Source organism: Ochotona curzoniae, unplaced genomic scaffold, assembly GCF_017591425.1.
Source record: "Ochotona curzoniae isolate NIBS_2020 unplaced genomic scaffold, NIBS_Ocur_1.0 patch79, whole genome shotgun sequence".
Classification (NCBI taxonomy): Eukaryota; Metazoa; Chordata; class Mammalia; order Lagomorpha; family Ochotonidae; genus Ochotona; species Ochotona curzoniae.
The window spans coordinates 44883-177194 of NW_024467060.1; the positions used below are offsets into that span (position 1 = coordinate 44883).

The window sequence follows — 132312 nt, forward strand, 5'->3', positions numbered from 1 at the left end:
CCTTCAAGTGCTTGTTAATATTTTAGATATCTTTATGTAGTTATGTAAAATTAAAGCAGATTTTCCTGAGCCGTTTTTTTAAATCCCTGCTCTGATCCCTTTTCTTCCCATCCAAGTACTAACCAGGCCCAGCCCTGCTTAGCTTCCAAGATCAGATGAGATCAGGCGCGTTCAGGGTGGTATGGCCGTAGACTGATCCCTTTTCCTAATACTGAGGTTTGACAATTCTGTTTGAGAATGCCAAATTATGGCCTGGCGCGATAGCGTAGTGGTTCATGTCCTCACCTCAAACACACAGGGATCCCATGTGGGCAACATTTCTAATCCCAGCCACTCAGCTTCCCATCCAGCTCCCTGCTTGTGGGTTAGGAAAAGCAGTCGAGGACAGCCTAAAGCTTTAGGATCCTGCACCCGCGTGTGAGACCTGGAAGAGTTCCTGACTTCAGATTGGCTCAGCTCCAGCCATTGCGGCCGCCTGGGGAGTGAATCATCGGATGGAAGCTCTTCCTCTCTGTCTCTTCTCCTCTCTGTATATCTGCCTTGCCAATAAAGATAAATAAATCTTTTAAAAAAAGAAAGAGAGAGAGAATGCTAAATTAAGGTAATGCTGAGCAATAAGACTTCAGGAAACTAAAAAGAAAATTAGACTGTTCCCTATCAACTGATTTTTATTGCAAGGAAAGAAGAGATTTTACCTTTGAACAGCAGTGTATTGAATATTGACTCCCACAAATTGGATGTAGAAAATGGAAGAGAACAAAGATTACCTGTGAGAGAAAGCATTTTGGGCCGGGTGCAGTAGACTAGTGGCTAAAGTCCTCACCTTGCCAGGATCCCATATGGGTACCAGTTCTATTCCCAGCAGCCCTGCTTCCACTCCAGCTCCCTGCTTGTGGCCTGGGAAGGCAGAGGAAGATGGCCCAAAGCCTTGGGACACTGCACCCACATGGGAGACGTGGAAGAGGCTCCTGGCTCCTGGCTTCACATCGACTCAGCTCTAGCTGTTACAGCCACTTGGGGGATGAATGATGGGATGAAAACTCTTTCTGTCTCTCCTCCTCTCTGTATATCTGAATTTGGAAGAAAAATAAATAAATAAGAAAGAAAGAAAGGAAAGCAAGCAAGCAAGCATTTTGCATCTAAGATTTTAGGCAATGCCAATACTTTGGGTACAGATTGGGAATAATGGTCATACAGAACTTTTGTTTTTTTCAGAGAGGTTAACATCTTTGTTTTTCTTTTGATACTATATTTCCTTATTCAGTGTTCTTCTCTGGTGCTGATTAAATAAACTAAGAAAATCATAGGAAGTACAGATGTATGTGTTTATAATATGCATATGTATTTACAAAAAGAAAATTCTGAAATTTTAGCAAGGTAAAATTTGAGGTATAGAAAGGTGACTTTTTAGGGACTGGCACCATGGCTAAGTGAAGGCTAAGCCTCCAGCTACAGCATTAGCATCCCACATGTGTGTCATTTAGAGTCCTGGCTGCTCCTGTTCCGATCCTGATTCCTGCTAATGTACCTAGGAAAGCAGTGGAGGATGACCCAAGTGCTTGGGCCCTTGTACCCATGTACAGGAAGAAGCGCCTGGCTTCAGACTATCCTAGCTGCAGCCACTGCAACCATCTAGGTAGTAAACCAGCATAAAAAAAGTTTTTTTTATAACAATCCTTACAACTGCTGAGCTACCAAAGAGAACTGTCAGGATATGTGGAGCAGTAACAATATCTCCAAGTACAGTATGTGATGAAGGACAAAGTTTCAGATAATTCTGTTTCTGGATTTCAGGAGGGCAGAATAAAGTAATGGAAATGTGTTAGGAAGTGATGCACACTTCCAGAAATGAAAGATTTTCCCTCTACTGAGGATCACATCATTAAGAACCATTCAATAAGTAATCTTTCTAGGTCCCTGCCAATCCTTTTCCACTGATTGAAATATTTTTACAGAACTTCTTTTTTTAAGATTTATTTATTTTTATTACAAAGTCAGATATACAAAGAGGAGGAGAGACAGAGAGGAATATCTTCCGTCCAATGATTCACTCCCCAAGTGACCACAACGGCTGGTGCTGTGCTGATCTGGAGCCAGGAGCCAGGAACCTCCTTCAGGTCTCCCGCACAGGTGCAGGATTCCAAAGCATTGGGCTGTCCTCCACTGTTTTCCAAGGCCACAAGCAGGGAGCTGGATGGGAAGTGGGGCTGCCAGGATTAGAACCGGCGCCTATATGGGATCCTGGCGCGTTCAAGGTGAGGACTTTAGCTGCTAGGCCACACTGCCTGGCCCTTTACAAAACTTCTAATATCATCCACTCATTGGAAGCCTATAGATGAAGTGATGTAGCATCCCTCAAAACTGATCACTCTGAACAGAAAAAAAAAAATTGCAATGGCAAAGGTTAGGGTCCTTGCCACTTGAGGTTTCCCTTGCCTCACTGTGATGCACTGGAGAGTATGGATAGCAAAGCACTGTTTCGAGTTAATTCCATTTCACAAAGCATACTCCTTCCTTTGGCATCAATAGTTTTGTTAGAAAGGAAACAGGATCTGTACTCTTGTGAACTAGCAGATAAAGCTCTGGCTGTGAAGCTAAGACCCAGTATTGGTGCTGCAGTTCTAATCCAGCTCCCTGCTAATGCACCTGAGGTAGCAGCACCTTAAGTACTTGGATCTTATACCTGAGTGGGAAATGTAGAAGAAGCTCCAGATCCCTGGTTATGGCCTGGGCCAGCTCTAGTCACTATAGCCATTTAGGGACTGAACCGATGGATGAAAGATACCTCATTCTCTCTCTGTGTCTGTCTCTGCCTCTCTCTCTCTCTCCCCCGGCTTTCCTCTTCTTCTCTTCCCTCTCCCCTTCTCCTTGTCCTTTTTCTGTCTCCTCCTCTCCCTCCATCTCTCTCTTTCTTTTCTTCTAACTGTATATCAAATAAAAATGTAATGTTAAGAAATGACTTGCCAAGGTTTGGGACTTAAATTCCAACTAGGCAAGCTGTTTTAAGCCAACTGAGGAAATAATAAATATAAAAAAATTATCCAAGGAGCTGGTTTAGCGTAAGACAGTAGCCCTTGCTTAGGGTTTGGATTTGTTTTGATGACTTCTGATAAAGATTTTTTTACTTATTTGAAAGAACTAGAGAGAGAAAGGTCTTTCTTTCTTTGGTTTACTCCCCAAATGGCTGCCATGGACAGTGCTGATCCAAAGCCAGGATACAGGAAGTTCTCTTGGGTCTCTCAGTGGGTGGCAGGGCCAAAGTACATTAGGCTATCTTCCACTCCTTTCCCAGATACATTAGCAGGAAACAGGATCTGAAGTGGAGCAGCCAGAACTTGAACCTGCTCCCATATTGGGTTCTAACATTCCAGGAAGTGACTTTACCTTGCCACCCCACCACCACCCCAAGGGTGTTCTTTAAACACTAATATTGACTCTAGACTTATATAAATATATTGTAAAATCTGATAAACTCTCTAGTTGTGTGCCTTCAGCTGCTACATCAATTCAGAATTCATTGTCAGATTTTGTTCTAGAGATTAAAAAGAAAGTACAAGTCAGTGTTAGAAGGTGTTTCATAGAATGAAGCTACAAAAAAATGTGGCAGTGGCTCAAAGAATTTACCTCCCACATAGCATTCTAGGAAACTACTGGAAAATATTCCCTACAAAATGAGGATATGAACCAGGAACGAGTAACACTTTGGGAGAGGAAACAAGAAATCCAATAGATAAGAATGACTAAGGGAGTCCTCAAACACTGAGTGGAGATTTCAAGAAAACAACTGGTAGTCAGTATGGGTTGGAAAAGGTCAAAAATCTCCAAGGTAGACTTTACAAAAGTGAAAGAATACTGGATGCATCTGAATCTTTTCATCTAAAAACTTTGGGGAGGAAACTGTTGGTAAAATGTAGAAACCTAAGCAAGTGAGTAGGAACAGTAATACAACTTTACAGGAAAAATAGTTGTTGTAAGGAAGGAAAAGGAAATACAGTTTACTACATGACTCAGATGAGAACAGGCTTACACGGGCTTGTAATAATGAACTGTTCAAAATTACAATGTCATTATAAAGTGTGTGAGCAGAGGTAGAAAGGATCAGGTGTATTACAGTATAATAGGAGAAAAAGAGATCTAAATCATCATCTTCCAAAGTGGAAAATCAATAAATAATTCCCCAAACTAGAAAATCAAGAGCTAATAACACTAGCATATAATTTAGAAACCTAGAGATCAATTCTAGCATAATCAGATGGGCAAACGTTCTGCCTCTGTGGAATACAAGTGGGGTGGCGACAGAGGTGAGAGCTTTCATTTTTCTTAATAAACTTTGTAGAAGTCTTACTCTTCAAACTGTATATGTGTTTGACTGTTAAGTAATAATTGTGGGCATGAGAGGAAAATGCTACCAAAAAAGGGCTCAATTTAAAATATTGTCAGTTTTATGTTCTAAGATGCACTTAGGATGCACATTCCACAGCATCCAGTATGAAGTGCCTGATTTGTGTCCTGATTCCTCCACTTCTGATCTAGCTTCCTGCTGATATTCTATTTTACATTCCCACCAGCAGTGTACAAGAATTCCAGTTTTTCCAAGTCCATAACAACATTTATTGTCCATTTTTATGGCTTTGAGGTGGCAATTGGATTTGCATTTTCTTAACAACTAATGGTTAGTATCATCTTTTCAAGTGCTTATTGGCTATTTGTATGCCTTTGGGAAAATACCTGCTCAGAACCTTTGTCTATTTTTAAATAGGTTGGTTTGTTTTTCACTGTTGGATTTGGAATGTAAATCCTTTATCAGATGTGTGATTCTCCCACATTTTCCCCAATTGTCTCTTTCACTTCTTTAGTAGTTCTCAGTTCTGTTTATTTGGTCTTTCAGCAAATTTTATTACTGTTTCCACTATATATTTTCTTCACTTCTGGAATTCCACATTCTCCTGATTTTTTTCCCTGCACCTTTCAATTCCACCTCCTTGGCTGCCTGCCTGCCTGCCTTTTTTCTTTCCTTCCTTTTTTCTTTCTCTCCTTCCTTCTTATCTTCCTTCCTTCCTTTCTCTTGAATTTATGTATCAGATTTGAGTTAGCTCACAGTTCAAGGGGATGGAAGGTCTTAAGAACATTGCAATGGCATCTGTTAAGGGTCTTCTTGCTGCATCATAATGAGGTGAAGGGTTTTCCATGGCAAGACAGAGCATCTGTGTTCTCCCGTGCTCCCGCCACCAAACACTGAAACGCCCTAGGGCTCAGTTCTCACACTACTTATTCTGTCATAACCATCTTTGTTATCTTTTCTGCTCTCATTTATATGCTGACAACTTCAAATTTACTGTCTAATATATTCATCTGCCTACTTGACATTTCCACTTAGGTATCTGGTAAGCATTGCAAACTTATTATGTCCAAAACCAGACTGCTGACCTTCCCTCCCCCACCAAACCTAATCCTCCTTCAATCCATTTTTCTAATTGTTTGAGTCAGGAGTCATCCTTGAGTCCTCATTCTCTCTCTTTCCATATCCAGTTTACCATCAAATCCTACTGGCTTTGTGTTTAACATATTTTCTGTGCAACATCTTCTCAGCATCTCCACTGCTATCAGCATTTCTAAACCATTATTTAGCCTCTTGGATTATTCTAATAGCTCCTTATTGGTCTCCCTGTCGTTAGTCCCCTGTAGCCTTTTCTCAGTACAGCAGCCAGAGTGATCTTTTTAAAGCATGTCAGATTATTTTACCACTCTGCTTAAAACTGTTGTGGCTTCCGGTGTCATTCAGAAAAATTCAAAGTCCTTCCAGTCACATCATCTAGTGCCTATTTGCATTCTGTCCTCATTTACTCTCTTCTCAACCTCTCTCAGTCTTATCCTGTCACACTAGTTTCCTTAAAGAGTTCTAAAACACTCAAGACATTCTTATCTGGAAGCCTTTGTGAATATTCTTCTTCCTGCCTTCTGTGCCTGCTCATCATTCATCCCCATGCCTTCCAAATAGTGCCATGCAGAATCACACTGAAAATAATATTGCTTATTGTAGATTTATTTCTGCATTAATTTTGTTAAAAAAAATCGTACATGGAGATATTATTTATAATGATTACTGAATTTTTTGGTGTCTGCTTAAATTTTACACCAAGGTAAGTGTGCCTTACTTGTCCCATTTGCTCAGCCTGCTGAGAAAACTGGAGAGGAAGGGAAGCCCTGTCTGATAAATGTTAATCTATCATGAAATCATGTCCAGTGGTGAAAAAGGCAAAGCTTTTGTCATAACATACGATCAAAATAAGGATCTCCTCTCTCACCATTTCTATTCATCATTGCACTGAAGGTGCATTGGTTTGTTATTAGCTTCTCCTAATTTTTGATTTCGGTAACTCTGGAGTGCATTCGAAGATCACACAGTGTAAGCCTCCCAGCTTTGTTCTTTTTGTTCAAGATTGCTTTTCCTATTTGAGATCTTTTGGGGTTCCCTGTGAATTTTGGAATTTTATTTTGTATGTGTGGAAAATTTCATTGTGATTGTGATAGGGCTTACACTGAATATATTGATTACTTCTGTCAATGTAGACATGTTTACACTGTCATTTCTTTCATCAGTGTTTCACAGTATTTTCTTTATTTGTTGTTATTTTATGAAAATGCTATTGTTTACAAAAAAGATTTATATATTTATTTATTAGAAGGAGAGAGAGACTGAAATCTTCCCTCTATTGGTGTGCTCCCCAAATAGCCAAAACAATTGGGGCCGGTCCTGGCCAAAGACAGAATGTTGACATTCTGTTCAGGTCTCCCACATGGGTACCTGGGGCCCAAGTAGTGAGTGATACTATACTGTCTTCCCAGGCTCATAAACAGAGAGCAGAATTGGAAGAGGAACAGCCAGGATTCAAACTGGCAGTTCAGTATGGAATGCTGGAGGAACAGGTGGCAGTTTAGCTCACTGCACCATAATGACAGCCCACGGGAGGCAAATGCCCACAATTGCTCCATGACTGGATTCTACTGGAGCTAGGAATCAGGAATATAGGACAGGTCTTCCACGTGGGTGACGGGAACCCAATTAGTTCAGACACCAGTGCTGCTTTCTCAGGCCAGGCATGGGCAGGAAGGTGGAGTCAGACGCTGAAGCTGGGAGTCACAGCCAGGCATGCCAATGTGGGATGCAGACATTTTAATCACTACTTGAAATGCTGCTCCAGTTGGTCTTTAGGAGTTTCTGTGTATAACATCATGATTCAGGGATGGCACAGTAGGTTAAGTTACCGCTTGAAATGCCCAAATCCCATATTAGAATGCCAGTTTGAGTTTCAGTTCAAACTTCTGATCAAGCTTCCTGCTAATGCGCCATGGAAATGGAGATCCAAATGGAGTTCCAGGTCTTTGCTTTAACTTAGCCTCTCCGTGGGGGTTGCTGGCATTTGAGGAGTGAGCAAGCATATGGAAGGCTCTCTTACTCTCCTTAATGCTCTTCTGTTCAAGTATTGAAATAAATATTAAGAAAAGAAAAAAGATTGTCTTCTACAAATAGAAACAATTTAACCTTTTTATTTATTATTTGGGTAGTAATTTATTTTTCTAAGAAAACAATTTGGAATAGAATACTGAAGTTCCAGAAATCAGCTTAATCACATTCATTTTATTTTGGTTTTATTAGTCATATTGTATTTACTTAGGGGAAAACTATACTCATTAAACTTACAAGTTGCTCATATTAATTTAATTAGATTTAGTGATGGGATATCTGAATGTTTAGTTTTAAAGTCATTTATTTAGATGACTTTCCAAAGGGTTTTACATACTGTTGAGAAAGGGTTTTACATGCAGATTACATTTTGAAAATATGTTTAATTTAGCATTCTGTCTCAGACTACTTATTAAAGTATCTGAATATACTTTGACAAGTTAAAATTGCAAATTGAGTCCAATGCCCTATTCCTCCTCACTCTAGCTTCTTGCTTTGCAGAGACACTTTCAAATCTTTCAGTGGTTTCTTCTGCTATTTTACAATTTTATTTACTTTACATGAAAGGCAGAATTAGAGAGAGAGAGAGAATAAATGAATCTTCTATCTGCTAATTCACTTCCCAGATGGGTCATCGTTGCAGTCTCACAGGGTCTGCTGAAGTCAGGAGCTAGGTTCAGTAAATCCAGGCACTCTGATACCAGGAACACAGGTATCGTAACCAGCATCTTAACTTTTTTTTTTAATATTTATTTTTATTGGAAAATGAGGTATACAGAGGAGAGACAGAGGAAGATCTGTGTTTTTTTTAAGATTTATTTATTTTTATTACAAAATCAGATATACACAGAAAAGGAGAGACAGAGATGAAGATCTTCTGTCCGATGATTCATTCTCCAAGTGACCACAATGGCCAGTGCTGTGCTGATCCGAAGCCAAGAGCCAAGAACTTCCTCCAGGTCTCCCACACGGATGCAGGGTCCCAAGGCTTTGGGCCGTCCTTGACTGCTTTTCCAGGCCACAAGCAGGGAGGGAGCTGGCTGGGAAGTGGGGTCACTGGGATTAGAACCGGTGCCCATATGGAATCCTGGTGTATTCAAAACGAGGACTTCAGCCGCCAGGCCATGGCACCGGGCCCAAGAGGAAGATCTTCCGTTGTATGATTCACTCCCCAAGTGAGCGCAACAGCCAGTGCTGCACCAATCCGAAGCCAGGAACCAGGAAATTCTTCTAGGTCTCCCATGCGGGTGCAGAGTCCCAAGGCTTTGGGCCGTCCTTGATTGCTTTCCCAGGCCACAAGCAGGGAGCTGGATGGGAAGTGGAGCTGCCGAGACACAAACTGGTGCCCATATGGGATCCAGGCATGTGCAAGGCAAGAACTTTAGGCAGTAGGTTATCATGCTGCACCCAAATCTTTTTTTTTTTTTAAGAATTCCTTAAATTTACTTTATTTTGCCAAAAACCATTGTTTATTAGATAAGACATTAGCATTTAGAATGATGAAGTAATTCAGTCATACTTGAATTTACTGAGTAAGATTGGCAAAGGTTTCAATGAGGCCGAAAGTAAAGAAACACCAATTAAGGTTACTGAATACTCCACTGGGTGTGAGGTAACTATGATGGGAAACTAGCTGCAAAGATTTAAAAACAAAACTAATTTATGTACTCAGTGGAGGATGTGTGGGAATTTTAGCCTCAAAAGTGGGTAGTTTAACCAATTAGAAACCATTCATCACTTGCTACAGAATTCAGAAGAATAAGAATCGAATCAGAATGATCAGAATGTCAGATTCAAGATACTACCTAATGAAAATAGTTATAAATATATTCTGGGCCTCTGACTACTACCAGAATAAGGCCTGCCTCCAGACTAATCGTGCTGAAGGTTTTGTGAGCCAACCTCAGGTTGGATTTCAAGCCTTCACTTCAAATTTCCTCAGCAGGTTACTCCCCTTTAAGTGGGGTACAATTGAAGGTGATTTGTTCTACTTACACCTTTCCCTCCTGTCTTCCAAAATGTCATCAAAATAAAATTGAATGAAGAGAAAAATAAGCATAGTTCTGTAGGGTAAAGAGAGTAAAAGATGTAACAACAGCAGACAGGAGATATAAAGAAAACATTTTTGTAGGTGGAACGGAGAGAAACGGATTGACCAGCAGACCAAGACCAGCTGAAACATAAGTCTATAAGAGATTGGTAGAGGTGCAGGAACTGTAAACTTTCCAATCCAAAAGATCTCAGCAGTTAATGACAGCAGAAACTTTAAAAGAATGTAGGCTCAAAGCAGGAAAATTCAGAGCACTAAATCATCTCTACTACCCAATGAAACCTGCCACTGCCATCCTAGCCACCCTTACCCCATGATCCTGGCATCTGAATATGTTGCACAGACAGGCTCTGTATTCAGAGGATATACAGCGAGGAGCAGGGATGAAGTGCAGCACTGACAGCAACAAACTCCAAGAAAGCAGACAAAAACAAAACAAACAGAAGATTGATTCTTCTGAGGAAAAAATGACTTGCCCAAGACAAAAGACCTACAGATTCTGACAGGTGGGTGACCTAAATAGTCACTCATCCCTACAGTTACTGCTACCAGTTGACAAGCTGCACCGATGAGAAGAGCTTTTAAGAAGAGACTGCAGAGTCACACCTTTAATATAAGTGGACAGTCAAGGATGACAAGATAAGTTTTCTAATGTAAGTCTACTAAACAAAGAGACAGTAAACAGAGATCATGCAAGAAGCAGGAATAAAACCGAAATTAGATGATGTACCTACAAACATGGACAAAAGATTATTTTTAAAAATCACAGTATCAGGGAGCCCAGGACATTAACCTAGCACCTAAAGTCCTCGCCTTGAACATGCTGGGATCCCATACGGGCACCAGTTCGAATCCTGGCAATCCTGCCTCCCATCCAGCTCCCTGCATGTTGGCCTGAGAAAGCAGCTGAGAACAGCCCAAGGCTTTGGGACCCTGCGCCCTGAAGGGAGACCCAGAAGAAGCTCCTAGCTTTGGATTGGCACAGCTCTTTCTGATGTGGCCACTTGGGAAGTGAACCAGTGGATGGAAGATCTTCCTCTCTGTCTCTCCTTCTCTGTATATCTGCCTTCCCAATAAAAATAGACAAATATTTTTTTTAAAAAAAATCACAGTATCAGAAGGGAATTGTTGGAATTTGAAATATTGCTGCAAGAAATTAGAAACAAAGTCCGTTAGGAAATCTGAGGATAGAGATATAAAAAAAGACAATCAAGAAAAAGGAGCAAGCAAGTGTTTAGCAAAGAAGTTAAGATCCTGCTGGTCCCAAGACATTGGGCCATCCTTGACTGATTTCCCAGACCACAGGCAGGGAGCTAGGTGGGAAGCGGGGCTGCCAGGATTAGAACCAGCATGCATATGGGATCCTGGGGCTTGGGTACTTTAGCCACTAGGTTGTCATGCCAAGGCTCCAGGAATTCTTAAAGGTATATTTTTAACTGAGATAATACACAAAAGGAAATATGCCCTATGAATACAAATTGCCAGTAATTTAAATTTCCAAGAAGTTAAAAAAAAATTCTAAGAAGTAAGTTAGTTTCATAGAAAGATGACTGATGAAGAATTCATGTTGAAGGATGCTAATCGTTTTCTTCATATCCTACCTAATTCAACCACAACCACAACTGTCTTTGTTTTTTTTTTTTTTAATTTTTAGGTTGGTTTAAGGGAGGGAAAGGAGAGAGAACTAAATGTGTATTTATTATGAGCTGATAAAAGGTGTTAGCAGTATTTTCTACTGCAAGCTTAAAACGAATACTTTAGAGTAATCATAGTTACCTCATTATCATGAATGGACAGTGTTGGGACAGAATGAAAGACAACAGGAGTCTTTAGGGAAGCAAAGTAGTTCTGAAGGTTATAAGACTTGATGTTTATGCTATTCACTAGTTATCTGTAGTTTTAACCTTTCTCATATTATAGATGGAGAGATAGCTATGATGTGGTAAAATGTGGCTCTTGCTTCTCCAGAATAGTGATTTTTGTTGATGCAGCTCTTTTTCCTCTGACTGATTTCTGCTGTTGCTTTCTACAGAAAAATCCAAAAGAAAACTACTTTGCTATTCAATATTTTAGGAGAGACTATTCTACAGAACAAGAAATGATAAAATTTAACCTGCTTGGATGCCAAAGACTAAAATAATTACTTCTTCCTTCAGAGCTGGTTGAAGGACTAAGTTAATCTTCCTGCTTGCCATTTGATATAATTTCAATTTGGGGTATAATGTGGGGTGTCCTATCTTATCTTCTCCCTTTGTACATGGAGTGCCTACCCTGTGGATAACTAAAAGCTGTTTCAGCTTAGATTTTTCAAAACATATTCTTTTATTCATTTAAATATATTTGTTGTTTGCTTAACATGATCATGTGCTAGATCATTGGGTGGAGTATTAAAAGTGACATGACAGTTCTAGTTTATTGTAGAATGGAGACATAACAAATAGCTATTTTCCATTAGATATATGCTTCAGAGGAAACTGAGTCGCTGTGAGTTTGTGGATGTGGTCCCTAATTTAATTTTCTGTAAACTAATATGAATGGTAAAATCCCTAAAGAGATTGTCAGAAAATTTAGCATGTTTTTGATCATGGTAGCCATGTGTTAGCAGTAGACATTAAAGAATATTGTGCCTCGGGCCCGGCGCGGTGGCGCAAGTGGTTAAAGGTCCTCGCCTTGCACGCCCGGGATCCCGTATGGGCGCCAGTTCTAATCCCATCAGCCCCGCTTCCCTTCCAGCTCCCTGCCTGTGGCCCGGGAAAGCAGTGGAGGACGGCCCAAAGCTTTGGGACCCTGCACCCATGTGGGAGACCCGGAAGAGGCTCCTGGCTTCGGATCGGCATAGTATCGGCCCGTTGCGCTCACTTGGGGAGTGAATCATTGGACGGAAGATCTTCCTCTCTGTCTCTCCTCTCTGTATATCCGCCTTTCCAATAAACAAAATAATAAAAATCAAAATCAAAAAAAAAAAAAAAGAATATTGTGCCTCAAAGTATATTTGTCTTTCTCTTGGTTTTCTTTTCTTTCTTTCTTCCATCCTTCCTTTTTTCTTTTTCTTTTCTTTTCTTTTCTTTTAGATTTTTATTTATTTTTATTACAAAGTCAGATATACAGAGAGGAGGAAAAAAGACAGAGAGGAAGATCTTCCATCCGATGATTCACTCCCCAAGTGAGCACAACAGCCGATGCTATGCCGATCCGAAGCCAGGAGCCAGGAACCTCTTCCAGGTCTCCCACACAGGTGCAGGGTCCCAAAGCCTTGGGCCATCCTCGACTGCTTTCCCAGGCCACTGGCAGGGAGCTGGATGGGAAGTGGAGCTGCCGGGATTAGAACCGGCACCCATATGGGATCCCGGGGCGTTCAAGGCGAGGACTTTAGCCACCAGGCCACACTACCAAGTCCATTTTTTCTTTTTCTTTTTGTGGATTTATTTTTGTTGCAAAGACAGTTCAGAGTTATGGAGAGCAGAGGCAGAAAGATCTTCCACCCACTGGTTAACTCCCCAAATGGCCACAACGGTCAGAGCTGAGCTGATCTAGAGCCAGGAGCCAGGAACTTCCAGGTCTCCCTTGCTGGTGCAGGGACCCAAGACTTTATGCTGTCCTCTACTGCTTTCCCAGGCCATAAGCAGGGAGCAGGGTGGGAAGTGGAGCAGCTGGGATAAGAACCAGTGCCCTTAGGGGATCCTGTCACTTGCAGTGTGAGGATTGGGCTGTTGAGCCATTGCGCTGACCACTTTCCATTCTTTCTCTTTCCTTCCTCCTTAACTCACAACCTTCCTTTCACTGATGTTTTATATTAATCATTCATTTCATCTGTCCACATTTTTCTATTTGTCTACATTTCTATTTTTCTTATTTTTGTCTGATTTTTATCTTTATTTAAATAGTCTCAATACCATGTCTTTTTGTAGGGGGATATGATTGTTTTATGTTCTTTTTTTTTTTTTTAGAGAGATTTATTTCATTTTTTTATTGCAAAGTCAGATATACAGAGAGGAGGAGAGACAGAGATGAAGGTCTTCTGTCTGATGGTTCACTCCCCAAGTGACTGCCAACAGCCGGTGCTGTGCCAATCCGAATCCAACAGCCAGGAACTTCGTCCAGGTCTCCCACAATGGTGCAGAGTCCCAAGGCTTTGGGCTGTCGTCGACTGCTTTTCCAGGCCATAGGCAGGGAGCTGAATGGGAAGTGGAACTGCTGGGATTAGAACTGGCGCCCCATGGGATCCTGGGTCGTTCAAGGCTAGGACTTTAGCCGCTAGGCCACTGTGCCGGACCCCGTGTTTTACTTTTCATATTGATATGTATTGTATAGTTCATTTATTTTCACAGTTCTTAGTGTTCCACTCTTCAAGTATATGGAATTATGTTTTGGTCAATCTGTTGATGGACATTTTGTTTCTTTTTAGAGATATTAATGATGTGAATATTGCTCTTATGTCTCCTGGTACACATGTGTAATATTTTTGTACAGTGCAAACCTGGAGCAGAGTTGCTAGAGTGAAGGGCGTGCATGTGTTTTCCTTTGCTGCATGCATTTGTGAAAGTGCTTATCCCAGTTTAAGCTTCCTCTACCAACTTTGCTTCAACAGTACGTGTTATTATCAACTTTCAAAAGTTTGCCAGTATGATGGCTGCATAATGCTATCTTACATATGACCAAAAATTTGATTAAGGACAGTATGTTCATCTGTCAGTCTATCTTTGCTTTCTCTTACTCTCATTCTTCAAGAAACTAATCCAAAAAAGGAATACAAATATGAGAGTATGGACATTCCTAGGTTTTCTGTTAATGTTTCTAAGACACAAAGTATAACTTCTGAGGGCTGTGCATGAAGGACAGGGTACTTATGAGAATATCCCTCATGAATGTCTATGTACAGGCTTTCTCTCTGAATGGAGAATCTGATCTTGTTAGGATGATAATAAAATAACTTGATATTTTGCTGCCTGGCTTGCAATACTATATATATTGAAATGAGATCTTGGAATATAAATTCTTTTTTTTTCTTGCTTTTCTGTGGGAGATTAAAAATTCTTTGATTTATAGTTAGGAAAAACATCAACTTGAAAGAATAAAATATATCTGTATTAGGTCCGTTATTATCATAGTGAAAATTTACTAGGAGTTTGCCTTTACAGTGGGTAGAATTAAAAACAATGACATTTAAAAGCATGTGTTTATGTCACCTAAACTGGTAGAAATTTATAAGTAATATCTGTTTTATATTAGTTTCTCCACTCCCCACCCCCGCCCTGTCGTTGTAGTTGTGACCATTCATTTTCTTCTGATTTGTGCATATGTCTGCTCGCTTTTTCACTCTTTTACTCACCCAGACCAATGCAGCTTTGTAGCTAGAAATCCATAGAATCTCTTGCAGCAAGGTTAACAAAACCCATGAAGTAGGAGGGAGAAAAACAAATCCAGAATGAGGAAATGTGAAAATCATACTAAAACGGGCCAGTTTAATATTACATGGACTGAAAGAAGATACCTCATTGCCTGAGGGATAAATGCAACTGAACTATCTCAGCAATACACATACCTCTGTAGAGCTCAACGATTGTGATTCTTCAAACTCGTCATGCTAAGTCCAGAGCTGTTGGCTTTAGCTCCTGCTGTCATCTCATTCGTATTATTTTTAAGGGGCTCCTGATTAGCAATGTATTATTTTTGTGCTGAAGATGTTTGTTTGAGTGTGGAGATTTTCTCCTTGATGAATACACTTGTAAGAGAGTTAAAGATAACAGTGATATTGAAGATAGCTGCCCCAGACAGTCAGACCATTTGAATTTACACCAGGTTAGAGAATACAGGCCTACATTTTCACTAATCTTGTAAGGCATTGAAGCCAAGAGGTTTCAGTGGCCACAGTTAATGTTACAGATCTTGAGAATGCTAGGGGGAAGAAGGGGAACTGTTTAACGGAAGCCAGGAAAGCTTCCTTTATAGAATTAAAGTCTGCTGGTTGTAGAGTTGGGAAGGGACAGATTGAGAGAGATCTCCTATATCTTTTTTCTATTATTATTATTTTTTTAATATGAAAGGCAGATATACAAAGAGGAGGAGAGACAGGAAGATCTTCTGTCTTATGGTTCATTTCCCAAGCGGCCGCAAAGGCTGGAGCTGAGCCAAATCTGATGCCAGGAGCCAGGAGCTTCTGGGTCTCCCATGCAGTGCAGGGTCTCAAAGCTTTGGGCCGTTCTCAGCTGCATTCGCAGGCCACACGAAGCTGTCCCACTGATTTGTTTTTCCAGAGATTCCTTCTCAGACAAGTGATTAGGAAAATGCCTCATTACAGTGAAGATTGTTTTCTTTCTAACTCTTTAGATAATTACAAGATTAGTACCAACTTGTCACCTACTGGCCAGTCTTATCTGTAACAAAGACAATGTTTCAGCTACCTCAGTGCATAGCAGAATGTTAACTTGGGGCTTTGTCCTGGATCTGTTCTCAGTCTGCTCAGATGAACATTGACAAGCACTATTTTAGCTCTTCGGGTAGAACCCAAAGTAGAGTAGAACAAATATGTTGCAAGCTCATCCTGTTTCTGTTGCTCACATACCGTCTCCACCAAACAAGGTCGTGAAAAGCCAGAAAAAAAGGAAAACTCTAATTTCATTTTTACAACTAATACTGTAGTATCAAGTTGTTGACCTATGATTTTTTCAAAAGGGCTTTCTGTTAGGATGCAGGACTTTTTTTGAACTGACCCTCATATGCTTTTGTCACAGTCAGTGGCTTAACGCACTGCACTATAACACCAGCCCCAGAATCCAGAACCTTCTGATCTTTGAGATACAGGTTAGTGTGTGCAGCCTCTCTGGAGGCCCATGTAAATAATCAAGCCTGTTGCAGCAGCATTTAACATCTATTAGACCATATGACAGCAACAATACTAAATGCTTTTTACATATTTCATTTAATTCTTGGACCAGCTCTATGAAATATATACTTGTGCAATTTTCATTTTACTAATGAGAAAGCTGTAGCTTAATGCAGTTAAATAACTTCCCTGAAGTTATGCAAGCAGTTGTAAGACCTGTCTGAACTAAAGTTGGCTTTGTCCTTGCAGTGTTCTTTCTGATTGTCTCCTCCTACTCATCTTCTACTTTTACTTCTTTTAGAAGAGATCTTTTCCCCATCATCTCATCGATTCCTAAACCAAAACCCTTCTCTATTCCTTCCTGTAACAGTCCACCTCTATGGAGCTTTATCCCTCCACAGGGTTTAATGAAGTTAAAATTACATGAACCAAATAAATTATGGTTTATTTAAAAGAATTCTATTCAAACATTTATGTTATGTTTACATATTATGGCTAGTGTGGGATAGGAATGGCACAGTGTCTTAAGTTGTCCGCTTGGGATACCTGCATCCAATTTGGAATGCCAGTTTCTGTCCCAGCCACTCCAACTTGTGATCCATCTTGCTGTAATGCATCTTCAAGGGCAGCAGATGATGGCCCAGGACTTGCGTTCCTGCCACCCATGTGGGAAGCCTCCTTTGCGTTCTAGGCCACTGGGTTTGAGCTGGCCAACCTCTGGCTATTGTGTACATTTAAAGAGTGAACCAGCTGATGGGAAATCTGTGTCTGTCTGTCTTTCCCTCTTTCTGTGTTACTTTTCATTTTCAAACAAATAATAGCTAGGTAGCACAAAAATATTCAATGAAATTCTGATAATTTGACCTATTGTAATCTGAAAACCAGTTATTCTTGAGGAAAATGTTAATACTTTTATAGTAGAATTCCTTAACTATCATTCAAATATTATGTTTGAAGAAGATGCAGAAATGCAATACTTTGATGAATAGGGAACATTTGAAGAGTTGTATATCATGAACACTCAGCAAAGCTCTGCTCTCAAAAAATTAATGTCTTGTTTTAGAATAATCAGGAGGAATAAGTCTGATGCAGAACCCCCATTCCTAGCTGAAAAGGCTGTGTTTACTGTGCATGTCACTAGGAATCCATGGACTGGAACTGCAGTTCTCTACATAAAAGAATAAACATGGGCAGACAAAACCAAAACTTAATACTGTGCTTGGCTGGTTGGTTACTTGAGGGACAGAGGCAGAGTTCCCATCTGCTAGTTCACTCCCTAGCAGGGGCTGAGGCTAAGAACCAAGAATGCAATCCAGGGACACTGATTGGAGATTGTAGGCTTCTTACCCGCTAGCTAACACCCAGCCATGCACTGTAGGTTTTTTCAATTAAAACCTGAAACAGGTTCCTGGCCTGATAGCCTAGTGGGTAAAGTCCTCTAGGATCCCATTGTGGGCACCAGTTCATGTTCTGGCTGCTCCACTTTCCTTTCAGCTCCCTGCTTGTGGCCTGGGAAAGCAGTTGAAGACAGCCCAAAGCCTTGGGACCCTGCACCTGCATTGGAGACCTGGAAGAAACTCCTAGCTTATGATTGGCTCTGCTCCAGCCATTGGACCCACTTGGGATAGTGAACCAGCAAATGGGAGATCTTTCTCTGTGTTTCCTCTCTCTATTTCTGCCTTTCCAGTAAGAATAAATAAATCTTATTTAAAAAAAAAAAAAAGCCTGAAATGGGGCCCGGCGGCATGGCCTAGCAGCCTAAGTCCTCGCCTTGAAGGCGCCCGGATCTCATATGGGCACCGGTTCTAATCCCGGCAGCTCCACTTCCCATCCAGCTCCCTGCTTGTGGCCTGGGAAAGCAGTCGAGGACGGCCCAAGGCCTTGGGACCCTGCACCCATGTGGGAGACCTGGAAGAAGTTCCTGGCTCCTGGCTTCGGATCAGCATAGCATCGGCTGTTGTGCTCACTTGGGGAGTGAATCATGGGACGAAAGATCTTCCTCTCTGTCTCTCCTCCTCTCTGTATATCTGACTTTCCAATAAATAAATAAATCTTTAAAAAAAAAAAAAAGGCCCGAAATGGCTGTTTGTGGCTACATGGTGCGATATTTTAATTGCAGCTTAGGATTCCCACATCCCATTTGGACTCTTTCAATTCACAGCTACTGAACTTCTCACCCTGCATTCCTGCTAATGTGCACCCAAGTTGGCAGCTGTTGCTTGGGTCTTTGTCAGTCAGGTGGATTACTCTGTTGAAGTTGTGGGCTGTTGGCTCCCAGCTGGGCTAGCCCCAGCTTTTCAGGATATCTAGGAAGTAAACCACAAAGTGCAAGATCTTTATCCATCTTTGTCTCTCTGTGTCTCTGCCTTTCAAATAAGAGAGAAAGGTTAAAAAACAGTAGAAGATTAAAAAGAAAAAATGGGGCCAGTACTGGGGCATAACGGATAAATTACTCCCCTACTGATATGCCTTGGAAAGCACCTGGAAATGCTCTTAGGACCCGGCACAATGGCCTACTGGCTTAAGTCCTTGCCTTGTACTCACCAGGATCCTAAATGGGCGCCGGTTCTAATCCCGGCAGCTCTGCTTCCCATCCAGCTCCCTACTTGTGGCCTGGGAAAGCAGTCGAGGACAGCCCAAAGCCTTGGGACCCTGCACCTGTGAGGGAGACCTGGAGGAGGTTCCTGGCTGTTGGCTTTGGACCAGCGCAGCACCGGCTGTTGGCGGTCACTTGGCGAGTGAATCATGGGACGAAAGATCTTCCTCTCTGTCTCTCCTCCTCTATGTCTGACTTTGCAATAAAAAAAAAATAATAATAATAATAGTAAAACTTTTTTTAAAAAAAGAAAATGCTTCAAGGTCTTGGGTCCCTTTACCCATGTGGAATACCCAGAAGAATCCCCTGACTTCAGCTTGACCGAGCTCCAGCTGTTGCAGCCATTGTGGAGTGAACCAGCAAATGAAGAATCTTTTTTTGTCTCACTCTGTTTCCTTGTTTCTCCCTTTCTCACTCTGTAACTTTATAATATATAAAGATTTTTAGGAGCATTGGCTTTTAATCTCCAAATTGCTCCAGTCAGAATAAATTTAAGGAATTTATTAGTGGGGGAGTTGTATCAGAAGCGGGGCAGCTGGATCACAAAAGCTGTGTTCGCTTTGGCAGCACATATACTAAAATCACCAAAGCTAGCACCTAAATGGGGGATGCTGGCACCTCAGGCAGGGGATTATCCTGGTACACTACTGTACTGGGCCCCAAGTTAATTTCTTTTTCTTTATCTATTAATAGTTTTGTAGATACAGGAATTTTTCCTTTCCTATTTTCCCCTCCTATCATTCCCCCCTCCTCAATCCCACTATTATAACAGTAGTTTAATCCTTTTTTTTTTTTGGAAGATTTAGTTATTTTTATTGGAAAGGCAGATAAACTCAGAGGAGGAGAGACAGAGAGGATGATCTTCTGTCCAATGGTTCACTCCCCAAGTGGCTGAAACGGCTGGAGCTGACCCAATCCGAAGCCAGGAGCCAGGAGCTCTTCTGGGTCTCCCACACAGGTGCAGGCTCCCAAGGCCTTGTGCCATCCTTGACTGCTTTCTCAGGCCACAAGCAGGGTGGGAAGTGGAACTGTTGAGATTAGAACTGGCACTCGTATGGGATCCTGGAGTGTTCAGGACGAGGACTTTAACCACTAGGCTATCGCGCTGGGTCCACAGTAATTAAATCTGTTAGTAACAGTTACATGTTTCACTTTCTGCTATTTAAGTGTTTCTTGGCATTGTAGGCATATAAGCCAAGGTAGAACATATAGTATCATACTGCCAAGGTATGTTTAAGTGTTTCTTTGGGAGTCCTACTTCTGTTTGAGAGTACAGATAAATGCGTCCTGCAACGTCCTTACTTCCCAGTATACTAGTCGCTGTTACACAGTTCATCCATGAGAGTTTATGTATGTGTTTACCTGTATGTCTGTTTGCTTTGTACTTTGCGTGAAAGCTGTCTTGTATCAGAGGGAACGTATATATTTGTCCTTTTGGGACCAAGTTCTTTGGAGAAGTAACCTGCCTAAGGTTTTGTAACTAAATGTTGGGCATCTGGGGCTGACCTGCCTCTGCCAGCTGCTCTATAAGCTCAGTACTGCAGTATAAATCATTTTAAGTGGGTTTGGGATAAAGTCTGTGTGTGGAGGTTTGCGGATGCCTGCTAATGGAAGTCAGCCCTACTCCTCTGTGAAGTGTCTTTTTGGAGTAGAAGTGAGCTATTTGCAGAGCACAGCAGCTTCCTGATTGATTCCATAGCTCAGTCATTGAACTCTGGAGATATTGGCTAGATGTTTTAATGTTTCCCATTCCCTGGCCCTCCTAAATTTTTAGAATCAGCAGACTTATTTTCCATGAGGTGTGTCTAGTAATATGAAATGAAATACAGATCCCAAATATATGCCGGGCTTTCTCCTGCCTTAGGGGTATGCCTACGCTATTCCATACTCTGAGTGCAAACACCCTGTCCCTTTATGTAAATGGCTCCTTCTCATCTGCTGGGTCTCAGTGTAAATCCAACCTCCTCAGCATTGCCATCCCTGAAGACCCCAGGTAGGGATGTAGGTGTGTAATGCAGAACTTGAAAAACAAAATGCAGGAGCTACATGTAGAGGGTATATAATAATTGGCTAAATGATTGCGAAATGGTTGAATTTAATGTGTCCAGGGCCTGAAAAACAGTAAAAAGCTGTTAGCTGTTTGGCCCTTCCCCCAACCCTCTTCCAACAAGTACCTTAATTGCCCTCACACCTCTATGTGCCACAGAAAGAGGAAACCAAATCTGTGCGTAACAGCAATGCTGAGAGCCGTGTCAGGCAGTTTAATATTTTATTATCTCTATTCCTCAGCTTGTCATGCCTTGTTGTTGTTTTCTTTTCTCTGTGACTTCTCACCTGCCCACTTGACTGTGACTCAGATTGTGCCTGCTGAAAGGGTGTGTCTGAGAAGTGAGATGGCCCTGAGAGCAGGGGAGGAAGGGTGGTGTGACAAGGGCTGGCAGAAATCTCTTTCAGGACTCTAATCACGCTGAGGTCACAGTTGGAGAGTCAAGAATGAGAGGAGCTTGGAGTGCCTCTTTTTCTTGCTCAGGGCCCTGAGCTTGAGTGCTTAGCTGGCAGGCAGGCACCTTCTCCTCCTCAGTTACTGTCAGAGCAACATGAAGGTCAGGCAGAAAGAGACAAATGAGAGCAGCTCAGGGAAAGGAGGTTACCACGGTAACAAGCAGGCGGGACTGCTATTTGGAAACAGGCCTAATCTTCCTCCTCCTTCTCCCTCCTTCTCTGCACAGGAAGATGGGTATTGTTTAGCTGACCTGCATCCTTGGGGTGGGAGCCATAATCCCTTTCTGACAGTTCCCAGTGACACTGGAGTGAGCTGCTTTGCATTTTAATTTGATAAGCAGCAGCCACAGTTTTCTCAGAAGTGCAGGAAACATGGCTTTTTCTGGCCCTGTTCCAGGTAGAATTCTGGTTGCCACAGAGAGGGATTTGAGATTATTGTGATTTTTTTTCCAACAAAGATGCTTCTTATTTGCATATGCGTGAAAGATACCCTTTGGTTCTAGATGCTAGAATTGAATGAATACAAGCTGTTCTTGGGCTATGAATGTATGCTGTTTGAAGGTCACTGATATTGCCCAAGCACCAGCTCTTAGGAACCACCCAGCTGTCTGAGGCAGTCTTGTCCAGCTGACCCCTGCAGAGGAGGTTCTGACGTCACGTCCTTACTCCCCTGCCTCCTGCCTACTGCTGTATACACTATGCGTTCTTCCTCTGCCTGACCATTTCCTATCAATGTTGGTTCCTTCTTGTAATAAACTTTTTTCTTGAAAAATAAAAATAGCTTTTTAACTAGAATAATTACAGTTGCAATCTAATGAAAAACCAAATGCCAAAAATGTGAGAGACTAAAATCATCGTGAATCTCACTAACAAGAAGTAACTGCTAGAACATCTTTTTGGATATTAACCTCTAATTTTATATTTCAAGCTGCACATTGTGTAAGATACTTACGTATAAATCAGTTTGACAGGCTAACATAACACATGCTGTGTTTCTTTTCTTTAGCTATTAAGAACAGTATTGAAGCAAACTGTATACGATGAGTGTGTACTTATCCTATTGTCGTCTTGGAATAAATCTGAGAAATTGAACTTTAAGACAAAAGAACATGTACGTTTTGTATTGTAATACTTACTGCCAAACTGTCCTCTCTAGAGAGCACCACGAAATACTTGAGAATGCCTGCTTTTTTTTTTTTGTATACTCTAACCCTAACCCTTTCGTCTTTGCCAGTAAAATAAAAGGAAAATTCTATTTTATGCTTATTTATACATTTTTCTCTAGTTCTTTAAAATACTCAGATGCCTCTTCACATTATTTATCAGGAAACTATTTACTTCTTTACCTAATGTATTTCTACCTAGCTTTTCCTATGATGATGACAACTGGATAACTAAAAAATGACAACTAAAAGAATTGATTTTATTTTTAAAGATTTATTTATTGAGAAGTCAAGAGTGAGTGAAAGAGACTCTTTACCTGCTGGTACATTCTCCAGGTGGCTGCAGTAGCCAGTGGCTGTGCAAGGCCAAAGCCAGGAGCCTCATCCGAGTCTGCGACGTGAGTAGCAGGAGCCTAAACACTTGGGATAGCTTTCCCAGGCTATTACAAGAGAACTGAGTCAGGAGCAGAACAGCTGGAACATGAAGCAGCCCCTACGTAGGATACCCCGGCAGCCTGGCCTGCTACGCCATAATCTTGATCCTTAAAAGATTTTTAAGGCACCTAATCACAACCATGTTTTCTCTGTAGCCTCCCTTCCCCAAACCAAATCTAAAGCCTACTTTAATCTTTTTATTCCATTAATGAAACACCATTCACTCAAATTTATGCTTCAGACACCGTGGCTGGCATTTTTAAAAAAGATTATTGATTTTTATTGGAAATGCAGATGTGCTGAAAGAAGGCAATGCAGAGAGAAAGATCTGTCTGTTGATTCATTCCCCAAGTAGCTGCAAAGGCTAGAGCTGAATCGACCAGAAGCCAGGAGCCAGGAGCTTCTTCTGGGCATCCCTTGCAGGTGCAGAATCCCAAGGCTTTGAACCATCTTCTGTTGCTTTCCCAGGCCACAAGCAGGGAGCTGGATGGCAAATGGAGCAGCTGAAACACGAGCCTGTGCCCACATGGGATCCCAGTGCATGCAAGGCGGGCTCCTTAGCCACTAGGCCATCACACTGGGTCCTGGGGCTGACATTTTTAAGATACATTTGTTTGAAGCCGATATATATGTTCCATCTGCTGATTTACACTCCAGATACCTGTAACAGCCAAGACTGGGTCAGGTCAAAACTAGGAGCCTAGAAGTACAACTGGATCTCCCAGGTAGGTGTCAGGAACTCAAGAACTTGGGCCATTATCCACTGTCTTTCCAAGTTCATTAGCAAGAAACGGTATGGGAAGCAGAGTAGCTGGGACTCAGCCGGCACTCCAGTTTGGAATATAGATATCATAAGAAATAGTTTAAACCAGAGTGCCACAACACTCCCATTGTGGACTTTTTGTTTTGATTCGGTTTTTGTGGGGTTTTGTTTGTTTGTTTTGTCCGTAGCTGTATCTTCAGTAGCTATCACCATGCCTGCCATGTATTAGGTGCTCAGTAAATACTTATGGAGTGAGTCTGCTCCTGGTGATCTGATTCCTTTAGTGATTATTTCCTTTTACCTTTATTGATGTCTCACAAAACAAAATTGCTGCATAGGTCTTAAATCCTCTTGAGTGGGGCTAGTGCTGTAGCATAGGGGGAGAGACAGATTTCTTCCAAGTCTCCCACGCGGATGCAGGGTCCCAAGGCTTTGGGTCATCTTCTATTGTTTTCCCAGGCCACAAGCAGGGAGCTGGAAGGGAAATGGAACAGCTGGAACATAAACCAGCACTCATATGGGATCCTGGCGCGTGCAAGGCAAGGACTTTAGCCACTAGACTACCACGCCAGGCCTGCCGCTGTTTTTTTATATCTCCTGTCTGAGATAATGACACCAGAAACCGGAGTCAACTGAGGCTTTTCTTACCTTCTTGACATTGGGTCCAGCATTGAGTACTATAAATGCTTCCCCTAAATCATTTCTTTCCTTCCTTTACAACTATATCTTACTGCAATCAAGGCATCATCGTATCTTACATGGGTTAATCTCTCTCAAACCTAAAGTGAAAGTTGGAAAAGCCTGCTGGATCATGTCACCATCCTGCTTACAACTCCACAGTGACTTCTTTCCCATGACATGTCACCTCCTGTCACTCTCCAGCCCCCCATACCAAACTGTTGTGACTCCTTTGACCATATATTTGGTATTAACTCTGGACCAAAAGAAAAAAAATTTTCCCCTTATCCTGTTAGTTGTAGTCTCTGAGGTTCAGCTGACATGTCACTTGTCTCCAAAATAGACATAAATGATTCTTCCCCTTTTACTTCCTTTATTATATTCATCACGTACAGTCTAGTGTCAAGACCGAAATAGGCATTTAACTTTGCTGAATGAAGAAATGAATGAATGCTTATTAGGAACCAAATGAAGTTCTAAAGCAAGGCATGCTAAATGACTTTCTCGCCTTCCTCTTTCTCCTCCCGATAGAGTTGTTAGGTGGGTGAATGAGAGTGCCTTGATTTCATCAGGGTTATTTTAAAAAGTCTTTTCTGATATCCTTGGTGACATGTTGATGAAATGTGGACTGGGTGGTGACACAGTTGGCTGGTTTTTATAGCTGGCTGAAGAGCCATATTTAAAGAGAATAGATTACTAGATGTTTCTTAGCTGGGATGAAGGTGATGTAACTACAAGATACTCAGCCTTTGGTTCAGTCTTGTTCAACATTTTTATTACAGCCTCATATGAAAGGTATGCATTTAAATTTGTTGGCTACATAGTGGTTAGGATTTTACCAGTTATAAGAGAAATCTAGCTTGAGGTAGTTTAAGCAAATAAAAACTGTGTGGATTCCCAGGATTGGAGTTTATTAGAGGCAGGCCATGGAATCACATCGTATTGCTAGAATTCTTTCCACTCATCTTTCTGTTCTGCTTTTCCTTGAATTGGCTTTGTTCTTAGGCAGACCTTCTTCCTGTATAAGACAAAGTAGTCCCTGGCAGCTCCAGATAAAATTAGTCTTCTAGCTTAACATACCACGGGAAGAGAATCTCTTTAACCTCTGGAGAACCTATTCGGTTAAGTTATGGGCTATCTGGGCGCACTCCTGAAGTGCAGTGAGGTCAGGGGGTTCAGCTTCCCACAGGAAATTGATTGTTCTACAAGAAGATTGTACTGCCGTGAACCACTAGAAAGGAACTGCTGAACCACTGAATGAATGGAGGTGGAAAATATCACAAGATAATGGAAAGATGGAATTAAATTAACTAGATATTATTTCTATTATTGGCTAATATTTATTGAGCTTTTACTGAGTGTAAGAGGGCATTGTATACTGAACACTTTATATTCAGTTAATTGCCACAATGTATCTTATAAAATGAAAGTACTTTTTAAAAAATATTTATTTTCATTTGAAAGGAAGACTTTTTTTAATTGAAAGGCAGATTTACAGTGAGACAAAGATAAATCTCCTGTCTACTGGTACACTCCCCAAAGGGCCATGCTGACCAGCACTGAACTGAAGCAAGGAGCTTCCTTCAGGTCTCCCACATGGGCACAGGGACATAGAACTTGAGGAACTTTGGGCCATCTTCTGCTGCTTTCTCAGGCCATAAGCAGGGAACTGGAACCTAAGTATAACAGCTGGGACACGAGTGCCCACATGAGATCCTGGCACTGCAGAGGGAGGATTAGCCGATATGCCACAATGCCAGCCCCAAAACCTAAGTACTTTTGATGTTTTCATTTTATATAGCAACAAACCGAAACTCAGAAAGCTTGCATAATATATCTTTGGTCCCATAGCAATTAAATAATATACTTGGGATTTCAACCAAGCTGTCTTTAGAAAGATGAACATTTTAAGTTTAAAATGATTGCTTTTATTTTTGTCACTTGAACAAATGAGGTGTGGAACAGTGTAAATTGTATATTGTCATTCATATAAAATAATAAAGGGAAACTATATTTCAGCAAACAAATATTTATGTTACGATTTTTCTCCCTAACAAAAGATGGCAGAGACTCCTGTCACTGCATATAGTTTGCTACTATATTAGTTAAAAGTCATAAACTATACATGTACAGAAATTTCATTGATTAAAAATTTGGATAGAAAGCAATGGGGCCAGCACTGCGTTCTGATGTAGCATCCAACTAGGCACTGGTTTGTGTTCCAGCTACGTCATTTTCTATCCAGCTTTCTGCAAATAGCCTGAGAACGCAATAAAGAATGATGACTCAAGTTCTTGGGTCTCTGTACCCACTTGGGAGACCCAGAAGAAGCTACTGGCTCTCAACTTTGTATTAGCTCAGCTCTTGCTGTTGAGTCCTTTAAAGGAGTGAACCTGTGGATGGAAGACCTCTCTCTCTTTCTGTCGTTCCTTCTCTCTATATAAAATCAAATTTTGAAAATCAAATAAAAAACCTTTTTTAAAAGAGAGGGGAGAAAAAAATCTTGGACAATGTAATCAATATAAAAGCTCATATGTACTTTCAAGAGTGGCCATCATGTAAAATTGCTAGAATATTGCAGACACGCTGTTAGGCACTCGAAATATGTTGCAGAATTTAATTTTTTTTCAGTCACACAAATAAAATAATTTTCTCTACCTACACAGGTAGATGCTGGTGTAGTTCAAATAGATGTAACATGAGACTTACCTATTGTATGACTAATCCTTGAGCTTGGTTAGATGACCTTTAAGGTCCTTCTACACTGTGACACTATGCTACTGCTTGATCAGACTTTTTTTTTAATGAAGTGCTCAGGGAACTTTTTAAAAGATTTACTTTTTTTTTTAAAGATTTATGTATTTTTATTGGAAAGGCAGATATACATAGAGGAGGAGAGATAGAGAGGAAGATCTTCCATCCGTTGATTCACTCCCCAAGTGAGCGCAACAGCTGGAGCGGAGTCATTCCGAAGCCAGGAGCAAGGAGCTTCTTCCAGATCTCCCACGAGGGTTCAGGGTCCCAAGGCCTTGGGCAATCCTCATCTGCATTCCCAGGCCACAAGCAGAAAGCTGGAAGGGGAAATGGAGCAGCCAGAATTTGAACTAACATCCATATCAGATCTCAGCACTTGCAGGGAGAGGATTAGCCAGTTGAGCTATCGTGCCAGGCTCTTGAGAGTATTCTATTAGAAACAAATATGCTCTTTAAAAAACACAAATGGGGCCCGGCGCGGTGGCACAGTGGCTAGGGTCCTCACCTTGCACGCCCGGGATCCCATATGGGCTCTGGTTCTAATCCCGGCAGCCCCGCTTCCCTCCCAGCTCCCTGCCTGTGGCCCGGGAAAGCAGTCGAGGACGGCCCAAAGCTTTGGGACCCTGCACCCACGTGGGAGACCCGGAAGAGGCTCCTGGCTCCAGATTGGCTCAGCACCAGCCGTTAGCATCACTTGGGGAGTGAACCATTGTATGAAAGATCTTCCTCTGTGTATATCTACCTTTAATAAAAATAAATGAATCTTTAAAAAGGAAAAAAAGAAGTGCAGCGTTAAGCATCCCATTTTGAGTTTGAATTTGGGAGGAATGTGCGAGCCCACCCATTGGAAGCTTGTATGGCATCTCAACTTGGACTTTTTATTAAACTATCAATGTGACTGGGGTTCAGATTCTTCAGTTCCATTTGGTCCAGACATGGTATCAATTAAGTAAGCCTGTTTTGCCTTATTTATTCCCTTATTTATTTGAAAGGCAAAGTAGAATGAGATAAAGATAGATCACTTCCACTTGTGGGTCACTTCCTAAATGGTGGCAACAGCCAGGTCTGGGCTAGGCCAAAGCCAAGAGCCAGGAACTCCATCCTAGTCTCACAAATGAGTGGCAGGGGCCCAAGTACAAGGGCAGTTGTCCACTACCTTCCTGGGCACGTTAGCCAGGAAGGAGGATAGGAAATGGAGCAGGTAGGACTCTTAACATTATAATATGGAATACCAGCATCTCAAGCAGTGACTTAAGCTAACATGGATTAATAAGAGAAAAATGACACACTCCCACTCTGACATATTAGAAGATGAGTATGTGAAAGGAGGTTAAAGTGGTATGTTTAGGAGAGGAAGTAATAGCAGCCAAAGAATGAAGTTTTCTCAAATTCCTTGTTCTTGGGAAGCAAATCTTAGTACTTCCCTTGGAATGGAAGAGATCATGAGCTTCTGTGATAAAAGCGGTCGGCTTCAGAGGTAGCACTTAGGTCCTTGTCATCACTTGTCAGCTGCAAGGCTAAATTGCTTTTCTGACCAAAAAAATGTGAATTTCAAGCAGACAGAGGGTAGTAGACTGGGAAAACTTAAAAGAGAAGCTTTATTCAGCAAACACTTATCACAAATGCCAGATGATCCATGTTATGCATTGCTTTTGCTTCTGATATTTTTTTCCCTTTTGTTAAGTTGCAGTTGTAATTTAGCCATTCCACACACTGGACAATCTTGGATATTAGGATTTTCTTTTTCCTTATCTTTACCAGAAGAGATCAAGGGTATGGGCTTCAGATTATATAGAGATCGCTGCAAGAGAATTCCCCATGGCAAGTCTGTGGTCTCAATTATGTGTTTGCTGCACTTGGATTTCCCAGTGCAATGGCCTTCACTGCTGGCCTCGATCGGGTGCTGGTGATTTAAAACTAAACACCTAAGAAAGTCTTAAATGTGAATAATGGAAGAGTAACTTATAATAGTTACTTATGTGCGATTATAGTACCAGCTGCTAGGGTTTTGTTTGTTTTTTCCTTTTTCAATCTTGCCTTCTGGAATTAGACATATTGGAAGTTAATCAGTTACAATTGAATTGTTTTTCAAAATAACCCAAATGAAGTCTGGAAGTTCAACAGACCAGAAACCTCTGTATTTGTTCTTTCTTTTAAAAAGATAGAGTCCAAAAAGGGTTTGTAAACGAAGGTTTGCATAGCACATAAAGCCACTAACAGGGACAGTGTTATGTCCTGAATGGGCACCAGTTTGTGTCCCAGCTGCTCCACTTTGATCCAGCTCCATGCTGCTAATGGCCTGGGAAAAGCAGCAAAAGATGATGCAAGTGTTTGGGTCCCCCCTGCCCACTGCAGACTTGGGTGAAGCTTCTAGCTTCTGCCTGGCCCAACCATTGGAACCAACTGAGGAATGAAAGAGCAGATGTAAGATCTCTCTCTTCCTTTCAAATAAATAAATCTTTTTTTAAAAAAAAAAAAAGAGTAAAGTAAAAGCTGAATTTCCTTTTCTAATAGTTCTTGGTTTTGCTTTTGGGATTTATCTAAGATACTGTGTTCCATTCTGACGAGCTTTAGAATCTTCTCTTCATTCTGTCTTTATATGATTTTTACCTGTTAGCTTCTCATAACAAGCAGCTGCTGACTTTTTCAGACTTAAGTAAAACTAATTTTCGATTATGAAAACAAGTAAGTAAGTTGCTTTTGTTCAAAATTCTAGTAGATATAAAGTGGTTGAAGTAATTCAGGGCTTTTTTCTACATATCTTAGTTTGAGAGACCAAAATAAAGAACATGATAAGCAAGTTGAATTTTTACATTATTCTTTTTTAAAAAACAGAAGATATATTTATTTTTATTGCAAAGTCAGATATATGGAGAGGAGGGGAGACAGAGAGAAAGATCTTCCGTCCGTTGATTCAATCCCCCAAGTGGCCACAATGGAAGGAGCTGTGCCAATCAGAAGCCAGAAGCTTCTTCTGGATCTCCCACGAGGGTGCAGGGTCCCAAGGCTTTGGGCCTTCCTCTACTGCTTTCCCAAGCCACAAGCGGCGAGTTGGTTGGGGAGCCAGGCTGCCAGGGTTAGAACTGGTGCCAATATGGGATCCCGGCATGTGTAAGGTGAGAACTTTAGCCACTAGGCTACTGCACCGGGCCTGAGATTATACCTTTTTTTTTTCCTTAAGCAACAAAATAATGTGAGCAAATTAATGTTGTCCAGGGAAAGTTTTCATATGTTTGTCCATTAATGAGTAAGTATGTGTTTTAATCATTCTCTACTTTTCTTCTGTGTAACTTTTTGTACTACCAATACTAAATCCTGCAGGCACTATGGATTACTTAAGAAAGATGCCATTTAAAAATAATTAATTAATTAATTAATTAAAAAGAAAGATGCCTTTTTAAAATTTAAATGTTTTTAGTACTTGATGACACTCAGCTTTCTGCACAATCATCTGATAATTCTGGGCATTCCTTCAACCATGATTCCTGGTTATCTTCTCATTCTTGCATTAAAATCTTTCTTATTTATTTACTTATTTATTTAGTGAAAGAGCTTCTGAGAGCAATTGTAGTTATCAGTAAAACTAACTTTTTGCTTTCTGACAATGAAGTAAAGCTATCAGACTTGTTGTGAAAGGGAGAACAAAGAATTTGTCCCAAATATTTCCTCAGGGTCTGGTGTGATGGCTCTGTGGCTAAATCTTCATCTTGTATGCCCGGGATCCCATATGGGCACCAGTCCGTGTCCTGGCTGTTCTACTCCCCATCTAGCTCCTTGCTTGTGGCCTGGGAAAGCAGTAGAGAATGACTTGAAAGCTTGGGACCCTATGCCCACATGGGAGACCTAGAAGAAGCTCCTGGCATGTGGTTTCAGAACAGCTCAGCTCCGGGCATTGCGGCCACTTGGGGAGTGAACCCACAGAGGGAAGATCTTTCTGTCTCTCTTTTCTGTAAATTTGCCTTTCCAATAAAAATAAATAGATATTAAAAAGAAAATCAAATATTTCCTCAATGAATTTTCTACCTCAGAAATTATGTCACAGCCTTGAACCCTTTTCTCAATGGTTGCCTGTCCTTTGTGGAAGGCATTAAAGTCAGTATGTGATTGTTTCTGGCCCCTCGTTTTTCTTCCCTCCTCTTCACGTTGTTTCCCCTGTCTGTATGCACTCAGATCCTTAATGAGTGTTATTACACTGATATCTAAAAGTGAATTGAAAAGATATGAACTGTTAGAAGCTTCAGAGATTTCCTTTTGTAATTCTCTTAAGTCTTTTTTTGAGGCTTCTGTTATTTGTTTGGCTCTCAGTATGGAGGAGTAAAATAGCAACTGAAACTTGGCCCAACTTGATGTTTTTAAAGATTGATTTATTTTCATTGGAAAGGCAGATTTCATAGAGAGGAGAAACAGAAAGATCTTCCATCCTCTGTTTGACTCCCCAAATGGCCACAAAGACCAGAACTAAGCTGATCCAAAACCAGGAGCCTGAAGCCAGGTGCCAGGAGTTTCTTCTGGGTCTCCCACACAGGCACAGTGCCTCAAGGCTTTTGGCCATCATCCACTGCCTTCTCAGGCCATAAGCAGGGAGCTGAATGGAAAGTGGAGAAGCAGTGAAACAATATAAGATGCCACTGCTTATAGGTAGAAGATTAGACAGTTGAGCCATTGTGTGCTTGCTCCCTCCTCCCCCCTTTTTAAAAGGATTTAATTTGATTGAAATCTCTCATTCACTAGTTCATTCCCCAAAGTCATGTAGCAACTGGGGTTGGGCCAGGCCAAATTTGGAAGCCAAGAACTTAATCTGAGTCTCGCAGGTGTGGGGCAGGGACACAAGTACTTGCCATCACACACTTCTTTCCAGTGTGCCCATTAGCAGGAAGCTGGAATTGGAAACAATCAAGCACTCTGATTTAGGATGCAGGAGGTCTTAGCAGCCTCTTGACGACTCATGCAAACACCTACCCCCAACATTAGCTTTTCTCTATTCCTGTTCCTTAGTTTCCCCATTGGCAACGGTCTTCTGACAGTCCATGCCACTGTGAGCTTGTTCTATGAGAAAGAGGGCAAAATGCGTCCTGTCCTGATGTTTATTCTCTCCTGGCATGTTTATCCCAGTGAATACTAGAATATGAAAATCCTATAAAGCCAACTAGGTTATTAGCTCGATATCACAGAACTGCTTATTATGCACTATGACTTAATGTAGATTATAGATGAGACCAAATGATAATTAGTAGAGCTGGTGCTGTAATTAAACATTCTTGTCCTGCTCTTTGATCCCTCCCTAGATTTCTTTTGCAAAGTGGAAGGAAACTGAATACTTCCAAACCAAAGGTGGATTTCTTCACTTCTCTCTGTCTCCAAACACCTCTTTTAATTAACTAAGTAATGAGATAAAGTTATCCTCAAACCAACAGAAATTCTGGCCTCTACTTAGTATTCCTCTGGTCTATAAGGGTAGTTTGATGAATATACATTTATCATTAAATTCCTCATGTAATCAGTCATTTCTGTTATTCGTGCTCAATTTGGCTGATGTTTCTTCCTTTCTACCTTTATGGGTACCAGTTCAAGTCCCAGCTGCTCCACTTCTGATTCTGTTCCCTGCTAATGACTGGGAAAGCAGCGGAGATTGGCCCAAGTGTTTGGGCCGTTACACCCTAGCCCCTGGCTTCAGCCTGACCCAGTCTCAGCCATAGCAGCCATTTGGGGAGTGAACCAGCAAATGGAAGATCTCTTTTTTTCTGTGTCTTTCTGATTTTCAAATAAAAATGGATAAATTTTAAAAAGGGTTTATTTACATGAAAGGAAGAGTGACAAAAAAGAGAGTCAGATCTTTCTGCTGGTTCATTCTACAAAAGCCTGCAAGAGCTAGGGTTGAGTCAGGTGACATCCAAGAACACAGAACTTAATATGGTATCCATATGTGTGGCACAAACTCTGGTCTTTGACCTGTCACCTTTGCTTCCCAGAGTGCACACTAGCAGGAAACTGGAGTCAGGAATAGAACCCAGACTGTGGGTATCCCAAGCAGCCTTCTAACCATTGCACAAACATCTGCCCTCTTATATAACATTCCTGAAGAGCCTGAGGATTAGAGCGAGATTCTAGCACTACAGAGTAGTAGGAGTAAGGTTCCAGTTTACTTTCTCTGTATTGTTTCTTACCTTTAGATCCAGTTATAGACATTTTAAAGGGCCTTTCCAGGACCTACCTCACTGCAAGGATTAATTGTTGAATTGAATTGTAAATGCCTAATTTTCATAACACCAAAACATTTTCTTTGTCATTAACCATAAATGTAGAAGTCCCAGTACACAAATTTCCATTTCATTTGATGAAAAAATTATTAGGGAAGTGCAGAGTGAATGAGTGAGGATGTTTTACCTACTCTTAATCAACCCAGTGTGTGAGTATCCTGTGATCTGTGACAGTGATGATCTGCAAATAGCGGTGTCTTTCTAAGCCAAGAAGTCAGAGCCAACTGCAGAGATGCACTATCCAGACTTTGGCTTCTGGACTACTTTTCAAGGCCAGAATGACTGAGAGTGTGTGTGTGTGTGTGTGTGTGTGTGTGTGTGTGCGTGTTTGTCTTTTGGAGGGAGGAAGATGGATTGTAGATAGAGTTGTGGTCATGCAGTAAATTATCCCAAAACCACAGTTGTATTGCAGAACTGTCCAGCAGCTTAGAGTAGGAAGGTATGATTGTCTTTCTGAATGTCTCTATTCAAGGACTATTTTTCAGCTGGGCTGAAAAGTCTTTTACAAGGAGAAACAGCTACTAATTCATGACTCTCATTTCTGTATCTGCTAATCAGTGTCATAATCTTTTGAGGAAATTGGTTAGTGTGTATCTTAACTGCCTTTGTATATGCTCAATTAGGATTTGGGCACTATAAGTTTGTTCAATAGTTGGCACTTTGTCAACTTGATAAATCCTAATTTAATGAGTTGCTATCATAAGTCTATATTATGAGTTTTATATTACCTCTAGGTTCTTCTTGGAATTTAAGTAGTTACACTGTTCACAGGAGCTAAGTTAGAGGTAGATGACTGGTGTTTGACTTTCTGTATATGTGTGCATAATCTTAAATCTTCAGAATATTGTGGGTTGTTGCGAATTGGCTTTTCTGTTATAGATAACTTGATATTAGGGTCATACTAACATTCTGTTTTTGTTAAGTCTGTCCTACTCACTTTTAAAATCTGAATGTTAGAAACCCCCGACAAGCTATTTCCAGATGATGTTTAACTAGCTTTTAAGTAAATTTCTTTCTAGCTAAAGAGTTATTGAAGCTCCTAGGGATGAGTCTTTGGAATTGTGGTATTTCTAAACCTAAATATTTCTCCCTCTGTATCCCACATATTTTCATGGATTTTTATCCTGACTAATGTACCATTCCTTGAATGTTAAATTGGTAAGAAACACGGTGGTGGTCGTAGGACATGCCTTAGAAGCTAAGCCTTTTTGTTAGTAATAATTAGGGGAGAAAAAAAAAAGATTTATTTGGGACCCTACTGTGAATGGGTTGAGCTAGTGCCTGCAATGTCAGGTGAGGAAAGATCTTCCACATCGGTGTTCCCACCTTTTTTAAAAAAAAAAATATTTTTATTGCAAAATCAGGTATACAGAGAAGAGGAGAAACAGAGAGGAAGTTCCGTACGATGGTTCACTCCCCAAGTGACCGCAACGGCTGGTGCTGAGCCAATCCGAAGCCAGGAGCCAGGAAATTCTTCCAGGCCTCCCGTGCGGGTGCAGGGTCCCTAGCCTTGGGCCGTCCTCAACTGCTTTCCCAGGCCACAAGGAGGGAGCTGATGGGAAGTGGGGCTGTCGGGATTAGAACCGGCGCCCATATGGCATTCCGGTGCATTCAAGGCAAGGACTTTAGCCAATAGGCCACTGTGCTGGGCCCATGTATTCCCATCTTAAATGTCTTGTCAGTCTATGTTCTATTACTAATGAAATCTGGCTCTGATTTGCAACTTCTCCTATCATAGGGTGCTCTCAATGAAACCACTAGATCTGTAGCAGGATCATGAGCTAGAACTTGAAAGACAAAGGTCTTATATTTAGATTTCTTGGTACTCCGACAGGAAGGAATATAAAATTTAAATACGGAAAAAGTATTTCCTCTAAATGTTCTTCCTGCAACTTAGCTACTTCTTTCCGTTCCCTCACAGATGGAGTCCCCTGTCTCCACACCAGCGGTGCTACCACTCCACCTTTTGGTGCCAGTTGTCAATAATGACATATCATCTCCCTGTGAGCAGATCATGGTTCGTACCCGATCAGTTGGAGTCAATACATGTGATGTGGCTCTAGCCACAGAGCCCGAGTGCTTGGGCCCCTGCGAACCTGGAACCAGTGTCAACCTTGAAGGCATAGTGTGGCAAGAAACGGAAGATGGTAAGTACTTTGTATGGCTTTCCATTCCTTTTCAACCTGCTTGTGCTGAGTAACTGAAAGGAGCTTACTGTTGTAAATACTGCCAAGTATTTGTGAAGCATCTCAGGGATTTACAAGCTGATGGGGATACCCACACAGCAGACAACAGCAAAACCTTCTAGAGGTTACCAATGCCAGGGTTTTTTTAGGTTCATTTTCTCCCATTTATAATTATTTAACATTGTTGCTTCTAATTTGAGTCATTTAATAGGCACTATCCAGATTAATTCCAACTGTGTCCACATTCTCCATATTTCTGCTCTCATTTTTTAATGGGAAACTTAGACTATAGATAAAATGTGGGTACATGGTCAAAAAATTTAAAAAAAGGTAGCTAAGGGAACCGAGGAAATGGAGAACAGAAACCTTTTTTTTTTAGTTTGGAAAGGAATAATAGTTTTCGGATGAGTGTCAGCTATTGCCATTTTACTGTTTTGTTTTTTTTTAAGATTGATTTTATTTTTATTGGGAAATCAAATATACAGAGAGGAGCAGAGACAGAGAGGAAGTTCTTCCACCCGTTGATTCACTCCACTAGCAGCTGCAACGGCCAAAGCTGAGCCTATCAGAAGCCAGGAGCCAGGAGCTTCTTCCAGGTCTCCCATGTGGGTGCAGGATCTCAAGGCCTTAGGTCATCCTCAGCTGCTTTCTCAGGCCACAAGGAGGGAGCTGGATGGGAAGCGGGGCTGCCAGGATAAGAACTGGTACCCATATGGGATCCTGGTGCGTGCAAGGCAAGGACTTTAACCGCTAGGCTACTGAGCCGGGCCTGAGAACACTCTTAAATTGACTTCATGTTGGCTCATTATGCTGCTCTTGCCTTTTCTAACACCTGGAAGGGTAGCCTGCTCCTTCCTCCCACTGCTTGCCGCATTGCCCAGCCACCTACACCACTTCATGCATCTGTCACTTGGTACAGATTTTATAGGCCTAGTCAACACGGAAATGTTTGCATGGTCTTGTTTTCAGGCATCCACTGAGCAGCTGGCTCACTGTAGGCTGCTGCTGCCCAAGGCTAACATCCAAACTTCTTGCATATTCTGTTTGCCTCTAAAAGCAGAATCTCTTCTGTTTTAAAAATTAATAAACATGGAGAGGGGGAAAAAAAGGCACAGAATTTAAGTACAGAGATTCTTTACCAGATATTTCAGATCCCTTGGTGATATCTGGCAATAATGTGATTTTAACCATTCAGTCCAGGTTGGGTGTTTAGCCTGGCAGTGAAGGTGCCTGTGTCTCACATCAGAGTGCTTGGGTTTTTTTTTTTAAAGATTTATTTTTATTATTTTTTCATTGGAAAGGCAGATATATAGAGAGGAGAGACAAAGAAAAAGATCTTCCGTCCGATGATTCACTCCCCAAGTGAGCGCAACGGGCCGATACTATGCCGATCCGAAGCCAGGAGCCAGGGTGCAGGTTCCCAAAGCTTTGGGCCGTCCTCGACCACTTTCCCAGGCCACAGGCAGGGAGCTGGAAGGGAAGCGGGGCTGCCGGGATTAGAACCGGCGCCCATATGGGATCCCGGGCGTGCAAGGCGAGGACCTTTAACCACTTGCGCCACTGCACTGGGCCTGAGTGCTTGGGTTTTATACCCAGTTCTGGCTCCTGGCTCCTTCTTCCTAGGACTGCAGACTGTAAGAGGCAGCATTGAGGTCTCAAATAGACCTGTCACTACCACCCACTGGAAGGCCTGGCTTAGTTCCCAGCTTTAGCTCTGCCCATTGTAGGCATCCAAGGACTAAGCCAACAATAGGAAACCTCTTTTTCTTTCTCTCTCTCAAAAGACAGGTTTTTAAAAAGGAATCATCCAAGTTCTTATCATATGCATAGATTATGTTATGGTTAGAAAGGCTGAGCCTCAGTCTCTTCGTGTGTCTTTATCATAATCAGACTGTTAAAGCATGCTCAGCCAGGATTTTAGAGGTCTAGAGGGGCACAGCTAATCATCTCTGACATCACAAAGCTGTGTTGTCAGTTGGCCTGTGGACAATGAGGCATTTCATCCTTGTACCCTAATACAAGTCTGTTTCCCTATGTGTACGTATATGTATATCTCTATATAGGTAATAGTTATGTTCATGATTTAAATTCCACCATGCAGTAGGTGCTGATATGTGACAAGTTAAGAACCCTGTGTTCTTGGCTGTCACATTGGGAAGATAGTAACTCTTCACCTTTTGAAGTGATGCTGCTGAGAAGATTTTATTGTATACCTGAGACCATAATACAGGCAAAGAAATTATGTTAGAAACTGATGTCACTAACGTAGCAAGAAATTTTGATTCAAACGGTTGAGTCAAGGACAGTGTAGTGTTGCATCAAGTTGAACCACCTCTCACCACTCTGGACACGTGTTCATGTCTCAGCTGCTCCATTTCCAATCCTAACTTCTTGGAAGGCAGCAGATGATTCTCTATGTAGGAGAATCAACTGGATCTCCTGCCTTCTGGCTTTGACCTAGACTACCCTTGACTGTTGTAGCCATTTGAGGAATAAAGCAACAGATAGAAGATTTCTTGCTCCCTGTTTCTCCTTTCTCTGTCACTCTGCATTTTAAATAAATGAATGAATAAATCTGTTTTAAAAAGAAATTTAGTGGGTATGTAATATGAGAGTGCTTCAAAAAGTTCAAGGAGGGCCCAGCACAGTAGCCTTGTGGCTTGCTTAGGGCCTGGGAAAGCATTGACGTGGGACACCTGGAAGAGGCTCCTGGCTTCTGGCTTTGGATTGGATCTGCCCTGCTCATTGCGGCCACTTAGGGAGTGAATCAGCAGACAGAAGATCTTTCTGTCTTTCCTCCTCTCTGTATATCTGATTTTCCAATTAAAATTTTTTTCAAGGAAAATGGCATTAAAAGATGTTTATTTTTCTATAAGAAATTTTTAAATCCATGTAGTTTTTTCCCTCTTAATATTTGTGTGCCATAAACATTTTGAAGATCTCTTGTGCAATACGAAAATCACAGAATGGTTATCTGAGTTTTAAAATCTCAGGGCAGGGGCCTGGCATGATAGCCTAGTGGCTAAAATCCTTGCCTTACATGCGCCAGTATCCCATATGGGTGCCAGCTCATATCCCAGTTGCTCCACTTCCCTTCCAGCTCCATGCTTGTGGCTTGGGAAAGCAGTTGAGGATGGCCCAAAACCTGGGACCCCACACCTGCATGGGAGATCTAGAAGAGGCTCCTGGCTCCTGGCTTCAGATTGACACAGCTGTGCCATTGTGGCCGCTTAGGAAGTAAACCTGCAGATGGAAGGTCTTTCTCTTTGTTTCTCTTCTCTCTGTAAATGTGACTTCAAAAAAATCAATAAATCTTTAAAAATATATATCAGGGCAAGTGTTTGTCACATGGTTAAAACATCACTTTGGATGGCCATATTCCATATTAAAGTAGATTAGCTTCCCAGTTCTATTCCCTATTCCAGGGTCGGATTAATGTATTCTCTAGAACATTGGAGGTGATGATTCAAATTTGCTTCCTGCCACTCACATGAGATACCTGAGTAGCATTCCCTGCTCCTTGGTTCGGCCTCCCCCAAATTCAGCTATTACGGGCTCTTGAGGAATAAAGCAGCAGATGGGAGTCTCTTTCTCTGTCCTCCTCCTTGCCTACCTACCTATAAAATGTAGATTAATTCTTTGTATGTTGAGGCAGAAGTTTGATGTAACAATTGAGATGCCACTTGAGATGCCTGCATCCCATGTTAGAGTGTGTGGTTTCAAGTCCATCTCTGCTTTCAATTCCAGCTTCTTGCTAATGCATGCCTGGGAGGCAGCAGGTGATGTGTGATACACTTGGGCCCCTGCTTCCTACCTAAGAGACCCACATTAAACTTCAGGTTTTTGGCTTCAGCCGAACCCAGCCTCAATTGTGCTGGAATATAGGAATAGAATCAACAGGTGGAAGATTTTTCTGTGTCGCTGTTTCTGTCTCTCTGACTTTCAAATAAAATCAAAGTTAGTAAAGAAATAAAAAATATTTTTAAATGTCATCTGCCTATGGCCAAGCATTTAAACAGCTACAGATTTTGCAAGAATGACAAAATATCTGGGCCCCATTTCTACCACCAAGCAATCCTCGGGGCCCTTGGTGTCACCATACTGAAGACAGAGTGCACCAGTTTCCTGTCAGTCCATTCTGTTCATCTTGGCAATGCTGACTTTTCTCCCAAAACGAGTTTCAATTATATGAACCTGACAAAAACGTCTCAGCAGTGAGGCTCACCCTTAAGTTTCCGAAGGACAGCGAATACCTAATTTCCTTTCCTGCCAAGAGCATGTTAACACAAATTCATTTTACTTATTTGTTTATTTTGGCAAATCATTTGTTTGAAAGGCTCTTTGGTCCTCGGTTTGTCATTGGCAGTCCAATACCAATTTCCCATATTATGCACTCTTCACATACACTATTTCACAGCATTTACTATAGATTGTAATTTTGTTTATGATTGTATGATTTTTTTCTTATTGATATCTTTCTCTTCCACTGTTCTAAGAAGCCCTATAAACTAGGAACTGTTTTGTTCACTATTATATCTTTAGCGTTTATCACCTAGCCCCTATGGTAGGTTCTCAGAAAGAATGTTTATTTGTTTATTTTTATTGGAAAGGATGATCAGATTTACAGAGAGAAGCAGAGACAGAGAGAATGATGTTCATCCACTGTTTCACTCCCCACATGGCCACAATGGCTGGAACTGAACTGAGCCAATCCAAAGCCAGGAGCCAGGAGCTTCTTCCAGGTCTCCCACACTGATGCAGGGTCCCAAGGCTTTGGGCTGCCCTCTGCCACTTTCTCAGGCCGTAAGCAGGGAGCTGAATGGAAGGTGGATTGGCCGGGACATGAACTTGTACCCATATGGGATCCTGGTGCTTGCAAGGTGAAGATTTTGCCAAGATTTTGCACCAGGCCAAAATATGTTTAAATAAATGAATACTCATATCCACACCATTGTCATTTCTAAGTCTCTCTTAATGTGAGCCTGTCTATCAGATACCGAAGTGCTGCTTTGAAGTTAGGAATCATGTCAAAATATTTGCCAAAAACTACTCAAACTTACACTGCTTTCATCAAGTCTGAGATCATTCTGATCTATCTGTAAGATTTTTAGTTCTACTTTTGATCACAAATTTTCTCACGATGTTTTAAGATTTAATACCTCTTCATTTCCTTCTTCTGCCTCTTTCTTTGTTTCTTCTTTCAGGCCACCCCCTTCACCTGAGCTATCATTTGGCAAAGATCTGAATTAGAATCAGAGTTGGTTCACATTCTTTTTCATCTGAGGCAATGAAATTTCTTTTAAAAATCATTCTAGATCTATAGGATATAAAGTATTGAATCTTTCCTCAAGTTAATAATCCATAAGTACAGTGCACATACTTAAATATTCTTCCAAGTCTCTAGGCTTTTTATACTTCTATCTCTTTGCCCAGAAAACTACTATGTTCAAATAGAAAAGCTCCCAGATTGGAAAGAAGCCATGAATGCCTGGTATCTGATAGGATTGGAAGATTCACAGTCCCTGTAGAGGGACTCAGAAACAGCTATGTGAGGGTCATGGAGTCAATTATTCTTGGTTTCTTTGCCTTTCCGTCCTAACGTATTGCTGCTTTCCTCCTTTCTCCCTATCTCTCATCACTTTAAAGCTTGCTTGGAGGCATTTTGAAATTCTATAGATTCCATCTTGTTTTAGGCTACTTATAATTCAGCCGGCACTGCAAAGATCCTTCTTGACTAGGTTTCTCCTTGGGACTGTTAAGACTCAAGTACAACTTGGAATGTTTTCCTTGTGGGATTTTGTTTGTTTTGTTTTTTAGGGGGGATTTATTCTCAGTGTTTATACAAGAGTCTCATTTTACCTGATTTCATTATCTGACTTCATTTCAAATCCAAATAGCTCTAGCAAAGTCTGTTCGAGATTTAGAAGGCTTCAGCTTAACCCAGGGTTGCAACCCCATGTGTAAGAAGCCTTAAAGCAGGCCACATGCTTTTACTGAGGGAAAATGACTTACTGGTATCCATGTTATTTTTAAGAAAAGCAAGGAACTCCAAAAGATGCTGTAGTTTCTCTTTTGGACAGCAGTACTAAGCCAAAGGCCAACAACAGTAATATAGTTTACTTTGGCAAATGTGCTTTATGGAGGAAATTGTGGTATACTGAAAGGAGCAATAAAAAGAAATTCAGAAGATTTCTGTGTTTCTGCCACTGTCATTGTGGTCTTGGCCAAATCCCTTAATTCCTCTGGGCCTTAGTTACTTCCTCTCTTAAGTAGAGTTGAACTAAGTGACCAGTTAGCATATCCACTCTTACATTATAAAGATCCATGACTTAAACCATGGAGTCAACATGAATGTAGTAGTAATTGACTATGGCAACTTGAAAATGAATAAGTTCGGGTCTAGCACAATAGCGTAGTGGTTAAAGTCCTCGCCTTGCATGCACTGGGATCCCATATGGGTGCCGGTTCTAATCCCGGTGGCCCTGATTCCCATCCAGCTCCCTGCTTGTGGCCTGAGAAAGCAGTCCAGGACGGCCCAAATCCTTGGGATCCTGCACCCACATGGGAGACCCGGAAGAGCTCCTGGCTTCTAGCTTTGGATTGGCTCAGCTCCAGCCATTGCAGCCACTTGGGGAGTGAACCAGTGGACGGAAAATCTTCCTCTCTGCCTTTCCTCCTCTCTGTATATCTGCCTTTCCAATAAAAATAAATAAATATGGCTCTTGTGCACACCTGTCGGTACTGTGGCTAGCTCAGCCTGTCCCATGCCCAGACCTGGCTCTCAAGTTATGCTGACAGATGCCACCTCCTTGTCCAGGCTGGCCCTCCCCAGCTGTAGTTCTTGGATTCATCAGAGTACGTCCTAGCAAGAGAGCGCCCACAGTTTTCCTGCCAGTTATAATCCTAGCCCCATATCCTATGCTTTCTGAGTGTACTGCAGTCCAGCTGGACATTCACACAGTCCTGACATTTACCAGCTGGTGCTGTGGGCTAACTCAGTTGGTCTACTTCAGCCTGGCCTGCCCCCAGTCCCAGCTCTCATACTCACCCGTGGAATTCTTGGCCCAGCAGGGGAGTCCCAGACCTTTCCCTACTAGGCCTATTCCCAGCACTATGTTTTGTGTGTGTCAGCCTCTGCTGTAGCGCAGTCTGAGAAGGCCCATCACTAGTCTCATTTACTAGCAGGTGCTATCGTCTGAGTCAGCTTGGCCTGCCCCCAATCCAGCACTCATAGTAAATACAACAACTTAGCCTCAGTCACTCCCAGCACCAGCCCTCACTTGAATTGGTGGGTGTTACAGTCCAACCTGAGCTGGCCGGCATACCTTCATGGCTCTTTGTCATGCCAGTGTGTCCTGTAGCCCAGCCCAGCCCAGCCCAAACCTCCCCCAGACCTGGCCTACATGTGTGCTAATGGATGCTGCAACCTAGCCTGACCTTGTCTGCCTCCAGCTCTGGCTCTTGTGCTCACCAGTGGCACATATGGCCTAGCAGAGGAGTTCCCCAAATTGTCCCATCAGGCCCACTCAAAGAAATGTATCTCATGTGTGCCAGTGAGTGCTGCTGCCCAGACTGACATGGCTGGGCCCCAGTCCTCATGCTCATCTGTGGGTACTACGGCCAGCCCAACTGACTTGCACTCATTTTGGTTCTCACCAACGGGTGCTCAGCCTAACCCAGTCTAGCCCACCCCAAAACCCAGCTTCTGTGTGACCTGGCAGGTGCCACAGCCTAGCCTGGCCTGTCTAACACCCATTCTGAGTCTCACAAGCACCAGCAAGTACTAGAACCCAGCCCAGTTTGGCCCACTCTAAGACCCAGCCCACATGCAAGCCACTGGCTGGTGCAGCCTTGTCCAGCCATGTCCAACCACAGCTCCAGCTTTCACATTCACCAGTGGGGGTTGTAGCCCAGCAGGAGAATCCCTGCATTCCCCTCCCAGCCCTAGGTCTTGCGCTTGCTGGTAGGTTTTGCAGCCTACACCAACTGTGCATTGCCAAAACCCTGTCCTGGCTCTGATGCATGCCAGCCAGTGTTGTGACCTATCCCTCTCCCAACCCAGTCTCTTGTGCTCCCCAGTGGAAGCTGTGGCCTAGTATGGGAGTTTCTCAAGTCCACCTACCAGGCTTTCTCCCAGTCCCAGATCCTACACATACTGATGGGTACAGTGGCCCTGCTTGTTGCAGTCTGCTCTCAGTCCCAACCTTGCATGTGCTAGTGGGTGCTGCAGTTTGACCCCGCCTAGCCTCCTCCCAGCCCCAGTTCCCTCAAGTATCAGATGGATTCCTGTCAGGTAAGTTCTGTGGTCCAGCCTGGCTTTGGCCCATCACCACCCCCTCTCCACACAACCTACCAGCGCTGCAGTCACACAGACGTGAACCAACAAGTCCCTCCAAATCTAGTTATTTCACATTCTAGTGGATGCTGCAGACCAGTCTGCTGTGGCCCAACAGCTGTCTGACACTTGCAGCTGGATACTGTGGCCTAGCCCAGCCAGGCATGCTTTCCAGCTCCACATGTGCCCGCAGGCTGTGGGCAATGCCCAGCTCAGCCCAGGTCTCCCACATGGTCAGATGCCTTGGCCTGACCCTGATGTGCCCTGCAGTTTTCCCTCTCTAAACCACACCATCTCAGCTCCCTCACCTACCTGCAAGTGCAATGGCCCAGTCCACAGAATTCCCCAAAGTCACTCCTCCCTGTGAAATGCCCTCAGTGGCCTTCACTCTAAACCTTCCCAGATTGTCTTTCCTGAGGAGTCTGCAGGCCTCAGCCTAGAGGCTGGGGTGGTGTGTTCCAGACTGGCATGTCTTACCTTCTGCACTTAGCAACCATGCTGGTTGCTGGTATAGTTAAGACAAGTTTGATGTTAGCCATGTTCAGAATGCCTGCCAGCTACTGACTCCTTTTCTCCTAGCACTGTAACAGTTAAACTAGGTACAAGGCAACCTACAGCTAGGGGTAATTCTGCTTTTCATATTAACAAACCTTTTTTTTTTTCTTAAAGATTTGTTTTATTTTTATTGCAAAGTCAGATATATAAAAAGAGGAGGAGAGACAGAGAGGAAGATCTTCCATCCGATGGTTCACTCCCCAAGTGACCACAATGGCCGGTGCTGCGCCGATCTGAAGCCAGGATCCAGGAACTTCTTCCAGGTCTCCCACATGGGTACAGGGTCCCAAAGCTTTGGGCCATCCTCAATTTCATTCCCAGGCTACAAGCAGGAAGCTGGTTGGGAAGTGGAGCTGCCTGAACTAGAACCAGTGCCCATATGAGTTTTGGCACATTCAAGACAAGGACTTTAGCCGCTAGGCCACGCCGCTGGGCCGAACATTGAATTTAGAATAGCATTTGGGGCTGGTTTTGTGGCATAGCTGGTAAAACTGCTGCCCCCGATGTCAGCATCCCATTTGGGCACGGTTCAAGTTTTAGCTGCTCCCCTTTCCATCTAGCCTTGTGTTTATGACCTAGGAAAAGCTGAAGCAAAAGATAGCCCAAGTGTTTGGGCTCCTTCTACCTACCTAGGGGACCCAGCGGAAGCACCAAATCCCTGGCTTCAGCCTGGATCAGCCCTAGTTATTACAGCCATCTACGGAGTGAATCGGCAGATGAAAGATCTCTCTGTGTGTCTCTACCCCTCTCTGTTTCTCATTCAAGTAAATAAACCAAAATTGAAACTTAAAAAAAAATTAATTACAGTAATGATTTAATATAAGAAACTCTGGGGAGAAATAAGTACTTTATGGTTGATATGATGGTTTCGGTGTACTAGGCTTCTGGGACCGACACTATGGCAAAGCGCATGAAGCTGCCCCATTTAGCAGGCATCCCATCTGGGCACTGGTTAGAGTTCCAGCTCTCCTAGGTGAAACACTTGGGAAAGCAGTGGAAGCTCTTATCCTGTACCCACAAGGCAGATCCAGACAACACTCCTGGTTTGGGCCCAGCTCTGGCTGTTGTGAACATTTCAGGAATGAACCAGCAGATGTAAGGTCTTTCTCTTTTTCCCTCTCTCTCTATGCAACTCTGTTTTTCAAATATATACTGCTCTCCTTAAAGTTACTTCTTTATTACAAAACAGCTACTTAGTTTGCAGCCATTATGTTCACTTTCTCGACTTGAAAAAAGAATGATGGAAAAAGGAAACGAAGCATCTGTCACTCTTCTTTTCTTTTCTTTTCTTTTTTTTTTTTAAGATTTATTTTTGGGCCCGGCATGATAGCTTCAGATTGGCCCAGCTCCGGCCGTTGCTTGGCGAGTGAACCATCAGATGGAAGATCTTCCTCTCTGTCTATCCTCCTATCCATCCTTTCGGATATTCAGAAAGGAGAAGAGACAGAGACAGGGAGCTGGATGGGAATCAGGGCCCTGGGATTAAAACTGGCGCCTGTATGGGATCCTGACTCACACGAGGCAAGGACTTCAAGCACAGGTTAAAGTGCTGAGCTTTTTTTTTTTTTTTAAGGCAGGATTAGAAAGGGAAATACAGAGATAAAGAGATCTTTTATCTGCTGGCTCACTGTTGAAATGGTCACAGCAATCACAACGCGGCTGTGTCTCTTTCATTTAAGATTTATTTCATTTATTTAAAAGGCAAAGTTAGAGAGCAAAGGAGAAAGCGCTTCCTTGTGTGTGGTCACTCTCCCAAATAGCCTCAATAGCCAGAGCTGGGCCAAAGCCAGGAGCCAAGAGCTTTATCTGGTCTCCCATTTGAGTGGCAGTGGCCCAAGCTCTGGGACTGTCTTCCACTGCTTTCCCAGATGCATCAGCAGAGAACAGGCTCAGAAATGGAAAAGCCAGGACTTAAATCGATGCACATATAGAAAGCCAGTGTCACAGACTACGATTTAAGGTGCTACTACTTAACAGCAGCTTCCTCTCCCAGCCCCCTCCCTTTTTTTTTTCTAATAAGTTTATTTATTTGAAAGACAGAATTACAGAGAAAGAGGATAGAGGTTTTCTCTTTTGTTCATTTTTTAAAAGATTTATTTGTTTTTATTGCAAAGTCAGATATATACAGAGAGGAGAGACAGAGAAATATCTTCTGCCCGATAATTCACTCCCCAAAGTGACTGCAATGGCCAGTGCTGTGCCAATCCAAAACCAGGAGCCAGGAACTTCTTCCAGGTCTCCCACACATAGGTGCAGGGTCCCAAGGCCTTGGGCCATCCTCGACTGCTTTCCCAGGCCACAAGCAGGGAGCTGGATGAGAAGCGGGACTGCCAGGATTAGAACCGGCACCCATATGGGATCCTGGCAAGTTCAAGGTAATGACTTTAGGTGCTAGGCCACTGTGCTGGGTCCAAGGCTTTCTCTTTTTTTTTTTTAGATTTATTTTTATTATTTTTTCATTGGAAAGGCGGATATACAGAGAGGAGAGACAGAGAGGAAGATCTTCCATCCGATGATTCACTCCCCAAGTGAGCGCAACGGGCCGATACCATGCCGATCCGAAGCCAGGAGCCTCTTCCGGGTCTCCCACGCGGGTGCAGGTTCCCAAAGCCTTGGGCCGTCCTCGACTGCTTTCCCAGGCCACAGGCAGGGAGCTGGAAGGGAAGCAGGGCTGCCGGGATTAGAACCGGCGCCCATATGGGATCCCGGGTGTGCAAGGCGAGGACCTTTAACCACTTGCGCCACCGCGCCGGGCCCAAGGCTTTCTCTTTTGAAGAGCTTTTTCTTACATTTCACTTGTTACCCCATCTGCAAGAAAGGCAAGGTAATTTAGCTTTTTAATTGGTCACATTGCTTCCCCTACAAAATAAGGGCTCTTACTGAGGATAAAGAAGCAGTGAGCAGAGTCTTCTGTTCTGTATTGCCTTCATGTATCATAACTCCAAAAGCTGTTCCCTTCAGCAGCCTCCTTTTTAAATTGCTCTCTATATATGTTTATGACTTCAGCTGTCTCCTTTGTTTGAACAATATCTAAAACTTCATCTATCATATGACCCTTTGCGTAACACCATTCTAAACGGCTAATTTGAACATCACCAGAGGCTAAGCTGATTTCTGAAATTCAAATTGGCTAAGAAAGAAAAGCCATCTTTTTCCTGAAAAATCTGTTCCTCTTTCCTTCTTATTTCTCTTCAATGTATTGTCATCCTACCTGTTTAAGGTATTCAAAACTTCCCTAGTTATCACTCACCCTTCATCTTCTGTATAGTTTTTAAAGCAGTTTCTCATGGGATTAAGTTGACTTAAAATTAGCAGTGGGGGAAGTGAGGTGGCACCATGGCATAGTGGACTAAGCTTCCCTTAAATCAAGTGGTGCCTACATCCAATATGGACACTGGTTTAAATTCTAATTGCTCCACTTGTGGTTCAACTACCCTGTTTTCTTGGTTTTTGTTTTTTGTTTTTTAATGGCCTGGGAAATCAGTGGAGAATGGCTAAGGTCTTTGGGCCCCTGCACACATATGGGAGACATGGAGGAAGCTCCTGGCTTCTGTCTTTAGACAAGCCCAGCTTTGCTGTGGCAGCCATCTGTGAACCAGCGGGCAAACATCTCTGTCTCTTCTCTCCCTCAGTGATTCTGACTAAACCAAAATAAATACATCTTTAAAAATAGTAATGATTGTAGTAGTTGAACAAATGAAAACAAAAATATTTGTGAGGCATGAAAATTATTTAGAATTCAAATTTCACTACTCCTGAGTAAAGTTTCCTTGGAACACAGCCACACTTGTTTTGTGTATTTCAGCCACTTTTGTGCTTTAGTAGCATAGATGAGTAGTTGTAAAAGAGACCATGTGGCCTATAAGCAAAAAACGTTTATCCATCTAGTCTACTAAAAACAATTTGCTAATAATTGGCCTTGTATATTTTATCCAATACTTTGAAAACTCCAGCACAAAAATAATTTTTTTTTAAGTTTTTATTTATTTGCAATACAAAGAGAGTCTCTCCAGATGGTGACAGGAAAGCAATTGCTGAACCATTGCCACTGCCTCTCGGGGTACACATTAACAAAAAGGTAAACACAGGAGCTGGAACCCAGCAGTGAATGCAGGCATTCCAGTTGCAGACAGAGTGACACAGGTGTCTCAATTGGTATCTCTATTACTAGACTAAATGCCTGGACGACTATACCTGCTCCCATCAGGAAAAAATGTTGATTAACCCTTTCAACTGTCAGATTTATGTAAAGACTTTAAGGGACTACTTCATTACATTTACCCAAGATATTGTTTTTTTAAGATTTATTAATTTTTATTGCAAAGTCAGATACACAGAGAGAAGGAGAGACAGAGAGACAGAGAGAAAGATCTTCCATCGATGATTCACTCCCCAAGTGAGCGCATCGGCCAATACTGCGCCAATCCAAAGCCAGGAGCCAGGAGCTCTTCCAGGTCTCTCACTTGACTGTAGGGTCCCAAGGTTTTCGGCCGTCATAGACTGCCCCGCTAGGCCACAAGCAGGGAGCTGAATGGGAAGTGGGGCCACTGGAATTAGAACCAGGGACCATATGGGATCCCAACGTGTTCAAGGTGAGGACTTTAGTGGCTAGGCCACCATGCTGGACCCATCCCAGATATTTAACTTTTGTATTGCTTTTCCTTTGTGATGCTCCAAAAGTCCATCTGTTGTTTCCCTCAAGTGCATCCTTTATTTATTTATAAGGTAGAGAGAGACAGGGACAGAGTGCTTCCATCCACTGACTTTCTCCCCAAGTAACTGAATATCCAGATCTGGGGCCAGGCTGAAGTCAGGAACAAGGGACTTCATTCTGGTTTCCCATGTCAGTGGCAGGAACACAGGGACTTGGGTCATTCTCTGCTGCCTTCCCAGGTACATTAGCAGGAACTAGACTGGAAATAGAGTAACACAATCCAGCATTCTGATGTGGAATACTGGTATCACAAGCAGCAACCTAATGTGCTATACCACCAAGCCCACCCCTATAAAGAAAACCTTCATTCCTAAAGGATATTTTTTCTGGTTATTAAATTTTGGGTGTGTGTTTCTTTCAACACCTTCAAAATGCTTTTTGCTTTAGTTTCTGGTTTCTAGTGAGAACAGTCGCTTGAATCATTGTTCCAATGCAGAACACCATTTTTCCTTTGGTTGCTATCAAAATTTTTGCTGTTTTCAGCAGTTTGATTATAATGTATAATACATCTAGCATAGGTTTCTTTGGATTTCTTCTGTTTAACTTCCGGAAATCTGATAACCCTTTTTCAAATTCCAGACATCTTCAGCTATTACATATTCATACTTTTTTTTTTCTTGCTCCCTTTAGGACTACAGTTTCATAATCTTTTTAGTTTAGTTTTTTTTTTTTTAAGTTTTATTTATTTTTGTTGGAAAGGTAGATATGCACTGAGGAGAGGCAGAGACAACGATCTTCTGTCCACTGATTCACTCCCCAGGTGGCCACAACGGCCAGAGCTGAGCCAATCTGAAGCCAGGAGCTCCTTCCAGGTCTCCCACACAGTGCAGGGTCCCAAGGATTTGAGTCATGCTTAACTGCTTTCCCAGGCCACAAACAGGAAGTAGGATAGAAAGTGGAGCAACTGGGACATCAGCCGACACCGTAATGGGATTCTGGCACTTGCAAGGTGAGAACTTTAACCACTAGGCTTACCACACCAGGCCCCAGTTTCATAACTTTTAAGCCTGTACTTACTTGTTTCCACATAGGAATTCTCTGTCTTTTCTTCTTTATTAGACTAATCCTGAGAAATTGTATTTTACACATCATCTTATTTTTCTAAGAACAAGTTCCAATTTTTACATGAAAAAAATCAGTAAATATTTGATTAATGAAATTGTGCCTTGAACCCAAGGCTCAAGACATATAAGTAAAAATGATAATTTTATAACCTGTGTGCTTTGCTATATGTATTGATTATAAGTAGTATGAGATTTTGCATTCATACTTTCTTTAAAAATTAAAAAACAAAACACATCTTTTGAGATTATTTTTTTTAAAAAAAAAAGAACCTTCAGGTGTTTTTAGAGTTAGTAGGGGTTTTTGTAGGGTTGGAGAGGAGGTATGGCTGTGGTATCTCAGACTCGACTCTGGCTCAATCTTCTTGATACGTGGCCCTTAAGTTTATACCCAGCTTCATGTTCTGCACAGGTGCAGTTGGTTCTTTTGCATGTAAACTGCTCAAAACTTGGTGCTGCTGGCTCCTGGTTCTCCAGGAGAGTCCTGTATCTGTGGAACTAGGCTATTCTGGGCATCTGTCTGCATGTGTTTGTCTCTAAGTGACCGTAGGGGATCTTTTGTGGCTAGGGTGTGGATGTTCTCTACTCCTCCTTGGTTTGGAGCCCGCTGGAACAATTTGTGGAGGGAGAGTAATATAGACTTGGGTGTGTACATGGTCTGGTTGGGAAAGGCTCTTGTTTCCATCCTGAGTGAGAGCAAACATAGGAGTGCTGTACAGCCCTGTCTCTACCTTGGAGTATGCATTTCTGTTCTACCATCTAGGAATATCTGCGATTGTTTGAAAAATAGCTGTTTCAAAGAATAAAACCACCATACATATGTAGTAGCATGATACAAATATCTGAACTAGAGTTGGGTTCCAGAAAACATTGTATCTTTAGCTCCACTTGATGCTGAATAACTTTTAATGCCTCCTGTCCTTAGATTTCTGATTTATAAAAAGAAGGGCTTGCATTAGATCTGTACTCCTCTTTAGAACCTTTTGTGATGGAGGTGCTTTCTTCAAAATGGTAGCCTGCCAAAATGCCAAAATGGTAGTGTGTATTATTGAGCACCTGAGATGTGACGAATAGAACTGAGGAACTGACTTTTTTTTAACTTGATTTAATTTACATACCCATCTGTGATGACTTGAGTAGTGTGTATGTGTGCCTACTTGGAGGTGGAAAGAAGGGTGATTCTGTGGGAGGATGAAGAGGGAGGGGGGTAAGTAACTGACATCTGTACAGACCCAGGGTGATGGCTGTGTACTTTAGCCGCTGTTACCCTGGAGAACATTTGGCCCTGCTTCAAACGCTGTGGTTGAACACTGTGCTTTGGTCTGTGGGTTGCAGTTTTCTCATTATCAGAGTAATAGGCAGTGGTTTTGCTTAGCAGGAAGTTAGTTTGCCTGTGGTAGCTTCGCTGAGAACCTGCCCCAGTGATTCTTCATCCTCATCTGATTGCAGATGCCGACTGTGGGTCTTTATCCTTCTCTCTAAAGGGAAGGGACTGTCCATTAATCTTCTTTCATGGAAATGGTAACCTTGGCAGTTACCCTTGTTTTATTCTGTGTGATTCTGATGTAGGGATAATATGTGTGTGAACCACGAAATGTATAATTTTAGATTTTGCACTGGAGCAGTAAGGTGTTACTTAGCTACTAGTTTTTCTTTCTCATGGTCTATAATTAATGCCCTTTCACCTCAGTCTGCCCCAGGCAGCACTCACCTGGAGAGAGAGGGTGCACAGTGACCAAGCACTCTCTGCTGCTTGGCCAATTACATACTAGCCCGACTCCCACAGAAATAGCTCTGCCAATAGCACAGTCCTAAAGAGCCTAGCAGCCATTGTCTGGCACCACAAATCGTAGCAACAGACCACCACATGGCAACAGCAGCCACACAAAGGAAACATTAGGGAAATCAATACTTACTTTCTCCCAGCCTCCCCCCACTGAAAACAAGCTAACACACTATTGCCACCTAGCAGCTTACTCCCCGGGGATGCTTTAGGGCAGTGAAGTGTTTATATGCCCTTGTGGAATGTATTATCTGTCCACTGTCACATATTTAAATCCTGTAGCCCTAAGGAAAAAAATTCAGTCCCAGGCATGTGTGAGTTTGGTTTTTGTAAATTGCAAAGTGGACTAATCTCCAGGAGAGAAGTCCCCTTTTTTGTGCACTCTCCCCTTCTCTCCCCTCCCTTCCCTCCCCCACCAGGAAAGGCAGTGCAGACTGAAGTGCTGGGAGCTTGCCAGATAGGTAAAGGTTGTTTCAAAAGGAGAGTCTGAATACTTAAGTAGCAAAATCCTCTTGAATGGTCTCAAACACAGGCCCATTTGCTATTAATACCAGCCTTTAGTTCTTGATACTTAAGTATAAAACACAAATGAGTGATACTCAGAAAATAGATGTAGTTCTGACATAACCCAGAACTAATCATTACTCGAACTTAATTAGTTTTGAAGTATGATTCCAAGAGGAAAAGACTGAGTTTGAAAGCCTTGGTATTTTCATGCCCTGTGAAGATCATTTAAACTGGTCTGGCTTTCGTTTCCCCATTTGCAAATCATTCTGTGATCATTGTATGGGACCAAAGAGGAGATTGTTTTTGTTAGTTGGTGATAAGATCTACTGGAAGATGTGATTGAACCCTATGGTCTCAGTGCTTACACTGCTAAAAACAGGTCCTGGCCCTGCCCTGGTTGATAAAGCCGCTGTAACAGTGATGGGCAGAAGCTATTAACAGACTTGGCATCTAGCCTTTTCTTTCACAGCAGTACTTTCAGGCCAGTTCAAGGCAGAACTTTGCTCCCAGGTGGCCAACACTAGAGTTGCTGCCGCCTCCTAATGCTGTCAGTGAAAACTAACTGTCTGTTTCTCTCTCTCTCTTTTTTTCTCACTCTCGCTGACTACTACCAAAGGAAGCAAGGGGCTGGTCTCTACCTCTTTTGAGATGCCATTATCCCATCTCCCTCAGGCCTTACAGAACAAAGAAATCTTAGGACATCAACTTTATAATTCCAGTAGCTAGAGATCATTTCCCCAGAATAGGGATGGGTAGGGAGCTAATTCCTCCTGGTGTGCGGCAGCATTGCTGAAGCGCCTGGTGTTTTGTCGGGCAGACATCGGCTTTGTTAGACCCATTCAAGCTTCTCTGTATTTGAGGTAAATTATAGTGGCAAACCAAACCCATGTACTTTCAGGGGGGTAGGGGTTAGAAACAACACAGAAAGTGTGTCATTTATAGGCCTTGCGACTTGCTAATTGCTCAAGAAATTTTTGTTTAATCCACCATCCTTAGGCTTACTCCTGCCAGATCCTTTATTTCCCTTAGTTGCTGCCTTCACAGCCTTCTCCATAGCAACAAGCTATATGACAAAAGAGCTGCAGTGAGAAACTGAGTGGCGCCCCCTCCCCCAAGTTGTACTCTGTTTTCCCTTTAGGATTTCTTTTAAAAAAAGCCAAGAAGACTACTGTCATTAATTTCCTACCTACCTCCATTGAACTCATAATCAAATGAAACATTTAACCCTGGACTAATTCATTGAAGATCTTGCCTTCTCTGTAGTTCCACATTTTGAAAAATTTCCCAGATCATTCCATTTATTTGAAACTCTCTCTATATTACCATTTACCAGCCTTTAACTTACTCCTTAGAATTATGTAGAATCTACTGGTATCAGCATGGAGAAAGAAGTGATAAATGATAAAGAAAGGGGAGCCCTCTCCTGCCCACCAGGGGCTGTTACAGGAGGTCCTAGATGGATCTGCCCTGACACTGGCCAGGCTGGCTAGCATCTCAGCTGATCTTCACACTGCCTGCTCTGTTGTCCCTTCTGCCACTAATCTACAGGAGTCACAAACTCAGAGGTTTTCTTTTGTATTGTAGTAATAAGTCTCACTGAACAATAATGGGAACATATACATGAGTCATAAGTGTGCAGATCATTTTCAAAGAAAATCAACAGGGCCCAGCGCTGTGGCCTAGTGGCTAAAGTCCTCACCTTGAACACGCCTGGGATCCCATATGGGCGCCAATTCTAATCCCGGCAGCTCCACTTCCCATCCGGCTCCCTGCCTGTGGCCTGGGAAAGCAGTCGAGGATGACCCAAAGCCTTGAGACCCTGAACCCACATGGGAGACCCAGAAAGAAGTTCCTGGCTCCTGGTTTTGGATCGGCGCAGCACCAGCCGTTGCAGCCACTTGGGGAGTAAATCATCGGATGAAAAATCTTCCTCTCTGTCTCTCCTCCTCTGTGTATATCTGCCTTTCCAATAAAAATAAATAAATCTTTAAAAAAAAAAATAAGTAAACCAACAGCATGTGGGAACTAGCACATAAACAAAGATTACCAAAATCCCAAGGCCCTTTTATTCCTTTTTTCCCCTTAGCTAAGCACCCACTCAAGGTTGATCAAACCAGATTGCTAACAGTATAGATTAGTATTACCCATTTTCAACTTTATGTAAGTAGAATCATTACAGTGTATACTTTTTGTGTTGACTGGCTCAACATCATGCCTAATGATTTAGCCGTGTTGTTCCATGTCATGGAGCTTTGTTTATTTTTATTATTTTATGACATCCTATTTATGTATTCTATTTATTTGTTTAGTTGTTGATTGGCATTTGTGTTATTTGTACTTTGAGGCTGTTTCAGAAATGCTGCCGATGGGGCCAGCGTTGTGGCACATACATTGCTTCAGCAATGTATGTGGGTTTGCTTCTGCACTTTTTTATGTTCTGCTCATCCATTTGCCTATTTTTTTAAAATATGTTTTAAAGAACTTTATTTATTTGTTTGAAAGGCAAAATTACAGAAAGAGACAGTGATCTTCTATCTACAATTTTTTTTTCCCATCTACTACTTTACTCCCCTCAAGAATGGCCACAATAACCAGGGTTGAATCAGGGCAAAACCAGAAGCCAGAAACTTCATCTGGGTCTCCCAGGCGGATGGCAGGAGTCCAAGGCCTTGAATCATCTTCCTCTGCTTTTCCAACACATAAACAGGAAACCAGACAGTAAGTGGAGCTGCCAGGACTACAATCAGCAGTCACCCAGAATGATGACACAATAGTCCCTAGAATAATTTTTTTTTTCTTTAGAATTTATTTGTCTATTTGAAAGGCTGAGTGACAGAGAAAAAGATCTTCTGTGCACTAGTTCACTCCCCAAATGCCCATAACAGCCAGGGCTAGATCAGGGTTGAACCCAGCAACCAGGAACTCCAACCAGGTCTTCCAAATCGGTGGCAGCAACTGAGGTATTTAGCTATCGTTTGTTGATTCTCAAGTGCATTAGCAGGAAGCTGGATTGGCTGCACGGGATAGCTGGAACACAAACTAGGCTCTCCAGTATGAGACACAGATACTACCAAGGTGCTCTCAGCCTGCTGCGCCACAACACCTGTCCATTTGCCTATTCTTGAGCCATTAATACCCCATCTTACTAACTATAGATTTTTAAGTCTTATTATCTAATAGTATAAACCTTCCAGATTTGTTATACTTCTTTAAGAATCCCTTGGAGGCCCAGCATGGTAGCCTAGTGGCTAAAGTACTTGTCTTGCACACACCAGGATCCCATATGGGCACTGATTCATATACCAGCTTCCCATTTAGCCCTGCTTCTCATTTAGCTCCCTGTTTGTGGCCTGGGAAAGCAGTCGAGAACATCCCAAAGCTTTGGGACCTGCATCTGTGCGGGAGACCCAGAAGAAACTCCTGATTCCTGGCTTCCGATTGGCTCACACCGGCCAGCCATTGCAGGCACTTGGGAAGTGAACCAGTGGATGGAAGATCTTCCTCTCTGTTTTTCCTTCTCTCTGTAAATCTGAATTTCCAATTAAAAGTAAATAAATAAATAAATCTTTAACAACAACAACAGCAACAAAAAGAATGCATTGGATATTCTTGTCCATATAAATGTTTTTACTTTATTGTATATTCCCTATAAATTTTAGGACCAGCTTGTGAATTTTTCTGGAAAAAAAAACTGCCACAATTTTTATTAGGATTATGCTTATGAATCTTCAGATCCGTTTGCATAAGACCTAAAGGGTTTTTTTTGTTTTTTAAAGATTTATTTATTTTTATTGCAAAGTCAGATATATAGAGAGAAGAGACAGAAAGTTCTTCCATCCGATGATTCACTCTCCAAGTGGCCGCAACAGCCGGTGCTGCACCTAAATGAAGCCAGGATCCAGAAATTTCTTCCAAGTCTCCCACGTGGGTGCAGGGTCCCAAGGCCTTGGGCCATCCTCGACTGCTTTCCCAGGCTACAAACAGGGAGCTTGATGGGAAGCAGGGCATCTTGGATTAGAACCAGTGTCTGTATGGAATTTTGCTGCAAAAGAGGATCTGGGCTCCTGGCTTCAGATTGGCGCAGCACCAGCCGTTGTGGTCACTTGGGGAGTGAATAATCATTGAACAGAAGATCTTCCTCTGTCTCTCCTCCTCTCTGTATATCAGACTTTACAATAAAAAATAAATAAATCTTAAAAGAGAGAGAGATTTATTTAGGGCTTAGTGTGGTAGCCTAGCAGCTAAAGTCCTCACCTTGTATGCACCGATATCCAATATGGGCACTGGTTCTAATCATGGCTGCCCCTCTTCCCATCCAGCTCCCTGCTTGTGGCCGGGAAAGCAGTCAAGGATGGCCCAAAGCCTTGGGACCCTTCACCTGCGTGGGAGATGTGAAAGAGGATCCGGGCTCCTGGCTTTGGTTCAGCACAGCTCCAGCCATTGCTGCTGCTTGGGGAGTAAATTAATGGATAGAAAAGCTTCCTCTCTGTCTCTCCTCTTCTCTGTATATCTGCTTTTCCAATAAAAATAAATAAATTTTTTTTTAAAGGGGAGGGGGCTAACACCCTCACTTTGTAAGCTCCAGGATTCCATATGGGCAGCCCTGCTTCCCATCCAGCTCCCTGCTTGTGGCCTATGAAGATAGTAGAAGATGGTCCAAAGCTCCTGGAACCCTGCACCAGTGTGGGAGACCTGGAAGAGGCTCCTGGTTCCTGGCTTCGAATTGGCTCAGCTCTGGTCATTGCAGCTGCTTGGGTAGTGAATCAACAGACGGAAGATCTTCCTCTCTATATATATCTGACTTTACAATAAAAACAAAATTCTTTAAAAAGTAAGACCAATAGCATCTCATTTAAAAAAAATATATTTATTCATTTTGTAAGTCAGAGAAAGCAGTCTTCCATCTGCTGGTTTACTCCCCACATAGCCACAATAACCAGTGCTGACCAGGGCAAACCCAGGAACTTCTTCTTGGTTTCCTATATGGGTATCAGGGACCCAAGCACGTGGACCATCTTCCATTGCTTTTCCAGGCCATTAGAAGGTAACTGCATCAGAAGTGGAGCAGCTGGAACTCAAAGCAGTGCCCATATGTGATTCTGGATTGCAGGTGGCAGCTTTGGACACTCTGCCATAATGGCAGTCCCCAGAACTAGAATTTGAGCTAAGATACTTGAAGTATACACAGCTTCTTAATGCTACATTAAATTCACACTCTTCTTCCCATCCTGAATCAGCAGCTTCAGCTAGAGCAGGTTTATTGTTACAAAAAATTAAGTTGAAAATGAAAGAAAACACTTTAAAATTTTGTTTTATTTGTAAGAGAGAAGAGAGATCTTTAATAAGCTAATTTGTGTCCCCAAATGCCCATAAAAGCGAGTTCTAGGTCAAAATGTCCCGTGTGAGTGACAGGGACCCAAGGTCTGCTGCTGTCCAGTGAAGGAGCCAGAATTCAAAGTAAGCACTTTGCTAGGGGATGGGGATATTCCAAGCATTGCCTTCGCTGCGACACCAGACACTTTCCCCAAAATCTAAAATGTATTTTCTCACAGTTCTGGAGGCTCGAAGTCTGAAATAACTCTACTACTGCTGTAAAAGCTCAGAGTCCAAATAAGGTGACATTCTGAGTTTGTGAGTGTTGCGACTTCAACGATATCTTTTCGGGGGTGGGGGAAAGTGATACAATTTAACTCATAGCAGGGGCTGATGGAAATTAAGAGTGATGTTTGTCATAAGCTCACATGAGGAAGACTATCTAGAACAGTGTGATAATGAGGCATTGCTTTCCAAAGCCAGAAAAGCATCTGCCCCCTGACCTCAACTGGTACTGAGTTCCTCTCTCTCCATTACCTATTTCCCTTCCTTGGCACTAAGACCCAAGGAGGTGGTTCATTTCTCCTCTCTTAAGCCCATAACCTGCCAAGTGGAGGAAATCAAAAGGAAAAATAGGTTTTGGCAGTTGGCAGTACCTCTTAGCCTCTGGCTGAAAAATGCTGTAAGGAAAACTGCGTCATGTAAGCCAACCCTAACCATGTTCTTAGACTAGTTCTTCCTGCTATGTCATAAAGTGTTGAAACTGTGGGGGTGATTCCTGGGCAGAAATTTTGCTAAGTGGCCCCAGTGAGGTGATACGATCCTTTCTGTTCCTAATGGTTTTCAGTTAAGGACTCCAGCTAGACCTGATGACCTCCCAAGCTGCCTCCTGCAGTCATGGCTCCAGACTGTGGCTACCTCAGCAAAAGGAAAGGGAGGATGTGTGATTTCAGGGTGTGGTGAGCCAGCCCTTGTTGCACTATACCAAGTTTCCATGGTGCAAGAACTTGTAGAGGGGAGGCGGAACTGTGTCAGATCTTCAGTGATCTTACACAGCCACCCTGTCCCCACTGGCTGCAGGTGGAGTGCTTTTTTTTAAAGATTTATTTTTATTATTTTTTTTATTGGAAAGGCAGATATACAGAGAGGAGAGACAGAGAGGAAGATCTTCCGTCCCATGATTCACTCCCCAAGTGAGCGCAACGGCCGATGCTATGCCGATCCAAAGCCAGGAGCCTCTTCCGGGTCTCCCACACGGGTGCAGGGTCCCAAAGCTTTGGGCCGTCCTCGACTGCCTTCCTGGGCCACAGGCAGGGAGCTGGAAGGGAAGCGGGGCTGCCGGGGTAGAACCGGCGCCCACATGGGATCCTGGGCGTACAAGGCGAGGACCTTTAACCACTGTGCCACCACGCTGGGCCCTCCTTGCCTAGTTTTAACAGTACCAGATCTACTCCCACCATTCCTCAGGATGGGATTTGCTTGCAAATTATTTCAACTGGTTTATTGTATTTCTTCTTTAAATTCTGTGTAGACAGAGTACCATGGCTGTATGAAAATTGTTCGCAGATAATGGGTATTCATTGCCTTGTGCTTTCTTTGGCCCATAAAGCCCTGAATGATCTAAGATCCTTGTGTTTGGGCTTCTCCCAATTAAATTAAATCAGAATGTCTATAGATAGAAACCAGGTACCAGTTTTTTCTTTGGAAGATTCCGAGGTGCTTGCATTGTGCAGCCCGCAGCGTAGCTGCATGAGCCCCCAGCGTTCCACACTGTTCCGTTGGAACACCTCATGGAGTTAAACTCTCACTTGGCATGTAAATAAAGGACTCCTGGTCAATGCAGGGTCTCTTTGGAAGTGTCCTCTCTATAGGAATAATGTGCTTCTGCCTTTCAGTTTTTGGCTTTGGAAGACTCATGTATAATTTGAGCTTTCCCTGCAGTCAGATCCATGATTTGGAGCTGAATGGACTGCTAGGACAAGTAAGATAAAGGCCTGGAGATGCAGTTAAACTGATTCAGGGTTCTGCCTTACATGAGGTTTGGTAGGTTATAAGAATTTATAGCATGGGTCCTGGTGCAGTGGCTCAGTACTAAATCCTTACCTTTTAAGTACCAGGATTCCATATGGGCACCAGTTCATGTCCAAGCTGTTCCATTTTCCATCCTGCTCCCTGTTTATGGCCTGGGAACACTGTAGAGGATGGCCCAAAGCCTTTGGACCCTGCATCCATATAGGAAATCCAGAAGAAGCTCCTGGATCCTGGCTTTGAATTGGCTCAACTCCAGCTGTTATGGCCATTTGGGGAGTGGCCTCTTCCAGGTCTCCCACAAGGGTGCAGGGTCCCAAAGCTTTGGAACGTCCTCGACTTCCTTCCCAGGCCACAAGCAGGGAGCTAGATGGGAAGTGGAGCTGCCGGGATTAGAACCAGCACCCATATGGGATCCTGGCGCGCTCAAGGCAAGAACTTTAGCCGCTAGGCCACGGTGCCGGGCCCGAAAAAGGATTTTCTAATAATTTTCATTGTAATAGGTAAATTTGGGACCAAGGTTTTTCCTGACATGGTACTTTTTACCAAAGTTCCAGATATTACCTCATGACAAACCTGTAAAAAGAGAATGATTTTCACGTAATAACCGTGAACCTATACCCAATTTAGGATGAAAATGTTAACCAGTATTCCAACCACAAAAGATCATAATTTTCCCTAGTCTCTTCATTTCTAAAGGCTATTCCAAGAGCATCAACTGGTCCACATGAGCGCCAGGTCTGGAGGTGAGCCAGGCTGGGCTAGGCTGGGCTAGGCTGTAGCACCTACTGGTGAGAGCCGGATACAGGCTAGTCAGGTTGGGGCACAGCACCCATCAGCACATGTGAGATCCAAGGCTGGGAGTGGGCCTGGAAGAAAAAATTGGGAAACTTCCATGCTAGGCTGCATCTCCCATTGGTGAGTGTAAGACCCAGGACTGGAAGCAGGCCAGGCCAGACTGGACTGCATCACCCTTCACCATATGTGTGAGCTCTGTGTGGGGCAGGTTGGGCGAGTTGGGTGAGTTGGACCCAGCCATACACTGTCATGACCAAGAACCAGGACAGGTACAAGCCAGACTGGGTTGGACTGCAACACCTGTCAATTGTTATGAGGGCTGCAGGTAGGCCAGGCTGACCCAGGCTGACCCAGGCTGACCCAGGCTGACCCAGGCTGACCCAGGCTGTAGCACCTGTGAATGCTGAGTATGAAGGCCAGCCATCTCAGACTAGACCACAGCACATGCTGGCACTGACTTCCTAGGTTTGTTAGCAGGAAGCTGGCTCAGACAGAGTAGCCAGTATTTGAACTGACACTCTGATATGGGATGTCAGCCAGGGTGAAGTAGCAGCAGCAGCTTAACCCACTGTGCCAAATGGCCCTTGTTTTGTTTTTGACAAATTGGCACCCCTCTCTATGTATTTTATAACCTCTGTTTAGAGGAGTATGCTCTGATAGTTTCTCCATAATATTAAGTGGTATCTTGTTACATTTGAAACACGGTACTCCACATATCCTGACTCAATTATTATATCCTCTCTTTTTTTACGATTTAAAAAAAATGCACTTCTCCCTGTGGCTCTCTTTAAATCTAGCTCCATGCTAATGGCCTGGAAAGGCAGCAGAGGCGGGCCCAAGTGTTTAGGCCCCTGCACCCATGTGGGACACTCAGAAGAAATTCCTGGAACATGATTTCAGACGACCCCAGCTCCAGGCAATGTGGCCATTTGGACAGTGAGCCAACAGATGGAAGAACTAACTCCGTCTCTCTTTCTCTTGTTCTTTCTCTGTAACTCTGCCTTTCAAATAAAAATAAATATATCTTTTTTTTTTCAATATACTTCTGAAACTTTCCACCTATTCAAGAACTGAACTTTTTTTCTTCTATCAACAATAAGGTACCTCACACACCAAGGGAATATTATTATGTTTCATAATAATAACTTAGCAGACCTATTGCAATAGCCTAGTGACAAAATCCTCTCCTTGCATGCTCTGGAATTCCACATGGGCACCGGTTCATGCCCTGGCTGCTCCACTTCCCATCCAGTTTGTTGCCAGAGAAATCAATAGAGGATGTCCCAAAGCCTTAGGACCCTGCACCTGAGTGGGAGACCCAGAAGAAGCTCCTGGCTCCTGGCTTTGGATTGGCTCAGCTCTATCCACTGCAGCCACTTGTGGAGTGAACCAGAGGATGGAAGATCTTTCTGTCTCTGTGTCTTCTTTCTGTATATCTGCCTTTCCAATTAAAAGAAAGAAATCTTTAAAAAAAAAAAATCCTTGTAATGTTGGAGTTTTGAGTTTCTGTTCTAATCCTTTTCCTCTTTATATCTTCTTGCTGCAGTTTGCTTACTTTTACAATTTTGCTTTCTTCCTGCCTGCTATTTTTGCATGAAGATTTTTTTTTTTACTGCTCTGTTCCTCTTCTGGTAAAGAAAAGTCAAACATAAAATCAATAATCCATTCCTCATCCAAAAATAAACCTACAGGTGTTGATGTCTTTCACCTAGTCCACAGTTTTATTCTGACGTGTAATACATAGACCACTTTGTGTTTTACACCTGGAAATGTGAGCTCCTAAGAACCAAGCATTCTGCTCTTGAGAGGCAGCATAATTAGGCTACAGTTCAGAGTCAGACTGCTTAAAATTCAGTTCTGCTCTGCACCCTATTTAGCCTATATCATGGAAACAAATTACTCCGAGCTTCTGTTTCCTCATCTGTAAATTGGGAATGATAATACTATTTGGAAGTTATTCAGAGGATTAAATATGAGCTAATATATAGAAAATTCTACAGTGCAATAAGTGGTAACTGCTGGGGCTGCTGTTGTGTCACACGGTACATTAATCTGCTACCTGCAGTGCTAGTGTCCCCTATGAACACAGGTTCAGATCCCAGCTGTTCCGTTTCCAATCCTGTTCCTTGAGAATGTGCCTGGAAAAGCAGCAGATGTCCCACATGCCTGGGTCCCTGTACCAAAATGGGAGATTCAGATGGAGTTCAGACTCCTGCCTTTTGTCTAGCCCCAACCATTGTGACCATTTGAGGAACAAACCACTGATGGAAGATTCAGAGATCTCTCTCTCTGTCTCATCCTTTCAGTCTGTGATACTGCCTTTCCAATAAACAAAAAATAAATTCTTTTTTTAAAATGGTAGCTGTTATCAGAAATTTATTTTTACTACCATCACTCAAAAATTTTTTGGACTCATTTATCTGGTGCTGAGCATCTTTTTGTATAATTAGGAATTAGGAGACTTCTTTCATGACTTGGTGGGATTTTATTGGAGTTAATTGAGTCAAATTCAGCTTTTGAAAGTAATTATAGTCTGGACTGCCTCTAACAGGTCATCTCATAAGTGCAGGAGGAAGAATTGCAAAACCTACAGCAACTTCTTATTTGTCTGGAAGGACATAAATAAAAATCCAGAATGTGAACCACTGTGCCCAGTTCAGTAGCCTAGTGCCTAAATTCTTGCCTTGCATGCATCGGGATCCCATATGGGCACTGATTCATGTCCCGGCTGCTGCATTTCCCTTCCAGCTCCCTGCTTGTGGCCTAGAAAGCAGTGGAGGATGGCCCAAAGCCTTGGGACCCTGCACCTGCATGGGAGACTCAGAAGAAGCTTCAAATCAGCTCAGCCCCAGCTATTGCTGCGACCTGGGGAGTGAATTAACAGATGGAATATCTTTATCTCTCCTTCTCTCTATAAATTTGCCTTTCCAATAAAACTAAATACCTTAAAAAAAGAAAAGAATGTGAAACCCACTCCACCTTTGGTTGGACAAATTTAGACTTTTTTTTAAAAGAATTATTTTATTTTTATTGGAAAGGCGAATATACAGAGAGGAAGATCTTCCGTCCCATGATTCACTCCCCAGGCGGCCACAACAGCTGGAGCTGAGCCAATGTGAAGCCAGGAGCCTCTTCCGGGTCTCCCACACGGGTGCAGGGTCCCAAAGCTTTGGGCTGTCCTCGACTGCTTTCCTGGGCCACAGTCAGGGAGCTGGATGGGAAGTGGGGCATCTTGGATTAGAACTGGCACCAGTATGGGATCCTGGGTGTGCAAGGCAAGGACCTTAACCACTGCGCCATTGCGCCGGGCCCTAGACTTTTTTTTTTAAGATTTATTTATTTTTATTGGAAAGGCAGATGGATATGCAGAGAGGAGGAGAGACAGAGAGGAAGATCCAATGGTTTATTCCCCAAGCGGCCGCAAAGGCTGGAGCTGAGCCAATCCGATGTGAGGAACTTCCTTCCGGGTCTCCACACAGTTGCAGGGTCCCAAGGCTTTGGGCCATTCTCTGCTGCTTTCTCAGGCCTCAAGCAGGGAGCTGGAGGGGACGCGGGGCCACCAGGATTAGAACCAGTGCCCACATAGGATCCCAGCGCATGCAACGCCAGGACTTGAACCACTACGCTATCGTGCCGGGCCCTAGACATTTATTTTTAAATGTATACCTAATTAGGTAAAATATATATGATGGGTTAGGACTTTGTGGTTACTCTGATCCTGTAAATGAAGTATAGAAACGAAAGCAAATGAATGTACCTTGAATAAAGCATCAAAAATACTGAAGAAATCATAGAACATTGAGAAGAATTTTGTGTAGAGTTTACACCTTTAGCCAAGAATGGGAAAAACTAACATATTGTAAAATGGAATACTTATTTGGTGTTTATTATGCATGTTTGAGAGTAAAGGGCTAATTGTTGAAAACCAGTGTAAAGCTGTTGAATTACCACTTGGTACTAACCTAGTAGAATCTTCTAAGCAATCCAGGAGCATGTTCTAATTCATAGACAGACCAATAAATGTGGTAAGGATTTCAATAACAGATGTTGGGAAAACCCTCTCCGTGAGGAAGGAAAATTAATTTAGAAGCCCACCTAAAAGTGTCTAAAAATAGGTATAAACAGGTATACATATATGCACAAATATCATTAAGATTTATTGAAAGGAAAGGTGTTAGTATACAAGTGAATATGTTGATTTCTTCTTTTTTTTAATGTGTTTATTTGAAAGGCAGAATGATAGAGAAAAAGAGATCGACCTTCTGGCCATTTGTCACTCCTCAGTGGCTACACAATGGACAGTGCTGGCCCATGCAAAAAAAGCCAGGAACCTGAAACTCCTCTGGGCTTCCCACATGGGTGGCAGTGGCGCAAATTCCTGGGCTTGCTTCAGCTGCCTTCCCAGGCGCTTTAGCAGGAAGCTGAAGAAGTGGAGCAGTCAGAACTTGAATTTGCATCCCTGTCACAATGTGGCATCCTACCTACCCCCACTGTGCTACAATGCCAACCCCCATATCCTGATGTCTAAAACAGAAAAGGCTATCTAAACACAAAAATAATGGAATAAATGACACACAAAAAGATTTCATTATTATGTCAAAACACATCTTCACCTTGTCTAACACTACTGCTTACTTCTGAAATAGGGAGAATTAAAAGAAATTGCACCCTGTCACATTTTGGCTGTATTATGCCAAATAGGGAGCTTTGCTCCCTGAAACTTGTAGGGTGATTTTTCTCATTTACTTTGTATATGGGAGCTCATTTTCAGAAAGTTTTATAGCCAAGGCATCCTTAAATATGTGCAAATAATACCACCAACTAGTGTATCATAAGAGGCTTATTAATTATACAATCAGCAGATTTCATGTACCACTCCTGAAAAGATCACTTGGGGTAAAAGGTAGTTGGCAACTAGAGCAGCTCTTCTGCAATCTGCTTGTTTGTTACTAAGAAGGCAGACCATCTCTATAGGTGCCTGCTTCTGTATGGGATTGTATAGGAGCAGCAAGCCATCACTCAGTTCCTATTTAATATAGGGATTCCTCAGCCAGTTGATCCTCTAGCATTGGAGGAGAAAGAGTGTACTCTCAAGTACTTTGCAAGCAAGAAGCACCCTTGAGACAACAAGACATAAGGTAACCTGCAGGTTTGGAAGTTGTTCTGGCAATGATGGCCAATGGAGAGGACCTGGTAGAAGTTTCTCACAGGTGTTCTCCCTATCCTAATGCTGTAATTTTGTGCAGAGCACTCCCCTCTTGGGAAGGAAGTCAAAGGTGTTTGGTTTCTGTTTATATGGTACATATTTCCTCTCTGATCTTAACGACTGGTCACCACTATCCTCAACTGTCTATGTATCAAAAGTTCAGTTATTCAGAAGTTTAAAAACAAAACAACTCATAGAGGCCAACATTCTGGCACAACTGGTTAAGCTACCACTTGTGAAACTGGCACCCATTTTGGAGTGCTGGTTCAAGTCCCAGCTGTTTCACTTCTGATCCAGTTCCCTGCTAATGGACCTGAGAAGACAGAGGAAGGTGGTCTGAGTACTTGGGCCCCTACCACCCATGTGGTAAACCCACATGGTCTCGATTTTGGCCTGGCCCAACCTTGGCTGTTCTGACCATTTGGGGAGAAAATTAGCACTTTGCCTTTAAAAATAATAAATAAATAAACAAACAAATAATATTTTTTTTAAAATGAAGCCTTAGAGCCCATTTTATACTTTCAAATCATTTTACTGTATCATGTAAGTCTGTACAGAGTGTACAGTAGGGCTCTTCCTGGATAGGCCCTCCAGTTCTGTACCTTTTTGGAGAACAAGGCTTATGGAGTATGCCCAGAGCTCAGTGCTGTGGCATAGGGAGTAAAGCTGATACCTACACTGTGGCATCCACTTCATGTCCAGGCTGTATCACGTCCCATTCAGCTCCCTGCTACTGATCTGAGAAAAGCAACAGAAGATGGCATAAGTGCTTAGGCAGGGGAGATCTGCATGAAACTCCTGGCTTCACCCTGCCCAGCTCCAGCCATCGCAGTCATTTGGAGTGTGAATCAGAGGATGAAAGAATTCTCTGTGTCTTTCTCCCTCTCTTTGTAATTCTGCCTTTCAAATTATCAAATTAATCCTAAATAAATGAATAAATGTCCTTAGAAATAAGTATTTAATTTTAGACTTTAAAAAAAAATTTTAAAGGAAAATATATAGAGAAAAGGACAGAGAGAAACAGAGAGAAAGAGAGATCTTCCAGCCACAGGTTCACTTCTCAAATGCTGCAGTGGCCAGAGCTGAGCTAACCCAAAGCCAAGAGCTGCTTTCAGGTATTGCGCATGGGTACAGGGGCCCAAGGATTTGAGCCATCCTCTTCTGCCTTCCAAGCCATCAGCAAGGAGTTGGATCAGAAATGGAACAGCCGAGACAGGAATTGGTACCCAAAAAGGATGCTGGTGCTTGCAGGTAGAGGATTGGACTGTCAAACCACAGAGCCAGACCCTAAAAATAAATATTTTTTAAATAAAGTTTGTCATGAAGGAAACAATGTGGAAATAATAGTCTTACCCACTTTCCTATAGCCCTTGAACCTTTTTACCCCAATTAACTATGTGAAGATTGTCAAAAATATAATAAAAAATAAATAAAGTTTGTCTAACAGAAATTTAATTAAAAAAAAAAAAAGACAGGATAGAGAGAAAGAAATCAGATAGCTGCAATAACCAGGCAAGGCCAAAAAATGATGCGCTTTTCACTCCATTCGGTCTCCCATATGGGCAGCAGGATTCAAGTACTTGAATCATCTGCTTTCCTAGGTGAATTAGCAGGAAGCTAGATCAGCAGGACTTGAACCCATGATGTAATAAGTTTCATGTAGGGACTTAACATACTGAGTCAGAACACCAGTCCCTAAACATGTTTTAAAACATATTATTAGTCTCTTTTAAGTTTTTAGTTTTGATATTATTTATTTGAAAGTCACAGAGAGGGAGAGCGACGTTCATCTGATGTTTCACTAACCAAATAGCCACAGTGGAGCTTCCTGGTCTCCCATTCGCATGCAGGGTCCCAAGGCTTTGGGCCATTTTCTACTGATTTCCCAGGCCACAAGCAGGGAGCTGAATGGGAAATGGAGCAGCTGAGACACAAATATGGGATTCCAGAACCCATGTGGGATCCCAGCATCTACCAAGTGAGTATTTAGCCACTGAACCATCACGCCAAACCTTGTACTTGCTTTATGTTCAAGTTTCGTTCCCTTCATTTTAAATTGTAAAGAGCCAATAAATTCCCCACTCTCTCACCTGCAAACACATACAGATACATCATCCCTGGTTTAGTGACTCTTTGTAGATTGAATGATAAGCTACGAGGATTACATTTTCTATGATTTCAATTTCTTGACAGTGTCCAGAATTTCACACTTGCCTACACTTGTAGCCAGAGGGCTATAAAGTTGATAGCACAGCTATCAATTTGCTAATGAGTCATAAATTACCTCTTACTCTTGTTCAAGGAAACTTGAGTTACAAAGGACAATATGGTTGTTTCAGCACCATCTAGAGGAAAGTCTAGAAATATATAAATGCTGTTTCGCTATTGTCAATAGTTTATTTTTTAAAGGTGTATTTATTTTCACTTGAAGGGCAGATTTTACAGAGAGAAAAGGTGAGATAGAGAGAAGACCTTTTTTTGTATTAGTTTACTCCCCAAATGGCCACAGCAGCTAGAGCTAAGCTGAGCTGATCAGAGGCCAGGAGCTTCTTCAGGGTGTGCTATGCAGGGTCCCAAGGCTTTGGACCATCCTCCACTGCTTTCCCAGCCCACAAGCAAGGATCTGGATGGGAAATGGAGCAGCTGGGACATGAACTGGCATCCATGTGGTATCCTGGCACTTGAAGGGATAGGATTAGCTTTCTAGCCACCACACTAGCCCCTCAATTATTTATTTAAATCCAGACTTCACCCTTCCTATGTTTTTGTTTTTTTTCACTAAATATGTCATGATATGATATGTCAAAATTTCATTCACTTGGCCATTCAACCAAACTATTTTTATTTGCTGCCTAATAGCATGTTTTCATTTTATGTATTTATCCCTTTGGACTGTAAGATACATATAAATGAATTGGGACTAATTTTATGTATCTTTATACCCTTACCTACTAATAGAAACTCAGAAATAGGTATAGACATTACAGCCAACTTTAATGGGTTAAATATCCTATAGCCATACAGGTAGCTCCTGAGAAATATTAAAGAGTGGTATCTTTAACACAATACTAAGTAAATTAAAATATGTTAAATCAAAATAATACACATAATAAATATAAGAAAAATGTGAACAAAAATGTACACATCAAACATAGAATGGCTCTCAGGAGGAGAGCATTTAGCTGCTGTTTTGAGGGTGACATTATTGTGGTACAAGGGACTCAGCTGCATCTTGCAGTACTGGCATGCTATCTCAGAGCACCAGTGTGAGTCCTGACTGCCCTGCTGATGCACCTGGCAGAGCAGCAGATGATGACCTGAGTGCTTGGACCCTTGCCATACATGTGGGAGAGCTGGATGGAGTCTCAGGCTCCGGGCTTCAGTTTGGCTCAGTCCTGGTTCTTGTGGCCATTTGGAGAGTGAATCAGGCAATGGAAGTCCTCTGTGTCTCTTCATCTCTGTCATTCTGCTTTTCAAACAAATAAATCTTACATATTGCTTAGAATGTCCCCAACCCTTACAAAATACCTGTATATGGTCCCTGGTTCCATTTCTAATTCCAACTTGCTGCTTTAAGCACACCCTGCGAGACAGCAGGCGATGGCTCAAGTCCTTGTGTACCTGCCATTCATGTGGAAGACCCAGGTTGAGTTCTGTGCTCCTGGCATCAGCCTGGTCAGCTCTTGGCTATTTCAGATATTTGACTAATGAAACAATGCTGAGGGCCCGGCGCGGTGGCGCAAGTGGTTAAAGGTCCTCGCCTTGCACGCCCGGGATCCCATATGGGCGCCGGTTCTAATCCCGGCAGCCCCGCTTCCCTTCCAGCTCCCTGCCTGTGGCCTGGGAAAGCAGTCGAGGACAGCCCAAAGCTTTGGGAACCTGCACCCGCGTGGGAGACCCGGAAGAGGCTCCGAAGTATCGGCCCGTTGCGGTCACTTGGGGAGTGAATCATCAGACGGAAGATCTTCCTCTCTGTTTCTCCTCTCTGTATATCCGCCTTTCCAATGAAAAAATAATAAAAATAAATCTTTAAAAAAAAAAAAAAGAAACAATGCTGAGATATCTCTGCCCATCTCTCCCCCTCTCTGGCTTTCAAGTAAATAAGAATAGAATGGGTCGAAGTGGTCAGCTACAGCATAATTCTCTAAAATTGGGTAAATAATTGAATAACAAAACTAAACTAAAAACAAGAACCTCTCTGTTCTTACCAGATTCAGAAAACAGCATGTCTGAATAGCAGCTGTTGGAAGATAGTAAATGAAGCAGCCTAACACAAAACCAGAAGTATTTTTAATTGCATTTAATTCATGTTTTTGTTTAACTTGCGAACACTGACACACATATGCAAAAATAAATCCTCTTTTGCAACCCAGAATTCATTAATCAATATGGGTTTTGATACATTCAAGCAGTAATTGAAAAAAATAAATTATTTAAAAATTATTACTATTATTATTATAAAGAAATACAGGGGAGAGTGGAAGAGGGCAAAGAGAGAAGAGAAGAGCTTTCATCTACTGGTTAACTCTCCAAATGGCTGCAGTGGCCTAGGGTTGGATCAGGTCAAAGCCGGAACCCGGAACTCCACCTGGGTTTCCCATGGGGGGGTGGTCCAAGTGCTTGGGGCATTTTCCACTGCTTTCCTAGGTGTGTTAGCAGAGAGTTGCATCTAAAGTGGAAAATCTAGGATTCAAGTGTAGCAAGGGACAACTTAACCCAGTGCTCCACAACAACAGCCTAAGTAGAAGTTTTTATCCTATTTTCTGTAACTTATTTTACTACGCTAACCCACCAATTATGACAGTCAACAAATATTTGCCTTTTATTTATTTGAAAGACACAGTGCAGAGACATTGGGAGATCTTTCTAGCCCTTGGGTTATTCCCCCAAGTTCCTGCAACAGCTAAGCCAGGCCAAAGCCAGGAACCCAAAGCTCAATCCAGATCTTCCGTGTGACAAGGACCTAAATATTGGAACTATCACCTGCTTCCTCCCAGGATCTACATTAGCCGGAAGCTGGAACTGGAGTCAACCAGGAGTCACACAGGCGTTTCACTTGGGATTCCATCCCAAGCATCATCTTAGCCACTGCCCCCAAAAGTGCTTATCTAGCATCAATTATGAAACCAACTTCTCAACACAAGCTGTTCTCTGACACACAGCCTCAGCTTATCATCTCAGGGAGTTACTGTTAGGTATGATGTTCATCCCAGGTCCTTGTAGGATTTACAACATCCTCTATTCTTTCTCTGACATCTCATACTTCAGGCTATCCCACAACATACAATCCAAGTGGCAACTTAACCATCTGAGCCACAGCACTCATCCCCACCCATTTTTTCATTAAGATTTATTTATTTTTATTGGAAAGGCAGATTTACAGAGAGAACAGACAGAAAGATCTTCCTTCCTCTAGCTCACTGCCCTAATGGCCTCAACAGCTGGAGTGTGGTACCATTTCCGGGTTCCCCATGCAGCTGCAGGGTCCCAAGGTTTTGGGCCATCCTCTAGTTTTCCCAGGCTACAAGCAGGGAGCTGGATGGGAAGTGGAGCAGCTGGGAGATGAACTAGTGCACGTAGGGAATCCTGGTGCTTGCAAGGTAAGGATTTAGCCACTAGGCTATCGCTCCAGACACTGTCTTCCCTCCTTCTGTCCCCAAAGTAACTTTTAACAAATACTAGCTCCCAGCCCAGGAACTATGGATCTTCATACCTTTTCTTTCTTTTTTTTTTTTTAAATCTCAGTGTTTATTACAACAGTAATAAAAGTCTGACAAGTAATAGTAAATAAGTTAAATGAATCTTCATCCACACAAGACAGACACTGTTCCATTTGATCAGCTGTTAAGGAACAATTTATCCTAAAACAGATTTTCTGAAAGTACCCTTGTACACAGTGACTGTAGGTGAGAAATTCATAAGTGGTGGTCTGTCTCAGGATCTCCCATGTGGTTGCCATCAGTTGGCTATAGCTGCATTCATCTAAAAGCTTGTTTGGGGCAAGAAAATCATCTGCAGTATGGGTTCATACATCGTTATTGGCAAGAAGCCGCAATTCCTGGCCATGGAGACCTCTCTGGGACTGCTTAAGTGTACTCACAGCGTGGCAGCAGGTTCATTCACAGGAAAAGCCAAGGAGGACTCTACAATAATGCCACTGTCTTTTGTCACCTAGTCTCATCATTTCTACCATGTTCTGTTTGTTAGAATCAAGTTGCTAATAGCAGCCCATGGGAATCAGGCAAGCGTGTGAAAGCATTTATAGATGTATTTGTAACTACCACAGTCAGGCACCCTGAGACTCTGAGTTGAATAAACACACTACCCCCTGGAGAAAGTAAGAGAGGATTTCAGAGCAGTGGTTATCTTGCCACTGGTATTCCTCCTTAAAACTTTAATAATGGCTGTACTCTTGATTAAAAGAAATGTTTTTCTTTTTAAGATTTATTTTATTTTTATTGCAAAGTCAGATATATAGAGAGGAAGATCTTCCATCCATTGATTCATTCCCCAAGTGGCCACAACAGCTGGAGCTGAGCCAATCCAAAGCCAGGAATCAAGAGCTTCTTCTAGGTCTCCCACACAGGTGCAGGGCCCCAAGGCTTTGGGCTATCCTTGACTGCTTTCCCAGGCCACAAGCAGGGAGCTTGTGGTCCCTGGGATAGGAAGCAGGGCTGCCAGGTTTAGAACCAGTGCCCATATGACGTGTGCAAGGCAAGTACTTTAGCTGCTAGGCTAACGCTACAAACTTAAAAAAAAAAAAAACTAGTGAAATAGGTCCCAGTGCGATGGCTCAACTTCTGCCTACAAGCACCCACATCCAATGTGAATGCCAGTTCGTGTCCTGAAAGCTCTGCTTCCCTTCCAGCTCCCTATTTGGGGCCTGAGAAAGCAGTAGAGGATGGCCAGAAGCCTTGGGACCCTGCATGGAAAACCTGGAAGGAGCTCCTAGCTCCTGGCTTTGGATCAGCTCAACTTTAGCCATTGCAGCCTCTTGGGAAGTGAACCAGTGGGTATAAAAGCTCTCTCTTTCTCCCCTTCTCTGTGTAAAGCTGCCTTTCCAATAAAAATAAATAAATGTTTTATCTTTAAAAAAAGAAAATGTTTTAGTTTTTAGTACTTTCTCTCTAGCTTCTGTGTTATATTTAGGTCAGAGAAAGATTAAGTCTAAAAACAAATTAGGATGTATATTGAGGTAGTCCATGAGCCTGTGGAGTGGTAGAAGTGGAGATACAGTCAAAATCTAGATGCCTTTTGAAGGTTGAGCCAACAAGTTTTTTTTTGTTTTGCTTTAAAGATTTACTTATTTTTGTTGGAAAGGCAGATTTACAGAAAGGAGAAGAGACAGAGAGGAAGATCTTCCATCATTTGATTCACTCCCCAAGTGGCCACAATAGCCAGAGCTAAGCTGATCCAAAGCCAGTAGCTTTTTCCAGGTCTCCCACCTGGGTGCAGGCTCCCAAGGTTTTGGTTTGTCCTCGACTGTTTTCCCAGGTCACAGGCAGGAAGCTGGATGGGAAGAGGGACGGCCAGGACAGGAACCAGCATCTATATGGGATCCTGGTGCATACACTGGAAGTCTGAGGTCTCTTGTTCAGACATAGAATGGCAATGTCAAATTTGCAATTAGATATGTGCACCTCTAATTGGGGAGAATGATTGAGGCTAGCGATGTAAGTTTGTCTCAAGCACACATGTAGTGACTACAAAAGACCCTCACAAATAGCTAGGATCAGGGAGAAAAACAGGCAGATGTTGTGTCCTGGAAGCCAAGTGAAAGAATTATTCCAGGAGGTCGTGATCAGCTACACAGTTAGGTACTAACAGAGACAGTAACGAGGGGCTCTTAGACCTGGATCAGTCTGAATACAGGAAGGATTAAGGTTTCCGATGTCCTCTGCAGCAAAGCAGTACTGCTTTAGAACTGGGTTTGTGTCTGCATTGTAGCCGCCTGTGAATACTTCCCATACAAGTTTGTAAACCATACTTGCAGACCTCACTTCCAAACTGGTCGCCTGTAAAAAGACTAGTCAGCACTCCAAAACCTCATGATGATTAATGAAATTACGTGCTTAGAACTTGATGAACATGCAGGTAACCAGCTAGTGAAACACAAAGCACTAGTCATTCCTGCTATAATTTTTTTTTAAGATTTATTTTATTTTTATTGGAAAGTCAGAATTACAGAAAGGACAGGCAGAGAGGAAGATCTTCCATCCGATGATTCACTCCCCAGGTGGCCACAACAGCTGGAGCTGAGCCAATCTGAAGCCAGGAGCCTCTTCCAGGTCTCCCACGCAGGTACAGGGTCCCAAGGCTTTGGGCTGTCCTCGACTGCTTTCCCAGGCCACAAGCAGGGAGCTGGATGGGAAGTGGGACTGCCGGGATTAGAACCAGCACCATATGGGATCCTGGTGCATGCAAGGCAAAGATTTTTAGCCACAAGGCTACTGCTCCGGGCCCTTGTTTTATTTATTTATTTTTTATCTTCAACCTATTTGCTGCCCTAAAGCTAGTCCCTAGTAGAGAAACTAGGTCTGTTAAGTAATATGTTCTGCTTTGCCTCCCTATCCTCTTATTCTCCCAGCTGTCTTAACTCAGAACCTTTGTAGGAAGCATGTTACACTTCAGCAAAATGTGTTCCCTTTGACATTTAAACAATCCTCCATTTTGTCTTTCCATATTAGACTCTTTCCCTTTCCCTTTCACATTTCCAGCACTCTGAGCTGTCTTCTTTTTCCTCATTCACTGTTGCTAAGGTTTGCAGATTACACCAGAAGAAGCCAGATTTATAAACATGTGTTCCTACCCAGCTGTTTCAAGAATAGGAGTAACATTCATCTTCAGAGTGTATGTCTGCTCTCTCTGATCTCCTCTGATAAATGAGGTGCCTATCTCCTAAGTCCTACCTTGTCTGCAAATAAATGGAGTCTTAGGCTACTGAAATTGACAAAGCAAGGAACAGACATTCAGTATAGCCCCATCAGAGTGCCTGGGTTCTGTCCCCAGCTCTGCTGGATCCTGAGTCCAGCAGGTATGGGAGGTAACAGGTAAGGGCTCAAGATCTTCCATCCACCGGTTGCAGTCCTGAAATGCCCACATTAGACAGCGCTGGGCCTGGTCGGAGTCTAGAGTTCCCCCCAGATCTTCTACAGAGTGACAAGGCTCCCAGAGTGTGCAGTACAAGAAAGCTGGCTCAGAAGCAAAGTTGTAGGCATCACAGTATGGGATGTAGGCAACCCAGCACCCTTCTTCATATTGAAAATACAGTAACAACAAGTCCCATTGATACTGCAAGAATTGAAGTAGCCTTAACTGGAGGGAGACATTTACTTGAAATCCTTGAGCTAGTAGCCAGAAAAAAATTTAGTCTAATTATGTCTTAGGAGATAATGCCATTTCCTTAAGATTGCTAGCACCCTGGAAAAGGGTACAAATTCTGCCCTTTCTCCCATCTGGATGCTCCCCTGCAATTCTTTATATGCCTTTTATCTAAGGTGAAGGTAAAAGGACATTCTAGGGAAACGGAATGAAAGAGCTAGAGAATCCATTAGAGATAGCTATGTCACGCCTTACAGTCTGAAAGATGTGAACTCTAATTATGAGACCTTCAGTAAATTACTTACCATTTATGAACTTTCATGGCCTCATTTGCAAAGTAGTTTTAACAGTCTTCCAATGACAGAATTATTGGGAGGATTGTGCTTCCTCTTTGTAACCTACCTTGTTCAGAAAATGATTAGTCCGTAAGTATTTGGGGCCCAGCATGATGGCTCAGTGATTAAATCCTCGCCTTGCATGCATTGGGATCCCATATGAGTACTGGCTTATGTTTCCACTGCTCTGCTTCCCATCCAGCTCCCTGCTTGTGGCCCGGGAAAGCAGTCAAGGATGGCCCAAAGCCTTGGGACCCTGCACCCACAATGAGAGACCTGAGAGATGCTCCTGGCTTCAGATCAGCTCAGCTCCAGCCATTGTGGCCACTTGGAGAGTGGACCATAAATGAAAGACCTTTCTGTCTCTCCTCTTGTAAATCCACCTTCCCAATATAAATAATAAATGAATCTGAAGAAAAATAACCGCGCCGGGCCCAAGATAGTATAATATGAGAAATATGTAGCATATAATAGATCCATAAATGTTTGAAGCGTAATCAAACTGACTAAACCAAAGGTTTTTCCTGATCTGATTTCATTCAAATGAGACTTTCTGGTAGGGTAATCCTGCTCTCTATCCCCCTGATTTTATTGTATGATATATCGTCCTAAGTTCTATTGCCAAAGAGAATTAAGGACTGAATCTGTCTTATTTAAAGCTATGCCCAAGAATTTCATGTAGTTTCATGTAAGTACACCCTTTATGTTGGTTTGTTGAAAGCCTACCAAGAGCCAGTTGTCTTAACAATCTTATTGTTTCTTTTTATTTTTAAAATTGTCATGGTTATTATTTACGTATTTGAAAGCAGAGCAACAAAAAGAGGGACAGAAGCAGGAGTAAAGAGTTCTTCATCCACTGGTTCACTCCTTTAAAGGAGTTGAAACAGCAAGGGATGGACCAGGCTGAAGCAGGAAGTTGGAACACCATCCCGAGCCCTCACTTGGGTGACAGAGGTCCGAGCATCTGGGCCATATTCTCCCTTCCCAAGCACATTAGCAGCTAGAGGGACCCAACCTCACACTCAGTTTACAATGCTGCGTTCCAAGTGGTGGCATAACCCATTTCCCTACAATGCCAGCCCTTTTTCTATTTGTTTATTTGAAAGGTAGAGTAGAGGTAAAGGGAGAGACAGATCTTTTGCTCCTTGTTTCACATGGTCACAATAGTTAGGACTGGGGCAGACCTAAACCAGAATCCTTGCACTCCATCTGGGTCTCCCATATGCGTACAGAGAACCCAGCTCTTGGGCCATTTTATACTGTGTTCCCAGGCTCATTAGCAGGGATCTGATTTGGAAATGAAGCAGAAGGAACTCAAATTGGCATTCCAGTATGGGATAACAGAGTTGCAGACTATCAGCAACCAGCCTATAGACTTATAATCTTGATACAGTATATAGAAAATGTGTCTTGGATGGGCTGATGCAATGGCTCAACTGGCTAATCCTCCACCTGCCAGAACTAAATCCCTTATGGGCACCAGTTCATGTTCCAGCTGCTGTACTTCCTATCCAGCCACCTGCTTATGGCCTGGGAAAGCAGCAGAGGATGGCCCAAGTCCTTGAGACCCTGTACTCACATGGCTTTGGATCAGCTCAACTTTAGCCATTGAGTCACTTGGGAAGTGAACCAGCAGATGGAAGATCATTCATTCATTCTCTCTCTCTCTCTCTCTCTCCTCTCCTCCCTCCCTCCCTCCCTCCTTTTCTCTGTAAACCTGCTTTCCCAATGAAAACAAAAATCTTCAACATTTGTTTTAATGTGCTTGGAATTTTCAATCAAGATGACAGTGGGGCTCAAACTTTTGACATTCCCCTGTTCCAAAAGAAATAGCAAAAAGTAATGTTAAAAAAAAAAGGAGAGGGCCCGGGGCGGTGGCGCAAGTGGTTAAAGGTCCTCGCCTTGCACGCCCGGGATCCCATATGGGCGCCGGTTCTAATCCCGGCAGCCCCGCTTCCCTTCCAGCTCCCTGCTTGTGGCCTGGGAAAGCAGTCGAGGACGGCCCAAGGCTTTGGGAACCTGCACCCGCGTGGGAGACCCGGAGGAGGCTCCTGGCTTCGGATCGGCGTAGTATCGACCCGTTGCGCTCACTTGGGGAGTGAATCATCGGATGGAAGATCTTCCTCTCTGTCTCTCCTCTCTGTATATCCGCCTTTCCAATAACAAAATAATAAAAATAAATCTTTAACAAAAAAAAGGAGAAAATTGAAGAATATGCTAGGCTAAAACCAAAATAATCATCTCCATAGACCGAAACTAGGAAAGAAAAGTCGCCAAGTAAAACTGTAGTTGTGGGCTTGCTGACCAAGTGAGACTAAAGAATGCCCCCTTAAGGAGATTAGATCTTGGAGCCAGGGAAGTGAAAAGTCAATCCAAAACCAGCCTTATGAAAGAAGGCTTTTCCAAGTTAATTTGGCATAACTATTAGGGTGATTAGGACACCATTTGTGGGACCTCACTTGAATGTCCATCCTCCATCAAAGTGATTGGCTTGAGTCCTACTTACTTTGCTTCTCATGCAGCTTCCTGTCCTTGGGAGGCAGCAGATGATGGCCCAACTAGTCAGGTCCCTGCCACCAACACAAGAGACATGACTGGAGTGTCTGGTCCCGGGCTTCAGCCTGGCCAAGCCCCCAACTATTGCAGGCATTTGGGGAGTGAACTAGGGGATGGAATATCTTTTTCCTTTCTGTTTTTCTGTCTTCCAAAAAATAATTGTTCTTATTTTCAGATTTTATGATTATCTATATTCCCAATGAATCTGATTTTTTAAAGATTTACTTATTTTTATTTGAAAGACAAATCTACAGAAAGAGAGAAGCAAAGAGCTTGTATCCACTGGTTTACTTCCCAAATGGCCACAACATCTGAAGCTGAGCTCATCCAGAGCCAGGAGCCACAACTTCTTTGGGTCTGCCACATGGGTGCAAGGGTCCAAGGACTTGGATCATCCTCTACTGCTCTCCCTGTGCAATAGGAAGCTGGATCAGAAGAATAGGCAGGACAAGAACTGGCACCCACATGGAATGCTAGTGCTTACAAGAGGAAGATTAGCCTGTTGAGCCACTGTGCTGGCCCTAAATAAATCTATTTTAAAAACTCAGAATGAATTAGTTCAGCTAGATTAACAAAATATGTAATTAGTTTGTCTTCTACAATAGCTATTGACATTTATATTTTATGTTTTAATTTAATGTTACTTTTTATATTATTTACATAGTTCAAAATGATGCATGCTCATGTGGGTATCTGATTAGGGTGGGTAGGGTCAAGGTATGGAGGAAGATGGGTGGGATAATTTTTTTTTCTCTTGTGCCCAAAGAGGGGTACAGGGAGGATACCATTTCTTGCTGTCAAACTACATTAGCATCCAGGGATAGAGAGGATGGTTTTTTGATGACACCTTGGAGACATGTGTGAGGAAGTGTTCTGAGGGTGTTACTAAAGTGATTTTAATATTTCTGGGATGTTGTCAGTTTGTTGCACCAGGGTTGAAAAATTTTTCCAAGTTCTATTGGCTGATCCAGGAATATGTTGCAAAGCTTGGCCTGGGGAGTTGTCCAACTTGTTCAGTTTTCCATCCTCTGATGGAGCACTTCATGTCCCCTGCTGACCTAGGTGAGCTGGCTGTCATGTCCTCCATGTACATCTGGACATGCTGTCTACTGCACAGGCATCAGCAACTGAGGGGGCCCAGTCCCAATATACACACTCCAAGGTCATACCACATACTTTGTGATACTGAGGGGTTTGAGTTTAGCAATCTAGTTGGGGAGTCCTCCAAGAAACCTCACCTTGGGTGACCTCAGACTCCTGTGTGTGCCAGCCAGTCAAGATACATACTGGTTGGTAGATGGCAGCTGCCTGTTCAATTCCAGCCCGATAGATGCTGCAGCTCAGCCCAGTCAGCCCACCACAGGCCCAGTCTTCATGCACACTGATAGATGCCATGGCTTAATCAGGGCATTCCTGATTATCCCCACCAAGCCCACCCCTAACCCCAGTTTTTTCACAAATTGTAAGACTCAACAAAGTGAAGATGTCAGTTTTCCTCAAATTCATATAGCGGCTTAATGGAATTCCTATCAACATTTCAGTGTGATATTTTATACATATAGACAAGATTATTCTAAAATTTATATGAAAAAACAAAGGACTGAAATGCTAAAAGAGGTTTTGAAAATGCAGAGTAAATGAGAAAACTCAAGACCCCTCAGTTAATTTGACTTTATGTAGCTATAGTAGTCAAGATTGTAACTTTCTAATGGGGCAGGCACATAGATGATGAAGTAGAACAAAGCTGAGAAGTAGATTCACATAAATGTACCCAGTTGAATTTGGGCAAATGTGCAAAAGCAAGACCTGGCACGGTGACCTAGCTGCTAAAGTCCTCGCCTTGAACATGCTAGCATCCCATATGGGCGCCGGTTCTAATCCCAGCCGCCCCACTTCCCATCCAGCTCCCTGCTTGTGGTCTGGGAAAGCAGTCAAGGACGGCCCAAAACCTTGGGACCCTGCACCTGTGTGAGAGACCTGTAGAAAGTTCCTGGCTCCTGGCTTTGGATCGGCTCAGCACCGGCTGCTGCGGTCTCTTGGGGCATGAATCATTGGACTGAAGATGTTTTTTCTGTCCTTCCTCCTCTGTATATATATCCCTGACTTTGCAATAAAAATAAATAAATCTTTTTAAAAATGTGCAGAAGCAGCTCTTCATTTGAATTCTTGCTATAATCCTTTGGAACAAGTGAACATCAAGTCTCATAAAAATTGACTTAAAATGGGATCAGACTCCTTTTCAGAAAACAGAAACAGAAACCTTTTCAGTCAAAAAATGCAAAAAAAATCTTTAGTGTCTAGGTCTACACAAAATTCTTTAGAAATAAAAAAAAAGATTTATTTTTATTGGAAGATCAGATGTACAGAGAGGAAGAGGGACAAAGAGGATTTCCTGTCTGCTGATTCACTCCCCAAATAGCCACAATGGCCAGAAATGAGCTGATCTAAACCCAGGAGCCAGGAGCTTCCTCTGGCTCTCCCACACAGGTGCAGAATCCCAAGGCTTTGGGCCGTCCTCACCTGCTTTCCCAGGCCACAAGCAGGGAGCTGGATGGGAAGCAAGGCCACCAGAACACGAACCGACGCCCCTGTGGGATCCCAGTGCATGCAAGGTGAGGACTAGGTTACTGCACTAGGCCCCTAACTACACAGAATTCTTAAAATTGACACCAAAAATATCATCTGTAACATCATAAATTGGTTAATTAGATTTCATCTCAATTTTAGATGTTCTGCGGCAAACCCTGTTAAGATGATATAGATGAAGTATGAGAAAATACCTAACAAAGGTCTATTATCTGTGATATTTAAAGAACTCTTAAACCTCAGCAGTAAAAAGCAAATCAGAAAATGCACAAAAGACATGAACAGATATTTCACTGGAGGCTGTACATAAGACAAATACGTTCAGGAAAAGATAAGCAACATCATCAGCACAGCACCAGCAGTTGTGCTCACTTGGGGAGTGAATCATCGGACGAAGATCTTATTTTCTGTTTCTCCTCCTCTCTGTATATCTGACTTTGTAATAAAAATAAATAAGTCTTTTTAAAAGGAGGGGGAGGGTATGACTGCTCTGGAAAAGAATTTTTTTAAAAACTGAACTTGTGGCAACAATAGGACCCAGCAATTGCACAATGAGGCATCTATCCCAAAGAGATGAAAACTTATGTTTACACAAAGACATGCATACATCTGAGTGTATGTGGTACGTTCATTCATAATAAACAACCCAGATACCTTCAACAGGTGAATGGTAAAATAAACTATGGCACATCCATAGGATATTGCTCATAAATATAAATGAATGAATTATTGATACATACTTTAAATTGAATGATTCTCCTGATAATTACAGATTGACAAATAGCCAATCCTAACAGGTCATATATTGTATTATCCTATCTAGATCCCATTCTTTTTTTTTTTTTAAGATTTATTTATTTATTGGAAAGACGGATATACATAGAGGAGGAGACACAGAGAGGAGGATCTTCCGTCCATTGATTCACTCCCCAAGTGAGCGCAACGGCTGGAGTGGAGTCATTCCGAAGCCAGGAGCCAGGAACTTCTTTCCGGTTCTCCCACATGGGTGCAGGATCCCAAAGCCTTGGGCCATCCTTGACTGCTTTCCTAGGCCACAGCAGGGAGCTGGATGGGAAGTGGAGCTGCCGGGATTAGAACCGGCACCCATATGGGATCCTGGCATGTTTAAGGCAAGGACTTTAGCTGCTAGGCCACGCCGCCGGGCATTAGATCCCATTCTTGAGATCACAAAATTGGAGAAAGGCTGCCAGGGGCTAATGCCGGGTAAGGTAAGAGATGGTAGAAACATTATTACCTTTACTGATTCAATGTTCATTTCATAGTTATGATGTTGTTCTCCAGTTTTATAAAAATGTTACCTTTGGAGGGCCCAGCAGTGTGGCCTAGTGGCTAGGCTAAAGACCTCACCTTGAACTCACCAGGATCCCTTATGGGCGCTGGTTCTAATCCCGCAGTCCCACTTCCCATCCAGCTCCCTGCTTGTGGCCTGGGAAAGCAGTCAAGGATGGCCTAAAGCATGTGTGGGGGTTATTGTGAGTCACTCTAGCTAGGCTACAGCTCCACTGGTTTATGTGAGTGCCGAGTGTGTTTTGGGCAGAACCAGGCTGGACTGCAACACCCATTGGTTCCAGTGGAAGTCGGGGCTGAAAACAGAACCAACCCAGCAATTGCAACCACCAGCTGATTGGGGCGATGGACTGTGCCGGGCCCTGTACTTGCTAGTACATACAAGAATCTGGTTTGAGAACACCTCAGACAAAGTTTCTTTGGGGATCTCCCCAATCGAAATGCCAGACTCAGAACCCTAACCAAGAAAAGACAGAAGACAGAACAGGTCAATCAACCATCTCAGCTATATGTTGGCAGCAAAATACTGGACAAACAGAGACTCTATGATGGACTATGTCAGTCAGTGGATTCTTCAATGACCTCATAGTGCTTGGAGTGGCGAGACTGGCAGCAATTCATAACTGGTGAACTATCAAAACCACTTGAGCAAGGATCTCAGAGCATGCCCCACATCCAGGACCTGGGGTGGGTGGGAAACTGGGTGGGGTTTCTCCCTCAATATCCCCCTTTACCTCAGATACATGAAGGAAACAATATGGAAATAATAATCTTACCCACTTTCCTATAGCCCTTGAACCTTTTTACCCTAATTAGCTATGTAAAGATTGTCAAAAATATAATTTAAAAAAATGAAAAAAAAAAGATCTTTCTCTGTCTCTCCTCCTCTCTGTATATCTGACTTTGTGATGAAAATTTAAAAAATCAAACATAGGATACTCTTCTCAGTGGCCAACAAATTTTGTCTTGCTTATATCAATGTCATCATGTTTTTCAGGGATGTTGGTCGTGAATGTGACGTGGAGGAACAAGACCTACGTGGGTACGCTTCTGGACTGCACACGGCATGACTGGGCACCCCCAAGGTGAGCACTTAGCTGCTCAGTTTATGTTAGAATGACCTGCTCCAATCAGTGAAACCTTGTATCAGCTTCCTACCAGGGTTATACATCCAGCTTTGAAAGGATGTTACAGTACAGAGACAAGGGAAGGCTGGTATTCATGTAATAGGAAGAATACCATGTAAATTATAGACTAAAGTGTTGGGAGTGTGGAGTATGGTGTGAGTTAGAGAACAGGGAGGAAATCCTATTTAATGCTTTATCTGAAACTGTTAAATTCTGGCTTCTTGCTGATGTAACCTTCAGACCAAGATCATAAAGTCTCAACTACAGGTGAACAAGTGTTTGGTCCATATTGATAGTGGTAGTAGTTATTTCTCAGAACATTAAATTTAGGAACATTTTCAATTTTACAAATTTTACTAGACCAGATAGGCTTCATAAGGACCTCTTCAAGTTGTAGTTTGACCTTAAAATGGACATTCAATCAGAGGGACCTTACAGCTTTTACTAATGCTAATACACAGTTTGTTAGGGTTTGGGGAACCCAAATATTAGGGAATAATTTGCCATCAGCATAAAACTGGTATCCTAGGAACTCACCATTTAATGCAATTTCCACATGCATAAGTTTCTTTTAAAAATTATGTTCTTGAGCCTGACATGATGGTTCAGTGGTTAAATCTTTGCCTTGCACGCCTCTGGAATCCCATATAGGTGCCAGTTCGTGTCCCAGCTGCTCCACTTCGCATCCTATTCCCTATTTGTGGCAGGGAAGGCAGTAGACAATGGTCCAATACTTTGGGACCCTGCAACCATCTGGGAGATGTGGAGGAGACTCCTGGCTCTTGACTTTGCATCAACTCAATTCTGGTCATTTTGGCCACTTGGGGAGTAAACCAGCAGATGGAAAATCTTTCTGTCTGTCTCTCCTTCTCTCTGTAAATATGCCTTTCCAATAAAAATAAAATAAATATTTTTAAAATTTAATTATTATTTTATGATACAGTTCCATAGGTTCAGGGATATCCCTTCCCTTCTCCTTGAGTCTCTTCACCCCCTCTGATTTTCCTTATATTATTACAATAGTACAGTCCTTCATAAACAGTCATAAGTCCATCATTCTGCTATTTAAGTATATCCTGACATTGTAGGTATGGACAATGGCAGAGAGTCCAACATCCTATTGTCAAGATATATTTAACAGTTTCATTGGGAGTCCATCTTTGATTTGGAAGTAGAGATGCATGCTGCATTGTATCTTTACATCTGGATATGATAATCTCTATTACACAGTTACTATACATCCCCTCAAATGAAAAGCCATAAAACAAAATCACCAACAGGAAGAAAAATAGAAGACTTACAGCAACATGAAGTTACTGTACATGCTACTGAATGATCAATGTGTCGCCCAAGAAATTAAAAAGAAAATAAAAAACCTTCTTGAAGTAAACAATACTGTGGTATGACCTATGAGTCAGTGAAGAAATTAACAAGAAAAAAAAATTTTTTGAAGAAATTAAAAATATCAAAACCCATGAGATGTAGCAAAAAATAGTATTGAATTTGAAAGGGCTATTGATCTTGTGTTTTGCATATATAAGATTGCCAGAGAACATATATTTGTGCTTTGGGGATTGACTTATTTTACTGATCATAATGGTTGCTATTTGGGACAATTTGGTTGCTAATGGTAGAATTCCATTCTTGTTAATGGAATAGGTGTACCCATGGGGGAAAAATCATATTCAAGGGCCTGATGATGTGGCTCAATGGCTAAATCCTTACCTTGCAAGCATTGGGATCTTACATGGGCACTGGATTGTGTCATGGCTGCTGTACTTCCCATCCATCTCTTTTCTTGTGGCCTGGGAAAGCAGTTGAGGACAGCCAAAAATCTTGGGGCCCTGTACCCACATAGAAGACCTGGAAGAAGCTCCTGGCTCCTTGCTCGGATTGGCTCAGCTTTAGTCATTGCAGCCACTTGGGGAATGAACCAGAGGATGGAAGATCTTTCTGTCTCTTTCTCTCTGTAAATCTGCCTTTCTAATAAAAATAAATAAATCTTTTAAAATATCTATACATTCAAAATGGTAGCTAACTTTTTTTTTTTAAAGATTATTCATTTTTGGAGAATCAAGATCGCGGAATAGGGTAAGGACACATTTAAGCAGACGGAAAACATTTAATCGGGGTGAAGCACAGAGGACACATTCCAGGAAATAGGAAAGGACAGAACAACAGCAGAGGGGTTCCTGGAGACTGACAGACACAGGAAAGCAGCGGGCACATCAGTGTGGTGTTGCAGTGACTGATACTCCAGCAGCATTCAGCTAACAGTGATCTGAACTCCACCAGCAACCAGAACTCCACCAGCAACCAAGTGGGAAGGGACTTTCACTGGGAGCTTGGGAGGTAAACCCAGACAAAGAACTGTCCTGCTGGTCTGTTTGATTTGACCAGGAGCAGAGACAGAGCAGCAGATCCCAGACAGGCGATGTGAGAACAGGGTGGATTTCATAGCCCCATCAGCCCTCTAGAGCTGAATTGGGCGCCATTTTGCGTAAAGAAGAAAGGACAAGGGAAAGACTGAGTATGTGCTAAGCAAGAGTGAGCTCATTTCTGACTCAGTGAACTGCAACGACATGGCATTCTATGGGTTCCACCAGGGGCAGGTCTGGGTAGCCCTCAGATCTGACGGCCAGCAGATCAAGAACTGTAGTGGTGGTATGTCAGGCGCCATTTTGTGCACTGTGGCAATAGCTTTGGGATTGCAGGGGACAACAGTGAAATGTGCATGTGCTGAGCTCACGAGAACTCACTGAGGTCCGTGTATTGCACCGGTCCCACAAGAAAATAATACTGACTGTGGCATCATACAGGTCAAACTAGGTCTGTGTGGCACCCAGGCCTAATGGCCAACAAGTTCCAACAAGATCAGCACCACCAACAACCTAATTATATAGGCTACCTGGTGTCTCTCTAATCCTGGGACCTGCTGTAACCAGAAGTGGGAGAAAGGTTGCAGAGACAACGGTGCAGCCTCAGCACGGTATCACAGGAGGTGGAGAGTGGTGAGCCAGGAGCTGGGGCTGTGGAGACCATGGTGGAAATCTGACATAAGAACCCAGACCTGGAACTCACTGGAGGTTGTGGCACAATTGGCTGCAAGCAAAAAGTTGTGTACCAACTGCAGTAAGTAAAATTGCATTGTAGACCTGTGGGTGACACAGCTTAGAAACCTGCCAGAAGAAGACTCTGCTAACCAGAAGTACAATGATCAAGAGCAAAAGAAGAGACAAAGGCACAATGAATATTACCAAAAACTCCCCTGCAAAGGAGCAAAACCCTTTGCCAACCTCAGAGTTAACTGAGGGAGACATCGAGAAAATAGGGGACACAAAATCCATAAGACTCATTTTAAAGATTCTGATCAAAAATGAGAAGCTCATGCAAGAGTTCAAAGAATTTAAGGAAGCAATAAAGCAAATCAAGGCTGGTATATCAGAAATTAAGAACACAGTAGAGCAAATGAAAAGTACAGTGGAGAGTCTCCAAAATAGAATGAAGCAAGCAAAAGAATCTCAGAATTGGAAGATATTTCCTGTCACCAGGGGGAAGCAAACAAAAAGCTGGAAGTAGAGCTGGATCAGGCCAAGAAAAAGTATTCAAGAATTGAAAGACACTAGTAAGAGGCCAAATATAAGAGTTATGGGAGTCCCAGAAGGTGCAGAAAGAGAAGCTGAGTTTGCAAATGTATTTAATGAAATAATAAGGGAAATTTTCCCTAATCTGGAGAAAGAATTAGGAAACAAGATCCAGGAGGGGCACAGAACTCCCAACAGGCTTGATCAAAAGCGATCTTCACCACGACATATGATTATCAAGCTCTCTTCAATTGAACATAAGGAAAAGATCTTTAAATGTGCACATGAAAAAAATCAATTGACATATAAAGGAATGCCAATTAAACTCACAGAAGATCTCTCACAGGAAACTCTACAGGCCAGAAAAGAATGGAGTAACATATTCCAGAGTCTAAAAGAAAAAAATTATCGGCCTAGAATAACATACCCCGCAAAGCTTTCTTTCGTCTTTGAAAATGAAATAAAATTCTTCCAGAGTAAAGAAAGTTAAAAGAATTTGCTTCTTTCAAACCTGCCTTACAAATGATACTTCAAGATATTCTCTTGTCAGAAGAGGAATAGCGCCTACCAAAACCAAAGGTAAATGGGAAGAACATCCCAGTAAAATGACAACAGGAGACTAAAACAATGAACAACCCATTCCTAAAATGACAGGACCAAAGTACCACTATATCACATGGATTTTGTTGTTCTCTGTTGGTTTCATCTCTTCAAAACACTTTCTTCTGACTAAATCATTCAGTGACTCGTAGCTCATGCAGTGGCATCAGTTTCTTCAAGAAGGTTCTTGATTTTCATTTCTTCAGCTACACGTTAGTCATTTAATAGCATGTTATTTAACTTTTTGGTGTTGTTAATTTCTTTTTTCTCCCTGATACTGATTTTGTTTTGTGGCTCTTCATTTAAGGGAATGTATAGTAGCTGTGTAATGGAGACTGTCATATCTAGTAACATGTCATTTAACTTCATGGTATTGTAAATTTCTATTTTTCTTTCTATTATTGATTTTGTATCATGACTTTTCATTTAAGGGAATGTACAGTAGCTGTGAAATGGAGACTAACATCCAGATGTGAGGATGCAGTGTAGTATGCATTTCTGCTTCCGGACAATGAAACTATTTACTATATCTTGACAATAGGCTGCTGGACTCTCTGCCATTGTCCATGCCTGCAATGATGGACATATGACTGAGTATGAAGAACTATATGTTAGTAATGATATAGAGGAACTAGGTAGGGGGAAGGAATTGGGAGGGGATAAGGGAATATGGAACTGTATATTAAAATTAAAATAAAATGTAAAAAAAAAGATTATTCATTTTTATTGAAAAGTCAGATTCACTGAGAGGAGAGACAAAAAGATCTTCTGTCCACTGGCTCACTCCCAAAATGGCCACAACTGAGCCAATCTGAAGCCAGGAGCCAGGAGCTTCCTATGGGTCTCCCACATAGATGCAGAATCCCAACGTTTTAGGCCATAAGCAGGGAGCCGGACAAGAAGTAGAGCACCCAGGCTTAGAACCGGTACCCATGGGATCCTGACACATGCCAGGTGAGGGCGTTAGCCACTAGGCTACTGCACCAGGTCCAGTTAACATTCTTTTTGAAAATTTAGTTACTTGGGAGTCAGAATCATATATAGAGAGAAAGCAGGCAAAGACAGAAATCTTCTATCTGCTGGTTCACTCCCCAAAAGACTGCAATGACTGGAGCTGAGCCAGTCTAAAAGCCAGGAGCCAGAAGCTTCTTCCGGGTTTCCCATGCAGGTGCAGGATCCCAAGGCATTGGGCAGTCTTCCACTGCTTCCACTGTCACCAGCAGTAGCTAGATGGGAAATAAAACAGCTAAAAAACAAACTAGTGCTCATATGAGATGCGAGCTCTGCAGATGGAAGTTTGGCTTCCTATGTTAATATGCCAGGCCCCAACATTTTATTTATTTATTTATTTTGGTTTATTTATTTGAAAGGAAAGACAAAGGAGACATCTTCCATCTGCTGGTTCACTCCCTGGATGACTACAGTGGCTGGAGCTTGGCCAATCCCAAGCTAGGAGCTAGGAGTTTGGAGCTTCTTCTGGGTCTCCCACGTGGGTACAGGGTCCCAAACACTTTGGCCATCCTCTGCTGCTTTCCCAAGTACATTAGCCAGGGAGCTGAATCAGAGGTTGAGCAACCAGGGCATAAACCATCATCCATATGAAATGCTGGTAGTGGCCTAACCTGTACTTTACTAATAAACTCAGGAGTTACCATTTTAGGAAATTTTTCAAAAAATTATTGATGGGGGAGGGGTATTGTAGTGTATTGGGTTGAGGTACCGCCTGTGATGCCAACATCCCAACTGGGCACCAGCTGGAATCCAGCTACTTCTCCAGTCCAGCTGCCTGCTAGTGCATGTGGAGTCACAGCAGAACATGGTCCAAGCACTTAGACCCCTGCACCCAATTGGGAGACCAGGTTTATGCTACTGGCTTTCCGCATTTGGCCTGTCCCATCCCTGGTTATTGCAACATTTGAAGAGTGAACCAGCAGATGGAAGATGTCTGACTCTGTAGTCTGACTTTCAAATAAATAAATAAATCTTTTTTTTTAAGAGAATTAATTTTTTTAGAAAAGATATTGTTTGTTGGTACGGCGGTTACAGAGAGGGAAAGATATTGATTTTTCATCTACTGGTTTACTGCCCAAAGGCTGCAAGGCCCAGGGCTGGTCCCAGCTGAAGCCAGGAACCAGGGACTCCATCGGATTTTCCCATGTCAGTGACAGGGGGCCAAGTACTTGAGCCATCTTTTAAGCCATTACATCAGCAAGGAGTTAGATTAGAAGCAGAACAGTTGGGAATCAAAGTACTCAATACTATGTTGTAGAATAACCCCCATTTTAGAAACATTTTTAAGCCTTTTACCTTGGGGCAGGTGTTTGACCTAGCAACTAAAACTCCAATTGAAACAACTGTATCTCATAGCATAGTGCCTGGGTTCAAGTCCCAGGATTCCACCTTCTTCTGCCAACCCTGTAAGGCAGGATCAATGGTTCTGATAGCTGGATCTCTCCCATATATGTGGGAAACCTGGGTTTGGTTCCTGGATCTCAGACCTCAAGCCTTCACCATTGCAACATCTGGGGAGTGAACCAGCAGATAGGAGCTGCTGTCTGTCTGCCTCTCAGAAGGAGATACATACATGTATGCGTACATGCTTACATAGATCAGCAAGAACCCCTTAACTGCTCATTATTCCCATGAATCCAATAAAAGCAGAAAGATCCCAAGGAAAAACAGTGTAAAGTCCTTGATTCCACACCACTTGCTCTTTCAAGGTATGATTATGGTAATGCCTCCTGGTTTTAACAGATTGTGAACTTGGTTTCTTGAAACTTGGAGTATTTTGAGACTATGTTCAGTACATTCACAAGCAGGAATCCTGCTAAGAGTCGAAAACAGATGAACTAAGACCAGTTCTTTTCATTCTATCCTTGGATTTCTGAAAAATTCACTTCTGTTTGACAATCTGAGAATCCAGAGATATCAGAACTGGAATGCCCAGGTAGTAACAGGGAAATACTAAATTCCATGAGGGGCTCAAAGGAGATATTTGATGAAATTTACCGTTTTTCTACCATGGCTATGGCTCCCATCCCTTTAAAAAAAGTTGCCCCAGGAGTTCCAGTTGCCCCTGGGACAAGAGAGTCAGATCTACAAGGGAACCACCTTTAGCATGGGTTAATCCTGAATAGTAATTTGAGCTCCAGGAAAAGTGACTCTGGAGCCAGTGAGGCATGACCCCTAGGGGCAGACCTCCAGACATGCAAAGAGCTCCCGTACTAGTGTCCCTGTCTTGCTCAGGACTCATCTAGGGGCCCCTTAAGTATGGGTGCTGTGTTCTACCTATCTCCCTTTGTAGTAAATTGTGCAGAGTAAAACGTGTTGAGCTAGATTTTGGTCATGTGCTGTCATTAATCAACACTGTGACCTTGGGCAAATCATTTAGCTTGGCTGGCCTCAATTTCCTGGTTAGTTAATAATGTCCTTTCTGGAACCATGACTGGGGCTGTATATAAAAAACACAGGCATGACTGCTCTGTGTCTTCTAGAACGAGCTCCGCATGACTTGAGTTGTGTATCTGGAAATAACTGACACCTAGCACACAGCCTCCTAGGAGCTCACCACTTCATGCCGTCCCCACACAGTCAAAGTCTTTTAATAAGCCGTGTTCATGGAAAATGATAGTTGCCATCTGGAGGGGTCATCTAGAGGCTACAACTAAACTGATTGGAAGGTATTTCCTCTTCTTACTAATCCCTGTTGTGCTTGTCCTTTGCCAAGGTTTTGTGACTCCCCCACCAGTGACTTGGAAATGCGCAATGGGCGGGGTAGAGGCAAACGCATGCGTCCCAACAGCAACACGCCTGTCAACGAGACGACCGCCACTTCGGACAGCAAAGGGACCAGCAGCAGCAGCAAAACCCGGGCTGGAGCCAACAGCAAAGGCCGTCGGGGCAGCCAGAATTCTTCAGAGCACCGCCCCACTGCTACCAGCGCCTCCGAGGATGTCAAAGCCAGCCCTTCCTCAGCAAATAAGCGCAAAAATAAGCCCCTTTCAGACATGGAACTGAATTCAAGCTCAGAGGACTCCAAAGGGAGCAAGCGTGTCCGTACTAATTCCATGGGCTCAGCCTCTGGGCCCCTTCCTGGGACCAAAGTAGAACCCACTGTTCTGGACAGAAACTGTCCCTCCCCTGTTCTGATTGACTGTCCCCACCCCAACTGCAACAAGAAGTATAAGCACATCAATGGGCTTAAGTACCACCAGGCTCATGCCCACACAGATGACGACAGCAAGCCGGAAGCAGATGGAGACAGCGAGTATGGGGAGGAGCCAGGCCTCCATGCAGACCTCACTGGCTGCAACGGTGCTGCCAGCTCTCAGAAAGGCTCCTTGTCCCCTGCCCGCTCAGCCACCCCCAAAGTCCGGCTCGTGGAGCCCCATAGCCCTTCTCCTTCAAGCAAATTCAGCACAAAAGGTCTCTGTAAGAAAAAGTTGAGCGGGGAAGGGGATACGGACCTTGGGGCTTTATCCAATGACGGCTCTGATGACGGGCCCTCGGTGATGGATGAAACAAGCAATGATGCCTTTGACTCTTTGGAGAGGAAGTGTGTAGACAAAGAAAAATGCAAAAAACCCTCTGGTTTGAAGCCAGAGAAGGTTCCTTCCAAGAGCTTGAAATCAGCCCGGCCCATCGCCCCTGCCCTCCCACCACAGCCCATCTACACCCTGCAGACGGCCACCTTCACGGCCGCCAGCCCAGGCTCCTCAGCAGGCCTGGCCACAACCGTGGTGCATGCCATGCCCAACAGCCCCCAACTCAAGCCCATCCAGCCCAAGCCCACTGTCATGGGAGAACCATTCACAGTGAACCCTGCCTTGACCCCGGCCAAGGACAAGAAAAAGAAAGACAAAAAAAAGAAGGACTCCTCCAAGGACCTTGAAAGTCCTCTGACCCCTGGGAAGGTGTGCCGAGCAGAAGATGGCAAAAGCCCCTTCCGGGAATCCTCTGGAGACGGGATGAAAATGGAGGGCCTCCTAAATGGCTCCTCTGACCCCCACCAGAGCCGCCTGGCCAGCATCAAGGCAGAAGCTGACAAGATCTACAGCTTCACGGACAATGCTCCCAGCCCCTCCATCGGGGGTGGCAGCCGCCTGGAGAGCACGACCCCCACCCAGCCCCTCACACCCTTACACGTGGTAACACAGAATGGAGCTGAAGCCAGCTCTGTCAAAACCAACAGCCCCGCGTACTCAGACATCTCTGACGCAGGGGAGGACGGGGAGGGCAAGGTGGACAGTGTCAAGTCAAAGGACTCTGAGCAGTTGGTTAAGGAAGGGGCCAAGAAAACTCTCTTCCCCCCTCAGCCACAGAGCAAAGAGTCTCCCTATTACCAAGGCTTTGAGAGTTACTACTCTCCAAGCTACGCCCAGTCCAGCCCTGGGGCTTTGAACACCAGCAGCCAGGCCGGAGTGGAGAGCCAGACTTTGAAGGCCAAAAAGGATGAAGAACCCGAGAGCCTAGAGGGCAAGGTGAAGAATGACGTGTGCGAGGAGAAAAAGGCAGAGCTGAGCGCCTCTGGCCAGCAGCCCTCAGTCATCCAGCAGCGGCCCAACATGTACATGCAGTCGCTCTACTACAACCAGTATGCCTACGTGCCCCCCTACGGCTACAGCGACCAGAGCTACCACGCACACCTGCTGAGCACCAACAGCGCCTACCGACAGCAGTACGAAGAGCAGCAGAAACGACAGAGCCTGGAGCAGCCGCCACCACCACCACAGCAGCGGGGGCTGGACAAGAAGGCTGAGCTGGGTCTCAAGGAGCGGGAGGCGTCCCTCAAGGAGGAGTGGAAGCCAAAGCCATCAGTCCCACCGACTCTCACCAAGGCCCCCAGCCTGACAGACCTGGTCAAGTCGGGGCCCACCAAGGCCAAGGAGCCGGGCGCCGACCCTGCCAAGTCAGTCATCATCCCCAAGATGGACGACTCTGCAAAACTCCCCAGCCAGGCCCCCGACAGCCTCAAAGGGAAGCTGAGCGAGGCCAGCCACCTCGGCAAGGAGGCCTCCGAGGCTAAGCCAGGTGTTGACTGTGGCCGACAGGCCGAGGTGGATCCGATACTCTGGTACCGACAGGTAACCGTGGCCCTGGGAGGAAGCAGAGCTGCTCTTGGCTAAGCTTCCTGCCTCCTTCCCAGCCAGGGCTGTGCTTAGGTGGGACTTCCACAGAGCTCAGATGAAGCAAGTGAGGGGCACAAGTTTAGTTATTCTGGATTTTTGTAACCCATTTTAATGTTTGTGGATTTTTTTTTAAGACTTATCCTTTATTTGAAAAAATGGTTAGAGAGCAAGAGAAACAAAGAATCTCCCATCTGCTGGTTCATTACCCAGACGGATGCAAATACCAGGGTGGGGTCAGGCTGAAGCCAGAAGCCAGGAGCTTCTTCCAGGTCTCCCAAGTCAGTGCAGGTGCCTAAACACATGGGCCATTCCCCACTGCCATCCAGGGTATTTTAGCAGCAAGGTGCAGCATCCATGTGGGATGCTGGTGCTGCAGGCAAAGGCCTAGTCCACTACACCACAGTGCCTGCCCTCAGAAAGGATTTTGCTGATAGAGTTAGAACTAAGAACTTGAGAGACTCATGTCGTGCTCTGTTAATGAGACTTAGAATGGCTTTTGTTCTCTGGGGCTGCAGTTACACCTCCCTCTGACTTCGGGGACAGCTTTCTACCCCCTGAGCTTGCTCTACAGTAATGAACTTACCAAGCCTTGGGAAGGGCCAGGCGCCTCGTCCCAGGAGTCACTGCCCCAGCATATTTGTCCTAGCCCATGAACATAACATCCTGGTGGATTTCCCTTCTCTCTCTTGCTGGTCTCCTGTGTGTGGGGGAGGGCCCAAGCACTGGGATTTCCCTTCTCTCTCCCAGCATCCCTTGGAGAGGAGAGCGAAGTTTTGCTTTGCTTAAGACTTATTTGAAGAGATCTTCCACACACAGGTTTATTCCCCATGTAGTCACAACAGCCAAAGCTGAGCCAGGCCAAAGCCAAGAACCTGAAGCCTCTTGCTGGTCTCCTGTGTGTGGGGGAGGGCCCAAGCACTGGGCCATCTTTCGCTGCTTTCCCAGAGCATTAACAGGAAGCTAGGTGGATCAGAAGTGAAGCAGCCGGGACATGAACCAGCACCCATATGGGATGCCAGCATTGGAGGTGACAGCTTTATCTCCTATGCCACAATGCCATGGCAGAACCTTTTTTCCTTCCAAATAAGCTTTTCTTTTTATTTATTTATTAGATATTTATTTATTAAGGGCCAGAGGTAGATTGTAGCCAAAGATCAATAGAGACAAGATCCTTTTCTGCCCCTGGGCAGTACCCACTGTGGTGTTTCTGCTGGGGCTTTGGGCTGGAAATGCATCCCTGGGTTATCTGTGCATCGCTCAGTCCTCACTCTGTGATTGCTGTAGGAGGCAGAGCCCCGGATGTGGACGTATGTCTATCCTGCCAAGTACTCCGACATCAAGTCAGAGGATGAACGGTGGAAGGAGGAGCGGGACCGCAAGTTGAAGGAGGAAAGGAGTCGGAGTAAGGACTCTGTCCCCAAGGAGGATGGGAAGGAAAGCACAAGTAGTGACTGCAAGCTGCCCACGTCTGAGGAGTCCCGCCTTGGGAGCAAGGAGCCCCGGCCAAGTGTCCATGTGCCTGTGTCCTCCCCCCTCACCCAGCACCAGTCCTACATTCCCTACATGCACGGCTACTCCTACAGCCAGTCCTATGACCCCAACCACCCCAGCTACCGGGGCATGCCTGCTGTGATGATGCAGAACTACCCAGGTACAGCACCCCAGGGCCAGCTGCCGTTCTGTTCACTGGGAAGGGAGACAAAGCGCAGAGTTTAAAGCCAGAGGTCTTTGCTCAGCCCTCAAGGGCTTGCGCTGAGGACAGCCCTGTTTGTTCATGTCCATGTGTGGATTGGTCTGCTTGAGCCCATAGCTCCTTCAGTGCCCCCTAGTCTGTGTGTGGGACCACCTCTCTCTCCCTCATTCAAGCTGCTTGTATAATGCATTGTGATTGGTAACTGAAGGTAAAGCGCTGCCCCTCCCAGGCCTTGTGCGTTTTGCACTCTGCTAGGCACTGTGTGCAATACAGCAGAGGCAGGGAAGATCTGCTCCCTTCATGCAAGGAGCTCACAGTGTGTAGCAGGGAAGACGTGGGGAACAGATAAAAGTCAGACCAGTGCAACATCCCGTTCAGCTGCAGGATCAGAAACCAGGCAGAGAGGGGGCACAACATATGAGGCGACGAGGGGAGCCCAGCCAGAGTTTCCTTAGGAGAGAGAGTCGCTCTTCCTGCTGCTACTGCCTTTGGAGGGGGAAGTATGTAAGCTGCTTTGAGGGTGGCGAGACATTTCCTGAACCCATGCCTCGCAGCAGCCTTGATGGTGACATCATTGTAAGGCAGACTCTGAGTAGAGTGACATGGGAAATGGCCTAACCCTCAAGATACCACTTTCTCTGTTGTTACTTGCCCCGTCTGTAGAAAAATCACTGCCCCGTTTGTTGTGGGAGTGCTTGCTGTGTCTCAGACACTGTCCTGGGTGATTTGTGCACTGTCTTCTTTAATTGTCCTCATCACCTTGTAAAATAAATATTGGTACTTTTACTTTGATGATGGAGAAGTGGAAGCTCAAAATGGCCAAAGGTTTCCCAGCTTCTGTGTCTCAGAGGTAATCGTGAGGCCATCTGGCTCCCAATTCTCTGATCTTCCCACATCGTTGTGACCCCTCTCCAAGACAGATCACCTGAGACTGTTTCCAGGTTCCTAGGGGATCTGGGATAGCTGGCTGCAGGAATGGGGAAGTGGGGCGAGTTCCCAACAGCCCTCAGAGAACCTCCCTGCAGCTCTCAGTGACAAAAGCACGAACCACTCCCCTCAGCCCAGTTAGCCTAAGCCAGGAATGCCAACACCCGCCTAACCACGCTCACACAGCCAACTGCCCACCTCACCTGTCCTGTGACCACTTTGTTTCTCCTTCTCCAGGTTCTTATTTGCCTTCCAGCTACTCTTTCTCCCCATACGGCAGCAAGGTTTCAGGTGGCGAAGATGCTGAGAAGGCACGGGCCAGCCCCAGTGTCAGCTGTAAAGCCAGCTCTGAGTCCAAAGCCCTGGACATCCTGCAGCAGCATGCCAGTCACTACAAGAGCAAGTCTCCCACGGTAAGGGAAGCACAGGTATGGGCACGCTGGCTGGTAGGCAGAGCGCAGTAAGAGCAGAGCTGAGGTCTGGGAGAAGGTGGGCAAGTTGAAATTCAGAGCACAGTGCAGCTTAGCTGGCCGAGGAGGACCCAACAGGGCGGCGCCTAGATTCATTCATGTTCTTAATGTTAGCATCATAATGCAAGATGCAGGCATCTCGCTGTGGGGTGGGTGTGTCTCACTCACTGCAGTGCTTTTGTGTGTCTGCTTTCCTTTCCAGATAAGTGATAAAACTTCTCAGGAGAGAGATCGGGGAGGCTGTGGGGTGGTTGGGGGCGGTAGCAGCTGTAGCAGCGTCGGGGGAGCAGGCGGGGGTGAACGCAGCGTCGACCGGCCCCGCACTTCTCCTTCCCAGCGCCTGATGTCCACACACCACCACCACCACCACTTGGGGTACTCGCTGCTCCCAGCACAGTACAACCTCCCCTATGCAGCAGGTAAGCCAGTCTGCCTACCTCCTAGCTTTGTCCCCCATGTCCCTCCCTGGCCCCAGGAATATCTCCACCAGCTCTCCCTGCAAAAATTTTAGTTGTTTGAGTGTCTAATGGCCCAGCCCAGTGTCTTAATCTCCTGTGATCAGTCAGTAAACTCTGTTATGTTTATTTCTTCCTTTGGAGCTTCAGGTCTCTAAAAGGCCTTCCTAACATTCGCTTTGATCTTCAGAATAAAGAGCAGGTGTTCCCACAGCCAGAAAAATTAGAACAACAACAAAAAAATCCAGCCTTGTCATCTATCCTCAGCCTCTGTAAATGTCCAAGTCCCAACATTTGTGTCAGCACCCTGCATCTCAGCAGAGGTGGGGATTAAGGAGAAACTCCTACCCATGCCTGGCTCCCAGGGCCCCCTGGGGCAGGGGCTGGGGGGGATGGGTGGCAAGTGCTAAGAGTGGCAAGCTTCTGTGAGTGTGCACTAACACGTTCTCCTGCCCACCCAGGGCTCTCTTCCACAGCCATTGTTGCCAGCCAGCAAGGCTCCGCTCCCTCCCTCTACCCGCCCCCCAGGAGGTGAGAATGGTAAGTAGCTTTTGTTCCTGTGGGGCAACACAGAGCAGAGAGTTGCTCCCTGGGTCACAGCATCCCTGTGAAGTCAGTGAGGGAGAGCAGTGTGGGGTCTGTGATCTGAAAACAGCAACCCTGGCCAAGCCTCTTAAACCGAGAGTCTCCCGGGGCACATCTGTGTCCAGCACTGGCCTCCCCTGCGGTTCCTTTCTCATAGAGCACCACCTTGTGGTTGCTGCGGCAGCAGGCCAAGTGCCTGGCTATCTATGCGTGTCTCTCTTGTAGGACACCCAGTGCCCGGAAAAAATCGGCTTTACGGCCCGGACTGGCTCACCCCAGGAGGTGCTGGAGGTGCCACTTAGACATCAGTTAGATGGCGTGGATCATCCTGTTTGCCGTTTCCACCATGCCTGAAGGGAGACCCCTGGACTCCATGACTCTCTTCCTCGGGAGCTGGCAAGCTGGTACTTAGCGAAAATATTTATTCTCTGGGCCACAACCAAGACTGTCGTGGCCTCCGTGGAGATGATGGCACAGGGAGCAGCCAGGGGAGCACGGCCTCAGCCCAGAGAAAGTCACTGCTCTGTTCCCCTAGCCCCTGGTCTGCTGCCAGGGCAGTGCTCCCTGGCCCCAGCCCAAGGAGGGTCCTGCAAGCACTGGGTAAGGGCTGAAGACAGCACAGCAGCCATACCCCACTCCCCGTCATCACCACCATCCCCAGTTCCTGCAGCTCCCCAGGGGTGTGGGCCCTGGGCATTGGCAGCAAGTGGAGGAATTAGAATCTCAGGAAAGAAATGGGGGGATTGTTTTCCCTATTGTGAAAACAAGGTCTTTGAACCTGGAGAAATCTCCCTCTCACATGAGCACACAGAAGCGCTCAGAGCCTGGCCTGGGAAGGCCAACCGGGGCCCTCGCCCACCCTGGCCTCGGGCTGCCTCTCCCTGTCAGGCAGAGGGCAGGGGCTCCGGCCGCAGCATGGCACTGGAGCGTGGAGGCTGTGAAACGGAACCTGCACCCCCCCAGCCCCCCACCCCCGGTCCTGCTGCTTCTTACCCCAACTCATGGCCCCTTTCTCCTTTCTCTTCATCCCTGGATGCCTCTTCCAGGGAGATACCCACACTGCTCTCACCTCTTCTTTTCTGTTGCTCAGCCCTTAAGACTCAGGCAGGTAAACTAGTCTTTCCTCCCCGCCAGCACGGGGAACCTCAGTCTGCTTGGTCACTGGAGGGCAAGGCCCAGGAGACAGGCCCTGCCTGCCCACAGTGGTCCTTGGTGATGTCCTGTCCATTCCACCCTCTGAGTGTCTTCCTCATTTAGGGCCGCAGATACATATATATACACATATGTAATCCAATTCCTGTCCATAAATACGTTTTATATAGCCCAGTCTGTAACCTCTATATGTGCCGATATAAGCTGTGTTTTAACACACGTGTTTGGTATAAGGGCCACTGGCCCTAGGAGGTTATCTATTCCTTAGGTCTGGGAACGCATCCTCCAAGCACTGCTCGTAGCGTGGTGTGGCATGGCGTGGCATACTGAGCTTGGGGTGGCAAGCAGTTCTCCGCCCTCCAAAACACAGTATCCCAGTCCCAGCTTGTCGCCTGTGTCCTGGAGTCGCTTCCTCCCCAGGATGAGCAGCCCTTGCTCCTCTTGCACGTTAGAGGACTCGGCCCTTTTTTCTCCTCTTGTCTTCCTGACCCTCTGATTAAGACAGACCAAGAATGACCACAGACCCGAGCCCAAGCTGAAGGGTGTTTTCATGAGCAGACAGCCAAAAGTGACGAGGAGCTCGACTCCCCTTCATTCTGGAGAACAGTGTGCTGGGGGACAGTAAGCACAATGCCCAGGAGAGGGTGGCTCCTAAGACCCCTGACCCTACTCATAGAGAAGCCTAGGGACGTTTTTTCCAAGGGGAACCCCTCTTGCCCACAGCCCTTACCCTAGGCTTCCGGGTCCTTGTTCTCGTTTGAGTCATGTTCTGAATCCTCCCAGACAACCCATTGTTTTAGACCTCTCCCCCGACATGCCATCGGCCCCTCTGCCTGCTGCCCCCCGTGGGCAGTGCTGAGCAGTGACTTCCTTTCATCCAAGGAAGTGGCAGGTGTGGACACCTTCACCTCACCTCACCTGAGTCAGCCCCCGCCGAGAGGGTAGCTGAATTCGGTCCAGTGAACCCCAGGCTGCTCCGGGGCGGAGACAAAGGCCCAGCTATGTTGCCGTTTGTTTTTAGATAATGCTGTGTGTTTTGTATTATCTGTGGCACTGGTCTAAGGTGTGCTCTGTACATACTGTAAAGAAAGAAACTGTTGGAGGAAATGGTCTTTCTTGCTGGGCAGGGGTAGTCCCACCTTCCTGCCCTTTCCACTTCATTCTGTAACACAGAGAGGAGGAACTTCTGTATTAGCAAGGGCAGCCTTGGGTTCTGCAGAAGGGACAGCTTTTATCTTTTTTTTCCCCTTTAAAAACCATCTGGCTCTTTGATCCTTATGTCTAAGTCTCGCAATAGGGCAGGCAGAAGCCACAGCGGCAGAGTTGGCACTGCCTTCCAGCCCCTGATCCCTGCCTTTCCCTGGGATCGCAGCACTCCGGGGATCCTAGATGATTTCTGAGATTGGCCATACTCTCCCAGGCTCTCTCTGTGGCACCTTACACCTACCCAGTCACCAGAGTCATGGGGCATTCACCAGGGCTCCCTGCCCCATGAGCCAGCTCTGCACAGATTTGCTGCTAAGGGCCCAGACCACCAGACCCAGCCTCTCTCCAAGCCACACCTGCTGCTCCCCGGGCTCCCCAGGGAGAAGCGGCTAAGGAAAAGTAGCCTCACCCCCAGGTGAGATTGCCAAGGCCCGGATCGGCGCTTTTCCGGATTCATGGCAACTTGGCCCTCACTGAAGGTGCGCCAGTTCCTCTGGTCCCCTTCCCCTGCCTCGCACATGGCAATGTATAGTTATGAAATGTCCCTTCCCCCTTCTCTCCAAACACCTCAAGATTAAAAGACCCACAGAGAAGGGTAAGAGGTGACCCTGTGAAATCCAGTAGTGATTTCTTCAGTCTCTTCTCTCCAGGTTCCAGAGTAAAGGGGAGGGAGGACTTATCTAGGGAGTTAGGAGATAAGGGTGCAGAAGGGCTAGAGAATTCTTACACATGGGCATTGAGGCCACCCTTGTCACTTACTAACCCACATACCCTTTTCACCACCCACATGTCTACTCTGATGCCCCCAAGTTAACTGGGCAGCTAGCTGGCCCCCTAATTCTGGGGCTGTATTGTTTTATTACCAGGGCATCCCAGCAAGCTTTCCAATGACCCCCTGGGTGGGCCCCCTGGGATCAAGCCCCTCCCAGACCCTGTCCCCAGCCCCTCCTGCCCCAGCCCACCCGCTTGCCTTGGTGCTCAGCCCTCCCACTGGGAGCAGGTTGGGGCGAGCTGGAGGCCCGGGCTGGAGGGGCAGTGTTGTTCATAGCTTTTGTTCCATTGGTGTTGCTCTGTTGGATTTCATTTCAGTCTTCCTGATTCTTCCCTTCTGTAAAGTGTACATTACCAAGTTCCTTGTTTTTTTATATATATATATAAATATATATATATACAAACTGTACTCTTTTTGCCTTTGTACATTCAGGCAAGAAGAGAAAATAAATCTTTTTAAGAGACAATCAAAAATCTGTGAGGGCTGCTGGTTATTTCTCCTGAAGTTTGCTGCTGAGCTGCCACCTCCTTCTCCCCAACTCTTCTTCCTCCCAAGCTCCCAGACTTCCCCGGGCTCGCTCCACACACGTCCTCGCTTACCCCCCTGGCTAACAGCGAGGCCCGACTACTGCCCTGTAGCCCTTTCCTGCCCACCAGTTTTCTGGCTTAGTCCAGGAGCTTGACCCTGTGACCTGACCTCTCCTCACCTTTAGATCCCATTCACCAAAGTGGCTTAGGACCCTTGGCAGCTCTGGGACCCATCTCCCAGAGGCCCTGGCTTTGGACACACCTGTGAAACTATGCAGCTGGGAGCTCTCTGCCCAAGAGTTTGCACTATTGAAACCTGCCTGGCAGATGAGGATGAGCAGGAAACAGCCTCCCGAGTGCCCGGGGGGATTGAGCATTTGGAGTTGGTAGGCTACTGGAGTGACCCCATGAAAACAAGGGCTAAGGGTTAATGGGTCAAGAGCATTTGATCAGAATTACCAGAATTTCAAAGGGCAGTACATTCTGAAAAGCCCGACCATTGTTCAGCCTCTCCTTTCCTTGTCTGTGTTTCCCTTTCTCACTACTCCTTTTCTTAATTGGCTTTGGAATTGAAGTATATTTTTAAATTATTTGCTGTATTTATTGAATAAAGTTTTTAATGTCCCTGTTCTTAAATTTTAGATTTAGTTTGCCTTTCACGTACCTCTCCTGTCCAGCTCCACCCCTCTGCCCCATAAAATATTGAGTTGCTTTTTAGTTGGAGTGCAGCCTCTGGGTATTTGGGTATGCCTTCCTGCCGGCCGGCCTTCAACAGAGAAAGGTTTTGGAGAGGGAAGACTGGGGACGCAGCGTCTCATTCAACTCCTGCTCTACTGAAGAGGAACCACCAGCAGATGGCAGCAGAGCCTCAGGCATGTTTCTCATCCACTCAGGGTTTGGGGAGAAAGGATTGAGTTTTGTTTAAGATATATGTATTACTTCAGAGTTAGAGAGGGAAGGGGAGACAGTGAAAGAAATCTTTTTGCCGATTCACTCCCTAGATGACAATTGCCAGTCAATTGGGTCAAGTGGAAATCGGGAGCTTCCCTGGGATGTCCCACACGGATGCAAAAACCCCGGCATTTGAGCCATCCTAAACTACTTTGAAGCCAGTGGCCAGACCGTGCAAGTTCACCTGCGTATCTTTAGCCCACAGGTATCCATGGAGTCAGGGTGTTGCACTCACATCTTTCACCACGGTAAAGACAAACGCCATGAGAAAACACGTGACAGTAGGCCAAAGACCTGGAGACAGATCAAAAGCCAACAGGCAATGTCCGGAAAGCTGTAAGAGGTAGAAAAATATGCCCTTCACTTGGAAAAGGGAAAATACTAGCTAGTGCCAGAGAGAGGTGAGTCTTCAGGCTGATGTCACAGGGACACTGGCTCCAAAAGGAAAAAAAAAAAAAAAAAACAGAAGATGGGAGCTCCTGGATGGCCGAACCCTCTAGATGCAACAGGTAAGAATGCTTTCACTGCTGGCTAGTCTCTGGTCCAAAGAAAGCTGTTTGTACACACTGTCTCTCCTGGGGCTCTGGCGATGTATCCCAGACTCCTAGCAACCCCTCTTGGTCTTAGTGTAAAGCAGCCCCAGGGATTGTAACCTGAAAGTTCTTCTGCATTGCCAGGCTCCCGTGTTTTCCTCAGGGCTGAGTGAGGGCCCACATCCTAATAAGCTAGGCTCTGGACTTGAAAAACATTAGTGAGAGGAAGTTGGTCCCAATTTGGGAGTAATAAAGAACAGAACCACCACAACTTTAAATCAGTTTATTGACACAGTTAACACAACACACTGGCCTCCCTGACACCCCCACCCCGGCCCAAACTAGAGCTCTCCCCCTTCCTCTCCCCTTAGAACAAGCTGTTGGGTGAAAACAGTAAAGGGTGGCCCACTTCTGCAAGCCCAGGTCGCAGGCACTACTCACAGCCCAACTGGGGAGGCAGCCGGCATGGCGCTCAGCCAGCCAGAGGCAGTCAGGCCCTAGCAACATGTTCCCCCCCACAATCCCCAGGCCCTGAGTTGCTCCTCTTCCTCTGTTCTGCTCGTCGTGACCCTGGCACAGGAGCAAGAACTTGTGGTGGTGATGTAAGAACTGGAGTTTGGCTAGTGTTTTATAAGTCCCAGACATCTAAAAAAAACCCTGGTTGGGGAGGTGAACTTCAACGCCTCTATTTCAAATGCACTGATAACATGGAACAGATTAAGCCGGCTTAACCAAATGCCAGAATAACACTAAGCTGAAAAGAAGGGGTGGTCAGACCCACTTGCTCCAGGCCAGACAAACTGCACAGAGAAGCCCAGGCAGGTCAGGAAACAGCTCCGGGATACTGCCCAGGGGCAGGGAAAGCCTACACTCAGGAGCCCCTGGGGCAACAAAAAGCAAAGAAAGAAAACAAGTAAGTCTTAAAAACCAAACACCACCATAACAGCAGGAGGGGCACCTGAGGCTGCCAGTCCTGGCCAGCGACCCTCCAGGTCTGGCCCCTGGCACTCCCTCCCCAGCTAGGCAAAGTCCTCCCCTAGGCTAGATAGAGCACACACAGCGCAGTTAAAAAGCTTCTAATGCCAGTTCATAAACATCTTCATTTACTATTGGTGATTACATGTGAATAATATGTTTATACTGTTCTTTATGGGAAACAACTTCAACGCGTCAATCCCGAGGACACAGGCGGCAGCCCTCACCCCGAGCCCCTCAGCGTCCTGCCCAACAGTGGGGAGGCCTCCGCTCTGCCCCAGGGCTGCCTAACTACCCCCTCATCCCCCACTGGTGCTCTTGGGCAAAGCATCCCCACTAGTCCTCTTCGGACAAGTTCTGGTCCAGAGGGTAAACCATGAACATCACATCTGGCCGAGAGGGGACACAGGGATGGCCTGGACGTACAATCTCAAAGCCCAAGAAGCTAAAGGTCTTCAGGAGTGGAGCTGCAGAGGAAAGAAGATAAAAAAAGGTTCCGATGAGAACAGAATGGAACCAGCCCTGATGAAGGCCCCAGGAAGCTGGAGGTGGCCTGTACCATCCCGTGTAGCTGCACCACAGCCCGCCCCATCCTCCCCAGCCCCCAGTGCTCCTCACCTCTGTCTTCACGGCCCTTCCTGAAGCAGATGAAGACATAGTTCACTTTCATCTTCTCTTCAGCAAACTCGAGCAGTGCTAACAATCTGTGGGGAGCACAAACTACTCAGCCATCACCTCCCTGGCCCTACCCCTGGGCCCACTCCCACCCTAACCCCTGGAGGCAAAAAAAAACCCAGGCTGTTCTGGGGCTAACAGCCAGCAGTATCAGATGTTCTGGGGAGACCCCAGGAGTTAGGGGAAGATGGAATCCACTGCTGACAAGGAATCTTAGGTTCTTCGTCTAAAAATAACACTGTCTCCGTTTAACACTCTTACTTGGCATTGTTTTCATTCTAGTACTGGGCAACACTTCACTCTGTAAAATATACTGAGTGTTCCAACACTATCTGAAGTAATACAGCTCAAAGATAGTGCAGAGCATAGAAACTGATCCTCCAAGATCACCTGCCACAGAGAGGGACACCCTGGACCTGCATGCTCCTGAGCTTGGGGCCAGTGCAGAGAACTACACACACACACACACACACACACAGGGCCACTGCAGAGAACTACACACACACACACACACACACACACACACACACACACAGGGCTGCCCAAAGGGTCCTGCCTGATCCGTTGGCCATCCCTCCCTCTCTCGGCTTTGGAGCTGCACCACTGCAGGACCCAACAGAAACCTGGAAATTGGGCACTACAGGATGATGCAGTGTCAGGATTCTGGTTACTGTGACAGTGTTGTGCTGTGACTCTAACCTATGTGTTCCACACTGCTGGCCGCCTGGGCAGTCTGCTGCTGAGAGCGAGTCCCCTCCAAATCCCCAATCAGCCCAGACCCTCCTCTGCAGCGGCCTCTCCTTCCACGTGTGCTCCTTACCCTTCTTTGCTCCCATCAGCTAATAATCCATCTGGGATCTCGACAAACAGACTCTGGCTGGACAGGACTGCATCCCAGGAAGAGACTTTCACTTCGGTGACCTCATACCGGAAGTGGACGATGTGAGGCTTTCCATCGTTCACAGGGAGGTCCTGGGTCACAGTGAGCTTCTCGTCCTGGAAAGGGAAGCAAGACAGCAGATCAGTCCCCCTGCTGCTTCCAGCCACCACCACCACCCGCTCCCTAACTGAAGTGGCACGAGGCGGCCTCTCGGGCCAATCTCAGGTTAGCAGGATACTAAGCTCTGCTGATGCAGGGGCTGTCCACCCCACCAGCCCCATGCCGAGCCCTGGAGCATTAGCTCCATTTTAAAAACCAGACAGCAAGGCCCCTGCCATAAGCAGCTGGCTCAAGGCTCCACGGGTCAGCTGCAGAGTTGAGGGTCCATCACTAGCCCCCCTGCCCGGCACCGACTCGGAAGCCCATGCTTTTCCCAAAACGCCTTTTTCTTCCCCATGAAGCACAAATGAGAAAATGTGTGTGGCTGGAGTCTCAATAACCCAGGCCTGTCCCTGGTGGAAGGTGGAGCCCACTGCAGTCTCCAGGGCTCCAGTTTTAGCTTGCTGGCTAACCTTCCATCCTAGGCTTAAGGAAACCTGAAACCAACTGTGGGCTCCAACCACATCAGTGAGCAGGTAGCAAAGAAGTGTTGCTCCCGTCCTCAGAAGAGCCATTTAGCAGCCTTAATTCAGACTCCCTCCAGGTCCCTCCCCAACACCAGGCCTTGAGCACAGCCCCAGGGGGCCCTGGGTCGCAGGGTCCTCCTTACCTTATATATTAGAGCTGAGAGAGAAGGATCCCTGCCACCCCCTCGCCCACCGGGGATCTTCGACAGTGGGTGAGGGGCATCAGGAGCACCACAGAGGCCCTGGAACAATGTGCCTGCAGCACTGGAGCTGGGGACAGTTACTCAAAGGCAAAATACTACTGCAAGAGAGAAAGAGGGCGAGTGTCAGCAGCAACACTTGAAGATTCTACTTTACACCCAGCCCAATCCCTATCTTCACTCTCCCTAAACAGGTGTTCTAGCAGAACGCTTGTCTCCTCAGCTTTAGCTTCTATTGCCCGTATCAAGGGAACCCACCGACACAGAGGTGTAATGGATCCTGGGGGGCCATGGAAGTCCAGCAGCATGTGACTGACCAGAGAAGTGGCTAGCAGACATCTGGAAAAACACCTGGCGCTGGGTGGGCACACCTTGGGAGGACCCAGGTCCCAGCGTGCCTGCTTGAGTTGTCTCTCTCCCTATTCCATTAAAGCCTCAACAGCCCACGTGGCAGAATCCCCCCATTCACAGCAGGCCCAAGAGGAGCACATGGGGCCTCAGGAAGTCAGGTGGCAGGGTCCTGTGTCCCTGAAGTCCTGTGTTCCTCAGCATTCCTTCCCAGGACTGGCCTCCAGCCCCCATCTCAACAAAGGAATGGGAATGAGGAAGGATTTGCCCAGATGCCTGACTAAGAACTAAAAGCAGGGATTTTGGCCCGGCACAGCAGACTAGTATAGCGAAAGTCCTCCCCTTGCACATGCCAGCATCCCATATGGACACAGGTTCGTATCCTGGTTGCTCCACTTCCCATCCAGCTCCCTGCTGTGGCCTGGGAAAGCAGTAGAGGATGGCCCAAAGTCTTGGGACCCTGCACTTGCATGGGAGACCCAGAAGAAGCTCCTGACTCCTGGCTTTGGATTGGCTCAGCTCCAGCTGTTGTGATCACATGGAGAATGAACCAACAGATGAAAGATCTTTATCTCTCCTTCTCTCTAAATATACTTTTTCAATAAAAAAAAATTTTTTTAAAGGGGGAAAAAAAAAGAGCAAAGATTTGACTGCCAGAGCAGAGGTGCACAATGGCACAGCATCTGGGTTGGTCCCCAGTGTGCCAATTTTTGCTGGTCCCATCCCAATCTGAGCGTGGGAATTCAGGAAACACTGATGTGGTCAGAATAGGTCTGTGGGGAAGGTGGCGGCGAGGAGCGCTGCCAACAGGAGTTATACAGGCTGTACCCTGGACAACAGACAATAACTGAAGGGGGCAAGAACACAAGTTTGTGCCTTATGCCCTGGGATACCAAACAGGGAATCGGCCACCAGCAGCTTAACTTACACAGCATTTCCAAAGGCCATTCTAACCTGCCCCCACCCCAGTCTCTGCATTTGCTTGTCCCCAGGGAACAAAACCTACTAAAAGTTGAAATGTCTTGGGTCCTGGCTCATTCCTCCATTTTCTTGGAATTCCCCCATACCTAGGAACACCCCTCAAAGGCCCCAAACTATAAAAAAAACCCAGCCTGCTGGAAGACTGGGCCCCTGCCATGTAGTCACTCCATCTACACAGGCAGTCGGTCACCCTCGGTGTATTTTTCTCTTTGATAATAAATCTCACTTGGCTGTGAACTCCTGCCCATCTCTGGTCCTCTCTGTTCTGTGTCTGTTTCCTGGCAGCTGCAGGCCTTACAGACATAGAGGGGATGCAGCAGGGGTGTGCTGGAGTCAGCCGATAACTGCGCATGTCCCTTTCGCATCTCTGTGCCGAGTATTTTATGTTGGTAGCCTAAATCTGCTGAGAAGGATGTGGGTATTTAAACCACAGAAATCAGCAAATAAGGCCTTTTCTCTCCCCCTGAAAACCAACTGTAAAACCATATGAGACAACTACTCTTCACCCTGTCGTCTGCTTTATATAAAATGAAGAGTCAGAAGCTCTTCTAAGTGGACAGCAACAGAACTGAACCTGCCCCTTACATGGACAATGGTGTGATAACCAAAGGGGTAGTCTGCTCAGACCCTCTCACCCAGAAGCCCAAACGCAGCACTGCTCAGCTTCTGGGTTTTCCCTCAAGGATTCAACAGGAAGCATGAGAGTACACTTGGAAGTGTCTTGGGCCCTAGGTTTCCAGGGAAGTGGCCATGGGCCTGGAGCCACATGACATCTAATAACCAAACTCACCTCCTCCAAAGGCCCGCAGGCCTTGTCCACACCTGCTACCAGCAAGGGCAAGACAGAGGACTATGCCACAGACTGCTGTCACAGACAGGAGTTATTTTCTCCCAATAACTGGGCAAGACAGATGAGGACAGATGGAAGGGACGCTGCCTTTCCTACTATGTTCATAAAACAACTACATCACTGAGACCCAGCAGAATTCTAGAATTCTGGCGACAGACACCTACTTCCAAGGGAATTATTCTTCAGATGGTCTTTAGGTGACTGAATTACTCAGCCTCTGCCATGTGTTCCAGCCACCACCTTGCATCTTGGCTAGTTTTCACCAGCAAACAGCAGAAGCACTGGGGTCAAACCACTGGACTGAGCAGGATGAAGTGAGATGCTGGTTTTTGTTTTTTTTTTTTTTTTAAAATATAAGACACAGAATCTCTTCGTCTTCCTAGAAATAACCCATGGAGCATGCTCTGTGTCTAGCACTAATCTATAAACTTGCAGTATTTCTGGCTTCCTGATATCTCTCTTCAAATGCATGCAAAAAGATGCCAGGGTAACAAACCACTTCCCTACTCTCAGACACGAGGATCCTGGTGACACTCTACCCCTGCCTCGTGAGGTCTGCGAAAGGCAGCAAGTGAGCAAGTGGCTGGGGGAGGGAAGGTGCCATGCCAGCGGAGTGTTTCAGGAGCCAGTTCCAGTTCCCTAAGAGAAACAGCTGGGGCTTGCAATAAGCTTAATAGAGAGTAGATCTCAATAATTATCTTCATTCATTATAAACCACCTGTTATTACTTGCTGTGAATGACCAAACTGCCTTTTTCAAAACACCTGTCATTTCTGAAGAACGAAAGGGAGATGGGTATGTGTGTAGTAGTTAAACTAAAGGGCACGGACTTGCCCAGGACTGAATGGCCTCCTCTAATGCCAGTGGTTAATGATCAGATGGTATTGTGGCAAGGTATGCCACCAGCCTCATTAGAAGTAGTGAAATCTACGCGAATGTAAGCCCAGGAGACACTGGTTTCTAAGTACCAGTCATCTCATCACAAGATCCACATCACATTTGGTCTCACACTCAGCACATATCCTGGTCAGTGGGGGTGGATGGGCAGGCATGGTTAATCACCACTATCAAAAGGATGATTTGGGGGGCGAGCTGTCCTGGTAGGCTAAGCCTCCGCCTGTGGGTGCCGCCCTCCCATATCATGTCTGGGCTGCTCCACCTCCAGTCCAGCTCTCTGCTTATGGCCTGGGCAAGTAGAAGATTGTCCAAGTCATTAAGACCCTTCATCCTAATGGGCAACTCAGAGGAAGCTTCTGGCTTCAAATCTGCTCAGCTCCAGCTGTTGCAAACATTTCAAGAATGGACCAGCGGATGCAAGATCTCTCTCCCTCCTCTCCCTAACTCTGCCTAACTCAGCCCCAATCCAGAAACTAAAAAAGCTCAGGCTGATTAAGGAGAATCAAATGTATCACACTGAACCTGAACATCCAGCTGGGCTGGACCTGCTTTGGGAGAAGAAAAAAATTTACCACACTGGAGATCAGGGTGTCAGGAATTCAGCATGCAGAGTGAGTGTGCAGATCCGTTAGCACCTGTCATCTCTCTGCTGTTTCAGGGAGCACCCCCGGATCTGCGAGTGCTCCCAGCACAGCACACGCTGCTGTCCTAGAGACAGGAAGCGGCTGTCTGAACCGCCCCTAGCAGGTTGTCATTCCACACAGTGGCTACGGACAGGGAGTGCATTGACAGGTCTATTCCTGGGAAATTCTGGTGCGAAAAAAAAGAGTTTAAATGTATCTGAAAGGCAAACAGATCAAGAAAGAATTTCCATCTGCTGGTTCATTCCTCCACAAATGGCCCTATGAGCCAGGGCTGGACAGGGCCCAAAGCCTGGAACTTAGAATTTCATTCAGGTCTCCCATGTTGTGCGACGGGGCCCAAGCACCTGGGCCATCTTCTGTTGCTTTTCCAAGGAGCATTAGCAAGGAACTGGACGGCAACAGACAGGATTCAAAACAGCACTCTCATACGACGGAACATCAGATAAACAGTAACCAGTTTAATCCACTGCACCACAATGCCAGCCCTGTAGCAAATGTTTGTCATTCAAATCCTATCTTCAAATGTCTCCTATTTATGGGAAGGGGCCTGGTGCGGTAGCCCAGTGGCTAAATCCTTGCCTTACATGTGACGGGATCACATATGGGAACCGGTTTGTACCATGGCTGCTCTACTTCCCAATCAGCTCCCTGCTTGTGGCCTGGGAAAGCAGTTGAAGCAGCCGAGGACAGCCCAAGGCCTTGGGACCCTGCACCCACATGGGAGACCGGAGGAGAGGCTCCTGGCTTCGGATTGGCTCAGCCTCAGTGAGGCCACTTGGGAAATGAACCAGCAAATAGAAGATGTTTCTGTCTCTTCTCCACTTTGTATATCTGCCTTTCCAAAAAAAATAAGTCTTTAAAAAATAAAATAAATAAGAGAATGGAAAAGACAGGTATTGTGGTACAATAGCTAAAATGCCCATTATGGGAGTACCCAGTTTAAACTCTGCCTGTTCCACTTAATCCAGCTGCCTTCCAAGCACACAAGCGGGGCAGCAGCTCACAGCTCAAGTGACAGACCCTGCCGCACACCTGGGGCGTGAACCAGAAGATGGAAGATCTCACTATTGCTTTGCCTTTCAAATAAATAAAACTTTAAAAGAATTAACCATAAATTTCTTAATAAAAAGAAGTTCTATTGTAGGATCACTTTCAGTTGACTTTGTTTTTAAGTTTTTTGTTCTTTTGCTTAAAGCAGGGCGCAGCCTACTAGAGTAGGGATTTAATATAAAAGCACGTCCGTGCCCAACTTCCATTTAACTACATCTAACAAAATAGCTGACTTCCAATTCGCTTTGATAGACTTTTGATCATGTTTCCCTTAAATCAGCGCCTCCTCGGCTCATTCAAGCCCACACCCTTTCTCTCTGGTTTCCAACACCTGCCAGGAAGGGTCAGACGGCCTTGGTATCACCTGTCTTTTTGGTATCAAATACAAAGATACGAAAACCACATTCCCAGTATTCTGTATTCATCTGCCTGTTTCAACCTCTTCTGCCCTATCCATGCCTCGGGCCCGACTCCACACAACACCAGGGTGTCCCTCTCCCTGCCCTCGCACGGAGAACGGCGTCAGTCATGACCAATGCCTGCGCACAGGGGGACCACCTGGGGGCCACCATCACACAAAGTGAAAAGAAAAAGGAAGAGAGGTGGGAGGTGGTGGCCACCTCCAGTCTAGTGTGGCTGTAGAGGCTAATTTTCAGTGCCAAGTCCCCTTCCATCTGAGAAAGGCGCCCTGGCACATGCCAGGCCTAAGTCATTTTTGTCACTGGCGCTATTTTGTGTTTCAAAGGGAGTCTAATTGCTAAGCACCATTATAGGAAAAAATGACATCACCATTCTGAATCACAGACTGAAAGCGAAACTGATTTTTGGTTGATTCTCCCAAGATACACACTTTCAATGGTAGCTAAAAGACCTGTGTCCCTGAGGCACAGAGTGTGCCCACGGCTGCCACGGCGCGTGTGCTGTCAAAGCCACAGCCACTGAACGCGCCCAGTGGTGGCTTGACATCTTACTTTTGAAATAACTCAATCTGGCTTATAAAGTAAGCTCACCATACAGTTCCACCTCTTTTCCCAAGATAGAATTACATCACTGTTTATGCCCGTTAAAGACCTCAGACATGTTCTGAAGGCTCATCTTCCACAGAGCAGTTTGTGTTCCGGCTGCTGCCCAACAGGAAACAACCTGTTTCGCTCACCTCCAGGAAGGAATGCCGCTCACCTAGGCCCTTTCTGCTCTGCGGCAGTCAGATCTGCTGCACAGCCCTGCAAATCGGGGCGCCGGCTGCAATGGACACTCCATAGTCACAAAGTGGTACATTACTCATTTAAATTTTTTAGAAATGTACATTTGTAACATTCCTCTCTACCTCACTCCTCAACCCTTTTCTTGCATTTCTCAGCAGTTCTGAGGTTAAATTTGAATTTTTTTGGCAGGATTAGAAATTTCTATTAGTCCACACTGCTTGCTGAGGCATGTCTCCATTTTGGGGTAATTCCTGACTATAGTAGGAATCTCTCTCTGTCTCCATCTCAAGAAAACCAGCTCTCCCCACCTCGTGCTCCACAAGCCATAGTGCCAATCATTACCAAAACCTCCAGGACAGACAGAAATGCCACCTCCCAGGAAACCATTTGGTGGAGGGCTCCGCTGTGCACCTGGACCCTAACCACATCCCCAAGTCACAAAACACACCCACCTGTAGGGCCCAACGCTTCTCCTCAAAGTCCATCAGCATCCTGTTCAATTACACTGTGGCCATGGACCAGAGCTAGCTCTTCTCTAAATCCCGTACTGTCACAAGGTGAACCCAAGGCTGTCCTCCCCACCCCCACAAATCCAGGTAGAAAAAGGCTATGGAATTTGAATTCCATGGATGAAAATCTCATTAAGAAAAAAAAGAAAGACCTAGCTAGTGTGTTTGTAGTGGTGTCTTCCTCTCCCTGGCCACACCAGCAGGGAGTTTGACAGTTCAGTTCAGTTGATTAGAGCCCCAATAACTAAAAGGGAAGAGCCTTGTTTGCAAAACACACTGTTTTCAAACTTTGGGCTGAGTATGGCTTCCAGGAAACCCAGCCTCCGCCTCCCAAGTTTCTCACTGCAGCCGGGGAAGCTGCAAGTCCCATCCCCCACCCAATGGGAGCACAGCTCCCCGCTTGGCGGCGGATACTAAACACCAAGAACACTGAGAAGAACATCCGGCTCTTATCAGAATCCCTAGTCAGGGCTCCACTGGGATTCCTTTCAGAAAGTTAGGAGCAGGCTGCCCCTGGAAGGCTGGGAAACACGCTGTGGAAACAGACACCCTGCACACACCACCCCACCCCCTGGCTAAAGTGAGGAGCCTAATCCAGGGCCTCCTGCCGGCTCCTGCCTGGGGCCCTGGCAGCCCGGCTGGCTCCTCCGGCCACCTGACTTTGACACAGCCAAGCCCCTCAAATTACCAGGGCACTAAGCAAGAGGGCCCTGGAGACCAGCAAGCCTGTTTTGCCACCTTAGGAAGCTGGCAGGAAATCTGCATACTAACCCAACCCGCATGCAGCCAGAACTAGAGCTCAACCTCACCATCAGTGTAGACCTTTACAATGTTGTTTCCAACACTGGGCCTGCAAAGAGTCCATCACGCACCTACTCTGGACCTGCTTGGCCCAGAGGGCTCTGGGAAGGACCGCAACCCCGTTCTCCAAGCCCCCATTGCAGACAGTCACCCCACAGAATACCCTCCCACCTTGAGTGGATTTTGCTCTGGCCTTCTCAGCTTTCCTCCACCCCTGCCCTATATCCTCAACACTCCCAGTCTCCTGCCCCATGAGGGGCACCTTCAGCATCCCTGCCCATCCAAGCACACACCCACCTCCACCTCCTCAGCGCCAGAGGGACCCAATCAGCAAAGACAGTGTATAAAAGTGGGCAGGCAAGGGTGGGTGGAAATGAAGAACTACAGAAAAGGGAAACTTAAGGGCAGAATGAAACCGAAGGAAAAAGTCGATGGACCAGAATGGACACTAGCCCTGAAAATGGGTAAACTTGCTTTCTGTGTGTTGGCAAGAAATGGAAGCAGAGGGACAACACAGGAATCTGAGAATTGAAAGAAAAAAAAAAATGGCTAATGGCCAAGAACAGAGTGAACTACAGGCAGAGTCCAGCAAGTTGGATGACTTGCACGTGGTACCTAAGAGCAAAGGGTTAAGATACCCATGCTGGAGATGAGGCCCTTGTCAGCACAGAACTGTCTTCACCAGAGGAAAAGGAGGGGACAGACTGGGGCCTGTGGACCAGAGAGCCCAGGGTGTCAGTCCTGGCTGCAGAGCCAAGTTACCCCGGGAGCTTCGAGAAGAAATGTTCACGTTTCCACCTGGCTCGCTCTATCTGCAAAGGGGCTGCCCAGGTTCAAATGGGTGTGCAGCCAGAGCGAGGAAACACAGGTGGGGGGGAGGAGTTGGAAAAAAAGCTGAGAAGCCAGCAGCGATGTGGAAGGGTGTGCAATTAAACCAGCGGGAAACACAAAGTTAAAGCCCAGTACAGTGAGAAAGGAGCACTGGCCAAGAAGCTGGAAGAAAGGCCGAGTGGCTTAGAGAAACTCGAGGCTGTTTTTTGGATAAAGCACAACACAATCTAAGATTTACAGCAAACGGATCTGCAGGCAAATCAGAGGACCCAAGTGAAGTGCAAGGGCCGCGTGGAGGGACAGCATTCTCTGGGAGGGGAGACCTCAAGATCTTCAGCTCAGAACTGGGAGGGGGCAGATGCCAGTCTGGGGGGGACGAAGGAATGAAGCCAAGCAAATGAGAACTACTGTGATGTCTGAGACGTGAGAGAGTGGAGACCAGGAGAGGATGGGACAATTCACCAAGAGTGTCTGGGGGCGCCCTGAGGGGTGTGTGTGATACAGTTGGGCAGGAAGGACCACACAAGGGGCCATGAAGCCTGCCTGGAGCAGGCCGGGAGAGCGGGGCTGCCTCGCTCTCCCCAGGAGAGCTGCCAGGGTTCGGGAGAGGAAACCAGCAAAGGCCCAAACCAGAGGGCCTGATGTGCAAAGGCAGGACAGCCCCCGGGCCTTCGCTGGGGAGGGGGATGCGGACTTCACCTGAAGACCCCAAGGTGGGGAGGGGGTGTCAGTCAAGATGAGAAGGGGAGGGGAAAGATGAGTTCCAGATCTGAGGAAGTTTTGGAGGTGGGGGGACATGTGGAGGAGGACAAGAATCAAGTCCAAAGTTTGAGAAAGAAATAAAGAAATGACGGAATGACGTCGGGAGCCAGGGAAAATGGGAGAGGGGTGCCGGCGGGGGAAGGACGAGGCGAGGGCCTGGCCTGGCTGGAAAGAGCATTAGGGCCCAGGAGAGTGGGGGAGGGGAGAGCTGGGGGATGCAGGCTGCGGGGGGAGGGGGCAGCCAGCCTGGGGGAGCGCTGCTCAGGAGGGGATGCACGGCCAGGGAGATGAAGAAAGATCTGGGAAAAATAAGAATTTGGGGGATCTGGACGCGGGAGGAAGCCCAATTTGGGGAAATGAGCGAGCCTCCGTTCGGCGGGGTTGAAGCTGGGGGGGGGGACCGAATGGAAGGTCGAGTTCGGTCTTGGGTGGGAGGGGGCTTTAGGGGACAGGGAAGGCCAAGAAGGGGGGGAATGGGCCCTGCTGGAGGGAGGGGGGTAAAGGACGGAAGGAGGCCCGGTGGCGGGGTTGACGTTCGGACTGAGCTGGCTCAAGTGGGGAAAGGGGACCCGTGCCGCGGGCGGGACGGGCCCCCCAGGATGGCGGCCAGGGCCGGCTGGACGTCGGGGGAGGCCCGCTGTAGCCACAGGGGGTGGAGGGTGGGGGCGGGGAGCCAGGGCCGGGCCGTTACCTGTCCTGGGTGTTTATCATCCTCGGCGGCTCTGCTCAGGGTGGGAGGAGGCGGCGCAGGGAGTGGGTAGGTGGATGAGTGGGTGGGTGTGGGTCGCGCGCGCGGGGCCGATCTCTGCAGGATAAGTCCCTGTCAGGCCGCGGGCCGAGCGCCCTCCTCCTGCCTCAGCGAGTGCCTGCCTCCAACTGACCCTCCCCGGCCGCCGCAGCCGCCGCAACCGCCCCGCCCCCGAGGGCCTCATCTGCATAGCCCCACCCAAGAGCCGCGCGGTGTCCTGGGAAACTGGGGCCCACAACAAAGGGCCAAGCCCCGCCCCGCGTCCGCGCAGGCGCACCGGGAGGAGGCCGGCGGGGTCGGGTGGGGGCGGGGGTGTGGGGATGAAGGGCAGCCTTTGTGGGGCGGCCGTGCTAGAGGCCGTGCTCACGTCGGTGCTGGCCATAGCGAGGCTCAAAACAGGCGTTATGTTTCATGGAGAGTTTTCTGAGGATTGACTATAGCCTAGTGCTCGTCCCCGAGCAGGGCTACGCCGTTTGTGGCTTCTTGGAGGAGTGTCTGATGGAACAAGACTAAATCGGAAATCTGAGAGGACCCCACGCCTCTCAGCCCTATCCCGAATCCAGGCCCACAGATCTCGGTTACCTCGGCCAGGTCTCTGCGTCTCGCAGACATATCCCAGGCCAGTGGTCACCCCAAGGCTCGCGGCTCAGGTGGCTATCTGTGTGGGTGTCACCTCATCGACTTCTTCACAGTCCCGGTGGAGGGTGCTGCCACCCCTCACGCAAGGGTCCGATTTCCCAATCCTTTCCATTTGCTACCTCTGCTGGCCCCTAGTACAGATGAGTGCTAAAAATTCACGGTGCCGAGCGCCCCGACCTCTCAGGTCCCGCACTTGGATCCTACAACCTCCATTCCCTGTGTAGTCACTCCAGGCTGCCGTGGGGAGAGAGCACATTATCCCGGATCGGCAATCCACCGCCCCCTCAAGCCACATCCACTCGTTTACTTCACAAGAGTTAACTGAGCAAAGACCCACTATGTGCTTGGGGCACGTGTGAGCATTCAGTCCCGTCAGAGGGAGCCACACACAGAGAAACTGTCACAATAGGAAGTGAGTGGCAGTTCTGTCGGAGGCCCCAGCGAAGGCCCCAGGGAAGCAGGGCAGCTCCAGAGGGCCAGTCACTGCGGCCTCTCATTCCGGACCTTCTCAGGACACTGCTTCAGGGAGGGTCAGAGCTGCCAAATAAAAGCTTTTGCAGAATAATAATCATCATAATAATTCCCCCTAGCTTGGGAGGGACCATCGACATTGACAGCACCAGCGGCCCACATCCCAGCTCAGCGTTGGGTTTGCTGTGTCCTGCGGCTCAGCTTCTAATCCATCTCCCTGCTAACACATCCTGGGAGGCAGCAGTGATGGCTCACAACTTGACTGCCCACTCCTCCTTCCCCAGCGGGGAGACCCACACTGAGTTCCAGCCTCCTGATTTCCAGCCTTAACCCCAACTGTTGCTGGGGAATTAATGGCAAGATTTCTCCCAGGGCGATGTGGAGGTGAGAAGGATGCATGCCTATGTTTATGTGTATCTTTCTCTGCCTTTCAAATCAATTTAAAAAAAAAAAAAACTTTTAAAAGATTCTCCAGCTTCTCTTCTACCCTTAACTATTCCTGGCTCCTCTTTCAAGTTCAAAGCCAGGAGTAGGGCCCGGCACAGTGGCCTAGCGGCTAAAGTCCTCACCTTGAACTCGCCGGGATCCTATATGGACGCCGGTTCTAATCCCGGCGGCTCCGCTTCCCATCCAGCTCCCTGCTTGTGGCCTGGGATGGGAGACCTGGAAGAAGCTCCAGGCTCCTGACTTCAGATCGGCACAACTCTGACTGTTGCAGTCACTTGGGGAGTGAATCATCGGATGGATGATCTTCCTTTCTGTCTCTTCTTCTCTCTGTATGTCTAACTTTGCAATAAAAGTAAATCTTCTTAAAAAAAAAAAAAAAAGCCAGGAGCATTCTACAACACAACAGGACAAAGCCAGCCCTGACCGAACCCATCTTGGAGCCCCAGAAAACAAGGGCAATCCTCCAAGACAGCTGCGATAGCTCTCTTTCCATCAATTAGCAATGCTGAGAACTTTCTAAGTCACAGCAACCACTTGTTGGGCATTGTACTAAAGCAACAGTTTTCACGCAGCCCCAACCTATATTTCAGATGAAGAACACTGAACCTCAGAGATGTACTCTTTGGATTTTGTTTTTTCAAGCACAGAGTGACAGAGAGAGAGCTTCCATCTGCTGGTTCACTCCCCAAATGGCTCCAACAGCTCAAGCTGAGCTGGCTCAAAGCCAGGAACTTCTTCTGAGTCTCCCACGCATGTGCAGAAGCCCAAGCACTTGAGCCATCCTCTGCTGCTTTCCCAGTCCACAAGCAAGAAGACGGATCAGAAGTAGAGCAGCCAGGACACAAGCCGGTGCCCATAAGGGATGCCAGCACTGCAAGATGAAGGTTGAACCTGAGAGCTTGGCATCAAGTCTCCTTACGGCCTCTAGTTCAGCTTCCAGCAGGTGCACACCCTGACCGACAGCACACAATGGCTCCAGGCCTGAGTCCTTGTCACTCACTCCTTTGCTAATACTCCTGTCTTCAGCCAACTCCAGTCCCACCCACTGAGAGCATCTGGGGAGTAATTCAGTGATTAGAAGGAAGATCTTGATTTCTCTTCCTAATTAAGTAATACAAATTTTAAAACACCCTGCCAAGTTCAATAGTTCAATTGGCTGATCCTGCACTCCACCTTCAAGCACTGGCATCTCAAAGGGTGCTGGTTTGCATCCCAGCTGTTCCACTTCCCTTCCAGCTCCCAGATTATGGCCTTGGAAGCAGCAAAGGATGGCCCAAAGCCTTGGAACCCCACATCCATGTGGGAGACTTGGAATAAATTCCTGGCTCCTGGCTTCGGGTCAGCTAAGTTCTGGCTATTGCGGCCAAAAAAGATCTTCTGTCCGATGGTTCACTTCCCAAGTGAGCACAACAGCCAGAACTGAGCCGATCCGAAGCCAGCAGCCAGGAACTTCCTTCAGGTCTCCCACGCGGGTGCAAGGTCCCAAGGCTTTGGGCCGTCCTAGACTGCTTTCCCAGGCCACAAGCAGGGAGCTAGATGAGAAGTGGAGCTGCCAGAATTAGAACCAGTGCCCGTATGGGATGCTGGCATGTTCAAGGCAAGAACTTTAGCTGCTAGACCACCATGCCAGACCCTACATTCCCATTCTCTTAACAAGACCTTTAACATTGGTCTCTCTGGACAGCCTGTACCCCTTCCATCCTAGCTGATGGTCTGGCCTTTGATGGTCCTGAGGAAACAGAAACAAAGGCGAACCCTCGTATTCCTTCCACAACCCCATCTGCATCTCCCCCTCCTGGATCTCATTGCTTCTGGGGTCTGAGATGTGAGCTGGCGCCAGCAAACCCCAGCCAATTCCTCCACCGGAGCCAGGGAGCCCCTCACCACCCTGCTCTTTAGGCCCTGACCCCTGTGATCTAAGTTTTCCCTTACTCATACAAACAAGCTCACCAGGCTTTGAAAGATAATAACATAGTTCCCTCTGGAAAAGTTTGGCGGTTTCTTAGAAAACTAAACATGCAACAAAGAGATGACCCAGAAACTGTTCTCCTAAGTGTGCCACAGAAACCAAGACTTCTGTTCCCATAAATGCCTGTGTGCTCGTGAAAGCTTTATCTGAACGACCGCAAACTAGGAGCTCAAGTCCTCCAACAGGAGAATGGTTACCCAGCCACACTATGTACCCCTGAGCGATGAAAGAAAACAAACTGGGGCTGGTATCAGATCAACTGGCTAGTCCTCCGCCTCCAAGCACGGGCATCCCATACCGGAACTGGTTCATCCCCTGGCTGCTCCTCTTCCCATCCAGCTCCCTGCTTGTGGCCTGGGAAAACAGCAGAGGATGGCCAAAGCCTTGGCTCCCTGAGCCCATGTGGGAGACCCCGAGGAGGCTCCTAGCTTCAGATAAACACGGCTCTGGTCACTGTAGCCATCTGGGAAGTGAACCAGAAGATAGATTTCCTCTCTGTCTCTTGTAAATCTGTCTTTCCAATGTAAATAAACAAACAAAAAAATCTTAAAAGAAAAGAAAGAGAACAGACTATTGGTGTGTGCAACAACGTGGAGGCGTCTGCAGAAAGTCCCACCGATTGGAACTCTTATATGACTCTACTTACAGGATAGTTCTGAAATACAGGTTAGATTAGCAGGTACTGGGGCAGGGAGGATGTGGTGATGAAAGGGCAACACGGAGGGATCCTTGTACGGATGGAACTAGTCCATGGTGGTGGACACATACGCCTGTTCCTGTGATACACCTGTACCCAAACTGCAGGCCAGTGCCGTGGTGCCGCAGGTTAAGCCAATGCCTGTGACACCAGCATCCCATTCTGCAGCAACAGTTCGAGCACCAGCTGCTCCATTTAGTATAGAGCTCCCAGCTGCTGTGTCTGGGAAAGCAAATCCACGTACCCCACAAAAGACCCAGATGGAGTTCCTGGCTCCTGGCTTCAGCTTGGCACATCCCTAGCCTTTGGGAAGATGCCTTCAACAACAGAAGAGGCTATCACTAGGGTTCCAGGGCGGTAAACCTAGGAACAGCTCTTACAAGGGTGGGGGAGGGGATGACAGCTTGAGGGAACAAAAATGGTGAAGCAGGAGGAGTGTATTTGATATGAGGTAAATAGACATCGGAAGGGTGAACACGCACCCTACCCAGAGGCTCATTATCTATAGAATCTTGTGCAGGAAAGCTGTACGGAGGGGCCAGTATGGTGGCTTATAGGATAAGTCTGTGATGCTGGAATCGCATATGGGTGCCGGTTCATGTCTGGCTGCTACATTTCCCAACCAGCCCTGCTCCTGTGACCTGGAAAAGCCATGAAAGATGGCTTCACTCCCTGGGATCCCGCACCCACCTGGGAGACATGGAAAAAGCGCCTGGCTTCAGTTTGGCTCCGCTCCAGCCCTGTGGCCATTTGGGGAGTGAACAAGTAGGTGGGAGCCCTCCACGTCTTCCTTTTCCGGCTGTAAATTGGCCTCTTGGATAAAAATAAACCTTAAAAAGAAAAAGAAACAAAATCTCAATGGTACCACATGAATCACACAAACCTGAGCTTGACCTTGTTCTAGTCACAGGGCTCTGAAGGGCCTGTCTTGCCTCCTGTTAAAAGCAGGGGCCAAGGCTCCACTGTCAAAGACTCCGGGGTGAATTAATTCAAATAGTTTGTGAAAGCACTGAGTCCAGGGTCCAGAAGATGGTCCACAAATGCAAATGCAGCCGCACTGGTTTCTGTGTACAAAGTCACTTTCCAGGGGGTATCAAGACTACAGGCTAAACCTTCACGCGCTACGCCAATATCCCATATAGGCATCAGTCCATGTTCTGACTGCTCCATTTTTTAAAAGATTTATTTTTACTGGAAAGACGGAGACACAGAGAAAAGGAGACAGAGAGAGAAAGATCTTCCATCCACTGGCTCACTCCCCAAGAGGCCACAATGGCCAGAGCTGAGCTGAAGCCAGGAACTTCTTCCACATCTCCCACGCGGGTGCAGGGTCCCAAGGCTTTGGGCCAGCCTCGACTGCCTTCTCACGCCACAGACAGGGAGCTGGATGGGAAGTGGAGCTGCCAGGGTCCGAACTGGCATCCATATGGGATTCCAGGTATGCAAGGTGAGGGTTTAGCCACTAGGCCATGGAGCAGGCCCCTGCTCCACTTCTGATCCAGCTCCCTGCTAATGGCAAAACTGAGGTCGGGAGCTGGGCAGCGAGCCCCAGCAGCCGTTTGTGTTCCCCAGCGCAGAGATGCGTGAAGGTCACACAGCTCTGCCTCACTTGAGGCGCATTCCACCTGTGCCACGTTCCCGCCAAAACCCGGAGCCCGAACTCAGCAAACCTTCACGGTGCTACAGCTTATGGGGAGAAAACGCAGATGAAACCGGTGAAATGCCAGAGACGCAGTCAGCTAAACCCAAATGTAGAAAACTTATTAAAGTTTCTTTGAAAGACAGTTACAACAGAGACAAAGAGATTGAGCTTAATACTCACAACAGCTGGGATGGGACCAGGCCAAAGCCAGGAGCCCTAACCCGGTACAGGTCTCCCACATCAGGGCAGGGAACCACTGCTTAAGCCGCCCAGGGTTCACACTAACAGGAAGCTGGATTGGAAGCAAAGCAATAATGATATTACCACAATAACGGTATTATTTTAAATGGAATTTCTGGGGTACAGGCATTTGGCTGACCCAGCATTCAGGAAGTTAACATCCTATGTCAAAGTGCCTGGAACCAGCGGACATTTCTCCCAGATCAAGCCTCCTGCAAACGTGCGACTTGGGAGGAAGCAGCGGCGGTCTCACCCCTGCCACCTGGTGGAACATCTGGATTGCACTTGGGCTTCCGCTTCCACTGTCACAGGCTTGTGTGGGGCGAACCAGTAGTTGGAGCTTGCTCCCTCTTTCTGGTTTTGTCTCTCTCCGTCTCTCAAATATTTTGGGGGACTAATGCTGAGGTATTGTTGGCTATACCTCCAAGAGGGGTGCCAGCATCTGATATGGACACCAGCTCACATCCTTCCTGACAGTCCTACTTCTAATCCAGCTCTCTGCTTGTGGCCCAGGAAAGCAGAGGAGGGTGGTCCAGGTTGTTGGGACCCTGTACCCCCTTGGGACATCCAGAAGCTCCTGGATTCTGGCCTAGGATCTGTTTAGATCTCCTCTGTGGTCATTTGGGGGAGTAAAGCAGTAGATAAAAAATTCTCTAGGGCCCAGCACAGTAGCCTGGTGGATAAAGTACTCACCTTGCATGCACCAGCATCCTATGTTGGCATCAGTTCGGATCCTGGCTGCTCCACTTCCCTTCCAGCTCCCTGCTTGTGGCCTGAGAAAGCAGTAGAGGATGGCCCAAAGCCTTGAGACCCTGCACCAGCACGGGCAGCCTGAAGGAGGCTCTTGGCTTCAGACTTGCTCAGCTCTGGCCATTGTTGCTGCTTGGGGATTGAACCAGCGATGGAAGATCTTTCTCTTAAATCTCTAAAAAAAAAAAAAAAGTCTCAAATGAATAGATCTGCAATACAGCTTATAAAGTGAGAACTATAATTATTAAAAAAAATTGTCTTTCCTTCTCTTTGTAATTCTCCTTTTCAAATAAAATATCTTAAACATAAAATGAAATTTTAAAAATGTATCATTACTGTTCAATGACACATACTGCAATATTTATAGATGGATTTATAGATGGAAATGAGCTACCTGTGATTAGCTATACACACACACACACACACAAAAAGACCAAATGGGGATGAAAATCTGGATAGTCACTTACCCTGAGTTGGTTACTGAGTCATACTTTTTTTTCTTAAGGTTTATTTTTGGGGGCCTGGCGCAATAGCATAATGGTTAAGGTCCTTGACTTGAACGCTCTGGGATCCCATAGGGGAGCTGGTTCTAATCCCGGCCGCTCCACTTCCCATCCAGTTCCCTGCTTGTGTACATCTGCCTTTCCAATAAAAATAAATAAATCTTTAAAAAAAAAAAAATTCTTTTGGGGGTCTGGTGCAGTAGCCTAGTAGCAAAAGTCCTCGCCTTGCACACACCGGGATCCCATATGGGTGCTGGTTCATGTCCCAGCAGCTCCCTGCCTGTGGCCTGGGAAAGCAGTAGAGGACGGCCCAAAGCCTTGGGACCCTGAACTCACGTTGGAGACCCGGAAAAGGCTCCTGGCTCCTGATCGGCTCGGTTCTGGCTGTTGCAGCCACTTAGGCAGTGAACCACAGATGAAGATCTTCCTTTGTCTCCTCCTCTGTGTATATTTGATTTTCCAATAAAAATAAATCTTAAAAAAAAACATTTTAATCTATTTGAAAGGCAGAATGATGGAAAGACTCCTCATCCTCTGGTTCTCTCCCCAAATGCCCACAACAACTTAGGCTACACTGGGCTGAAGCCAAGATTCAGAATTCCATGTGAATCTCCCACACGGGTGGCAGGGACCCAAGGCCTTGGGCCATACCCTGCTGCCTGCCAACGTGTGGCATGAGCACACTGGTTGGGAGGCGAAGCGGGATTTGATGCCAGGCACTCTATTGGGAGGGTACCGGTGTCCACACCACAGCACCTGCCCCAAGAGACTCAGTGACCAGCATCTGAATACAGTCAGCATCTGCTTACAAATATTCCCCCGGGGGGTGGGGCAGCTTGGAGAGGTGTGACTTGTGACTTACATGTACACAACAACCAGAAAGCTAAAGGAGGTGGTTTAATTGGCACTGAAGTGGGCAGCTCAGCTTGTGAGGGCAGGAAAGGGTTAGAAAAATTAGCATCAGCTTTTAGCTGAGAACAAAGACAACTCCAATGCCTCTTTTTCAAGGTGAAAACTGAGCCAGAAACACTGAGAAAGGAGATAAAAAATAAGATGATTGTGAAAGGCCCAGGAAAGGGGGTGGGGATGCTGAGCCCCAGGGCCTGCACAGGCTTCAGCCAGAGCATCACTGAGCCCCAGGGGATGCACTGCCGGATGGCACCACCAGGAGCCAGAGCTCCAGGCTTCCTCCTGCATCCTGTGGGACTCTTGGTACCCGTTCCTCATCTGAAATCTGAATAAATGGAGAGAAACGAGGAGGAGGAGGCCGACGTTGTACCAACAGCTGCTCCTGCAAGGCTGGCATCCCAGGCTGGAGACCAATTGGAGTTCCAGGTACTCTGCTTCCGATCCAGCTCCCTTTAATGCACCTGCGAAGGCAGCAGCCGATGGCCCAAGTGCTCAGGCCGCTGCCACCCGCGGGAGCCAGCCAGAGGCAGTTCCTGACTCCGGCCTTGGTCCTGGTCTCAACACAGATGTTGTATCATCGGCCTCTTGGAGAGTTGAACCCATGAATGAAAGATTTCTCTCTCTCTCCCTACCTCCATTACTCTGCCTTTCAATCAAATAAATAAATCTTTAAAAAACATTTGGAGAATCAGCGAGAACTGTCTATTTTTTACAACTATCTCTGTGACTTTTACGTATTTATATCCGAGTGACAGAGTTCACCCATCTGCTGGTTCTAGCCCCATGTTTGCCCAAAACAAAGAAATTAATCTGGGGCTCCCAGGTAGATAATGGGGACCCTGTCACTTGAACCATCACCTGCGTTTCTCCAAGGTGTGCCTTAACAGGAAGATGGGATGGAATGGAGTGAAGGTTCAAATCCAGACTCCAGGCAATGCGGGTTGGGGTGGGGGCTTCCCTTGCAGCATCTCGGCCAGGGCCTCACACACCAGCCACAGTGTGTCTCTGCGGATGGCGGAGCTGCGGATGGCGGAGCTGAGTCCAGCGGGCTTCCCATGCCTGCCGTCACCTAGCCGGTGAGCCACCTCGCATGGCCGAGCTGGGAGCTCAATGCCACACCTGGGACAGAATCCGTGGGAGCGGAGGAAGGGGGCAGTGCCCCTTGTAGAGGTGGCAAAAAAAAAAAAAAGAAAAAGAAACGTGGGAAGCACGCTGGCCCGGGCTCCCAGGGGCAGGAAGTGCCTGGCGGAAGGTGAGGCGTACAAAGCAGCTTGGCCTGGGGTGGAGGGTTCCGGTTCCAGCCGGCACATTATTTTAGAACGACAGGAAAAACAGAGGCAGTGGTTCCCACCGACCGCCCCGCCCCGGGAAGCAGGGGAGGACGGGCCATCCCTGCCAGCTCCTTTGCGTTGGCCCCACAGCCCAGGGCACACTTCCCTGGGGTGCACAGGGATTGTGGGGTGAGGCTGAGGGGTAGCGGAGAGGGGGAAGGAGGCCACAGCCTGTGACCCCCGGAAGGGGCAGGAAACCGCCAGCTAGGGCAAGGGGCCCTGGGAAGGACCAAAGACCTGGGGAAGGCCACCTTGGGGGCCACACAGCCCTCACGGCCTGTGGAGGCCCAGGGCTCCGGGCTCAGTGCCCACTCTCTGATCCGCCACATTGTTCAGCCATTTCCTTCTCTGGAAGCATTAAAAGGGGTGCTGTGAGGGCCAGAGACCGGCAGGGCCAGGAGTACAAGCAGAAGGGCGGGGGGACCCAGGGCTACGTGGGAAAAGGTCTTGGGAATCCCAGGGACAGAATAGGGACAGGGTGTGCGAGGTACCGCACACGCGCGCACACACCCCAGCATGCGCGTTTCCATTTGTGTCTGGCTGCCTTGCTTGGCTTCAGTCACAGGACCCAGCCCTCGGGGACAGTCCCCAGGTCCAGCCGTGGCCTGGGAGAGGGTGAAGAACCGCCTCCATGCCTGAGAAAGCAGCAGGCAATTCCCCGGAGAGGCCTAGTCCATCTGACTTGGCTGACTTCCTTCGATTTAAAGGGATGATTCTAGAACCTTCGGCTAAGCTCCCAACTTCCAGGCAAGGCTCTACTTCTTACCAACAAGACGCTGGCAAACACGTGGGAACCAGACGTGGGCAGTGAAGTCAGCCATTCCCACAGCCTCTATTTAAAAAGCCCAGAATCACTTGCAGCCACTTAGATCTCGGAGCCAAAGAGCATGCAGAGTTCACCCAGTGGTTCAGCGCTCCTCCTGCTCCAGAACAGACTGCAGCCAGCAGCCCCTGGGCAGGAGGCAGCGTGTGTGGACACAGGCACACGCACGCACACACACACCTCGCTGGTCCAAACTAGCACCAAAGAAACTTTTGTGCCAATCCTCAGGACTTCCATGGCCAAACCCCAATTTCCAGTCTCTGGAAACAAGGCCAGAAAGTAAGAGCTACCCAGGAGGCCTGTGCTCCAGAATGGTGGGCAAAAGGAATGAGGAGCCACTGCCCACGCTGCCCCAGTGTGCACCACCCTCATGACCCCCACTCCAAAGGGCAGTGCCAGCTCTGTGGCTCACCAAGGGGACATGATGCACGTGGAGTGTTTTATGCCCTGCTCTTAATCAGAAGAGGAGACACAAAAGGACCCAAGAGGAACATTCTTAGTACTTCTGCTAAGCCAGGTGCACCTGCAAGCCAAGAAAGATGTGGTTCGGTCCCCCTGACCTCCTGCACCCCACCACCTGCCGGGGCAAGGTGTTTCATGCCACCTGCTTCCCATTTGGGAAATAACCAGCAGATGGAAAATTACTCCAACTCTGCCTTTCAAGTAAATCTTTTTTAAAAAGCTATAATCTTCAAATTATTTAGCTCTTACACACTCTATACATTTTAAATTACATATATCCCTTAATAAAGCTCATTTTTAAATTAAAATCTTGAATTCTCTTCAAAATTTTCAGTAATCCATAAGTTTCTTAAGAATATTTATTTTTATTGGAAACATGAATCTGATTTACAGAGAAGGAGACAAATTTTCCATTCACTGGTTCACTCCCCAAGTGGCCACACATGTCAGAGCTGAACTGATCTGAAGCCAGGAGCCAGGAGCTTCTTCCAGGTCTCCCATGGAAGTACAGGGTCCCAAGGCTTTGGGTCAGCTTCTGCTGCGTTCCCAGGCCACAAACAAGAAACTGATAGGACGTGGGTCAATTGGGATGCGAGCTGGCATCCATACAGGATCCCGGCGCATTCAAGCAAGAATTTAGCTACTGAACCATTGTGCCAGGCCAGAGAGCATATTTTTTCAAAATAAACAAAATTTCTTTATAGTGCCTTGTTATAATCATTAGTTCCCTGCTGATTAAAACCTATTACAAATGCTGATACTGATTCAAGCATAACAATTCCTACTGAAACAGCTGCTGGGGTTGGCACAATAGCGCAGCAAGCACCAGCACCCCATATGGGCGCTAATTCCAATCCTGGCTACTCCACTTCCCATCCAGCTCCCTGTTAAGGGCCTGGGAAAGTACTGGAGAATGACTGAACTCCTTGGGTCCCTGTATCAGCGTAGGAGACCCAAAAGCAGTTGCTGGCTCCTGGATTTAGATTGGCTCAATTCAGGACATTACAGCCATTTGGGGAGTGAACCAGTGGATGGAGGATTTCGCTCTTTCCTTTTCTCTCTGTAACTTGCCTTTCAAGTAAATAAAAGACAGAGGTGTTCCCTTCCTAGAACAAGCCACACCAGAGGCCAACCTCAGCTCTGTCTCACTGTTCCCCATCTAGCTCACGCTCAGGAGCCTGGTGCGCAGGCCAGCTGACCGCTGAGCACGGACAGCCACCGGCTTGTTCCCCACCGCCTTCAGCCTTAAAGCTTTCACAAAAGGGATTTATGACCCGGTCATTCAGAGTTCTTGGATTCCTAAATGTTGAAATCCCTCTGTTGAACAGACCCTGGAGTCTTCACCCCCTCAAGCCAGCATGCCAGAGACAGACTGAAGATGGTCTTGTCATTGTAAAGTACAGGCTAAAACACGCCACAGTAATCAACACTGCCACAGCTCCACTACTCAAGCCAACACAACCCTCCTACCCCCTACTCGCGCCAGCTGTCTGCTGCAGGTCAGCTGGGCATCCTACATGCCATAGGCACCCCAGGGTCCCTGGCAATGGCACCCCAGGGTCCAGACTCTGCCATCTGAAAAGTCCCTGGCAATGGCACCATGGTGGTCACCATGGCAATGAGCAGGCAAGACAGCAACCAAAGATGGACAAGCGTACTCTGGCTGGTAATCTCTTTATCTGTCTGGTCTAGACACCCGGGGGCCATGCTTCACTGCCAAGCCAATCACACCTAACTTCCAACAGCAGGGACATGACCAGGAGGAAGAGGAAGGTATCATGGTGCCACCAACCAAGGGAGACCCAGATGGAGCTCCTGGCTCCTGCCTGTGCCAGGCGTTTGGGGGAATGAACGAGTAGATCAAAGATCCCCCCCTCTCTCCAGCTCTGTCAATTTGTCTATGAAATAAATAAATCTTATTCAAAACTATTTATGGGGGGAAAAAAAGTGAGCTCCTGGAATTTGATTGCTTAAACATAGCCCCACACACCCGACCTCAGAAAAGGCTTTTGCACCCCAAGGGGGCCCCTGCTTGGAGGTCCCTGCAGGAGCCAGTCTCCAAAGTTCCCACTGCTGCGAATGTGGCTCCCTCTCTGTTTGGGAACTGCTGGGGTGAGTGACCCTTCCCTATGTGTGTTATCCTAACTGCTGCTGTCCCTTGGAGCGTGGGAACCACAGCTGCCCGTCTTACATCCTCCGCACTGCCCAGCAAGGTCACGCAGTGCAGATTCAGTTTCTGGTTGATGGCACAGTCGGTCGTTTTTTTCTGTGTTTCCGTCTGTAAAGCTGAGATATCAGGCTGGCACTCACTACAACCGAGATGAAAAAAGGAAAAACAGGTCCAGCTCCTCCGCCTATAGCAGGCGTCAGCGTGCCCGAGGTTCCACTGTGAACATGGAGATGGGCAGCATGCACGCAGGGAAGAGCTGCTGGGACATCAGTGACCACTGGAGTGCGGCGTTAGAGGCTGGAGACCCAGGGACAAGGCCAGGAAAGGGCACGCAATCCAGTGTGAGTTATACCTGATTCAAGGGCACCCAATGGGCCACGGCGGAGGGTAAAGCCACACCACGCCCCCAGTGTGCAAAACAAAGATTCCCGCCTCCTCTCCGCCCCAGGCCAAAAGTAAGTGCTTTCGGTGCCTGGCCCTGCCCCCTGGTGGCCAGGGGCAATACTGCAGCCTAAGGAAGCACAGTCTGGTTCATCCTGGAGATGATTCACGTGGGAAGGGGAAGATGTTCAGATCAGTCTTTCTGCCTGTAGAAAAAGGAACCATGGGGCGAGAAGGGCATAAATACAGAGTACTTCGCCCTTTTTGTGGAAAATAACGATTTTGGTGCAAAAAAACCCCCAAGGGTCAGCACCGTGATGCAACAGGTAAAGCCACTGCCTGAGCCAACGCCTTCCCACAGGGACCCTAGTTTTGAGTTCTGGCTGCTCCACTTCCAAGCCAGCTCCCTGCTAATGCACCTGGGAGAACAGTAGGGAATGGCCTAAGCACTGGGCCACATGGGAGCCCTCCAAGAAGTTCCTGACTCCTAGCTTCAGCCTGGCCCAGTGCTGGCCACTGTGGTCATTTGGAAAGCAAGATGAAAAGTTCTCTCCTTCTCTCTCCATAGCTGTGTCTTTTCAATACATAACCCCAGGGCCAACCCATATCAGGCACCCCAGGTGCCCAGGAACCAGCAAGGTGCACGCAGATGACATCAGAGCTTGGCAGTGCTAAGACAGTGACACTCAGGGCCAGCATGCCGAGAGGGGGAAGTCCAGAGAGGAGTTCCCATGCCAGCTGTGAGAAATTGGAAATGTGAGCCCTGTGGTTACTCGGCTCACTGCCCTTTTTAAAGATTTATTTATTTTTATTGGAAAGGCAGATATACAGAGAGAAGAGACAGAAAGATCTTCCAGTCATTCATTCACTGCCTAAGTGGCTGCAACCACTGGAGCTGAGCCTATGTAAGGCCAAGAGCTGGGAGCCTTCCCCAGGTCTCTCACGTGGGTGCAGCATCCCAAGGCCTTGGGCCATCCTCTACTGTTTTTCTAGGCCACATGTGGGGAGCTGGGTGGGAGCAGCTGGAACACAAACTTAAGCCTATATGGGATCCCAATGGTTGCAAGGTGAGGATTTAGCCACTAGGCTATCACACTGGGCCAAGTTCACTGCCATTCTAGGACCACAAGCACTGGACATCCAGGGGTATGACCTAGGACCTCGAGCTGGATGCTCAGTCTGTACACAGGTCCCTGGGCAAATCCCTTTGCCTCCCAGGGCTGAGCCAACACTTCCTACATCCCTGGTAGTGGGGGAGGCTTGCTACATGCGAATCCCACATTCAGCAGGTGTTCCATCCCTGTTTGCCATTGACTGTTCTATCCCATCTCTGTCCAGACTCAACCCACCTCCTAGCACCTAAGAGGCTCGAAGCCGTCTTCAGCCACAAGAGGGCGCCCAAGCTCCCACTTGGCCCATTCTGTCCCTGTGAAGTGGTGCGTGCCAGTGAGCAGAGACCCCACCAGGTCACACAGCTACAAACCTGCCATCGTGGGATTTTCGCACAATTCATGCAGTGCTGTGGACAGGACAGACCCAGCACAAGCCAGTGCACAGGGTCAGAGCCAGCCTAGGCTGACTATGGCCCAGGGCCCCTGGGTGCTCCACTCAAGACACAGGCTGGTCCTTAGGGCACCATTGTAGGTTCCAGAAATGAAGACCTGGGCCCGTGTTGAGACACCTAGAATATGACACTACTGCTACCACACTGTCCTGCTCTGGGGTCACCTTGTGTAGGGAAATGAGGGTATCTCCCCCTCATCACCTACCCTGTCAGGTACCCATGCAGCACACAGTAGGGGTCCACACTCCTGGGGACAGTGGCCAGTAGGACAGCAGGCAGAAGGAATAAAGGGAAACTGAGGCACATGGCATTGCCAACTTTCAACTTTTCCACGTTCCTGGCTGCTACAGACTTGAGCAGCTCCACAACCCAAACCTTCCCCTTCATCCCCTAACAACAGAACCTAACTAAGCCTTCCCCTGTCCCTGGCACCCAACACATGCCAGGGTGGAGAGCAGGTGCACAGCTAACAGGTGCTGAAAAGATGAACAACCAGAAGAGAGAAGCAGGATGGCTAAGTCTGTGAGTCCTTTCCCTTCGGCTCAGCCCATCACAGCCCAACACTAACCTCTGAACTTGGACTCCCAGGAGGTGACCGGTCCTAAGTAGCCTCCCCAGGGCCATTTCCAAGATGAGAGATGTGGCACTATGGGGCTCCCCTTTTCAGATTCATTCCATAATGCTGAGTTTCTGAGTAGAATCAACTTGAATCACCCCGGATTCATCGTTTTGGGGGGTTTTGCTCTCTGTAGATCTGCCCTTCCAACAACAACAACAAAAAAATAAGAATTGCTCAGTCGGGAAGGGGGACAGACACAGAATCTCTGCCTTTCCTGTCACCTTGGCACAGGCTCTGACAGGCAGCAGGCACACAGTGAGGGTGGCCTTGCCCTTGTATGAGGAGAGCCCAGGGCTCCACCCCTGGGGACCAGCCCCCACCTTCCTGCCCTTTCACACACCTGCAGAGGTCTGCAGAGACTTGGGGTGCTGTTTTGGTTCTTGAGTGCACTGTGAGTCGCCTGGATCCCGTAGGCTCAACAACCCGACCTTCTGGCTTCAAAAGCTGGAGAATCACATATGATGGGGTTGACGCCAGGAAAACCAGCCATGTAGCTCATCCCTTAACCTGAGAGCAGGACCCAGCATCTCAGGGCCAAGTCATATCCAGCTGGCCCAAGAGGAGCCAAGCAGAAAGCCAGGGGAGAGATGGTGGTAGTGGTCAGCAGACCCAGGTCGTGGTCCTGGCTTCAAGAGCCATAGGGCAAGACCTGGACGGCTGGGGCATCCTGTGTGCATGGCTCCAGCATGGGTGAGTTGGGCACCAGTAGGAAAATTGGACAGAGCATCAGGAAACAAAGCTGAGAGTGTGACGGCTGAGGTCTTTCTCTATCCTCAGGACCAAAAAGGCCCACCTGGGAGCTTGGGGAACAGGTGCCACGGGGCAGGGCAGGAAGGTAGCCAGAATGATGTCTGGGCTCCACCCTCCTGGGACCTAGAGGTCGCTCTCCTGCTGATCTTGCTGGCGTGTCCCTGGAAGATGCTGG

The 132312-nt window shown here is 45.8% G+C and overlaps 2 protein-coding genes and 1 non-coding gene across 3 annotated transcripts; 2 read left to right on the forward strand and 1 right to left on the reverse strand.

Moving 5' to 3' along the window:
- The first annotated feature begins 35407 nt into the window (after positions 1 to 35407).
- On the forward strand, positions 35408 to 101928 carry LOC121168231 (zinc finger protein 609-like). The gene is made up of 8 exons (XM_040998140.1): positions 35408 to 35633; positions 83076 to 83163; positions 91117 to 93472; positions 94802 to 95168; positions 96375 to 96550; positions 96810 to 97026; positions 97524 to 97602; positions 97873 to 101928. Exons 1-7 carry the CDS (start codon positions 35408 to 35410, stop codon positions 97595 to 97597), a joined length of 3504 nt encoding a protein of 1167 aa, XP_040854074.1. The 3' UTR covers positions 97598 to 97602; positions 97873 to 101928.
- On the forward strand, positions 70268 to 70391 carry LOC121168246. The gene has a single exon (XR_005885709.1). It is a non-coding gene; the product is annotated as a small nucleolar RNA SNORA40 (small nucleolar RNA).
- A 1128-nt stretch (positions 101929 to 103056) lies between the features above and the next one.
- Positions 103057 to 115866, reverse strand: LOC121168234 (ornithine decarboxylase antizyme 2-like). Its single transcript, XM_040998145.1, is given in 6 exon segments — positions 103057 to 104230; positions 104382 to 104467; positions 105259 to 105434; positions 106088 to 106168; positions 106170 to 106245; positions 115714 to 115866. Coding segments are annotated over 6 exon segments (570 nt in total). The 5' UTR covers positions 115734 to 115866; the 3' UTR covers positions 103057 to 104099.
- Between the last annotated feature and the right edge of the window lie 16446 nt (positions 115867 to 132312).

Coding starts and splice junctions, on each gene's coding strand:
- LOC121168231 (XM_040998140.1), top strand. CDS start 35,408: ATGGAGTCCCCTGTCTCCACACCAGCGGTGCTACCACTCCACCTTTTG. Junction 83,164..91,116: donor CATGACTGGGCACCCCCAAG/GTGAGCACTTAG, acceptor TCCTTTGCCAAG/GTTTTGTGACTCCCCCACCA. Junction 97,027..97,523: donor CAACCTCCCCTATGCAGCAG/GTAAGCCAGTCT, acceptor CTGCCCACCCAG/GGCTCTCTTCCACAGCCATT.